Source organism: Panthera tigris, chromosome A2 (assembly GCF_018350195.1).
Source record: "Panthera tigris isolate Pti1 chromosome A2, P.tigris_Pti1_mat1.1, whole genome shotgun sequence".
Classification (NCBI taxonomy): Eukaryota; Metazoa; Chordata; class Mammalia; order Carnivora; family Felidae; genus Panthera; species Panthera tigris.
Window position 1 is genome coordinate 95,023,376 of NC_056661.1, and position 113,660 is coordinate 95,137,035.

Here is a 113,660-nt window from a genome sequence, read left to right on the forward strand (position 1 = left end):
TCCAAGTTTTCCCCAAAGGACCTGAAGCCACTCACCAGACCATTGTCCAGGTATCCTGAGAAATAACCAGACATTCTGGGGATTATCAGAGACACTGGGCCTGTGCTAATGTTAATTCCCGGAGACCCAGAACTCCATTGTGACCTACCCGTCTAAGTGAAGGCACTGTCACTATACTAGCCCTGATGACCAGTGGACACAGAAAACCCTCCAAGGCAGCAGAATTTTGGAGCAACACGTCTCTTCCATTGTGGCAGGAGGTAGAGATGACTGATATAAAAATCCATGCTAATCCATAGTCTGTGGCTAATAACCTGGTGATCAGAGATTTGTAAGAGCAGGACTAGAGCACTGGCAGTGAGGAGGTCTGCAGGAAAAGTATGGTCCGATTTCTTAGAATGAGCAGAGGGGAAGAAGCAGCAATTTGTCCTCCCTGGAGGGGCACATTCTGGAATTGGGTTTGCTTTGTCCTCCAAACTTCTGCCAATACCATCTTTCAAGGACTCACTCACATGTTTTTATGTTGTTAAGTTATCCCATTGGACACTTGCTTTCTGATCACAAAATTTTCTTCACATCGAAGAGGAAGACTGTAGGCTATGCCAGCAGAATTCACTATATTCAACATAAACACCCAGCACCCTGAATCAGCTGGCCTTCCAAGGAGACCGCGATTTGTGAGGTTGGAATAAATACAGTACAGTTGTTATATGCTGTGAATCCATGACCACGGCCTCTATATAAGCAAGGGTCTGGGAACTAAAGAGGAAGGGGGATAGCACTCCTCTGTTAATACCTCAGTGACCCAAAATCTCTGCCTCCATTCCCTGTGATTCTGGGCTTTGCTGATTGAGAGGTGAGCAAAGGAGAAATACAAGAGGAACACAGTGATGATTCCAGTGGTTTGGAAGGTGTGGGGAGGGTTAGAGTGTTGGCTGAGTGAACAGTCTTGCTGCTGCATGATAAAGGATGGGAGAAGTATGGATGGAACCCTGTGGTAATACTAAATATAGTAGGAGTTAATGGAAGATTTCTGTGATAATAAACAGACCACCAGTAGCTCAGATGGCAATGAAGGTTTAGACCATTCCACCTAGTGAAAGACTAATCCACTGATGTTCTGGCTGAACTCAAAGAAACAAGGAATAAGTAACTGAAGACAGAAATCAAAAATACCAGGGGCACCTGGGTGGCTCAGTCAGTTGAGCATCCAACTTCAGCTCAGGTCATGATCTCGCAGTCCGTGAGTTCAAGCCCCGCATCGGGCTCTGTGCTGACAGCTCGGAGGCTAGAGGCTGCTTCGGATTCTGTGTCTCCCTCTCTCTGCCCCTCCCCCACTCATGCTCTGTCTCTCTCTCCCTGTCAAAAATAAATAAACTTTAAAAAAAAAAAAAAGAAAAAAAAGAAATCAAAATTACCAACCATGACCTCACGATTAATTGTAGAAAGGGCAATAGTTGCTGCCTGTACATTTTTCTTTGCTGTTTCTTTCTTTCTCTGTTTCTTTTTTTAAATGTTTACTTATTTATTGGGAGGGGAGACGGTCAGAGAGGAGAGAGAGAATCCCAAGCAGGCTCTACACCACCAGTGCAGAGCCCGATATGGGGCTTGATCTCACAAACCGTGAGATCATGACCTGAGGTAAATTCCAGAGTCAGATGCTCAATGGACAGAAACACACAGGCAACCCCTCTTTGCCATTTCATGTATTTATTTATATACTTCACCTAACTTTCTCCCTTTTCCTTTCTCCTACTGCATTACTATACACAGTTTGTGTTGATGGTGGCTCAGTTTACATCTAGTTCACAGATCAGAGAACATCCAGACAAAGTCATGATGGATCGGGGGGGAATGGACCTCATTTAAGATCTTGGCCTTGGAACTAGATGTAGTATATTAAGGGGATACGATCTCATTTCTGGTGGTGGGAATAACTGAATTTATTTGGAATTGTATGTAAAGTCTACATGTTCTGATAGAAGAACAGAGCATTGGATCAATAAATAATAGGACATTTTCAAATGGTCAAAGGTGCTAAGTATAAGATTTGTCAAACGCAAGGAAGATGTTGAATATGTGAGTTCTAAGAAATGCATTTTCCTCAGATGAGAAAATAATTAGTTACACCATTAAGACAATATTTTTTCACTAAGGATTTAATTTAGATTTATAGGAAATAAGATAATCAGTTATAAATATCCCAATTTATTCTACAGAATTAATCTCAAGTAATCCTGATTATGACATAACCACAGGTTTGCCAATCTGTGATTTTATAGATTAACCTAATTTGTTAAAAAGAAATTTACAGACCCCATTTTTACTGTCACAACATAGGAACAAGCCAGCAAAAACAAAATCAAAAGTATGTTTTATGCTAGAGTTACTTTCTGTCCAGGTCGAAACATTGTTCCACTTTGATTCTTTCTTTTCTTTGGATTTTGGAAGCTTTCATACCTTAAAAAGAGATAATATTTAATACATGTAAATTCTAAATTACAAAAGACAAGGAATCGTTTGCAAACAGATTATATTTTAAGAAACAAAAGGGAAATAAATAACTGGGGGAAGAAAACCTAACAAATTATAGTTCTTAAATTTTCTAAAGTTAAACATTCCAATCAAAAAAGTAGCAAAAGGGATAAAGAGACAAGTTAGAAAAGATAAAATGCACATGGCAGTGACATGAAAAAAACCCTACTGTTTTAATCAAAGGCATGTAAATTGTTAGATTTTTTTCCAGTCACACTGGCCAAGTTTAGAAAGACATTATGCCCAATGTTAGTGAGGGTTGTGGTGAAACTGGCCCTTTCCATGTATTGGGCTGTACAGTGTTTCTAGAAGGCAACTGATCTCAAAAACCATAAAAACAAAATGTATCCTATGCTGCAACAATTCCACCTCAAACTCAGATAATGGAGGATATGTGCAAACATTCGGCTCTAAGGAAGTTCTTTATCATATTAGTGTAATAGGGAAAATCTGGAAGCAACTTAAATATCCAAATATTGGAAATTGTGGCTACTATAAAATGACATTAAAAACCAAGTAGTAACATTTAAAATGTGAAAGAATGTTCAAGATGGATGAAAGCGCGCCTGCTATATGGCAATACGTGCAGAGTATTTTAGTGAAGAAAAAAAACCATACAAATGTATACTTTGGGAGGGGTGGGATTAAGGGAAATTTGTTTTCTTATTCTTTATTTTCTGATTTTTCTACAGTAAGCACATATTACTTATACATGTTGAGGCGGAGCAGAAGTGCCACTCTGGCATGTAGACTATTTTGAGCTGAAGGAGATCAAGACCCAGAAGATTCAGGAGAAGCTTTTTCCCTCCCTTACCTGACTGATGAGTTTAGTTTCCTATTACCAGAGAAGACTTTTTAATCTGCAAGACTGACAGCAGGGCAAACATCTGCTCTTTTCACCTTCTGTGAATTCCTGCCTCCCCTTTGAAGCCCCAGGCCCCTAACCTCTTTCTTTAGTTCAGGATGGCATATCTATTTTAATGGAGCTCCTGTATATATGAAATTATTTTTCTCCTGTTACTGTCTTACGTCAGTTAATTAATAGACCAGCCAAAGAACAAGAAGGGAAGAAGGGAAAATCTTTCTGCCTTTACAGTGTATCCACGCATGCCCACCCCAACTACTACAAAATTAAACAAAGAGTTGTAACTTCTAGAACCAGGAATAAACCTTTCTTGCACTGAATTAAGTGAAATCCTTAACGTGAATGGTCCCCAATCTATGGGTTTCCAACTTCTAAGGTGCTCAGAGACAACTGCAAGAAGCCTGTAAATCTAAATGTGTGCTGGCCACAGTCCACAAGGGAATAAATTCGAATGCATTTAAAGAAAGCAAAACAGGTATATTTTTCAGAACAATTTTTACAAACTATATTAGAATCATTTTGAGATTTTAATTTTCCTTTTATTCAAAGCTTTAAAAATGAAATCAGTTCATTATAAATAATTCAAATATAATCAAGTGAACCAGTTAATGAAAATTCATTTTTTACTTCAGTACTCTTTAAGTTTTGGGGTATTTAAATGCATAGCTATTGGCTCGAAGTGGCCTTTTATATATTCACTATAAGTAACTTCAAAAGTTTAAGTGAAGAACTGTCACCCTGTAATATCTGTACTTCTGAAGGAGAATCGGTTACTTACAGTTCAGCAAAATTCTTCCAGTCGTCTTCGCTAATGGATGGCCTTGTGTGACTGAGGGCAGCCATTAAATGCGACTGGCTAATAGCCAAACTGGTTTTGACTGGTGCTGGTTGGTTAAGGGAGTCATCCTCCTTAAACAGAAAAGGACACAAAGTTAACCTAGGGCTGTGATGGAAAAAGTAGCAGCCCATGTGTTGTTTCTTTCCATCAGGTTTTTTTTAGGAGACCAAACATTCTCTTTCTCATAAGATTAAAAACTGTTTGAAAGCAGGATGCATATAATCAAATGATCGATGTGTTTCAGTCCCTTCTTTATAAATAAAGCTCATTTACTAACCAAAACACACATCAAAAAAGGAAAAACAGTTTTTACAGTTTTTACAATTTTCATGGGGGTGGGGGGAGAAAAGCCATACTCCACTTTGGCTCCGGTATCTGCCTTTGATGACACTGATATCTGCCCGTAGCTGATCTCTTTGTTCCTGTGTAAGTTCTTGGGAACCCTCTTGTGAGGATGTTCTGAACACTGGAGGTCGTGAAAGCGACTGATCTTTCCCAGGGGCTCCAGAAAAGTCCTGTGCCATGGAGCTTGGTGCAGACAGGCACTGTGAGCTCTGCAAGGTTAAGTGTAGGAAGGAGAGAAGGGGAAGGAGAAAGGAGGAAAAGAGAGGGAGAAAAGAAGTATATATTTACCAAGGCTAAATTTAAACATTTTAAGCAGTAAAACCTTAACATGGACAAGCTTACATTTGAATTAACTGGAATTAATAAGCAAGTTCAAAATATGTTTATCTTCTACATGTTGTTGAACCATCATAAAATGAAAACTGCCATAACACAAAAAATTGTTTTAATGCTTTTTTATTAAATTCACCACACTAATGTCCTAGCAACAGGTTCCAAATGTGCCTTATTCTCAGTTTCAGCAAATAGAGTTAATTCTAGTATAAGGTTGGAGAACATAGTACAGAAGTTAAGAAACAGAAAACAGAATTAAAGACTAGAAATAAAACAACAAAAACAACAGCTTACTATTCTTTGAAATAAAAATGGTTTACTTTTACCAGAGAGAGCACAAGCTAGAGAGATGGGCAGAGAGAGAGAGAAAATCCCAAGCAGGCCCCACACTCAGTGCAGAGCTTGACCCTGGGCTTGAACTCATGAAACCATGAGATCATGACCTGAGCTGAAATCATGGATGCTTAACCGACTGGGCCACCCAGGCACCCCAAAATAGTTCATTTTTAGATTAAAGCAGATGTACAAAAAACAAAAATATAACTGTTACTTGTACCAATAAAGTAATCGTGAACCACAGTAAATAACTTGCAGACATGTGTGAAATGCTATTTTAATTTAGAAAAGCAAGGATATCACCCACAATATTTTCACTGTTGCAACATTACATCAAATTTCTCATCTTCAATTATCTTAATGATAATAGAGTTTAATATAAAATGGATCTGCGACTAAAGATGTTTTAAAACAACTAATGAAGGAGATAATAAGCCTGCGAGGAACCAAAGGGTCCTCACCACCAGTGGCTCCCTCTTTGTTGCCAGCTACATTTCACAGCTCTTAATAAGGAATGAGATGACTCATCAGTGTGAGTAAGGGAAAACAAGACTACTTCACTGAAGAACCAACCAACCAGAAAGTACATGTGGGGTCGGTTAGGGGGTAAGTCACTGTCCAACTGGACACACTATGGCTTTACGCATCAGAACCGTACAATGGCGACTGAACACGATACCAGATCAGAAGATGTTCCGTTCCCAAGTTCTGATTCATAGGAGCTTCCAAAGTAGAGCCGGTACATATTGAATTTTGATTCATCTGGAAGCATCTCAGACAACTCTAGAGAAACCAGGGACTGCTCCAAGCCACACTCCCCATCTCCAGCTGAATCATCGGAGCCGCTGCTGTGGTTGAGAAAAACCATTGAAGACAGACTTAGGTCACTATCAGAGCTGGAACTTCCATCCTAAAACACAAAAAAGGACAACAGTTGTAAAAATCTAAATAATCTATGACTCTGAAATTAGCAACACAGATAGCATTTTAACAGACCAGTACGAGGAAAACCAGAGGCATTTTCCAAAAAAGCTCTTATTTTTTTGGTGAGGTTCTTGTCCTCTATGATCCCCACAGACCAGTACGTATGGCACGAATGGCAAAGGTGTTACAGCTCTCCCACACCCAGAATACAACAGTTCTGAGAGCCAGGCACCAACTATGTTTCTTTTGTGCAAATGCTGTTTGAGCCATTATTAATATGACTCAGTGGCAGACTAAGTAGGCTGCCTGATTATGTAACGAATCCTTACCAGCAGACAGCACATGATCAGCGTGTCTGACGCTTACAGAAAGAAAACCAGCATTCAGGAAACATGCATTGAGCCAAACTTTGGCTCTTACTACTTTTCTAACGGTTATGAGGTACATAATAAAATTTAATTATTAAAATAAGATGGAATGTGTACATAATTTACCAACCATCTCCCCAGGAACGCTAACAAAGCTAGGATTCATACCTCTGAATTTTATTTGTATGAATCTTTCAACTGTGAAATGATGAGTCAACCACGTCATGCAGTGCTTTGTCATTACAGAGTGCTTTATACATGAACATGTTTTCTGTTAGTGAAGAGGGTGGAGAAGTTCAGTGACTTGCCAAAATAAATAGCAAAAACTTGGTAATATCTGATTTAGGAACTTTAGGCCCTGCAAGAATCTCCAACAAAACATAGGGGAGAGGAGTACACAGGAAAACCCTTCCTAGAAACTATGCAGTAAAGACCATAATGTAGCAGAGGTCAAATTATCTGCTGTAAAAATACTATCCTTAGAGGAAAAGACTGATGTTAGGTCTGGGGTACAGAAAGTACAAAATACAGCTAGAATACCTTGTTGTATCAGGAAGAAAGTACATGATCAAAGAATGAAGAAGACAAATCAAAAGGACACAGAGGCCATCTAAAAGCAGCTCCTATGGGCCAGATCTGGGACTATTTGAGCTTCAAAATAAATACTCTGATTTTTTTTTCTTAAGTGTAAAACTAACTAAAAATCTCAATATATTTCTGTTCCTATTCTCTCATTCATGATGTCCCAATTTAAATAATATCCTTCCATTCCCCAACATATTTTATCATCAGTAAGGTAACATTAAAGAAACAGACACTTAAATACTTCATAATTACAAGTTCTCTGCAGAGCCAATATTCCAACTATGGAACATTTGACTACAGGTAAATTTCTATACAGTTTTACTAAAGTTGTTAAAAAATAGGATTTTTTTAAGGTTGGAATTTTAACCGTGAACTGCTCTTCTTCCTCTTAAAACACCAAAGCAATGATCTCCTATAACTTACTTGGAGCCCACAGAACAGCAGCCTTCCCTGTAAGGCCTCTAACTGGGCATTGTACAGTAAAGCTTTCAGGTCAGCTCCCGTGAAGGAGTCGGTTACTGATGCCACGTGCTGAAGGTCCACATCATCTGCCAGAGGTAGAGAGTCACTGAGAACATTTAAAATTTCAAGACGTGACACCTGAAGGGAGAAAAACTAATTGACTTAACAAATAAAACAAAATTAAATATTAAACTGTGTATTTTATGTTTTTGTTTTTACAAATTAACTGTATCTCTAATGAGCTTTTACAAGTTGAAAAATGTACCGCCAATCTACTATGTATCCTCTGTGGAGGATAGATGAACTTTCTCCCTAACAGAAGAGACATAGGAAAGTGAATGAAAATCGACATTCTTAACCATTCAGTGTAAATCATTTCTTAGTGCTTACTTTCTAGATTTCAACAAATGTGCCCAGAAAGTGTTTCAAAAGAAAACATCTAAGTAATAGCTACAAAGGACATATTTAGATATTTTATACCTTCGACAATTCATTTGTCTATTTGCTCTTTCCCTCATTTATTCATCAGTTTCTAAATCTGAGGACAAGAGCTGGAACAACACAGACCAGAAACAGTTAAAACCTCATCTCTGTGTAACCTGCTTAGATGCACACTAGTCGTATGCTTGATTCTCAGAGTCTTGCCAGGATAATGAGGCCTGTGATCTTTGAGCACAGGGCATGTGGACATACATACTTTAGGTTTCTTTCCTTCTTTCCCAACCTGCTAACACTGAAAGACTACAAAGTTTTCAGACTTGCATGGAAATGGCTGGGCTTTCCATCTAATTCAGAATCCTTCCATGCCATGAGCAAATCATGGCAAAGGCCTTGCCTAAAGCTGGTCTTCTAAAGACAACTGCTGTTACCAGGAAGAAGTTCATAAGGAAAGAGTGTGGCATTTGTTAGTTTTGGACTCAAAGTATGAAACTGTCACCTGATCAGGAGGAGGACAGTATACACATTTATCGAGTCGGCCAGGCCTAAGCAGGGCAGGGTCAATCAAGTCAGGGCGACTAGTAGCAGCCAATACATAAACACCTGGGGAAAAAAAAAATTCTTTACTAAGTCCTGGTGAAATCTGTTACAATAAGATATTTCTGTATTTGCAGTTCTTACCCTGTAAGCCTTCCACCCCATCCAACTGAGTCAGCAGCTGGTTAACCACACGATCTGTAACTCCTGTATTATCATGGCCTCGTCGAGGGGCAATGGATTCAAATTCATCAAAGAAAAGAATGCAGGGCTTGGCTGCCTGTGCTCTGGGAAAAACAGTATTTCATATTTGAATAGGGCTTCGGTGTTTGTAAAGTAATTGTGTGTATATATATATATGTAGGTACATATATGTATCTGTATACAGATAGACATATATGTATCTGTGTATTTATTTAAATCTTCATAACAAATCCTTAAAGAATAAAAAGTATATGTAAACTTGTTTTCAATAAATAAGTCAAGATGTATGCCTAAGACTCATACCTTTTAGACAGGGACTAAACCAAAAACTAGAGTCTTATTCAATAAGTGAAATGTTTCTTTGATTCTTATTGTAAGTAAGCATTTCTTATATGCTTATTGGCCACCTTTACTTCTTTTGTGAAATACTGATTCACGTCTTTTGTCAAGCTCATTATTTTAAAATTTGACAAGCTCATTATTTTCACATATTTTTATAGGGGATCTCTATAAAATATATTTTAGTTACATATATTATATCTTTTCCTAATTTGAACTTTGCTTTTAATTTATTAACTAAATTTTGTTTTAATGAAAAACAAATTCCATACCTGGTAACAGGGTGAACTAGATGTCTGAAGAATCACCCATACAGAATACCCATACAGAATACTTGTCGTGCTGATTTTTTAATTTCAAGTTTTTAAATTCTAGTTAGTTAACCTACATGGTAAAATTGATTTCAGTAGAACTTAGTGATTCACCATTTATGTATAACACCCAGTGCTCATCCCATGTGCCTTCCTTAATACCTATCACCCATTTAGCCAATCCCCACCCCTCCTCCCTCCACCAACCCTCAGTTTGCTCTCTATAGAGCCTGTCAGGCTGAATGAAAAAAACCCAATACATATCTCATGAAATACTGGCACATAAGATAAATCTCCCAGGGCCAATAAGTAGATTGGAATTACCTGTTCCTTGAAAGTTTACTCTCAGAAAACCATGTTTGATTTGGGTAAAGATTTTTAACTAGTGACTCAATTGTTTTCTATAGTTACAGGATTTTTCAGATTTTGTTTCTTCTTTGCTTGATTTTGGTCAATTATATTTTTGTCTATGTCACCCAAGTCTTAAATGTATTAACAGCATAAAGTCTGTAATATTATTCCATAATATTCCCTTACTATCTTTTACATTTCTGGTATAACTTTAGTCACGTCCCCTTTTTTATCACTAATACTATTAATTCATGCTTGCTTTCTTTATCAGTCCTGCTGGAGATCTATCAATTGTACTAGGTTGTCAAAAATATCTGGGCCTATGAACTTCTCCACTGAAATGTTTTCTATTTCATTAATTTTTGCTCTTATTATTTCCTTTTTACTTATTTTTTTTAGCTTATATTTTCCTAATTTCATAAGATGGGTACATAGTGATTTTTAACTTTTTTTCCCCTAAAAATTTAAGGCTATAAATTTTCCTTGAAATAAATTTTGCAGCATCTCACAATTTTAATAGCATTTTCATTATTATTTAGTGCCCAGGATTTTCCATTATGATCTCTTCTTTAACCCATGAATTATTTAGAAGAGTTTTATTTTTAAGAATCTAAAAGTACATGAGGGGATTATCTTTTTGTTATTTATTTTAACTTGTGTTTTCAAAAAATAGACTGTATGATACTGTTTCTTTGAAACTTACTACAGTTGGCCACCCATGTGGCCAATTTTCAAAAATATCCGAGTGTGCTTAAAAAGAATGTATTCTCCAGTTGTTGGGTATGTGTTCTAAATATGCTTAGATCTTGAATATAATGTTTAAATCTTCTGAAGTTTTACTGTTTTGTTGGTTTTTCTTAAACCTCAATCTAACTACTTACTAAGAACTATGTGAAAGTCTTCTATGAAGGTGGATTTGTCAATTTCTCCTTGCAATTCTATCAATTTTTGCCTTTATTAAATAGTTTGGAGCTAGGGTATTGGATACAATTTTAGAACTGTAATATCCTCCTGGTAAACTGAATCTTTTGTCACCATATGGTGACGACTGCCTTTATCTCTAATAATGCTTTCCTGTTAATGTTCTTAAATTGGGTGGTGGATATATGAGTTCATTTTATTTATTTTATTACTATTTACTTATTTATTTTATTTTTTAATTTTTAATTTTTATTTTTTTAACATTTATTGATTTTTGAGACAGAGAGAGACAGAGCATGAACAGGGGAGGGGCAGAGAGAGGGAGACACAGAATCTGAAACAGACTCCAGGCTCTGAGCTGTCAGCACAGGGCCCGACGCGGGGCTTGAACTCACGGACCACGAGATCATGACCTGAGCAAAGTCGGATGCTTAACCAACTGAGCCACCCAGGCGCCCCTTATTTATTTATTTTAGAGACAGAGAGACACAGAGTGAGTGGGGACGGGGCAGAGAGAGAGAGGATGAGAGATAATTTTAAACAGACTCCACACTCAAAGCAAAGCCTGACACAGGGCTCAATCTCATGACTCATGACCTGAGCTGAAATCAAGAGGCAGACATTTAACCGACTGAGCCACCCAGGTGCCGCCAGAGTTCATTTTAGTTAAAATGTATATGAGGCGGCACCTGAGTGGTTCAGTGGGTTAAATGTCCAACTCTCAATTTCAGCTCAGGTCATGATCTCATGGTTCATGAGACTGAGCCCCACATCAGGCCCCATTGACAGCATGGAGCCTACCTGAGATTCATTCATATTCTCTCTCTCTCTCAAAATAAATAAACTTGGGGCACCTGGGTGGCTCAGTTGGTTAAGTGTCTGACTTTGGCTCAGGTCATGATCTCGTGGTTTGAGACTTATTTTAAAATAAATATTTTAGAAAATTATGAACTTGAAGCACCTGGGTGGCTCAGTAGGTTAAGTGTCTGACTTTTTGGCTCAGGTCATCATCTCATGGTTTGAGACTTATCTTAAAATAAATATTTTAAAAAGTTATAAAATATAAGGACATTATATTCTCCTAACTACAGATCATATTTTATAATGAAATTTTGGGATAAAACAGTAGTTTTTGCATTTAAAAATCTTACTTTAATCCTTAAATATTAGCTTCTGTATTTTTATATAAATGCCATAATAATTTTATTTTATCTCTTTTATAATTAACATTGCATTTGGCCAGCTTAATTAAACTGGAGTAATTATGTGTTTCCTATAAAAATCTACTTTGAGATTCCTTTGAGATAGCATTTTAGGAATATTTCTATTGTAAATATAATACTAACTTCCAGAATTTAATATCAAAGATGTTATATTTTAAGTGATATTTGGAGAATTCTCTAGCTTATTAATCCACATAAATTAAAGTTTTAAACATCAGTTCTCTAAAATAAACAAGTGAATACCAAAAAGCACTGAAAAATGATAGTGTCCATTACTTAAAAAATATTCAGAGGGAACCAACCTAATAAAAATATCCCGAACAGCTTGTTCACTTGCTCCAATGTATTTGCTCAGTAACTCTGGCCCCTAGGAGATAAAATTAAATTAGACCTGAGATAAAGTTATTTAAAAACAAAATATAATTTTTGTTTAGGACTTAGTCCAAATGCACTAATGGGAAAATTTATTTTTATTTTTTTAAATGTTTATTTTTGAGAGAGAGAGAGAGCGTGTGTGAACGGGCAAGGGGCAGAGAGAGAGGGAGACAGAATCTGAAGCAGGCTCTAGCTCTGAGCTGTCAGCACAGAGCCTGACACAGGGCTTGAACCCACGAATGCGAGATCATGACCTCAGCTGAAGTCGGATGCTTAACCGACTGAGCCACCTAGGGGACCCTCATGGGAAATTATTTTAATATGATTAAACAGATGTCTCTTAAATACATTTCAAAAATTATGTGGCTAGAATAAATATCCCATCACAAGTTCCACACTTTGTGTCTCCTCTGTCTAGCCATCTCATGGTGTAGCTCTCTACAGAAGGCCACAGCCCCAGAAAGGCCCTGTGTGATGACCCCATCTTATCCTGCTTGTCTTCCTGCATAGAACCTTGTCCCATCTGATAATACATTATATAGCGAATGTGTCTGTTTCTTGTTTCTCTCTGCCAGTAAAATGTATGTTCCAAAAAGGTGGATTTGTTCACTACTGAATCCCCAGTGCCAAAAACAGTGTTGCATAAATACTGAATAATTATTTGTTTAGTAACAAATGGTTTAAAAAGGGAAAATGTTCCATCTATCTCAAATTTTTGGAGACTACAAAAAATATGTAATGAGACATGAATTATTTTAATCATCTTCAATTACTGAAACCAGTTTATTTGTACAGAGGTGCAGAAGAGATCATCTTTTCTAAGTCAACTGAAAAACTTTCAAAACTACTCCATTTAACAAAATTAATAATGAGGATAAACTTTGCTTAAATTGGGATCTTTTAAAAAACTAAATAGGCTCTAACATGATCTCCAGTGAAAAATCATTACCTCAAAAGACCAAATACTTATCAGGATATGTGACCACAATAAGGACTTTCTAATATTAAGCCAGCTAGATATCTATTAATATACTAGCATTTAATTAGATTTCCTAGTCAATCAAGAGCCAAAGAGGATGGAACAAGAAGCCAGGCAAAATATTGGGAACAAGGCAACATACTGGTGTCAGGGATGGCCCCGGTCTTTGATGCATGTCTCCTAGGATCTACTCTTACCCACCCAGAGAGAATTCTCTTCACTGAAACCTTTCCATTGAGAATTCATCCCAAACTGTGATTTGAAGGTTTACTAAAAGGGATAAAATGTCCTCCCTAATGGAACAATCTGAAATACAACAATATCTTTCATCTTGAATATTATTTTTTTAACAGTGAAACTACAGTTTAGTCATAAGCAGAAAAGAAGAGTATGTATAATCACAGTTATTCCAGAATCCAGAAAAAGAAAGTAGGGAAATTTTAGTTACAGTGTTTCTCCATTATTGCCAGGGTAGCCAGTAGCCATGTAATCATATCACAAAAAAAAAAAAAAAAAATCATGTGATTAAAAAGAGGGTCAGCCTGGGGCGCCTGGGTGGCTCAGTTAAGCGTCCGACTCCAACTCAGGTCATGGTCTCATGGTTCGTGGGTTCTAGCCCAGCATCGGGCTCTGTGCTGACAGGTAGGAGCCTGGAGCCTGCTTCAAATTCTGTGTCTCCTTCTCTCTCTGCCTCTCCCCCTCCTCCTGCTGTCTCTCTCTCTCTCTCTCAAAAATAAACATTAAAAAAAAAAGAGGGTAGGCATAACCCAACTGCAGATTTCTCAATCAGTTATGAATAAAGCTACAATATATGATTCCTTTCCTTTGAAATCTAATCACTCTTTGGTAAACTAATATTGTGGGGTTGCTGAAACAGTACAAATAATATATCGGACCTCAGACCATAATGACAAATCCGTGGCAGCCTGAGGCACTACCCAAAGCTGTATGCTACTGTGTCCCTTAATTACTACATGCACCTTTGGAGAAAACTCAGGCACAGTGTGGCCCACGTGAGGATGAAATACAGCCAACAAGGAACAGAGCTATAAAAACCCAGCTTCCTGTCTCAATGTGGTCTCCAGCCCCTAGTCTTCTAGGTTTTCTCCTCCCTTCAGGTACAGTTTGATTTTTTTATCTGAGTATTTATACATAATTCTATTTTATAATGTCTTATTATATTTATATATATTAATATAATTTATAATTCTAGTTTATTATATTTATAAAATTTTATATATTTATATATTAAAGAACTTATAATTCTATTTTATAATTGTTTACCTTAAGACTATCATAAGCTCTACAAAAAAGAAGTGGCTCATTATCCAATTTCCCACACAGCTTTCACTAACAGATGGATAGCTGCTACTCGTTTTCCAAATATGAGACTAACCTACAATCCAGAAACATAAATGATGTTGGCAAAGATATGGAGAAATAGGTACACTCAGCATTGCCAGAGGGGATAGAAAATGATGCAGTCACTGGGAAAAACAGTCTGGCAGTTTCTCAGAAAGTCACACACAGAATTAGCACATGTCCCAGCAACTATGCTGCTAGGTACACACTCAAGAGAAATGAAAACCTATGTCCACAGAAAAATGTGTACACAAGTGTTTACAGCAACATTATTCCTAAGAGCCCAAAGGTGGAAATAACCCAAATATCCCCCAATGATGAATGTATAAAAAACTCACATACCCACACCATTAATTATCACTCAGTTTTAAAAAGAACTGAAGTACTGACACATAGTACCACTTGGATAAACCTTGAAAACATGCTAAGAAGCCGGTGACAAAACACGACATGCTGCATGACTCCTTTTACATGAAATGTCCAGAACGGGAAAATCCATAGACAGAAAGCAGATTAGTGGCTGTCAGGGGCTCGGGGGACAGGGAACAGGATGAAAACGTTTTGAAGTAAGAGAGACGTGGTGGTTACATAGCACTGTAATTGCATTACACACCACATAACTTTGTTAAGTAAATTTACCTCGATAGAAAAAAGAAGAAAAGATAAATGCAAAACATACCTTGATACTAATAAAATTCATTCCACTCTCTCGTGCAACTACTCCAGCTAGTAAGGTTTTTCCTGTCCCAGGAGGACCATACAGCAGTACTCCCGTTCTTTGTCGTATGGGCAAGTTTGCAAATAGTTCTGGGTACTGAAAAATATAGAACTATGATCAAGAGCTAAGTCTAAAAAAATAACTAAGGAGCAGCCCAAGTCAATGTACAGAGAAAAAGTATTCAGCTTGTTAGTAACTGCCACCTTTATTAACAGGATAAGGACAGAAAATAAAATTCCTACTCAGTACATAAGTTCAAAGGAATTACCACAGATTTTTTACCAACTGGACCATGGAATACATTCTACATAAAGTGGGCACAACTGCATCAGAACTTCTTTGTGTTTTTTTCCTGGCTTTTAAAAATATTATAAAAAGTACATTAAGAAAATAAAAACAATCTTTTAACAAGTAGATTGCCTTCCCCTTGTATGGTTCACAGGGCAAGTTATGATAACTATGCATATTCAAATATACTCCATCAAAGAAAGAAAAATAGAGAAGTATGTGTAATGGTAACAGTAAGCTCTCCCAAGAGTCTCCATGCTAAACAAGTGACTGACTGCTTCTAAATTACCAAAGAGCAAGAAGACTGTGTCAACAGGCGAGCCAGACATCAGGCTACTGTCAGCAATATCCTGGATTCCTCTGTGAGAAATGCCTGTTGAGTTCCACCTGCTGACAAAATTCTAACCCCGTCCCTACCTCCATTCTGATGTGAAGAGGCCCCAGAGTCAGCCATCATGCAGAGAGTCTCTGCGCATCTGGTTTCCAATGCCCAGACTCAGCATTTGGCATCATGATGCTGCTGGCAAGTTATTCCACGCCTGCATTCTCTCTGACAGGCTTCAACCTGCAGTCCTGGGCTGCACTCAATGTGTCCCAGGCCCCACTGGCCACACTTCCAGGACTTGCCATCTAGTTACATATAACTGAGGTCCTTACTCACCCATATCTTTATCTCTCTGCATGGATCCCTGATCTCATGCAATGATACTCATTTCTCAGGTTTGTGGTTCAAATGCACTACCACCTAGATTCTGAACAATTTACCTCTGCCCCCTTTATCCTGCCACCTGCTTGGTCTATGCTGCCTGCTAACTCTATCTTTCCAGGACTGACACCCAGAGTCTGGAAATCTGGCTTACTCCATCAGTTCTGTGGACCTACATGACTCTTTCAGCTTATTTCTACCCATTTTTGTTCAAATCCCAGCTGACAGTTCATCTTGCTTTAGTACAATCTGAATGATTCAAGCAAAACACAAGAATTGTGAAATTCACATCAAAATATATTTACTGTAAATATCATCCCAGCTTTCTAAGTTTCTTACAGGCAAGGACTTTATCAAATACTTTAAAAAATCCATTAGAGTGCGAAAAATAGTGCTGGCATTTATTTGATAACTCAATAAAGTTTTCTTTAGCCAAACTGAGAGTAGGCAAGTCAACACATAAAGCCATTCAGTAATTCTTCTGGGATACTTGATTTTTTCTTTTTCTTTTTTTCTTTTTTTTTTTAAAGTTACCTTGGCTGGTAACTGGATAGTATCCATGAGTATCTGCCGAACTTCATGTAATCCACCAATTTTATCCCAGCCCAGGTCCCTAGGTTTATGCAAGTTGACGTTTCGCAGAGATGCAGGAAGAAATCCTTGGAGAGCCTTTTGGAAGTCCAATGTTGTTAAAACTAATTCTGTTTAAAAATAAACACAACTTTTGGTAGTCACGTCTGTGTATGAATCTTCAAAATATGCTACCATCTTAGCTGGAGATGCCGATTTTCTACTAAACTGCTTATATACTAAAATAGAATATATTTAATACTTACATTAATGGATGTTAACATTCCTCTGCAACGGAACAATTTCAGATTTTGGTTTGAATAAGAACACATACCTTCTCTGGTGGATATGCTCTGGTGAGAGAGATGAAAATGTATGGCTCGATCCACAAGCATTGTAAAATCTCTAGCCACAAACCCTTCAGTTCGTTTAGCTATACAATGCAGGTCAAGATTAGTGAACTTGTTTACATCAGAGCCCAGTTTATTTTTTATTACATTATGTAGCATTTCACATCTTTGCTCCTAAAGAAAAAACACAAAATTCGATTTCTAATTTTACTCAAATGTAAATTTTAGTACATATATTTTGAAAAAATCAGGTTGAATAATCTACGGTGACAGAAAGCAGACGAGTGGTTGTCTGCAGATTGAGTGGGGGGGCGGGGCGGGGATTGCAAAGGGGCACCAGGAAACTTTTGAAAGTGATGGCAATGTTTGCTACCTTAACTGTGGTGATGGTTTTATGGTCTATACATATTAAGTGGTGTATATACAATATATAATGTATATACATGTTAAAACTGATCAAATTGTACACTTTAAATACTGAGTTTGTTGTCTTCAAATATACCTCAATAAAGTTGCAAGAAAAAAAATCACATTGATAAACGATTGCTATTTCTTTCTCCAGTAAGAAGCCTTTTTAGTAACATTTGGTTCAAGAGTGGCTTTTGTTGTTGTTCCTATAAAACTTACTTCTAAAATGATATTCAATGACCAATCCCACTACCATTGTGTTATGCTTAATAATAGGTATAATACTTTCTTTTTTCAATAACAGTTAATTAGCACAGGGCCTGAATATTTAGGATAAAAATTTTAAAGGGGAGGTTAAGGGGTGCCTGGGTGGCTCAGTTGGATAAGCGTCCGACTTCGGCTCAGGTCATGATCTCAAGGTTCATGGGTTCAAGCCCCACATCGGGCTCTGTGCTGACAGCTCAGAGACTGGATCCTGCTTCCGATTCTGTTTCTCCCTCTCTCTCTCTCTCTGCCCCCTGCTGATCGTACTCTATCTCTCTCTCTCTCTCTCTAAAATAAATTTTTTTCAAAAAAATTTTTCAAAAAAAAATTTTTTTTTTAATTTAAAGAGGAGGTTAAAATGTGTTTGTCAGTCCTAGAACATTCTTCTTTGAGCTTCCTGCCTCTAAAACCTTCATGAACAGAAGTCTCCAAAGGGGATGATGGACCATATGTGCTTGTGATATTGTGATTCATAATAAGAAACATATATTTGGTCTTTGTCCTGTTTCTAGCACAGATATCCTAAAACCCTTAGAATTTCCTAAGTGATAAGAGTGATAAAAGTGTCTTGATATTCACAACACACCAGAGTTTATGTTAATGAGGTGATTTTCAGAAAGCACCTAAGGATGGGGGGCTGGTGGCCAGGGAATCAACCATAAATAGAGGGTTGAAACTTGCAGCCCCACCTTTTGGTTCCAGGAAGGGGAAACCTCCAGGACTGGAGGTTGAATTAACTGCAAACGGCCAAAGATTTAATCAATTGTGCCTATGTAATGAAACCTCCACAAAAACCTAAGCCACCATGCCAGGACCTAAACTTCACAAGGAGAGAAGCAACTTTGTGAGAATAGAACCTCACCCTATGCATCTCTTCATCTGACTATTGATTTGTACCCTTTAATAGCCTCTGTAATAAACCAGTAATCTACTGAGTAAACTAGTTTCCTGAGTTCTATGAGCTACTCTAGCAAATCAATCAAAGCCAAGGAGTGGGTCGTGGGAATCTCTGATTTATAGCCAGTTGGTCAGAAGCAAAGGTAACAAGCTAGACTTCCAATTGGCATTGGAAGTGGAGAGCAGTCTTAGAGGACTCAGCTCTTACTTAACCTGTGGAATCTGATGATATCTTGACTAGATGGTGTCAGAATTGAGTTGAATTGTAGCACACCCATCTGGTGTCTGAGAATTGCTTGGTGGTGTGAGGGAAAAACCCACACATTAGAAATGAGTGCTAAAATCATAGTGGGTAAGGAATATCAGGAGGCACCTGGGTGGCTCAGTTAAGCATCTGACTCTTCTTGATCTTAGTTCAGGTCATGACCTCAGAGTTCCTAAGTTTGAGCCCCGCATCCAGCTCTGCGCTCACAGTGCAGAGACTCTGAGATTCTCCGTCTCCCTCTCTCTCTCTCTGCCCCTCCTCTGTTTGCGTGGTTTCTCTCTCTCAAAATAAATAAATAAACTTAAAAAAAAAAAAAAAAGAATATCAGGGTGCTGGTAAAGAAACAATGTTTAATCAAATTTTAAAAAAACATTTATTTGGATAAAAGAGGATAAAAACCATAGGATCATTTCAATAGATGCAGAAAAAGCATTTGACAAAGTGCAACAGCCATTCATGATAAAAATCCTCTGCAAGGTAGGCCTAGAGGGAACATACTTCAACATAATAAAGCCCTTATATGAAAATCCCATAGTAAACATCATACTCAATGGTGAAAAACTGAAAGCTTTTCCCTTAAGGTCAGGAATAATACAAGCATGTCTACCCTCACCACTTTTATTCAACATGATACTGAAATCCTAGCCACAGCAATCAGACAACAAAAAGAAATAAAAGATATCCAATTTGGTAAAGATGAAATAAAACTTTCACCATATACAGATGACATGATACCATATGTAGAAAGACCCCATCAAAAAAAATATTAGAACTAAGAAATGAATTCAGTAAAGTTGCAGGATACAAAATCAATGTATAGAAATCTGTTGCATTCTTATACACTAATAATGAAACAGCAGAAAGTGAAATTAAGAAAACAATCCCATTTACAACCACACCAAAAATAGTAAGATATCTAGTAATAAACCTAATCAAAGAGGTGAAAGATCTGTACCCTGAAAACCATAAAATACTAATGAAAGAAATTCATGACAACGCAAAGAAATGGGAAAACATTTCACACTCACAGGTTAGAATAACAGATATTGTTAAAATGTCTATACTACCCAAAGCAATCTACATATTTAATGAAATCCCTAAATCAAAATAATACCAGCATTTTTCACAGAACTAGAACAATCCTAAAATTTATATGGAACCAGAAAAGACCCCAAATAGCCAAAGCAATCTTGAAAAAGAAAAACAAAACTGCAGGTGTCACAATTCCAGATTTCAAGTTATATTACAAAGTGGTAGTAATTAAAACAGTATGGTACTGGCATAAAAATAGACACACAGATCAATGGAACAGAACAGAAAGCGCAGAAATAAACCACAATTATATGGTCAATTAATAAATATTCAATGGGAAAAAGACAGTCTCTTCAACAAATGGTGTTGGGAAAACTGGACAGCCACATGCAAAAGAATGAAACTGGACCACTTTCTTTCACCATCTACAAAAATAGACTCAAAATGGATTAAAGACCTAAATGTGAGACCTGAAACCATAAAAATCCTTAAAGAAAAAAAATATCCTTAAAGAGGGCACAGGCAGTAATTTCTTTGACATCAGCCAATGCAACATTTTTCTACATGTAACTCCTGAGGCAAGGGAAATAGAGGCAAAAATGAACTACTGGGATTACATCAAAAAAAAAAAGCTGCTGCACATTGAAGGAAAGATCAACAAAACTAAAAGGCAGCCTACTGAATAGAAGATATTTTCAAATGACACATTTGATAAAGGCTTAGTATCCAAAATACATAAAGAACTGATAAAACTCAATACCCAAAAACCAAATAATCCAATTAAGAATGGGTAGAAGACATGAACAGACATTTTTCCAAAGAAGACATCCAGATAGCCAACAGACACATGAAAAGATGCTCAACATCACTCATCATCAGGGAAATGCAAATCACAACTACAGTGAGATATCACCTGACACTCACCAGAATGGCTAAAATCAAAAACTCAAGAAACAACAAATGTTGGCGAGGATGTGGAGAAAGTGGAACCCTCTTGCACTTTTGGTGGGAATGCAAACTGGTGCAGCCATTGTGGAAAGCATGGAGGTTCCCCAAAAAATTAAAAATAGAACTACCCTACAATCTAGTGATCACACTACTGGGTATTTGCCAAAAAAATACAAAAACACTAATTCAAAGGGATATATGCACCCCTGTGTTCATTGTAGCATTATTTACAAAAGCCAAACTATGAAAGTAGCCCAAGTGTCCACTGACAGATGAATAGATAAGGTGTGGTATATACATACAATGGAGTATTCAGTCATAAGAAAGAATGAGATCTTATTATTTGCAATGACATGCCTAGAACCATAGTATAATGTTAAGTGAAATAAATCAGAGAAAGATAAATATGACTTCACTCATACACAGAATTTAAGAAACAAAGCAAGTGAGCAAAGGAAAAGGAAAAAAAAAAGGGACAAATCAGGAAACTCTTAACTGCAGAGAACAAACTGATGGTTACCAGAAGGGAGGTGGGTGGGAGCATGGGTAAAATACGTGAAGGGGATTAAAGAGTAGACTTATCATGATGACAGGGGGAATTTTATATATATATATATATATATATATATATATATATATATATATATATACATATATATAGTGTATATATATACATATAATGTGTATATATAGTATATATACACTATATTATATATAATATGTGTATATATACTATATATACACTATATATATAATATAGTGTATATATAGTATATATACACATATTATATATATAATGTACATATATACACACACACATATACAAACCGATACACATTTCTCACTAAATGCTCTTTCTTATTAAAAAGAAAAAAAAGGTAATTATGTAAGGTGATGGATGTGTTCAATTAACTTGATTGTGGTAAATTATTTCACAATGTATAAATCATATTGTACACTTAAAATATATACAAACTTATTTGTCAATTATATCTGAATAAACAAAAAATTCTAATTTCCATGATGTATTTACAGATTTCACCAATGGGAAATGAAGCACTTCAGAATTTTTAGGGTTTTTGTTTCCTTTTAATGGAATAAGAAAACTTTAAGAAGAAGAAGAAATGCTTTCAAAAAAGCCTTGGAAAGTACATCGTAACATTTCAGATGGTTATAAATGGAAACTGTGCATCTAAGCACAACATGCACCAAATGTCACCTTTTTTTGAGCCCTCCCCCCAAATGTCACCTTTTAAATATCCTTAACCATAAGTTTAAAGACATAAATCATTAATAAAACTGAAAAAAGGTTTATATAAAGAGGGATATATTTCAGCAATTCTCACAAGTCGTATGTTACCTGATCAGGAGGCTGAATATGTTGGACACACTGAAATATGTGAATTCCTTGAGCCGAGACGAGCAGAGGTTGCAGTGAATGCTGAGACTGGCTTGTGGCAACCAGTGCTACCAAACTTCCCATGGAAATAAACTCTTTCATTGCATCATTCAAAGCTAGAATTAAGCAATATAGTTTAGAAGCTTAGTAAATATAAACATGACATTTAAAAATTATACAATCACTAAAAATAATAACCTAAAGTCGAGCTTTAAGGTGGAGTACAAAGAGTATGGATCCTTCATACCTTTTAAATATTACATCTGCCACTCATTCATTGATTTATCTATTGAGGACCTAATATCTGCCACACTCTAACCAATCTAACGGAGGCCTAACAGGTACTGTAAACTCGATTTATAAGCTCAAAACAATGCCTAGGAGGTTCCTTACTTCTGGATCTCAGAAAGTAAACAAACAGGAGTCTCTGAAATATAGAAAGAAGATAAATTTCCAATATTGTGTTCTGTTGATTGGGCAAAATACAGTTCCCATTCCTATGACTTTCTAAACAATCTCTTTCTACACCAGTTCTTTGTCAGAACTGAAACAAGCATTAACAATGTGTAGGAATCGTGACCTAGAAATCTGCAGCATTCCATTAAACACTACTCTAATGAGTTTCGCAGATGCTACAGGATTCAAACTGTGTGGTTAACACTATTTGCAATAACCAAGGCACTGTGGTTGCATTTTCTATCATTTCCAGATCTCAAGAACCTTGAGGCAGCCGAACGCTACCAAATCCTCCAGCAGCCAACCTGAGCTCTCCATGAATTCTAAGCTCCAGCCACGTATTCCCTAACATACCACAATTTCTTGTACCTCTGTATCTTTGCCTATGGATCACACTTCCTGTGCTTCTTTATTAGCATGAAGCTACTTAATGCTAATTTATACTTCTCCATCAAAATTGCATTAATCTCAGTTGTTAACTCGCTCCAAAAGCCTTCTCTGATAGCTCCTTATCCACCCCTTCCCAGTCCCGGTTGAGGGTGCATGTTCCTACAGTGCCCTGTGCACACTTCCAGCAGAGCACAGCCTACCACCTCCTACTTATGCCACCCTGGTCAGTTACCTAATCTCTGAATTTCCATTTACTCACCTGTAAAAGCAGAATATTTACCTGTAGAGTACAAAACAATCCCTAGCCCAGAAAAGGCACTCAGCACATGGTAGCTGTCATTATTACTATCAGTATTCTGTACTAAAATGGTTTCCTTTTCTTTCCTCTCCTAGATTTTAAGAATAGAGACTCTGCATAAGCATTATAGAAATATTTTTCAAATGAACAGAGTAAATCTGTATACTTAAGCAATTTCTAATAAGTATATGAGAATGAAAGGCCCCAACAGACTAATCACAAGGTTGTAGAATTTTCACATGGCTCTTATTTACCAATTTTGCTAATACAGAGGCCACAAAAGCAATATAACATATATCTGTTTTCTGAAGAAAGCAGATTTAACATTAAGACTAAAACCTCTGTCTAACCAAAGAAAAAGGCCCATGGCCACGAGTGGATGCGTTACCATTACCATGTGCAAGCCTCTGGCTCTGCGCAGCCTCAGGGCTATGCTCATGTTCTGGGAGAGCAGGCAGGCCAACAATGAGGTCAAGGTCGTCCAGCAGAACCACAGAAGGCTGCCTCCATGTCGCCTCTGAGAAAGCCAGCTCCAGGGTTTTTTGTATGTGTCCAAGCCTTTTTCCTTAATACGCAAGATATGAAATGTTATTTCAGGGCTGGTAAGTATAGGTTGCCCTTTTCAGAGCATTAGAAACGCTCAATATTGATTTAACCATGAAAATTTGATCCATATTTTGTTAATATACCAATCACTAAACTTTGATCATTAACGTGGTTTAATTAATAGAACCTCAAAGGACCCAGTAAAGTGCTGAATTTTATAAAGCTGAAAAAAGGAATATGATACTATGCATGTTATTTTTACCTGGACTCATTCCACAGAAAATTTTAGACAGCATAAAAAATTACTATCTTAAAAAATAGCAAAATAAAAGCAGGATATGGAAAAACATAAATGAAAGACTAGGGGATCAAGATTCAAATAAAATCAAACACAAATGTAGCTATCTAGAGATCCCAGAGTTGCTATATTTGAATCATACATTTGGCTTCAAACTTCCTGGTGAATTACCAAGTTTTAATTTTCAAAGAATAGAAAACATACACATTCATAAGCCAATGTAAAGAATTTCTGTTACTTAGGTCAAAAACAAAATTTTGGAGGTTCTTGGGTGGCTATTTTGGTTAAGCATTTGACTCCTGATTTCAGCTCAGGTCATGATCTCATCATTCGTGGGATCAAGCCCCACATCAGGCTCTGTGCTGATGGCATGGAGCCTGCTTGAGATTCTCTCTCCCTCTCTCTCTCTCTCTCTCTCTGCCCTTTCCCCACTAGCACACTCACTCATGCACATACACTATCTCAGACTTTAAAAAAAAATTATTAAAAAAATATAAATATAAAAAATAAAACAAAAATTTACATGAAGTTCAAGCATGACTCTGAGAGATGGACAGTATCTCTAAAACCACCTTTGCAGCATATGAATTAATTAGTTTTTGAAGGCTATTTCTTAGTTTCTTACCATATGGTAGACATAAAACACACACACACACACATACACACACAGAGCATGGACTGGTTGGGATGACAAGGTAGAGGTAGCCAAGGGGGGAAAAAAAAGGTTACTCAAAATAAAATCTTTCCAATCTTGTTTTTTGATCAAATAGATGATAACATAAGCATTAAAGATTTTTAAAAGTACAAAAGTATATATATGGTAAATTGCAATTCTCCTCTTCACTGTCCACAGCCGAGTTTCCCTAGCAATTTAGGAATATTTACACCCATTAGAGTATATCCTAAATACAAACTTTTTCAGAATGGTCTAAGTTGGCATTTCCAGGAATATAGTCTACAAAGAGTTTTGGCTAAGAAAATAAAAGGAGGGGGACTCTCCATCAAGTATAGAGAGTTTAGAAAATTTTGCTGAAAATATTAGAAAGCTAAAGATTTAAAATTTCTAAGGAATTGGGGCACCTGGGTGGCGCAGTCGGTTAAGCGTCTGATTCTTGATTTTGGCTCAGGTCATGATCTCTGAGACTGAGTCCCACATCAGGCTCTGTGCTGGGTATGGAGCCTACTTAAGATTCTTTCTCTCTCCCTCTTCCCCTCCCCAGCTCATGCTCTCTTTCCAAAGGAAAAAAATTTTTTTTCTAAGGAATTTCAACAACTAACAGAAAAGATAAGGGAAGATTAGATATTTGTACTTACTAGATTAACAGCATGAAATAACATTTCTGCCTTTCTAGCAAAAAAGGGATTTATGTAGAGTGTTACCATATTCATACCTCGTAAAGTTTTACAGTCCACTATCTCCACATGGGCATCCAATATGTCAAATGCTTCTTTACAGACTGCCTTGGCTAAAGTTGATTTTCCACTGCCCTAGAAAATAATTGCTTCATAAGCAATATATTCAATCACAGAAATAGCTTCTGTTACTGTGGCAACCAAGACTCAGCCTCACCAATCAAGTATACACTACACAACATTCTATGTCAATTGTAACTCAATAAAGCTGGGGGTAAAAAAAAAAAAAAAAAGAAAAAAAGAAAACCCACCTCCCTGGAGTTCTAGGATCACATTATGGTGCGTGACATTTAGCATAAAGTAAACTAACAGGAAGGACTGAAACTCTAGACTCAGGAAGTTTTAAATTTTTTTTTTTTTAACATTTTATTTATTTTTGAGACAGGGAGAGACAGAGCATGAACAGGGGAGGGTCAGAGAGAGGGAGACACAGAATCCGAAACAGGCTCCAGGCTCTGAGCTGTCAGCACAGAGCCCGACGCGGGGCTCGAACTCACAGACCACGAGATCATGACCTGAGCCGAAGTCGGCCGCTTAACCGACTGAGCCACCCAGGCGCCCCAGAGACTCAGGAAGTTGTAAGAGCACTCCAGGATTAAGTGGGAAAGAATGATTTCCTAAACATGTATTCAAGTCTGGCAAAGAAAAATATGTAATATTTTGCAAAAAAACCCAGAAGGCTCTAGCTTCCCAGCTCTAATAGAATGACTCAAGTGGTATATAAACACAGGCAAGGTTAACAGATGACAACCCAATCTCAGGAATATAAACCCCCCAAAAAGGTACGTTTCCCACCCCAACTTCAACCTTAATTGGTACTAATACTAAAAATAATCAATTGCTTTGAGAAAGTTAAAAAAAAATACACCAGGTCTAGTTGCTGGGGAAGATATGCAGATATCACCAAAATATGTCTTTTCTTTTAACCTGCTAAAAGCTGGATGTGTCCTATGTTCATTACACCACACAGACAGAAAATAAACATTTAATTTTTTTTTACAATTTTTTAAATCACTGATATTTAAATCTTTTACCTTTAAAAACAGTCAATGCTTCATTATTTGTTACTAGAAGGGAATAATGTAAACATTAAATAATCTTTCTAGAGAAATGAAACCTAATCCCATTTAATTTCAACTATTTTCAGTGAAAAAAAATTATTACCCACTTCCTTGTTATCTTAAATTAACTGCAATTTTAATTTACAGTTTCTTGGTGATATACAGTATTACTGTGACCTTAGTGTACTATGTAGCCCTCAGAGACTATTAAAGTGGGCAGAACTATTTACTTTTTTATTAAGTGACTCTAGACTATATAGAGTTTGATCCAATGTGTACTTCTTTTTTTCAAGTAAAAGCTTTATTTTTTTTCCAGGTTTATAAATTAACGTGTGAAGCATACAAAGGAACTGTAAACACTTAGTATAAGAGAAACGTAAAAAATTTTCTGTAATCTTACCACCTCACAGAAGTAACCACAGTCCATTGTTCTGAGGTATCACCCTTCCAGACACCTCATACACATTTAAGTAAATTTGTAAAGATGGGATTACAGTATTTATGTGGGTTCATGATAAATCACTGTCCTCTTTATCCACAATTATGGAGCTGCTTCGGCTCCCCAGCACACCACCACTGTGGGACATACTGCACATAACACGTTTAATAAGCCCCTTCCTAATGTATACTAATGTTGTTTCTAATTTTTAGCTATTATAAATAAAGCTAAAATAAATAACCATATATGTGTTAACTTATTTGTCAGATTACACCTTTAGAATAAATTTCTAGAAGCAGAATAAATGTATCAGAAGGTACACACACATATTTAAAACTTGGCTGACCGGGGCCCCTGGGTGGCTCAGTCGGTTGAGCGTCCGACTTCAGCTCAGGTCATGATCTCGCCGCTTGCAAGTTCGAGCCCCACATAGGGCTCTGTGCTGACGGCTCGGGGCCTGGAGCCTCTTCAGATTCTGTGTCTTTCTCTCTCTCTCTGCCCCTCCCCTGCTCACACTCTGTCTCTCTCTGTCTCTCAAAAATAAACAAACATTAAAAAAAAAAAAATTTGCTGACCGTTGCTATAGTGCCCCCTAGAAAAGCTGAATGTTGGCAGGTTTTTACAGTTCTTTTAATATAGGTTTTTTCCCTCGATCTAGTATTATTTCCTACCCTTGCTGTTTTGTCTAGCTTTAACAGCCCTGCACCAGTTCTAACATTTTGTTTTTCAGCACCGTGGACTGGAAAAACAGCCAAGCTTGTTACACAAAATCTGAAATTTAGCAGCCACTCAACAAATACGACCACACTTACACCTTACAGAATTGTATTTACATTTAAAGTCAACGGGCTCCAAAAAATAGAGAAATTAAGGGTGCTGGGGTGCAGGTCCCATCTATCATACTTTGCTTAGTTTGAGGGCTTTCTCCTCACAAAGTAAATCACACTTGTATAGCACTTTTGAGTTTACAAAGTGCTTTCCCATATATTATTTCCCTTAAGTGAGGTTTATCCTAAGAAGGCAGATTAAGAAACCACAAAACTCCCTGTGGTCATAGTCAGAAAGTACAAGACAGAGGTGGGACTCAAATCCAGGTCTTCTGCTTGTTCTTCATATTACCCATGATACCCCTAGGTGAGATGGAAAAGTCTGTCTGAGTCAATACGATACTGCTTTTTCAAAATAAATATAAAATGATGATGCATTTTGAAATGTGACACAGAAACCTAGAAACCACATAGAATAGTTCCTATATTTCACCAGCTTGCATACCTGGGATAAATCTCCACTTGATCATGGTATACAATTCTTTATACACATTGGTTGATTTGATTTGCTAATATTTTGTTGAGGATTTTTGTATCTATGTTCATGAGAGGTTATCAGTCTGCAGTTTTCTTTTAACGTCTTTGTCTGGTTTTGGTATTAAGGTAATGCTGGACTCACAGGATGACTTAGGAAGCATTCCTTCTGCTTCTATCCTCTGAAAGAGATTGTAGAAAACTGGTATAATATCTTCCTTATAGGCCTTTTTATATTGTACACTTCTTGTGCAAGTTTTGGGAACTTGTGTGTTTCAAAGAATTGGTCCATTCATCTAAGATGGTTAGCAAATTTGTGGGCATAGAGTTGTCTATTACTATTATGACTTTATTATCCTTTTAATGTTTATGGGATCTGTAGTGATGTTCCCTCTTTCATTTCTGGTATTAGTAATTTGTGTCTTCTTTTTTTTTCTTAGACTGGCTAAAGGCTTATCAATTTTATTGATCTTTTCAAAGAAGCAGCTTTGGTTTCACTGATTTTTCTCTGTTGATTTCCTGTCTTTAATTCACTGATTTATGCTCTAATTCTTATTTCTTTTCTTCTCCTTACACTGGACTTAATTTGCTCTTTTTTTCTGGTTTCCTAAAGGGAATACTAGGGTTATTGGTGTAGTTGCACATAACTATGTATATATACATGTATGTGTATATATACACACACACACATACACATGCACACACACATATATATTTTTTACTGCATATAGATATGTATATATAAATATGTATTTTTTTAAATTTTATTTTTAAGTAATCTCTACACCCAGTGTGGGGCTTGAACTCACAACCCCAAGATCAGGAATCACATGTTCTACTGATGAGCCAGCCAGGCACTCTTGGAGTAGCTGTTATATTTTAAGTAAGAATCAGAAGAAAGCAACTGAACTAGTAACAGGAAAAAGAGTTATTTTACTAAAGTTAAAAGTGAATGGAAATGAAAAAGTCTTAAAATTTTGAATTGAATAAAAGAACAAAGATTCACAGAGACCACACTGTACCTCTGAAAACAATTTTGCACTGGTAAAGAATAAAACTGTAAGCCCTTTAAAAGGGCAGGGAGGGGCGCCTGGGTGGCTCAGTCGGTTAAGCGTCCGACTTTGACTCAGGTCATGATCTCGCGGCCCGTGAGTTCGAGCCCCGCGTCGGGCTCTGTGCTGACAGCTCAGAGCCTGGAGCCTGTTTCAGATTCTGTGTCTCCCTCTCTCTGACCCTCCCCCGTTCATGCTCTGTCTCTCTCTGTCTCAAAAATAAATAAGCGTAAAAAAAAAAAAAATTAAAAAAAAAAAAAAGGGCAGGGAAACTCTAGCAAAACTGATGAAGATTAAAAAGAGAAAAAACACAAAACACCAAAATCAGGAAATGGAACACCATAGTAGATTCCACAGCCATTCAAAGGATAATGAAAGGAATACTACAAACAACTTTATGCTCATAAATTTGACAACTTAGAAGAAATGGACCAATTCCTTTAAAATTACAAACTACCAAATGTCTGCCACGGTGAAATAAGACAATTAAGGAAATTTAATTTATAATTAAGAAGTTAAAGGTCCTGGGGCAGCTGGGTGGCTCAGTCAGTTGAGTGTCTGACTTCGGCTCAGGTCATGATCTCGCGGTTCATGAGTTCGGGCCCCACATCGGGCTCTGTGCTGACAGCTCAGAGTCTGGAGCCCGCTTCAGATTCTGTGTCCCCCTCTCTCTCCGCCTCACCCCTGCTTGTGCTCTGTGTCTCTCTGTCTTTCAAAAACGAATAAACATAAAAAAATTTTTTTTTAAAGTTAAAGGTCGGGGCGCCTCTGTGGCTCAGTCGGTTAAGTGTCCTACATGTCTCATGTCATGATCTCATGGTTTATGAGTCAGGGCCTCACACTGGGCTCTGTGCTGACAGCCTGGAGACTGGAGCCTGCTTTGGATTCTTGTCTCCCTCTCTTTCTGCCCCTCCTCCGCTCACACTCTCAAAAATAAATAAACATTAAAAAAAAAAAAGTCAAAGGTGACAAAAATCTCAACACCCAGATGGTTTCACTGGAGATTTTACTAAACATTTAAGGAAGAATGAATACCAACTGTATATGCTCTCTTCTAGAAAACAGAATAGGAAAGAACACTTCTCAACTCATTTTATGAGGCCAGTATTACCCTAATAGCAACACCACACAAAAGTGGTACAAAACCAGAAAACTATAGGCTAATATTGCTCATGAATTAAAACAATTTTTTTAATGTTTATATATTTTTGAGAGAGAAAGAGTGTGAGTGGGGAAGGGGCAGAAAGAAAGGGAGACAAAGAATTCGAAGCAGGCTCCAGGTTCTGAACTGTCAGCACAGATCTGGACACGGGGCTCAAACCCAGGGACTGAGAGATCATGACCTGAGCTAAAGTCAGATAATTAACAACGGCTGTTGCTCATGAATTTAGATGCAAAAATCCTCAACAGAAATATTAGCAAATAATGGGGTGCCTAGCTGGCTCAGTCAGAAAAGACTCTTGATCTCAGTTGTGAGTTTGAGCCCCATGTTGGGTATGGAGATTAAATAAATTTTTTTTAAAACATTAAAAAAAAAAAAGGATTTTTAGCAAACAGAACTCAGCAATGTATACAAAGAAAATACACCACGACCAAGTGAGATTTACTACATACATGCAAGGCTGGTTCAACATGTGAAAAAAAATCAACCCTATCAACACCCTAAAAAAGAAAAATCATACAACTGTATCATATGATACATAAAAAAGGCAGTGAGCACGACACCTTATTCATTTTATTCATCACCCCTTTCTAAATCACCACTTCCTATATCTTGTATTAACAACTCTATATAACAGATGATCAAAACTCAAAGAAAAAAATAAAATTAGTTATTAGTGAAATGGGCACATTTTAACTACGTACCTTTCCTCCTGTGAATAAAAGGGCTCCATTCCTAAGTCCTGCTACAAGGGACATCAGCTGCCGAGACAAAGGGCGCCCCAGGAGGCTGTGAGTGATGTGTTCCATGGAAGACACACCTAAAGAATTCACTCCTCTGCAAAATATATACATTATTGCATGATAAAACGCTGAAGCAGGATAAAATCCAGCTGTAAAAAATTCTGAAACTTTCCTTTCCAGGCTAATTAATGATTTTTAAAAGAGTAAAATGTTAGAAAGTTTCCCTTAGTTGACAGCGTATTGAATTAATGCCAAATCTGAGTCACAACTTTTAAAATTAGTTTTATTACTTTCAAACATGTACAGTAACTAAAAGTTTTGTCTTAACAGGACATCTCAAGGAATTTGTCTTAACAGACACAAACAACAAATCATAAATGAGAGCATTTGAAGTGTTAAAAGAATTGAAGACTTATTTCCTCTTAAATTAAGCTTTGAAATCCGGTTTCAATTTGTAGATTATACAAGCATGAACTTCAACCTACTTCCTGACTCTACCACTTTATTTCTGATAATATAAATTCTGAAAATCAGAATCTGAACTGAAGAGATTTTACTTTCTACATGAGCATTATGCTATAAACATTGTTACTTTATGGTTTAGTCCTTCTATTAAAACATTTACAGATTATACTATTATAGGAAATCAAATCACTGCTACTATAACCACTAAAGGTTTCTGTGAGGAATTCTGAGATATAATGTTTATACGAGAGTCTCATATTTCCTAAGAGATAAGTTAACAGGAGGTTCTTTTCAGACTTGTCTTAAAAGCTAAGGAAAACACAAATAATCCCAATTAGTACATTAATAAAATAGCTGAAGGAATAACTTAATTTGAAATATTTTTAAACATTCAAATAATGTTTTTAGATTAACTTTTAAAGTAAATGTATTAACTCTTAAGAATTATTGTTTTATTCGAGCACGTATGATCTAGGTCATAACCAGTTGTTTCCTTCTCACAAATCAAATCTTGAAGTAAAATTTCTAATAAGCTTCAGACTTTTATGTAGTTACCTAAGAAGACAAGGCAAATTACTAAGCTAGGTGTGAAAACAGAAACAATCCTTGAAAAAATATCTACTAATGCATTACTGAGATTATTCAATGACATTAACATCTACTTTAATATTTACATATAAAAACCCTGCCAGAGATAATGTCAAACATGTCTGTAAACATATTAGTTTGGCCGTAACTTCTTACCCCAAGCAGTTCAGCTTTAAAAAAGGAAGAATAAAGTCAATTTCCTCACTGTTTTCTTCTTTTACCATAGGATCTAGAAGGACCTACAGTAGCAAGGAAAAATCAATTTTACATTTCAAAGTTATATCTGTGGCCTGTTTTTCTTGGGTCCTAGGAAATTGATTACTGATTTTGTTACACCACCAAGAAAAGATATATTGTGCATGCAAGATCATTATTCAAATTAGCCTTGACAATCATAATTTATTCATCCAAGGAACATAATTTACTCATCCAAGCAGTAAAGAATGTCATCTCCTTCATACATTTTGCAGATACATACATCTTTATTTATAATTTTGATCTGTGTCATATTTACTCTCCAAAATTCTACCATTTGTATCTTCTTTGAATGGTATTCCTTCAATTTTATCTCAAAAGTAGAGACAAGGTCTAGTTCCAAACCATTCAAATTCTAAACGACTAGAGCATCTTCAATTCTTTAACAATGGGAATGAATATCCTAGCTAAAACATAATATTCTAAAAAAGACCACTTTTAAAATACTGCTAGAAGAAAAGTGATCTGGTAATATTTGTGAAGAGTTGAGAATTTAAGAAGTGACAAAATAATATGGGTTGTGCAGAACTCCAACTAAAAATAGCAATTTTAAAAATCAAATCCCAAAAGCTAAGTTTTCCTTTGTTTCAATACGAGAATAATTTGAAATCATGATCTATCTGCCAGTTAACACAATCAATTCTATCCTTGAAACTTAATTGTGCATTGATTTTAAATTTAGGATAAATCAATTTGTTTAGATAACTTAAAGAGACTATATAATAAAATATTTTAAATCAAGTTATTCCTTACTCTTATCATTCACGTTTCTAATACACTTCAGGATGCAAAGTCTTACAGGTAAATTCATACTTTATTATTGATCCAATGTGACAAATATTATTTTATTAAAGATTCAATAGTTATGTGATTACTTGTATTGTGATCTTCTGCAGCAGATTGGGACTCAATAAAAAAATGTTTTCTTTTTCTTTTTCCCCAGAATGAACTATATTTAGAGAAAACTCCTCCAACTCTATCAAAAAAAAAAAAAAAAAGAAAAAGAAAAAAACAAGTAATAAATGTGAGTTAGTACTGAAACAGATAATTTAAGATTCAAATTTCTTTAAATTTAAATAAAAGCATTCTTCAATATGTAAAATCTACCATTTACTTATCATTATTATGCTTCCTGTTCACATGTATTAAAGGTTGTAACAACAATGAAAAATTTTTCACTTCTTTAGTAGGAAAAATATCAAAATAACAAAATTTACCCACCATCTTTAATTCTCAGCTTAATATATTCTTCCTCTGATATTATCAAAGGAAGTGTGGTAGTGGTACATTGCTGTAGCCATGAAGAGAACACAGTTTTTACATCTTCTTCACTTACATCTTTAGGCTGCCAGAGAAAAGGAAGAACAGTAATGAATTATCCAAATACCTAAATTTAACGTTAACATCCTTAGTTTAACACCTTACTTTGCTAATAATATGTAAACCTTGATACGGCTGATGGACCTTAAGCAAGCTTCTTAACCTCTCTGAGCCTTGCTCACCTCATGTGAGAACCATAAGATGGTATCCATTGGTAGGAGACTGGGGAAGTAAATCACGGTATACCCATTCTACAACAGTGTGGCAAAAATAAATGTGCTAGTTCAAGGTGCACACCAGTCTGGCATGACCATTTATTATCTGTGTGACTGTGGGCAAATTAATGAAACTGTCTCAACCTCAATTTTATAATCTATTAAATGGAGCAACTAAAAAGAAACAACTTAAACATTAAAAAAAAAAAAAAAGCAAACCTTACCAAACAAAACCAGGAAGGATGTTCATATTTAGAGGCACAGATCTGGGAATTGATATTACAGCACAAGGAATACACTGAAGCTGGAAGAAACATTTACACAAGTGGCAAAGTTTTAACACTCCCTACCTCTAGGACCAGTGACACATATACCATAATTTGGCTCATTGGATGGAAAACCATTCCAACTCCATTCTCCCTTGCTTCCCTCTATTAAAGAGGTGAGAAAGAAAACTCTCCAATTCCCAGAGTGGACCTGTGTGTGCATATGTGTGAACATACATGTGACTCCCTTCTGACCAATAGTGTGCAATCAGCAATTGTTGAGAAGGGCCTCTCTTTCTAATTAAAAGGTATACAAACCTTGCAAGGAGGTTTTTGCTTTGTGTCTTTCCTTCTGCCAAGAACGCATATGTGATGCCTATACGTACAGCAAATCCCTTGCATCTAAGAGGAGGAAAGTTATAGGCTAAGGATGGCAGAAAGACCAAAGGAGCCTAGGTCCCTGATGACATGGTTTAACCACCTATGAGCTCCTCCAAACTTCTCTGTACATAAGAAAAATAAATTCTTTGTATGTTCAAGTCACTTTTCTTTGTTTTTCTGTTAAGCAGATTGTAGTACTGTTATACCCAGTAAGTGTAACGTTAATATGTTAAAAGGTATAAAGAAATTCTGAGAAAAACACTATTAATTTTTAAAGCTTTTAAGTTTTTAAAACCTACATGAAGACAAAAACAGGAATACACAAAAATTCATATAGGAAAGATCATTAATATCTGCCTAGGAAAATAAGCCTCTATTCATCCAGAGTCAAGCTTAGCTCTGCTGATTAAGCTTGGTTTAGAACTTGATCACCACAAAAGCAGGCTAAACTAAGTACAGGCATCGCTTTCCCATTCTTAAAGATCACAGAAACCATCTGTCACTTCTTTGGATTTTATTGGGCAATGGGATTAAAGACTTAAAGGAAGTCTGAAAATGAAAACTATTTAAAACCGGGCGCCTGGCTGGTTCAGTTGGTAGAGCATGAGACTCCTGATCTTGGGGTCATGAGTTCAAGCCCCACATCCACTGTAGAGTTTACTTAAAAAAATATATTTAAAATCAAGACCTGAAGAATCAGAAAGCAACTCACAGTTCCTCTAGAATCAGACATGTTTAGGTCCTAAGAGATATAATCACCCCAGAGACACCTGCCAACATCCTAAAAGTTCCACTAAAATATGCAACTCAGGATTAAAAAAGGAATTCTGCACTAAGAGCCTCATACTGAGACAAAAAAAAAAAAAAAAAGTCAAATGTCTGTACACAAGACATAACTTTTGAAAAATACGAAGATCAATTAGCTAAAAAGTTAAAACTAGAAATCACTGTGTACGGTTCTGCCAATGTGTTAAATGTTCAGTTCCATACTATTGTGGAAATGGCATTTATTCTATTTATTTTTCTCTTCTCCAGTACATAATACAAGCAATCTTATCTGGGGTTTCATCAAAGTTCTGTTAAAATGGCTCTTCCATGCTATAATGACCATCATGATCCTAAAGACCCAAAAGGGCCATTCAAATAATCAGAGAAGGATAAAGTCATGTTTGGAAGTTTCAAAACCTAGAAAACAGTAATTTTCCTGGATTGTAGTGCTCTGAGAACTGGTAAACTAAACTGGTACAGGTGATAATACTCTATTAGCGAGCAGTCTAGCACTCTTTTGGTTGCAATATTAATGCTGTAATATGGGAAAATTTTTAAAAATTACATGAATATAGCAAAAATACCTATCTTCTAAAAGCCAAATTATCAGGGCACCTGGCTGGCTCAGTCAATAAAGCATGTGACTCTTGATCTTGGGGACATGATTTCAAGCCCCATGTTGGGTGTAAAGCTTACTTAATAAAAAAAAAAAAAAAAGCTAAATTATCATATTTGCATTGGCACCATATACATAATATGTGTGTTGCTTACTAAAGACTTCTTAGTTTCTCAAAAAATTAAACACAGAATTACCATAAAATCCATCAACTCAATTCCTAGGTATACACCCAAAAGAACTGAGAGCAGAGACTCAAACAGGTTCTATAGCAGCATTATTCACAAGAGCCAAAAAGGTAGAAACAATCCAAGGGTCCATCAACAAATGAATGGGTAAACAAAATGTGGTATATACATACAATGGAATATTATTTACCCATGAATAGGAATGAAGTTCTAATACATTCTATAACATGGGTGAACCTTGAAAACATGCTAAGTGAAATAAGCCAGACACAAAGGGCAAATACCGTACGATTCCACTTATATGAAATATCTAGAATAACCAAATTCACAGAGACAGAATGTACATAGGGTTACCAGGAGCTGGGGGAGGACAGGATAGGGAGTTATTGCTTACTGGGCATAGAGTTTCTGTTTGGGGAGATGGAAAAGTTTTGGAAATAGATGTGGCAATGATTGCACATTATGAATGTAATTAATGCTGAACTGTACACTTAAAAATGGTTAAAACAGCATTTTGTTATATATATTTTACCACAAAAAAGACTTCTTCGCCCTTCTAGCAAAAAGAAATACAACATTCTTATTATTTAGCCAAAGCATCTCACAAGATGTGTAAAACAACTGACAAAACATAAATTTGAACTCACTAAGTTTTCTCTAGGTTGTAATTTTAGAGATCTTGGAATTTTAGGGGTAATTTCCACTGGAGTTATTCTGACTACTGCATGCATTTCTATATTTAGTCTCTTTCTCAGGTCATCTGGAATCTGAAATATAAAAATAAATAAAAATATAAATATGTCTAAAACTTGATTTAAAAATATTCCACAGTGTAAATATTGGTATTAACTTTCATAAACTCGGGTAAATTAATGGGTAAGTAAATTTGCGTTATCATGATTCAGAGAGTAACCAGATGGATGTTCAGGTACTGTTGTATCACAAACATTTTAGTTTTTTCCCTTCATTTCTTTCTTCTCACACCCTCCTCAGAATGCAATCCATCAGCTGTGCTCTCTTGAGTCAAGCCTGTGTGAGTACAGGATGGCACCTGCTGCTGTACCACCACTGTTCAGTGCCCACGGCTGCCAACCTTTAAAGTGGAGTGGGAAGTGTGGACTCCTTGCTGCTATCTTATATGGTCTCCAGGCCTTTACCTGGCACTTCTTCACCCCGTACTCACCACATATTCATAAGGAAAAAAAAAAAAAAGTATTCCCACCACGTGGCAGAACCATTCACAGACGGAAAGTCCTAACAAGTTCAGTGTTAGACATTTTTATTTTGAAGATGTAGCAGGATCTCTTAAACTGGGAGTTTAGAGCTAACAGAAAATAATGAGCTGATGGTCTAGAATTTTAGAAAATGATATAAGCCAAAGATATTAAAACTTTGTAAGTTGCCAGCACAGAGGTCGTATGTGAAACTGGCAGTAAAAGAAATCTACAAAGATGACCCCTTTCCTTTCCCATTTTTCTTCCCTAACAATTTCCTCCCTTTATCACCATGAAGTCTCACTCTACAATGCTCAAATTAAGTTCAAGTAAGAGGGGGCTAGTGACTCATTTCACATAAATGAAGCATTACTACCTGAGGCCGGGATGAGAAGATGAAACAACAGCTGCTCTCCTTTCTCCCCCAACCCCCCCACCCCCCACCACCTCCCCGCCAGGCCCACAGTTAAAGAGCTGACCTCATCAGGGTAAGCAGCTTCTGGACACGTTCCCATCCTGGTGCCAGCTCACACCATAGGTATCTCCCTACCTGGGCATTTCCCCCAACATATAACAAGTCCCTCCTCTGCTTTCAGGAACTGGGGAACAAACCTTTGGCAGGTATTAAAAACGTAAGGCTTCATGGGGCATCTGGGTGGCTCAGTCGGTTAAGTGTCCGACTCTTGATTTTGGCTCAGGTCATGATCTCAGGGTTCGTGAGTTCGAGCCCTATGAAGGGTTCCATGCTGAGAGTGTGGTTCTCCCTCCCCCTTTTTCTCTCTCTGCTCTTCCACTGCTCATGCATGCACGTGCCCTCTCTCAAAATAAATACACTTTAATTATTATTATTTTTTTAATGTTTTTATTTATTTTTTGAGACAGAGAGACAAAGCATGAGCAGGGGAGGGTCAGAGAAAGAGGGAGACACAGAATCCGAAACAGGCTCCAGGCTCTGAGCTGTCAGCACAGAGCCCGACGCGGGGCTCGAACTCACGAACCGCGAGATCATGACCTGAGCCGAAGTCGGAAGCTTAACCGACTGAGCCACCCAGGCGCCCCCTCAAAATAAATACACTTTAACAAAAAATTGTGAGGCTTTGTAGGGCACCCCATGCTAAGCATGAACTCTAGAGTTGGCACACCTGGGCGTAAATCCTAGTTTTATTTATTGTGTAACCTAAGGCAAGTAATTTTTACCTCTCTGGGCCTATAACTATCTAAGCTTATAGCTGTCCAAGTTTACTTAACCAGAATATACACAATTTTCACCCAAACAAGGACTTTACCATATAATCAGAAATGTGCCCCTGCAGGGACTTTAGACACCACTTCTTATACTGATTTTCAAATTGTATATAAAATATTATTCTAACTCATAGTTTGGAGAATTTCAAGCAACATGAAATTGCTTTCTCTCATAATAAAATTTATACTAACCCAGACTTTCCCAAGATGAAGCGCTTCTATGTCTTTGGTGTACTTTATGGCATTCTTCAATTCCTCAAGTCCATTCCAGACAACCTTTAGCACACAGGACTTAGCAGCTTCTTGACTATGGTCTGAGCTGATTTGTTTTTGATCTATTGGTTCTGATATCTGCTTCCCTTTTTCAGGTGACAGGACATTTTGTTTTGTTTTACTTTGCTGTTGCTTTGGAGAAAGTAGCTTAATTAGCTTTCCATAGGTCACAGTAAAGCTGGGCTCCACATCAAAATATTCCTGGTCCCATGGAAATACATGAACGGCATAGTGTTTGCGAAACTCAGAAGTTGCTGTGGCATTACACATACTGGGAGGCTGCGATTTGCACACTCTAAAAATATTGTCTAGAGGAACGACTTTGGACTGCATATTTTTGAATGCATTCATTTCAGTTAAACCCCAAGACAGCTCTTGTTTCTTCTCAGACCCAAAAGAAAAAATGCTTCCTATCAAAGTCCATAAGCTTGGCATGGATGGTGAGTCAACTGTAACTTCTGTTTTATTAGACCTATTGTGAAATTTCCCATGTGCATTATCTGCTTTTGAAACTGTCTTCTCTTTGGCCTGGCGGGTCTTTGGCTGAATAAGGAGTGTGGTATCAGCTTCCAGCCTTCCATAAGCAGCAGCTGGAATCAGTGCAACTGTGTGGAAAATAAAGCTCATTAGTACGTGTTCACCTCTGCTATGGATGCATTACCATGGAGTACAGTGGAAAAATATAATAACACCTACCAATTTGGATGAATATGTAAGTTTGTTGATCAACCCAAACAGGAAAAATGGCTTTCGGAAAAACTATTCGAATTTGATCTAGCAGATGCTGTTCAAGGGAAGCAGCATGCAGTTCCTACAACCAACAAACAAAAAAATCAATTCACTTCATGTTTAGTCCATTCTGTGTCTGGTAAGGAAATCACAAGTTCTTATAACTCGAACCAGCTCAGAATATATAATGAAGCTCAGAAAAGAGAAATCTAGAGACACTGATATTCTGGCTTCCAGTTATGGAAGGAGTAAGTCACAGGGCTAAAAGGTACAGCACAGGAAATACAGTCAGTGGTATCATCACAGTGTTGTATGGGGACAGATGGCAGCTACACTTGTGAGCACAGCGTAATGTACAGAGATGTTGAATCACTATGTTGTATGCCTGAAACTACTGTGTACATCAACTATACTTCAATACAAACAAACAACTATTTTGAAGCAGTTTAACCTTAAACCAGGATAATTCTCATTGTGTTTTCTTTACCAGTATCTCCCAATCATCTGCTGATAGGGGTTCCACCTCCACTTGCTGACAAGACACCACATGGGAGCACAGCTTGAGAAACACCTGGAATAAATCAAAAATGTAAAACTACTTTTAAAATATTTTTTGTAAAAAAAATTTTTTTTGCATCCCTAGAAAAGAAGAAGTTCTCTCTTTAGGTAAATAATAAAGTGTGAGTGAGTGAATGAACGAGTGTGCGTGCCTGTGTGAGTGTGTGCCTGCCTGCACTTGGTGGACCTTCATTTGACAAATATTTATTAAGTACCTATTCTTAGCTAGGCCTTCATATACTCCAACATTTTAGGAAAAATTGTTTCACAACTAATTATAGAAAAAAAGAAAATACACCCTAGCACAACAGATTTAAAAAAAAAACAAACAAAATAAAGATAACCATTAACAAAAGAAATGTAATTTAAAAATGCAAGAAGGGGTGCCTAGGTGGCTCAGTTGGTTAAGCATCCGATTTCGGCTCAGGTCATGATCTCACAGTTCTTGAGTTTGAGCCCTGCGTCAGGCTCTGTGCTGATGGCATGGAGCCTGCTTGGGATTCTCTCTCTCTCCCTCTCTCTTGGCCCCTCCCCTGCCCATGCTCTCTCTCTCTCTCAAAATAAATAAATAAACTTAAAAGAAAATAGAAGAGGAAACAATGTCATCAAGTCATGGCTTAATCTAGCATATACACACTCTATTATTTCTAGAAGTTTTAAGACTTTTAGTTTTATAACTAACCTGCATGGTACTTCTAGAAAGTCTAGAAGAGTAAAAAAAAAAAAAAAAAAAAATGCTCAGAGATCAGAGAAAATTATTTAGAAGTATAAACATTCACAGCTAAAAGTAAAGTAAAACAAATATACCCTCATTCCAGTCTACAGATACATATGAAATGCCAATGTGTCTTTTGGGGTGCTTGGCTGGCTCAGTCAGAGCTTGCAACTCTTGATCTCAGGGTTGTGAGATGGAGAAATAAATAAATAAAACTTAAAAAAAAAATAAAAAGATGGGGCACCTGGGTTGCTCGGTCAGTAAGTGTCCAACTCTTGATTTCAGCTCAGGTCATGATCTCACCATGGTCATGAGCCCTACATCAGTTCATGAGCCCTGCACTGGGCTCCATGCTGACAGTGTGGAGCCTGCTTGGGATTCTCTCTCTCTCTACCCCTCCCTGCACTCACTCTCTCTCCCTCTCTCACTCAAAATAAAAGAAAAAAAATTTAAAAGAAAGAAAGAAAGAAATGTTAGTGTTTCAAGAAGCTGCAATCTACCACCTAACTTTCTTTTCCCTTTCTTTAGGCATTTCTGAGGATTGAGGAGTAAAATCCAAAGCCACCAAATGTTACATGCTTCAGTTAACCAGCCCTTCCTTTGTTGCTTCTGCGGATTGGAGCAGAATTCCCCCCAAGTGCCTCACCCTCAGTGGATTTCCCGTTAGTATTTCCCCATACACCCTATTTGAAAGGGGCGATTCCAGGGAAGCACAGAGCAGCTCCCACCCACCAAGAAGCTAGAGTCCTGGGCGAGCCAGTTCACCTTGTTCCTATTCTTTGGGAGACAGTGACTTAGTGGTATTGCTACAATAAAGAAGATCTGCAGAAAATCAGGTAAAAGTTCACTCTGAAGCAAACAGGCATTAGAAACCAACAGGCCTGTTCAGAGGCAGATGAAGACATCAAGATCAGGAACAAGAAGCTGGTGTTTCTCTCTGGAAAGTACCACATATTCTAAGAGAGCAGAACTTTAACTTGCTGTGTAATCCTGGGCAAAATGTTCTGTCTCCCTAGGTTTGTAGAGCAAGGAACCAAAATTAGTGAGTCTAAGTCACTCTGGTGCTAAAGTTTTAAGATTCTAACAAAGACTTAGGGTAAGCGAAGGACTAATACTAGGACTATGGATTTCTCATTAGTGGCCTTTTCTCATTATCAAAAGCAAGCATGAACAAAATTAGTCTATGTTCAAACCAAGATAAAGGGATGTAACATTCTCATATACTGTTATGGGAAGCTGGTAATAGAATGCAGTTTAGCCCATCTGTCAGAATTTTCAATGTGTAGCCCCCTGGACTCTGTAAGTCAATCTGTAATGTTTCATTCTATACGGATTCAGAGATGTTCAATGCATACTGTAGTATGTGGAAAGGTACCTCTGATATACTTTGTGGGGAGAACTGCAGAAAATGTGTGTGATTAAAAAAAAAGAAAATGTGTATTCTTCCTTCCCTTTCCTTTCCTTCCTCCCATTCTTTAAATCCTAAAGGTGTACTAAGATCCCAACATACAGTACACATTCATTCTGAGGCTGGGGTTAGAGAAATCCATTTTTTTTACTTTCAATTGTAAAATATTTGCAATGAATGTGTATTATTTCCATAGTTTAAAGTATTTAGAAGGACATAAATTGGTGAATACAATAAAATGAAAAACTAGACGTAAGTCCTTAAGCTTTGAGGTTTACAATTAAATTCATAGGCAAGACAAAAATAGAAAAATAACAACTTTTTTGTTGGATAGATTTTTTAAAAATCAAGTATGATTCTGGAAGGTTAGAAGATTTGCTGGAAGCAAATGAAGTCTAGTAATAGTAAGTAAAATTCAATAATTCATAAAGTAAAAATAATTGCACACAAACAAAATCAGGGAACCTGCAAAGTGAGTGAAATAGATAGAACACAAAATCAACTAGGGAGCAGAATACAAGATAAAGATTTAACAACAGAGTTTACAGTCAACTTGCATATCCTAGACTGGTTATAGCAGCACACAAGTTAGGTGTCATCTCACCTCCTTAAAAAATTAATTTGAATGTTTACTTTCCATTGTTATATTATGTGACATCAGGAAAAAGTTATAGTCATCACATTTTGTACTCACCTGGTCCCCATTTGAGAGTCCAAGTTTCTGACCAAGTTGTCTGTTAATTTCAGCCACACTGTCACCTTGATCACTAAAATGCCTGCCTTCTACCCAGCTCAAGAATGCAGGCTGATGACCCCAGGCCACTTCTATAGCTTGATTCTATTTATTAAAGAAGAAAGGAGGTGTATGAGAGTTTTTGTGTGCTTTTCTGTATTCACATTAAAGATAAACTATTATTGCAATCCACACATACAAAAAGAGTTCTATAGATAGGCGATAGGTCTTGGTTGTGCACATTAGAGCATTTAAAAAACTATAATCATTTCTAATACCCAAAACTGGTGATGCTGTGGGTGAAACCAATACTCTTACATTCTTATGATGGCAATACAAATTGATTCAACCATTCCAGAATTCAAAATGGCAACAGGTAGCCAATGAATTTATATAAACTTTGAGCTAGATGTATATATTTGAATATTTATTCTGAATTAATGATTGACTGAAGAAAACCACACCAAAACATATCTCTGCAGTATTTTCTGTAACACTAAAAACTTAGAACTGTCTCAAATATCTATTAATAGGAATATCATTAAATAAGTTACAAATTTACCATTTTGGTAAAGCATGAGTCAGTAAGTAGAAATATATCATGATCATTAAAAATATAACTGGGGCGCCTAGGTGGCTCAGTCAGTTAAGCGTCCGACTTCGGCTCAGGTCATGATCTCAGTTTGTGGGTTCGAGCCCCATGTTGGGCTCTGTGCTGACAGCTCAGAGCCTGGAGCCTGCTTTGGATTCTGTGTCTCCCTCTCTCTCTGCCCCTTCCCAGCTTGCACTCTGACTCTCTCTCTCTCTCAAAAATAAATAAACACTAAAAAATTTTTTTAATGTAACAGTATGTTTATTAAAGGGGAATAAATGCACATGGTAAAACCACAAAAATTACAAAAGCATAAAACATGAAGGCAGGTTCCTGTTCCCAGAGGTAATTACTATTAGCAGCTTCTTATGTACACTTCCAGAAATTTTATATTATGCAGCTTCTTAAATAACTTTAAGCTTTAGAACTAAGAAATTGTATGTGCAAGTAATTAAATCAAAATATAACATGTATTTTCAGGGCGCCTGGCTGGCTCGGTAGGTGCAGCATGCGACTCTTGATCTCGGGATTCTAGGTTTGAGTCCCATGTTGGGTACAGAGATTACTTAAAAATAAAAATATTTATTTAAAAAAATGTGTTCTCAGGGTGCCTGGGTGGCTCAGTTAGTTGAGTGTCTGACTTCAGCTCAGGTCATGATCTCATGGTTCGTGGGTTCGAGTCCCTCATCAGACTCTATGCTGACAGCTCAGAGCTTGGAGCCTGTTTCAGATTCTGTGTCTCCCTCTCTCTCTGCCCCTCCCCCACTCCTGTTCTGTCTCTCTCTCTCTCAAAAATAAACACTTAAAAAAATTAAAAGGACTTCATTGATAACCATGAAAACTTACCACTTCATGACATTTTAGTATTATTAAAGTCATTTATTAATATTAAAATTAAGTCATTGATGCACTGAATAGTTAAATATTAAATTCATTCATTTCCATCAAATCTTACTACCTCAAAACTGGTTATAGGCTGCTTATTGTGCTTCTTTCTTTTTTTTAAATATTTCATTTTTGAGAGAGGGCACGGGCGGGGTAGGGGGAGAGAGGGCAGAGGATCCACAGTGGGCTCTGTGCTGACAGCAGCGAGCCCCATGTAGGTCTTGAACTCACAAGATCATGAGCTGAGTCGAATCTGACACTCAATTGACTGAGCCACCCAGGCACCCCTACTGTGTTTCTTTAAATAGGAAAAATTTCAAAGGATTTTGAGGCAATATAATGTACTTCCAACTAACCATGTTATTAAAACTTTTTATACAAGAAAGTCATCGTGTATCTCTTAATTGTATAATTTTTCTCACAATTCACAGGATAATCTAACTGTTCTTGCTGATGCTAAGCACAGTGTAATAAAGTATACAGAGCACTGGACTGGAGTCAAATTCCAGATTATTATGTCAGCTGTAAGTATGTTAGCTGAGGTTACAGGGTGAAGATGACCAACTCCCTGGGTGTTTTCCACAGTTTCATCAGTCAGCGGCATATAATCCAGATCAACTCTTATTTCATAAGAAGAAAATTTTATTTTTTTAAATGGGGCAGGTTTTAAATTTATTTATTTTTAAGTAATCTCTACACCTAATGTGGGGCTCAAACTCACAAGCTCGCGATCAAGAGTCGCATACTCCACCGACCAAGTCAGCCAGGCACCCCTACAGAAGAAACGTTTAAAACTAGAGATGTTAAATAAGGAGATACAAAATATGGCCTGAAATATCAAAAATGAGAATTCTACCAACTCACTGGAAAAGGGAAAAACTGACTTTATTAAACAGGAAAAATACTTCAATTATTCCTTTGGTCAATGTGTAATAACCAGCTCCATAATCATAATACACGTTCAGCTGGATTTTGCAAACTAATATTGCGAGTCCATTTTCACGTAAAACATTTTCCACCTGAACTGCAGAACCACTGGGCACTCAGGTAAAGAGAAGAAACCCACAGACTCGAAAGAGAGGAGCTCCTCTCCCAGGAATTCAATCAATAAATATCTGCTTTTGCCATTACCTGTGGTATTGGTATAATCTGGAGGGAACTTTCAGGTGAAATCACAGGTAGTCATGCCTTAGGACTGGCCAGATTTGAGGCCTAGGTTATCTTTTGCTAACACAAAAGAAATGACAAGTCTGTACCTGGCCATTTCCGGATGGCCATTTAGGTTTATTTGTTTGAATTCAGTGTGGACGTGAATCCTTTCCCCCATTTCAGCCGTCACAGCAAGCACTGAGCCTAGCATACAGACAAAATAACTCAGGTAAAGCAATGGTTCTCATCGCAAGGGTGATTTTGTTTCCCAGGAGACATCCGGCAATGTCTGGAGACATTTTTAGCTGTCACTACTGAAGGGGAGAGATGCTACTGGTATGTAGGGCCTAGAGAGCAAAGTTCCTATAAACATCTTACCATACCCAGCACAATCCCCCATAAGAAAAAATTATCCAGCCTAAAGAGCCAAGATTAAAAAATCCTGAGTTAAAGCATCTACTGGGTACCCAGTCCTGAAATAAGGACTTGGATAAACAAAACAATACTTGAAACAGAGCATGACAAGGGAGATGTGTCACATAAACAGAGCAGTGAAGTTTTGAAAAGGAGACACAAGTGAGCAACAGAGAATCTGAAAGCTAGGCAGAGGAGGTAAGATTGATTATGCTCAGTTTTTAAAGTCATGGAAGGAGGGAAAACATTTTGGGAAGAAAGAAAAGCACAAATACACAAGTGGAAAGGAGCAGGGTTATGGAAGAAACAGTGCTGCACAATGAGTGAGAGACAAGAGGACAAATTAACAGTGTGGAAATACCAGCCTAGGAGTGCGAGTGAGTACAGAAATAGCCTAGATACCCAACGTCCCTTTCACCATCAACAACCTAGGAATCTGTAACAGTGGGTCTCAATTCTTGTACATCCAAATAGCCCAAAGTTACTTTTTAAATTACAGATGCCTGAAGTTCACTCCCCAAGATTCTGATTCAGTAGGCCTGAGGAAGGAACAGAACATTCGTATTTTTAAAAGCTCAAGGTAAGTCTGACACAGGCCAGAAGGCCATTGTTCTGGCCCTCTTCTCATTTCAACATTATAGATATTATGTACTCCATGCTTCAACCCAAATAAAATAATTCAACCCATTAACTCCCAACTCATGACTTTATGCTTTAATAATTACCCATGCCCTCTAGCCCAGTAATTCTAGGGGGAAAATTATCTAGAAAAAACTACAGAGAAGTAAAGTGAAAAAGTAGGATACTTAAAATTATTGTAAACTATTGGGGCGCCTGGGTGGCTCAGTCGGTTAAGCGTCCGACTTCAGCTCAGGTCATGATCTCGCGGTCCGTGAGTTCAAGCCCTGCATGGGGCTCTGTGCTGACCGCTCAGAGCCTGGAGCCTGTTTCGGATTCTGTGTCTCCCTCTCTCTCTGATCCTCCCCCGTTCATGCTCTGTCTCTCTCTCTGTGTCTCAAGAATAAATAAATGTTAAAAATAAAAAATAAAGAAAATTATTGTAAACTATTAAATATTTCCTGCATGACCAGTCAGTGCTGGGTACCATGCATCCACGATTTCTGAGGATTTCAAATATCCTATCCTTCTGCCCGCGTAAGCACACTCACACTTGTAGACTATGTGCCTCTATTTCTACTTATGAAAATACGGATGCTGTCTCTGCCAGTGCTTAGAAGGGCAACTGACGACAGAGTTTCAAGCAATCCTACCTCTGTACTTCCAAGTATGCATAATTCTACTGCACATTCCTGGTACACCTCGGATGGGTTCCGAGCATCGGCGACACAGGGAAGAACCTTCATTTTCTAACCTACCCTGCTCAGGGAGACGGTGCTTAGTCTCTGTTAACGTGCCCTTCACTTAACAGGGACTCGGCAAACCAAATCTGCCCCTCCCTCTGGAGGCCCGGACGGCAGTCGGGCAGGAACCAGGAAATCACTAGCAGGAAAAACATTTTTTAAGGTAATAAAAATTACCGACTTCCCAGGAGCCTTTCCAAACTGGAGTGAGGAATATTTCCCAAAGCACACGTAGAATACTGGGATGTTTGAAAGCCCACTCTTGGCGAGTGAAAACACCTGGAATAGGATAAGTTTAAGGCCCAGTGCTGCACCAGACATGGTGTGGGCTGCAGAGTGTGCCCCCCGCGGGCCCTGCCCTCGAGGGGCCTTCAGTCTGGCCTCGGAACGGCTCGGCGGAGACGGAAAGGCAGCCCGTTCCACGCCTCCGGGAGAGGCCCGAGCCGCCGCCGCGTCCCTGAAAGACCTTGACTCGGTCCGCCCCCAGGCTGCCGACCAGGTGCCCCGAGTCCGGGCTGGGAGCCCACGTCCAGGGCCGGCGCCTTACCTGCAGCAAGTGAAGCTGGGCCACGAGACGCCGCGGCAAGTGGAGGAAGCAGTCTCGAGCGTTGGTGAAGACCAGAGTCACCGCTACCCCACCACCCTCCGCACCCGCCAGGCGATCGCCACCCCACATCGCCGGCAAGCACAAATTCCCCCGAACGTACGCTCCAGCGGACTCGGGCCACTGGGCCTGCCTAGGGTGTCAGAACCGGAGAAGATCGATCGACCCCGCCCCCTGAGGCCACGCCCCTCTCGCCTCGCCCCCGTACCGGGCGGGCAAGCAAGCTCCTCCAACTCTCCGAGGCCTCTCCGCCAGTCCGCTGGAGGGCGGCATCTCGTTCACCGAAGTCACACTCACAGGAAACGATGCCCGACGCTATCGATTCTCCAGCCAATCGTGGCACGCCTTGACCTATCTCCCCCTCTTATTGGGTGAGCGGGAGTGCGACGAGACGGATGTTGTCGTTTTCGCAAGGGGCCAAGCCGTCAAGATGGCGGGTAGTGGCGGGGAGCTTGGAGGTGTATTTGATCACCATGTCCAGAGGACTGTATGCGACACGCGGGCCAAGTATCGGGAGGGGCGACGGCCTCGTGCTGTCAAGGTAAAGTGATTTCGGTTTCATCCTTTGTCCTTGAGAGTTTTATTTTCGCTGTGATTCCACATCCCAGCATATGTAAATAAAGGTTTGAAAGGCTGCGATCCTATCCGTCACTCATTGGAGATGGATATGAGAATCTCTGGTACTCAAGTTACGAAAGATTCTCAAGAACCCTTCGGTCAACTGCTAGAACGTCAGCTCCGCAAACACAGTGCTTTGTGTTAGTCATTGCGTCTTTCATGTTTACAATAGTGCGTGGTGCGTGGTAAGCACTCAATGAATATTTGTTCTCTCTTTGTAGTAACTTCTCCCAAGCCAACTTCTGGAAAACATGTCGATTGAAGAAAATTTATTCTTTAGTTAGATTCTCGTGGGGTGAATTTACTTTTTATTTTTTCTACAGACAGGTTGAACAGAATGTTTTTTGTTTTCAGAGGCTTTTTTTTTTTTTAAGCTTTTTTACTTTAAATTCCAGTGTAAGTAATATACAGTGTTATGTTAGTTTCAGGTGGGCAATATAGTGATTCAGCAATTCTGTGTATTACTCAGTATTCTTCATGATAAGTGTACTCATTAACCCTAGAGCAGTTTTTAAAAATAGTTTTGTCCTAGGCTTTTTGGGGAAGTATATTTTTATGTGTTTGCATTTCTTTTAGGTATATACAATCAATTTGGAATCTCGGTACTTGTTAATACAAGGAGTTCCTGCAGTGGGAGCGATGAAGGAATTAGTTGAGCGATTTGCTTTGTATGGTGCAATTGAACAATATAATGCTCTAGATGAATACCCAGCAGAAGACTTTACAGAAGTTTATCTTATTAAATTTATGAATCTACAAAGTGCAAGGTAATTTGCAAGTTAAGCATAAGTTTTGTCTCCCCCATCCCCATTGCTATCATTTTGGCCCTGGTTTTCCCTCATTTATACCTGAATTACCCAATAACCTAACATTGCCCGTATTACTCTGGTCTTACTCTAGTCTTAAGTGTTAGCCTTATCAAAACACTATTCACATTGTGTCATTCCCATGCTTAAGAATCTTCTGTCGCGTATTGTGGTAGATAAAAAATGGGTTTGGAGTTAAGTTTTTGAGCTCCACTGCTTACTAACATCATGACTTTGGACAAGTTGTTTAACTTCAGTAAGCCTGGTTTTTTTCTATTCTGTAAAATCTGTATGGTAAAAGGACCTATTCACTGAAGTTGTGTGAGGATAATGAGATAACCTATGTAAAGGGCTAAGTGTAGTGCCTCCTGTTCAGAATGCAGTAAACGTTAGGTATTGAAGTTCTTATTGTTATGCATCTATGTGAATTGACCCCATTTTTTCCAGTCTTCTCTTTTTTTTTTTTTTTTTTTAACATTTATTTACTTTTGAGAGAGAGAGAGAGACAGAGTGTGAGCGGGGAAGGGTCAGAGAGAGAGAGGGAGATGCAGAATCCGAAGCAGGCTCTGGGCTCCGAGCTGTCAGCCCAGAGCCCGACGCGGGGCTCGAACTCACAAGCTGTGAGATCATGACCCGAGCCAAAGTCGGACGCTCAACCAACTGAGCCACCCAGGCGCCCCTCCAGTCTTCTCTTTAACATAAATTCTGCTCCGATAAGGCTGAAGTATGAAATGCCTTATCTAGTTTTATGTTGACCCCATTCTTGTCACTAATTTGCTCCAAGACTCATCCTTCTTTGGCTGTTGCCATTCATAGTTTCTTTATTATATTTTTTAAAGATTTTAAGTAATCTCTATACCCAACATGGGGCTTAAACTTACAACCCCAAGATCAAATGTTGCATGCTCTACCCAGCTAAGCCAGCCAGGAGCCCCATCATTCATATTTTCTTTCTGTACTACAAATAGCACTTGCAGCCTGCCACAAAAGCACTTGATTTTATGTGGTTGTATATTATTCTCAGTTTGCTCTTATATGTAATCTCACTTCCCCTAATCACTTTCCCCTAGCCTGCTCTTCATGGTCAGGGAATCATATTTGCTAGAACTTTTGCACCTCCCATAGCACATAGTACATTATGTGAAGTTCAATATCTTGATTCGAATTATAGCTCTACAAACCAATGTGAGCATGGCTAAGTTATAAATCTTCCTAGGCCTCAGTTTCATCATAGGGTTTTTATGAAGTATTAATTCAGGTGAAGCATTTCAGGCACTGCCTGGTGCATGAAAAATCTCAGTATTTTTATCATTATCCCTGGGCACAGAAGTACTTAAATATTTATTGTAGTATAATGCCTGGCCAGTCATAAATGTTTAATAAATATTTGTGGAATACCATTCTTTGACTTTGTCATTGATTAGTTATATATTCAGCATTTACTCAATTACTGAAGATTTTATAATTATAATATTATTAATTTTTATATACGAATCCCATTATAGGAACAAAACTGTGGTGAAGACTAAACTGGGTATGAGCTAACTCTTAAGGGCCATTTAATTAACACAGAGAAATCTGTATTTCATGACCATAGATTGTGTACCTCAGGTTAACTGCTGGGGATCCTAAGTTGGTTAAAGGGGGTCTGGATATGTGTGGATGACTTAGCTCAAAACCTGTTAGCACTATAGAGAGTTCTAAGAGTATTCCCTACATCAATAGAATCAATACCATCCATAAGGAGAACATCTTAATTCCCAACCCATAGGAAGTATATACACATAACAAAAGCTGAACTTTACTGTTTAGATCAATGCACTGAATCCTAGTTCAGCTATCATCCTAAGTAAGTCAAGATTAATAAACCATGCTATCATGTATTTCTGTTTAGGACAGCCAAGAGAAAAATGGATGAACAGAGTTTCTTTGGTGGACTGCTTCACGTGTGCTATGCTCCAGAATTTGAAACAGTTGAAGAAACTAGAAAAAAATTACAGGAGAGGAAGGCTTATATAGCAAGAACTACTAAAAATAAAGGTATGGAAAGCCTGTTACTAAACACCTTCAACGTGTAAGGCACTCTGCTAGGTATATCATCATGGAGCTCCCAGTCTGGTGCGAAGAGAGGCAAATAAATGATCACAATATTTAAGAACTCTGCAGCACTCTTATGGAATATGGGCTGGAAAGGGAGAGATGTTGGTTTGTGGAAGCCTTCCTATAGGATGAGAGAGGTGGCTGAGTTTTGAAGGAGTAGACATTACTCAGGAGGCAAGAGGAAGAGATGGAAAGGTAGGCCAGGTAGAAAGTTTAAAGGTCCAGAGGAATAAATGAGCAGTATGCGTTTGAAGGAACTATGAATAGTACAGGATAACCGCAACACAGGGATTGCAGTGAGAGGGAAGATTAGAGAAGAGGACAGGAACTGAATCATGAAGGGCATTGTGTCACAGGCTGCGGAATTAAGGTTTGACCTAAAGGCAATGAGAAACAATTATGATTTGCAGACCAGTTACCAACTGCTAATCTAAAACTGCTAATTGTGGAAAAGTTCCACTTTTGACCAGCAGCTGGCCAGGTGCCCCATATGCCCAACTGAGTTTTCCTAGACACAAATTCTAGGTGCCTGGAATGAAGCCATGGGCTTTGGTACATGGACTGTAGGAACAGAGTACTCAGAATTAGACTGAAATAATGTGTGTGGTCTGAAATCTGAATAGTACTGGAAATCCACATTACTAAATATCTACCCTTTAGTTGAAGGACAAAGTCATTTTGCAGACACCTATTGAATATAATGAGTGATTAGGGAAAGGGCAGGTGGCAGAGGTGAAGAGAGATAGAAGGTAGGAAGACTCTTGGAAAACTTACCTGAAAATTTGGCAAGAGAGCTGTTGAGAGTCCCTGATCACTTGTAGACAATGAACTTTTAACCTGTGGGATATGTGAATAGCTCCAGGAGAACTTATGTTTGTGTGCCAAATAAAATTACAAAATATGGGTCCAGCCTGTTGCCTCCTTTAAAAACTAACAAACCAACTAAGCAGCATGATACATTCATGTAGTAGAATGCTCCAAAGCTGTAAAAAAAGGAGCATTCTATGTAATGACCTAGGAAAAAAAATCTCTAAGATCTACAATTAAGTGGAAAACACAAAGGTGCAGAGAAATGGCTATTATGGGGGAAAAAAAGAGGAGTAGGCAGGGGGAAGAAAAGTAAGACATACTGGACAGATAAATAAGAAAGTAAGAATGGGATTACTTATGGGCGGAGGGTGGAAACCAGGCATATAGGGGGTAAAGAAAGTGTGAAGCATGACACTAATATACCCTTTATGCTTTTTAAACACATGAATGTATTACCTGCTCAAGAAAAAAAATTTTTCAGGGTAGCATTTGTTAACATTTTAAAGTAGTGTTTGTTTTTAAAATCACACATTTCTGAATAATGAAAACAGTAAACGAACCATTTTTTTCCTCTTCTCTCATCTTTTAAATTGTAACATAAAGATCATTACGTGACAAAGAAGAAACTGGTTACGGAGCTTAAAAACACACAAGATTTTAGACAGGACTTCCATTCAGAGACCTCTGGATGTGCAGCCACTTTGAACACTTCTACTGGCAACTCAGATCCTTGTCTTCCTTATTCTTGTGAATTGCCTTTATGTTATTTTTCCTCGAAATGTACATGTTCATCAGGGGAGCATATGGACAGGGCATCAAACTTCTCTCAGGATGGTAGAAACCATGAAGAAACATTGGAGCATTGTATGCACAGTGACTCTTTGCAGAAAATACGGGTGAAACCGTTTAAAAATTCATCGGCCTGCCCTGGCGCACAGAAGGCTATTACTTCTTCAGAGGCAGTTGACAGATTTATGCCTAGGACAACACAACTGCAGGAGCGGAAAAGGAGAAGAGAAGATGATCGTAAAATTGGAACTTTTCTTGGAACAAGCACGAGTAGTACTGAGGTTATGATTGGGCCTCTGTTACCAGACTTACCCAAAGTGGATATGCACGATGACTCGTTGAACACGACAGCAAATTTAATTCGGAATAAACTTAAAGAGGTAAGATCATTTTTTAAAAAACTGTTTTAAGAGACCATTTGGTTATAGGGCTAACAACTAAATGGAGATTTGTGGCAACTAAAGTATTGTCATTAATTTTTTTTGTTTTCAGTTTTTTGATGTGTTTTTCTACAGTTCCTGTTGAATTAACTGAATCTGACGAACAGAAAAGTATGTGCTTTGGTATCATTAGCCTTTGCTTTAAACAGTGAGCAGAACAGGGGCACCTGGGTGGCTCAGTCAATTAACCATTTGACTCTTGATTTCAGCTCAGGTCATGAACTCTTGGTACATGAGTTTGAGCCCTGCATCAGGCTCTCTGCTGTCAGCAAGGAGCCTGCTTTGGATCCTCTGTCCCCTTCTCTCTGCTCCTCCCCCACTTGTTCTCTCTGTCTCAAGAATAAACATTAAAAAAATGAACAGAACATATTCTATGTCATTCTAGATATAAAACATAAAAGCAGTGGTTTCAGTCCATGAGATCAATCTGTGCGAGTGGAGCCCAGGCCCTCTCTTTTTAAAGCTCCCCAAATGGTTCTATTATGAGTCAAAGTACAGAATTATTGTGTTGAAGGAAAACTTTTTCTCAAGTTCAGTGTTCTTACAAATTACATCAGAATGGTTTTTGCTTCTTTGATAAAGATAGCCATAGAATGAGGTGAGATTATTCTAAAGACTAGGCCCTAAGGTCTGCATTTCAAAATGTAAACTTCTTAGATTACAACTCAACTGTCCTAATTAAGTACTAATTTTTTTACATATTTACATAATCATTTTCCATTTTCTAAGCACAAATAAAAGAAAGCTAACGTTTGAGTTAGCTTTTGAAAGATAGCTTTTTGTGGGGTAAGCCTTTTGTAAATCAAACTGAGGGAAAAGAACCTTCTTTTAAACTTTAACTCTGGAGGTTCAGAAAGTGCTTTTCACGCAGTTGTAAATGTATTTTACAATGTGATTAAGGGAATCTAAGGTAGCTTCATTTATTTTATGTATATGTTTTTACCTGAAAATTACTATCTGATTAAGGATGAGGGCTTATGTTATAATATTAAAAGTCTGTGAACACAATTTCCATGCTTAAGCCTCTTTTTAAATGTTTGAGTTTGTGCTGGCCCTTTTCTTCCTTCAGATACAGTTGAACTGAGGCATAGATGCGGATACATAGCTCCCTCAGCCAGAAATGACTACATTTTCAAGAAAAAAGTTGTTAGGTCCAAATCCTAAGTAAGGAGACAATAGAACAACAAAATGGAGAAATACTGAATACAACTTACACAGTTTCTAATAATTTTACATGTTAAGTGAAGACTGTCTTACTCTGCTTTAACCATTGTCAGCTCTTTTTCCAATGATGTGTTTGGTTTCACTTCCCTAGGAAATTGAGGATTATACCATTTTCTGCTTATCTCTCCAATTTTTCATACCTCGCCCCCCCCCCCTCCCCGCCCCGGTCAAGCCTCCAAGTCTGTAAATACATCAAATGTTATCAGTGTTTCAGGTTACACAGAATGGAGATCTCTGTCTGTGTCTATAAAATAGCAAGTGACTTCACATCTATAAAGGATTGTTAAAGTAGAATATATGTTTACTCTTATCCCCTCAAGTTTTTTTTTTCTTGTTAAATGGCTTTAGAAATTTTACTCCCATCAGTGTTTGGAGAGAAAACTTTGTGCGTAGACCATAGGCTGTAACCTGAAATTGGGCTAACTGCCTTAAATGTGACAGCAAGAATTGAACTACTAGATGTATCTCCTACCTCTCCTAATAGTTTATTTATTCTTGTACTATAAAAACTAAGTTTTGGTGGTTCTCTTTTTTTTAAACTAGGTAATTTCATCTACGCCAAAACCTCCAGAAGACAAGCTGGAAGATGTACATACAAGTCGTCCGTTAAAACAAAGAAGAAGAATATAGATTGCCAGCAGCAAATTATATTTTCTAAGGGACTATTTATCTTTTATTTTTTAGCCTATCATTTTAATTCTTTAAGAGATTTTACTGCTGGTATTTTTTAGTGCACTCCTCTTTGTGATACCATTCAAGCTATTGTATCTAATAAAGGTTCATCTTTTAAAATTAGCTTATCATTCACAGAATACATGTCAGCCAAATATGTTCCTTAAAAAAAAAAAAAAAAAAAATTAAAGTTTTCCGGAAGCTCCATCCAGTGACTTTGGTTACATTTTATCGGCTAGAACTGGGCTCATGGCTGTTCCTAACTGGGAAGGTCTGGAATGGTGAATGTTTTAGGTTTCCAACTTCTCTGGTTGAGGAAGCAGGAGAAAAGAGGGTTGTGAAAGTATTTCCCACAGGGGCCAAGGTCATTGGCTAACTTAAAAAACAAAAGTAGTTTATCATTACTTAATATTACAGAAAGTGTTTTTCTATTATTACTTCTCACTTTGCAATAGTTATATGTAAATTAAATGAACAAAAGATAAAAATTTTACAATGCAAATAAAGACAGGCAACCAGGATCTGTTTCTGATTTTAATACAAGTATTAAGTGTTTCACATTCAAAAACTAGAATTCAGGATGTGTCTGAATGCCAGGGCTTCAAAATCAATACAATTCTGTAAAGTAAAAAAGTTAAACTATTAGAACAAAGCTGAAATTAGGAGCCTATATTCTTTAGTTAGTCTCTAAGAAGAATTTGCTTATCTATGGCAGAAACAAATCTGTATTTGTCAATCCTAGACTGCTAACCCATACATTTAGCATACCTACATTGTTTGTCCTATCAGACTACAAAATTGGAAACTGGAACAAGTATGTTCAAGCTGTGTCCTTTTTTTTTTTTTAACTGCTAAAAATAACTTGAGAAGGCCCATACCAAACTGTCTGTTTTTCTTTTCTCTATATACCTAAAGGCCTCTTACCTAATGGATTGAATTTGAACATACCGGTTAAGAAGGTTCATCATCAGTTATGACCTGATTCAAACTTGCTGGGATGGCACCAAATGGTAGATGGTATTAAAAGAAGCTGGAGGCAAGGGGTTTGGCCTTACTTCCTTGTAAGGTAATTATTTTTTTCTGCTGAACTCCCAGGTAAAAGACACGTTAGAGACCCAAGCATAGAATTGGAAAGAGCAAGTTACTGTCTACAACATGCTTCTGACTTTAAGGTGCTATGAATTTCTACCTCAGGGTCTTATTAAAATGTAGATTCTGATAGTGGTGGCCAGAAGCTGGTGGGTTATGGGAATGCAGAACGGTTTACAGTTTTCCAAGATGGAAAGCAGTCTGGAGATTGGTTGTACAACATTGTGAATGTACTTAACATCACTGAACTGTATGTTTACAATTGGTTAAGATGGGTAAATTTTGTGTTAGATGTATTTTACCACAACTGAAAAAAAAAATTATCTGACAGCCTTAAAAGGAGGAGCTGCTCAGTGGGTTCAGTTTTGTTGAATGGATTCCTGATCTTCTCAGGACTTTGCAAGATCTTTCCAGTGACCACATGGAAGCCAGCATGCCTCCCCATCCCCACCAACATGCACAATATTTGATCAAGATGAGTGGAAGTAACCTTTGCTGTGTCAAGCATCATAGAAACAACAACAACAACAACAACAATTGAGTCAGTTGGTTTGGGTTGGGGCCTGAGATTCCCCATTTTCCCCAGGTTCTTAGGTGACACCATTGCTGCTGGTGAGTAGCAAGGTTCTCAGTAACTGGGCTACTGAGTTCTGGGAGCAACTGGAGATCTGTTGGTGTTCCATCTGACCTAAGTAGTTGCTCCAATCCAGTCCATTCTATGTGGCTTCCTCCATCAGTCTCAAAATGAGAAGTGTGCCTTTCACACACTGCATTTTACTATTTATTTCCAGGAATAAACTACAGTGGGACAAGTTAGAGAAATGAGCCGAAGATAGCATAGGAGAACTTAACATGCAAGTTTGTGCATAAAATCGCCATCTAGATCACTGCAGAGAATTAAAAAGTTTCTACTTTTCTTCTTCAAAGGAAGAATTAAAGGAAATTTTAATGTGTCAAATTATTAGGCTGGCTCTTCTGGCTCAGAAAACTTGTCAAATTCATACATGAAAAACCTTGCTAAGCACAAATACTATAAAGTACTTTAAATGTATTCAAGATTTTTAATAATTATTCTCATGGTTTGGCAACATTTGGGTTGAAAGAGATCGAATTTTGTCCTGGCAGTTATGGTGGGTACTTGCTGAGTACACTATTCAATGTTCTATCCCTTAAGCCTGCCAATAGACTCTAGTTTTCTTTGGGAAAATATTAACATACAAGAAATCAGGAATTGTGTATAGCTAAAGAGCCTGCAAGCTCAAAAAGTCTGTTGAATAGAATCCTCACTATTGTTGATTCCCAAAACGTGGGGATGGAGCTGAGATCGTCATGGTTGCCTGAACTTCAGCTGTGGGCTAAAGTCCCTACAGAGGTGAGTGTCCAGGTATTACTGTCTGATCCCTTAAAAACTTTGCTCTTAACCACTTTGAGCTATTGGCACTGTACCTTTGCTTCTGGTAAACACGGTCCAAATACCTCCAACAAAAGTCTCTCTTCTCTAACTGCTTTTTCAAAGTCTGCAAAAGAGATCTTGCCATCGTTGTCATAATCCTAGAGAGGAAGATGAGTTCTTGATAAATGATAGGTAGTTTTTAATTTTGCATGGAAAATAACTCTTTGCCAAGTAAAACTATTAGTTTACATTTCTGTGGGCACTACTTACATAAATCAAAAGGTACTTATTTATCAAGGCTACTTACTTTATTCCTGGAAGTCTGTTTAGAATACCTGTTATTATAGGTTGAAAATTTGTGTCCCTCTTGCCTCTAAATCCAATGTTAAAGCCCCCAATGTGATGATTTGGGAGGTGTCTTTGGGAGGTAATTAGGTTTAGATGAGGTATTGAAGGTGGACCCCCCATGATATAATTAGCATCTCTGTAAGTAGAGACCAGAGCTCCCTCTCTCTTCCATGTGAGGACACATTGAGGTGGTGGCTGTCTGCAAGCAAGGAAGAGCACCCTCACTATGGGAGCAAATTGACTGGCACCTTGATCTTGGACTTCCCAGTCTCAGGATTTTTTTAAAGATTTTATTTATTTTATTTCATTTTTAATATTTTTAAATTATTTTTGAGAGAGAGGCAGAGTGTGAATGGGTGAGGGGCAGAAAGAGAGGGAGACACAGGATCCGAAGCAGGCTCCAGGCTCTGAGCCATCAGCACAGAGTCCAGCGCGGGGCTTGAACTCACAAATCACGAGATCATGGCCTGAGCCAAAGCTGGACATTCAGCTGACTGAGCCACTCAGGCAGACTTTATTTTTAAGTAATCTCTACACCCAACAGCGGCTCAAACTTACAACCCTGCGATAAAGAGTCACACATTCCACCAACTGAGCCAGCCAGGCACTCCCCAGTCTCAGGATTTTGAGAAACAAATTCCTATTGTCTAAGTCACCCAGTCTGGTATTTTGTTATGGCAGTCCAAGCAGACTAAGACACCTGAGTTACCTTAAATATATAAAATATGGTCGTGTCTCTAAAGGATTTATACTGTAACTGGGGAGTAAAACAAAAAGAGGACACATAGTGCTACATTTGTGATAAAATCAGTGCCATAGGGCAAAGATTTTCAAACTTAATTTTTAGTAGTAGAATTTGTTCCTCAAAGGATCTCTGACTTGAGAGCTCATCATGTAAAAAGGATAAAAGTGAAGTTACTCACTTAAGGAGCAAGGCACTGGGAGTTAGAGCAGTAACAGTTCAAGATGGACTAGAATCATAAGAAGATGCTTGCAGACTACTGGGAGGCCTTTAAGGATGATTGAGAGGACTTTTAGGTAGCTGAAGAGGTCTGGGGTGGAAATGCAGAAGAATGGCCCAAACTGAAGTCTGACAACATGAGGCGATGTAAGTCAGGAAGAAGACAGACCTGCCTGGAGTGGAGCATTAATGACAGGGACTGTGGGGGATTAAATCACGGGAGGGGCAGGGGACCATATACGTAGATTATAAATGCTTTAACTGCTTAATTCAGTTTGGGTTTGATTTGATGGGTCCTTGTTTTTTCACTTCTGAGCATAACTCAGGGTTGCTGAGAGTCTAACTTAGAGAAAGGTTTGAATAATTACCAGAAAAAAATTCACTCCAGGGGCACCTGGGTGGCTCAGTCAGTTAAGCGTCCAACTTTGGCTCAGGTTATGATCTCATGGTTCATGAGTTTGAGCCCCATGTCAGGCTCTGTGCTTACAGCTCAGAGCCTGGAGCCTACTTCAGATTCTGTATCTTCCTCTCTCTCTGCCCCTTCCCCGCTCATGCTTTGTCTCTCTCTCTCTCTCTCAAAAATAAATAAAAATTAAAAAAGGAAAAATTTCACTCCATAACATGTCCTTTAAAAAAAGAAGAGGGATGCCTGGGTGGCTCAGTAGATTAAGTGTCCAACTTCTGCTGAGGTCATGATCTCGCAGTTTGTGGGTTTGAGCCCTGCGTCGGGCTCGGTGCTATAGCTCAGAGCCTGGAGCCTGCTTAGAATCCTGTGTTTCCCTCTCTCTGCCCCTACCCCGCTCATGCGCGCATGCTCCTCTCTCTCAAAAATAAGTAAACATTAAAAAAAATTAAAGGGGTGTCTTGGTGTTTCAGTCAGTTAAGTGTCCGACATTGGCTCAGGTCATGATCTCATGGTTCATGGGTTCGAGCCCCCGCATCAGGCTCTGTGCTGACAGCTCAGAGCCTGGAGTCTGCTTCAGATTCTGTGTCTCCTTCTCTCTTTCTGCCCCTCCCCTGTGTTCATGTTCCATCTCTCAAAAATAAATAAATGTTAAAAAAAATTTTTTTTAATTAAACAAAAAAAGAGTGAATTTGGAATTGGGGAAAATACTGTCTCTCAAGAAGTCTACCCTCAGCCCTAGCAGTGGCTAGTGAGAGTATTTCTTAATCCCTATTTTGTGGAGCTTGAACCCACAAAACCCATGAGATCATGATCTGAGCTGAAACCAAGAGTCAGATGCTTAACTGACCGAGCCACCCAGGCATCCCCAGTGAGAGTATTTCTGAAGGAAGAAGGTATGCTGGAGTCTGTGTTAGCTGAATCTAAGACTTGGCAGCCCCCATCATCTATTTCTTTCCTCATCTCCAGAGTAATGGAAATGAGCTGGGTCCAGAATGCTTTAGAGTTAACAACTTTTCACTGGTATCCAGGATAGGGGCATAGTAAGAAAAGGGAAGAAATCACTATGTCCATAATAAAGTGGTACTTTTTGTTTCACTGAAAGAAGAATTCTGCACCCCATTTTCTATCATGATTTTGGGTAAAACTATTAGTATTTCTGTTTTCTCATCTGTAAAATAGAGATAGGAATTTCTACTGCATAGGGTTGTTTTGAGGGTAAAATGAGTTCCTATATTAAAGTTATATGAAGGCCCTTGGCATATAGTTAAGTACTTTATAAGGGACAGCTATTTTAATTATTATGTTATTTTGTTATAACGAATGTTTAGATGGATTGGAGGGCTAAGGTTATGCAGACAGACTAGAGTGGCATCCAATTTTACACAAACTGAATCTGCTGCACCACTCCCTCCCAACCCCCACATTGAGTAAAATATTTTAAAATAATACAGTTAATATTTTGTGTAGTGATTCATTTAATCACCCAGCCATTCCATAAGTATTTATTGAGCACCCACTATCATCCAGGCACTGTTGTAGGCAATGGATAGAGCAGAGAACAAAATCTCCTGTCCTCATAAAGGTTACTTTCATTATAAAGGGAAATAAATAATTTATTTGTCTTTAGCTTTCCCCAATATCTGCTTATAGGTTTTCATTCTTACCATTTTTTTCAGTGTTATATCTACCAACTCTTTTATTCCTTCATCATTCTCTTCTTCAGATGACTGTTGGTGTAGACTGTTCTTTAACATGTCAAATATCTCTTCTCGACAAATGTAACCATCACCATTCAAATAGTAAACTTCAAAACAGACTGCCCAAAGCACAAGAAATGTAAAGACTTGGATAAGAACAGTTAAAATATCACTAGTCTTCTCCTTAAGTTATTTTAATATATAGTTTTTAAAAAAATAAAAACAATTTATACAACCTACAATTATTGGTCTATATGACAGATGAATTTTAAAATAAAGCACCTTTTATACTTATTGGCACAAGATTAAATACTCCTTGGAATGTGGAATTTGAAATTGAGAGTTTAAAAATGTTATGAAACCTGAAACCATGAAACTGTTAGAAGAAATCATAGGAACAAGTTCCTTGACATGGGTCTTGGTGATGATTTCATGGCTATGACACCAAAAGCACAAGCAACAAAATAAAAACACAAGTGGGACCACATCAAACTAAAAAGCTTCTGCATAGTAAAAGAAACCATCATCAAAATGAAAAGACAACCTGTGAAATGGGAAAATAATATTTGCAAACAATATCAGATAAGGTGTTAATATCCAAAATATATAAGGAACTCCTACAACTCAATAGCAAAAAAGAAAAAAAAATTAAAAATAGGCAAAGGACCTGAATAGCATTTCTCCAAAGAAGATAAATGAAAAGCCAACAGCTATAGGAAAAGATGCTCAACATAACTAGTCATTAGGGAAATGCAAATTAAAACCACAATGAGATATCACTGCATGCCTGCAAGAATGGCTATCATTAAAACAAACAAATAAACAAAAAATGCCAAAAATAAGATAACAAATGCTGGTGTGGATGTGTAGAAAAGGGAACACTTATTTGCCGTTGTTACGATTATAAATTGGTAGAGCCACTATGGAACATAGTATGGAGGATCCTCAAAATATTAAAAATAGAACTTCCATATAACCCAGCAATTCTATGTGTGGGAATATATGCAAAGGTAATGAAAACACTAACTCAAAAAGATATCTGCACCTCCATGTTCATAGAGCATTATGTACAATAGCCAAGGTTTGGAAACAATCTAAGTTTCTATCAATGGATGAATAAATATAAATAAGAATATTACTCAGCCATAAAAAATGAGAAAATGCTATCATTTGCAATAACGTAGGTGAAACTTGAAGGCATTATGCTAAGGAAAATAATTGAGACAGGGAATGACAAATACTCTATGACCTCCCTTATATGTGGAATCCCCAAAACAAAAACAAAACAAAACAAACAAGAAACTTGACAATAACAACAGATTCATAGAAAAAGAGATCAGACTTGTGGTGATCAAAGATGGGCAGTTGGAGGGAGGGGGAACTAGAGGAAGATGGCTAAAAGGCACAAACTTCCAGTTATGAGATAAATATGTACTAGGAAAGTAACATACAACATGAAGACCATAACTAACACTGATGTATGATATATAGAAAAGTTGTTAAGAGAGTGAATTCTAAGAGTTCTCATCACAAGGAGAAATAATTTTTTTCCTTTATACTTTTCTTCTTATTGTATCTATATAAGAAGATGGATGTTAGCTGAACCTATTGTGGTAATCATTTTGTAGTATATGTAGAACTGATCTGTATGCCTTAAATTTATAAAGTGATATATGTCAATCATTTCTCAATAAAACTAGAAAAATAAAAGAATTTGGGGGAAAAAAAGTAGTTGATAAAGATGCAGATTCCTGTTCACCTATACCTAGATGAGAGAGGAAACAGTTACAGATTAGATATCAAGCGATCTTTGTAAGGAACAGATTTGATACTAAATCTTCATAATTAAAAAAACAAATAAATGGGGATGCCTGGGTGGCTCAGTCAGTTAAGCTTCCGAGTTTGGCTCAGGTCATCATCTCAATGTTCATGACTTGCACACTCTCTCAAAAATAAATAAAAATTTTTTAAAAAACACACAAATAAACAGAACTTTTCCTGATATAGCACAAAATAAGAGTATGGATTCCTTGGTGGTAGTAGCTCAGAGAATGCTATTTTAAAACATTCCCAAGGTGAAACCGATGTAGCCAGTTGAAACCAGTCTTCAATCCACATTGGAGAATCAGTCTTATAGGTACTTTACATTGTAGCCTTAATTTAAAAAAATAAAAAAATTAAGCAGCTCCTTAAAGGGGTGCCTGGGTGGCTCAGTTGACTGAGTGTCTGAGTCTTGGTTTATGCTCAGGATGATTCATGGTTTGTGGGTTCGAGCCCCGTGTTGGGTTCTGCACTGTCAACATGGAGCCTGCTGGGGATTCTCTCTCCCTCTCTCTGCCCCTCCATACTTCCATGCTGTCTCTCTCAAAATACACACTAAAAAAAAAAAAAAAAAAAAAAAGTGGCTCATGAGAAATTTACATACCTAAGATTTTTCTTTCTGTCTTGGCATTTATGAACTATGTTTTAATACACTACATTATCTACATTGGGGACTTCTTGTTTCTGTAATACTTTTTGTTGTTGTTCATGTATTTATTTTGAGAGAGAGTGAGAACACAATTGGGGGAAGAGAGAGACTCCCAAGTGCGCTAACAGCAGAGCCCTATGTGGGGCTCAATCTCACCAACTGTGAGATCATAAACTGAGCTGAAATCAAGAGCCAGTCTCTTAACCGACTAAGCCACTCAAGGACCGCCCCCTGCCTTTTTTTTTTTTTTAAAGTTGGAATACTTTAGGGGCACTTGGGTGGCTAAGTGGATTAAGAGTCTGACTCTGGATTTCAGCTCAGGTTGTGATCTCCCAGTTTGTGGGATCGAGCCCCACGTCAGACTCTGTGCTGACAGCGGGGAGCCTTCCTGGGATTCTCTCTCTCCTTCTCTCTCTGCCCCTGCCCTGCTCATGCTCTCTCTCTCAAAATAAATAAACTTAAAAAAATAATAAAGTTGGAATACTTTGAAATCAATGACATTAATTTAGGTACTTGAAACTATTTATAAACAAACAATACCTTCTGTGTTCAGAGATAACCATCAATTCCAATTTGTAGATATTAATAGTCCTTTTCCTCTTCTCTGTCCCCACTGTTATTTCCTAGGTAACTTCAACAATCTAGGAAACTCTCCTGCCTCCATCCAATATTTCATTATTTATTATAGTTGATTCACAACTGTCCTCTTAGGGAATGTTGGGGAGAGGAATGTTGCTCAGTAGACGATTCAACCTTAATAATACACATTCAGTTGACCTTAATATTACATGTCTCAACATCAGTTCTACCAACTCCACATGTTCATTCCTGTTGGTTAGCCTGCTCTTCCTTCTAGTTTCTTTCTGCCCAAGATTTACAAGAATTAACTGAAATGCTAGTTATTCTGTGGAAGTGTCTTCTGATCCACCAGATCCACTAGAAAGCACTTTCTCATCACTCCCATATAGTATTTTGAAAATACATAGATTTTGAAGTAATCATGTTATATTACGGTTATTAGTTTATATGTATTATGTGACCAAGAACTGAGCATCTCCTGTAGAATGACACAAATAAAAGACAATAACTGTATAGACTTCAAAAAAAATGTGATGAAGCTGCAATAAAAGAGATCTCTTTTTACTTTTAAATTTGCTTTTTTTTTTAAGTTTATTTATTTATTTTGAGAGAGAGCTAGGGAGGGGCAGAGAGAGGGAGAGAGAGACAATCCCAAGCAGGCTCCACACTGTCAGTGAGGAGCCCGATGCGGGGCTCAAACCTATGAACTGAGGTAATGACACCTGAGCTGAAACCAAGAGTCAGACACTTAACCAAATGAGCCAGCCAGGTGCCCCAATAATTTCTTTTTAAATAAACTCTATACCCAACATGGGGCTAGAACTCACAACCCAGAGATCAAGAAGCACGTGCTCTACTGACTGAGCCAGCCAGGTGCCCCTAGAAGTAAATATTTTTTTTAAACCTTTGGTCATGCAATACATATATACACATGTGTACACATACGTGCGTATATATCTCATTATTATTCACTTACATAGAGTACAAAACTAAGTACAAACTTCAGCATATCACTGGCAAAGAACATTTTTCAGTATATCTGTGTAGTGAGTCCATCATCTCCTTGGAAGTCTGCCCATCTGCACTATCCAAAATGACCACTCTCTCCCTGAAGAGGGACTTCTGTGACTTCTATACATTCATTCATGCCACAGATGACCTTACTCAGGTCCTGAGAATACAGTAATGAAGCAGCTCTTCTGGAGTTCGCAATCTAGTTAAATGTTTTAGCAAAAGCAATAGAATCAATATAAAATTGCAGAGTATCAGATTAGCTGTGTCTTTTTGTTGAGTTTCTTCAATCCATAGCATACATGTGATGTGGGGAACAAAGGCAAAAAAAAAAAAAATTAAATTTCCTGACAACTCGTAGCACATGAACAAGTCCTTGAGATAGGCAGAGTGACTTTCCTTTAGGAACTCAACTGCCTCTATGTCGATACTTTGCTATGGGCAAAAGGCAGTCTTAACATCAACCCAACCTCCAGTAGTCTCCTTTAATAAATAAAAATTTCTTTGGTAACCAGTTCCTTTTTCTCTCCCCACCCCCCACCAAGTTGTATGTTAGTAAACAGTGGGCATATGACCCACTGGTATACATCTGAAGGGTCGTATGACTAAGGTTTTATTAGACAGTAGTAAATGACTTTTTCCTAACAGCCCCTCAAGGGTCTGGAAACCTTGCTTCCAAATTCCTTAGAGACTTATGCTATCCCTAACCTCCTCCAAACTTGAAAGTATATAATCAGCCACTGTCACAACCCCAGTGCAGCTCTTTCTCCCCACAGGTCCTGTCCCCCTGCTTTAATAAAACCACCTTCTTGCACCAGAGGTGTCTCAAGAATTCTTGCTTGACTGTTCACTCAGAACCCCACCATTTCCTCATCACATGCAGCTCAACCCTATGAGAAGTGGCATTTTTCCCAAATTAACATATCTTGAAATATATATGAAACAGTTTTAGGAAGTAGGATTAGAGGAGGAAAATTCATTGACAGCATGATGCTATTCAATCACATACATCTGTATTCAGTGTCACAGCCATTTTCACCATGTATTAGTATTACCATAAGAATTTACATCCATGAAAACTTAGCTTTTCACTTCTTGGTGAGACTTCTGTATAAGAGTGCTGCAACAACCTTAAGTAGCAACTATATTTCAGTGTTATCCTGTGAAAAATTAGACTGGAGAAAAGTTAAGGAAAAAAAAAAAAACCCACATAATGTTGAATGTCAATTTTACCTCAAAAAAAAAAAAAAAAAAAGAAAGAAAAAAAAGAAAAAAAAATTAAAAGAAAAAACACAAAATATTGTAAATGTCAAAGAAAGTTGGTGATTTTTTTTAAATGTTGCTATCATTTTTTAAAATGTGTGTTTAAGAGGCACCTGGGTGGCTCAGTCGGTTAAGCCTCTGACTTTGGCACAGGTCATAATGTCAATGACTCGTGGTTTCAAGCCCCATATAGGGATCTGTGCTGACAGCTCAGAGCCTGGAGCCTGCTTCAGATTCTGTGTCTCCCTCTCTCTCTGCCCCTCTTCCACTCGCACTCTGTCTCTCAAAAGTAAATAAATACCTAAAATTTTTAAAAATAAATAAGTAAAATGTGTGTTTAACTTTAGGGATCTTCTTTTCAACATTCCAAATCCAAATTTAAGTGGAAGAACAAGGGATAAAGATTTGTTTACTTAGAATTCTGCAGTCTTTTCCTAAGCAATTTGACACTTTAAGCAATTGTTCCCTAGAAAACTGTCATTTAAAATTGTTCCTATTCTTGGGGCGCCTGGGTGGCTCACTTGGTTGAGCATCCAACTCTTGGTTTCGGCTCAGGTCATGATCTGATGGTTTGTGTGTTTAGGCCCCATGTTGGGCTCTGTGCTGACAGTGCAGAGACTGCTTGGGATTCTCTCTCTCCCTTTCTCTCTGCTCCTCCTGCACTCTCTCTTTCTCTCTCTCTAAATAAATAAACTTAAAAAAATTGTTCCTATTCTCTTTCCTGGGTTCCTCACCCCAAAACCTGGACCCAGAGGTATAAAACATAGAAAATACACATCACAACAATGGTACAGGTGAGGTGAGGCCAGAGCTATTCACTTCTAGGCAAAATTGTGAATGGGAAGATTTTTGTCTTTGGAATTACTAACATATCTTTCCTGTAGGAAATTCTCTCTGTAACCATTATTCCTGTGGGCATTCTCTGTCCTCAATCTCTTTTCCTCTCTTCACTGATCTACACAAATTCTAACACTAGAATATTGGTGGTTAATGTGTATTTCATTTTGTTTTGTGTCAATCCCTCACATTTATTTTCTTTGTTCAAGAGATGAGGAATGTCTTCACTGTGACTTATGCACTGCCCGATATCAAGGCACATTTCCTGCTGAGCCCAGTGCCAGCCTGGGAAACCCGGAGTTGGCACAAGCCCTGACATTGACTTGCTCGTCTTCGCCTGGGACTTGACCCAAAGACCCATCCTGGTGACATTTAGGCATGACAGAACCAGTGAAGGAAGTGTAGGTCTAAAGGACCTCCCAAGAAACAGACCACCCATTTCATTTGTTTTGATTTTTTTTTAATTTTTTTTTTTAACGTTTATTTATTTTTGAGACAGAGAGAGACAGAGCATGAACGGGGAAGGGTCAGAGAGAGGGAGACACAGAATCCGAAACAGGCTCCAGGCTCTGAGCTGTCAGCACAGAGCCCGACGCGGGGCTCGAACTCACGGACCGCGAGATCATGACCTGAGCCGAAGTCGGCCGCTTAACAGACTGAGCCACCCAGGCGCCCCTGTTTTGACTTTTTTTTAAAGCTGTCACAAACTATTTTTGAAAGGTTGTTATAGAGAACATTGATTTTATATTTTTAAAAATTGTTTAAGCATTCACTAAATACAAAATTGACACTGTATATTACTAAGTCAGTAATCACATATAGAAATCTTACACTTCAGCTTTTCTTCAAAAGTCCCTCGAAGAAACACTGATAATCCTTTAACCCACTCTTTCACATTTATGCAGTTATCGTGGTCTTTGTCAAACACAAAAAATACTGAAAGAAAAAGACCATAGAAGTATATTGTAATTTAAAGCTATTTTATAATTCAAATATATAAACCTTCTTCCCAAATTGAGAGGAAAAAAAGGTTTTGGCCATCTTTAAGAGTCAAAATTATTGGAAATGTATGTGTGTGTGTATATATATATATATATTTTGTCATTACAAAAATGTTTGCCACATATTAATTATTAACACCATATATATCGCCATCTCAGCTTGGCCCATTTCCATTTCTTAAGCCTCTTACCCCTGTTCATTAGCATATCGTCAGTCATTCCAAATACGCTGTGCAGGATTGCTCCAAAAGCATTACGATCTAGCCCAAGGTTATTAAGTCTTACATTAGCTCTTTCCACCAAGCTGTGAAAAAGTCTTACGAGACATTCTACTTCACTTTTTTTGACTGTAAAATAAAAATACAAATAAGTACAACTTAGACTTAATGAGTACTCCAATTAAAAATATTTTACTAAGCAGCTATTTTTTTCCTATGATGCTAGATGCTCTAGTGATTAAAAACAGAATGACATCACTTGTTACTTAAGGGCTTACGCAATTAAGGTGGGTGTCACCAGAAGACTCGTAAGACGGTATGTAAATGAAAAATTATGTAACATAATGCTCACTACTACAGACATGTGAAGAAAGAGAAATCAGTGTGGGAAAGAGGAGTTAGGTCATTTTCATGGGAGTAGACTTTGAACAGAGACTTGGAAGGATACATTGTATTTATACAGGAAGGAATGTGTTGGGGGTGGTAAAATGGAGAATTCCAGGGAGAGATAATATGGGTAAAGGAAAGAGGTAGAATTGTGGTTGAAGTTGAACATGCTTTATTGGGAGCACAGCAAGTTAGGAAGAAGTGAAAAAACAAGATTGAAGAGGACGGGCTGATGGCAGAGGGCCTTGAATGCCTAGTCAGAAAATTAACATTTACAGTTGACTTTTGAACCACATAGGTTTGAACTGTGGGTCTACTTAAATGCAATAAAAAATAAATATAGCGCAGTACTGTAAATGTATTTTTCTTATGATTTTCTTAAAAGTTTTTAGCTTACTTTAAGAATACAGTATATAATATATAAAACATACAAAATAGGTTAATTGATTGTTTATGTTATCAGTAAGGTCAGCAGCAGGCTATTGGTAGGTAAGCTTTTGGGGAGTCAAAAGTTGTATATGGATTTTCAACTGTATTGCAGGGGTTGGTGCTTATATCCTACACTTTGTTCAAGGATCAACTACATTTTACTGGAGCCGTGTTTCTAATGGACCGTCCAGGACCATCTGAATGAGAGAAATCCACAGCCTCCCCTTTGTTTGTTCAAAAGCAGATTCCCAAGCCTTACTTGACTTACTAAGTCAGAATCACTAACATCAGACCCAGGAATTAGCTTTTAAAAAACAAGACCTCAGTTGACTCTTCTAAGCCCTGAGGGTTGAAAAAGTGGGAGGGAGCTTGAGATGTTGCAGAAAATCAGTGGGACTTGGTGACTAATTTTCAAACAGAAATGTTCAATATTCACACACTTGGATTTCAGTCCAGACTTAGAAAAGGGTATTTTTAAAGAAGTGCAGGGTGATTTTAATGCATTGATCAGGACTGAGAATTAAGGGATTCCATTTAGCAGGCTACACAGTGTAACTATAAGCTCAGAAATATGACAAAAAGCTCATTTTTACCCATCCAATAAGAATTTATATTGAAGGCCTCCTGTGCACCGGGCAGTGAATACACCACGGTTTCTGCCCACAAAGTTGTTACACTTTGGCTAAGAGATAAGAAAAAAAAAAAAAAAAAGTGCAAGCACTATGATTGATGGTGTTTGGCAGTGACCCAAAAGAAGGAATAATCAACTGGGGAGGTAGCAGGAAATTAACAAAGGTCCCAAGGAGGAGGGGTCACTTGCCAGAGGAGGCAGCTTGAAGGTATGTTCTGAAAGCTAGCTGCAGATGGTTGGTATGGCCACATGGCAGACTAGACTTTACAATGGGGAGTTTCTGAAAAATTTTGGCTGGCAAGTTAACGGATCATATTTGCACTTAAGGAGGGTCACTTTGGCAGATTCTCAAAACCACATTATGAATGATGAGTCCACATGTGACAAGGTTGTGTCTTCCCCAAAACAATTTTAACAGTCTATGCCATCCCATACGCTCTTTCTACAAAGACTTTGATACTCCTCTGAGATGGGATCTGTCTCCTTCACTTGAAACAGGGAAGGCATTTTCTGACATTTCAACCAGTAGAGCTCAGTGGAAATGAGGCAGTGTGAACTTTTCAAGGCTAGGTCACTAAAGGGGTTGCAGCTGCTCTGAGGACAAAAACTTGGAAAGAATTTTTTCTCATAAAAAATACAGAGAAAGAGGAAGCTCAGGTGTGGATGTGCTGTATGAAGTGTAGAGTATGTTAATGTTTGCCTGAAAGTCAGCCTGCTTAACTCTGATGGAGAATTATCGGGAGTGCAAACGTTAGCACCAACAATAGTTTCCTCCTTGAGGAAAGGGAGGTTTTAAGAGTCAGATGCTGCTCTGAGCCAAATATTAACAAGTCATCCAACACAGCTATCAAGGATTTTAGGCACAATTTTCAGCAGGTAGTAATTTTTTCTGAGTTTTATCCATGTAAGCTCACATTTCATTACAGCTAAAGACCTTACTCATGCGGTCCAGGAACCATTGTAAATGATATTTGAAAGATCTTGGGTAATGAGAATTGTGAGGTGCTAGGCACTGGCTCATGTTATTTAACTTTATTTTGGGATAACTTTAGATTTACACAAGAGAAGCAATGATGATAGAGTTCCCAATCTTCACTGTTTCTCCGTTAAAACTTTACAGAACCGTGGTACAATTATCAAAATGAATACACGAACATCGGCACATTATTAACTAAACTACAGATCTTACCACTTTTCCACTAGTGCTCTTTTTTTGATTCCAGAATCCAAGCCAGGATACATTTGGCTGGCATGTCTCCTCCAATCTATGATAGTTTTTAGTCTTTCATGACTTTTTTTTTTTTTAAAGTTTTAATTTATTTTGAGAGGGCATGAGCAGGGGAGGAACAAAGAATCCCAAGCAGACTCCATGCTGAGCATGGACAAGGGCTCAACCCCACAAACCGTGACATTATGACCTGAGCTGAAATCAAGAGTTGGATGCTTAACCTGAGCCACCCAGAGGGCCCAACCTTGACTTTTCATTTTGCATAATATTCTTCAATTTGGGTTTGTCTTTTTTTTTTTTTTTTTGCATAATAAGCTGTGGTTAGGGGTTTGGGGGGTGAATTCTAGAGATAAATTGCTGTTCTTCTCACATGTCAGGGGGACACATACAAGGTTAACTGCTGAGAACTTTGATCACTTGATTACGCTAGTCTACAGGGTTCTCCACTGTAGTTGCTATTTATCCTTTCCACAATCTATTCTTTGGAAGCCAATCTTTTAGGGAAAATGTAATTCCACTTCTTGGGAAGGAGTATCTATACTATTACTTGGAATTTTCATGAAAGCAAGAGGTCTTTTTTTCCCTAGTTACTCAATTATTTATGTCAGGGTGTGTGTGGGGGGGGGGGTCACATACACTTATTTTATCACAATCCTGTCATCTTACTCAAATTGTTCCAGTTTTGGCCCTTGGGATGGCCTCTTGTATGTTTCACATCACACAACCCCATTGGCTTTTTCACTTCTTCGCTTTCTGGCACTACTTGCCAGGCCAATCTTATATTTTCCCTGTGTGAGGTAACAGGAAATATATATATATTGGTTTCTGTCCCTGGTCCCTGGCACATAGCTCCCAAAACTCTTGGGATTTCCTAAATGATGTGAGCAGCATGAGTATCTTTTGTTCAAATTTGTCATTGACCCTGGCCCCCAACACAAAGCTCCTAAATCCCTTAGAACATCAGGGGTGATAGGAATCTTTTGTTCTAAGGAGGCGACTACTGGTGGCTCCTGGCTGGGAACTAGTCACCAAAAAGACTTGATTAAAAGTCCATGATTAAAAGCTTGGAACTTTCAGCTGTATCCCCCATTGTGCAGAGGGGCTGGATATTGAGTTAATGACCTATGGTGCCTATGTGATGAAAACTCCATGAAGACCCCCAAAGTGTTCAGGGAGCTTCTGGGATGGTGAACATATGAAGGTCCTGGGAAAGGGAATGGAAGCTCCATGCCCCTTCCTACATACCTTGCCCTGTGCATCTCTGCTGTCTGCTCCTGATTGTATCCTTGTATTTCAAAAACTGTATCCTTCTATAATAAATCAGTAATCTATTAAGTAAACAATTTTCCTCAGTTCTATGAGCTGCTCTAGCAAATTAATTGGGCCTCAAATTTATAGCCAGTTAGTCTGAAATGCAGGTAACAACCTGGACTTGTGATGGGCATCTGAAGTGGGAGACAGTCTTGTGGCATTGAACTCAACGTACAGGATCTGATGCCATCTCAGGTAGTGTCAGAACTGAGAAATTGTAGGGTACCCGGCCGATGTCACAGAAAATTGCTTGCTTGAAAAAACCACACAGTTGGGAGACTGGAAGTGTCAAGAAGTGTAGCAGTAGTGTCAGTAAAAGAGAAACAAGGCATAGCATAGGTTTTCCTTTACACTCTGTGTGGCTATTTCTTCAAGGAATCCTGGTTGTTTTTATTGGAGACTGGTATTTAGACACCAAGGATTATGCACTGGGTGTGCTTATTACTACTGGGAGATGAATATTTCTAAGCCCAATACATAACCAGGAGCTGGGATGGGTACAGTGGAATATTTCTAAGCCCTCTCAGCAGACAAAGCTGGAAAATATGTATGTATACTTACCTATATATGCATACATATTGGCCCATGTTATGTGTGACAAATGAAGTGAAAGCCAAATATTGGACCAATGGGTCTATAGGTGGTCCTGGACTAAGTCCCAGAAGAGATGATCAATTGTATTTTTTACCTCACGAACACTCAGGGCTCATGAGTTCATAAGGGCTAATCATACTAGATTTAACTTATTTCCTCCTTCTAGTCGGAGTGGATCAGAGAAATGCAGTTCACAAAGTATTTGGATTTTAGGGGAGCCTGGGTGGCTCAGCTGGTTAAGCACGTGACTCTTAATTTCAGCTCAGGTCATGATGTCATGATTTGTGAGATCATGCCTCCTGTTGGGCTCTGTGCAGAGCCTGCTTGGGATTCTGTCTGTCCCTCCCCCATTCTCTTTCAAAATAAATTAAAAAACATTTTTTTTAAATGTTCGTTTAGGGGCGCCTGGGTGGCTCAGTCAGTTAAGCGTCTGACTTCAGCTCAGGTCATGATCTCACAGTCCGTGAGTTCGAGCCCCGCATCGGGCTCTCTGTTGACAGCTCAGAGCCTGGAGCCTGTTTCCGATTCTGTGTCTCCCTCTCTCTCTGACCCTCCCCTGTTCATGCTCTGTCTCTCTGTGTCTCAAAAATAAAAAATAAATAAACATTAAAAAAAAAAATGTTCGTTTATTTTTGAGAGAGAGAGACAGAGCGTGAGTGGGGGAGGAGCAGAGAGAGAGGGAGACACGGAATCTGAAGGGGGCTCCAGGCTCTGAGCTGTCAGTACAGAGCCCGATGCGGGGCTCAAACTCATGAACAGCGAGATCATGACCTGAGCTGAAGTCGGATGCTTACTGACTGAGCCACCCAGGCGCCCCAAAAATAAATACATATTTAAAAAATCCACATAATATTTGCATTTTAGGAAGGCATATAACAAAAATCTCTTACTCTTATGTCAATTATCTACTCAGTATCCAGTAGTGCCAAGCACAATGGTAGGCTCTCACATAAATGTTTGCTAAGTAAATGATAACTCCTTGTACACAAATGAGGTAAAGGAATATACTGGAGGAGACAGGATCCAAAGTAAGCTCTAGCTGCCAAAATAATCACTTGAATCAAACAACATGAAATTATTAGAAAGTTTTAAAATTGTTCACTGAGCTTTAAAAAAATTTCTTAATCTATATGTGTAAAAATTATGGCTGAACAATATGTGTGAATAAGACTGGGTCAATTCCTAACTCACTATTAATCAAGCTGTGATTGCAATTAGGTTGATAGAACTGAAATTTCACCTGGGAGAAACTAGGGATTCATCAGGAAACCCTACACTTCAGTGTGTCTAAGAATAAATGGAGTGAACAATCTGGATGATTGGCTCTACTCGCAGAGATATTTAAATGTGCCTAGGGTGGTATCCAGGAATCTACATTTTCAGTAAGCATCGTTAGGTGATTCTGATGCTGGAGATACTCCTACCATACTATGAATAAGAGGTATACAGCCAAGATCAACTACAGAACTTGTGGGCCCAATGCAAAGAAAACATGGGTCCCTCATTGAAAACATTAATTTTAAGTGTTAGTGGAGCATTAAACTAAGCGTGGGGCCCCATGACAATGCATAGGTTGCACACACATGAAGCCATTTACTATGCCCTGAGGTAATGATCTGCCACTGCCACTAAAGATTTAAAAAACTCTACTTAATTTTAATTTACATTTAAATAGCCACACACATACTTTTTAAAAAATGGGGCACCTGGCTGGCTCAGTTGGTAGACCATGGGACAACTCTTCATCTCAGGGTCACGAGTTCAAGCCCCACTTTAGGTGTAGAGATTACTTAAAAAAAATTTTAAGTAAATAAATAGCCACACATTGCTAGTGGTTACTCTACGGGAATACAGCTCTACAATGTTTTATATTCTAGAGCTGTATGAAAAAAAATCAACAGCTGCTTGGTAAGGTAATGAATTTTCTTCGTGAGGTCACTGGAAATAGTGGAGGATCAGAGTCACGCAATCTAGTAGTTTGGACTCAAGAAGCCATGTGGCACATGTAGGCCTAGTAAATTATGAAGCCTCCCTCTTAAGAAACTTTAAAGCAAAGCCCAAGAAAAGCCATCTCAACTTTCTGGCACATGACAACTAAAACTATCTATGTACACCAAGAGAAATAGTAAGACAATCCCTTTTGTCTTTTTAAGTAAACTCTACCCCCAGTGTGGGGCTCGAACTCATGACCCTGAGATCAAGTCACATATTCCACCAACTGAGCCACGCAGCCACCCCAAGACAATCTCTTCCTGAGAAGGGAAGGCCAAGGTGGTTACTATTTGTTAGCTCTCCCCAGTCCTACCCATTGAGAAGCAAATTCTAGGTGCACCTGGCTGGCTGGCTGAGTCAGTAGAATATATAACTCTTGATCTCGGGGTTGTGAGTTTGAGCCCCATGTTGGGTGTACAAACTAAAAACAAAATCTCAAAACAACAAAAAAACACCCAAGTTCCAGTCATGAGAGGCCAGTCTGGTTTTTCAACTCAAGGACCCAAGAACTGAGCTGAATTCAACAATTTTTATTTTGCATTCACTATGGGACAGTACTATACAGAATGACCATGAGAGTCTAGAATGCTTATTAGTTGCATCGAGAAATGAAGATGAAATGCATGTTCTGGCATCAGACTTACCTGGGTTCTAGCTCTGCCTCCACCAGAAAAGTTCACTGTCATTTTAGACAATCTGAGACTTGGTTTCCTCATCTGAAAATGTGGAAAATTTCACCTACCTCATTGGGTTTTTTTCCTGAGACTTAAAGATGAAGATAAACCATTAAGCATACCATTTCCCCAATGAAGAGCTTAATAAACATGAGTTGTTAATAATCTCAGTATAAAATAGTAATCTGGTTACACTGAACTTTTGATCCTAATTTAGTGTCAAAATTCTGCAAAAGGAATGCAACTCGTTCCTCTTTTGAAAGATACTATTCAGTATCTTCTTTGTAGGAGACTGTATGGGAAGCGGGCCTGATCTAGTATTACATATTCTTTACTTATATTACCTATACTTTCAGAGAATTGTTTTCAAATAACAAATTATGGTATTAAACACACATTTGGGTAGCTGGCTAAAAGTAGTTTCATTTGGATGGGGAGAGGAGTTAGATTTTTAAAGTATGCAAAATTTCCTTTTGAATGTTTAAAACTCAGGTTAAGAAAACAGCAAATAGGGGCACCTGAGTGGCTCAGTCGGTTAAGTGTCCAACTCCAGGTTTTGGCTCAGGTCATGAGCTCACGGCTTCGTGGGTTCAAGCCCCGCATTGGGTTCTGTGCTGGCAGTGCGGGGCCTGGTTGGGATTCTCTCTCTCTCCTCTCTCCCACTCGGCTGTCTCTCTCTCAAAATAAACTTAAAATTAAAAATAGGGGCACCTGAATGGCTCAGTCAGTTGAGTGTCCGACTTCAGCTCAGGTCATGATCTCAGTTTGTGGGGTCGAGCCCCGCATCAGGCTATGTGGTGACTGCTTGCTCAGAGCCTGGTGCCTACTTCAGATTCTGTGTCTCCTTCTCTCTCTGCCCCTCCCCCGCTCACGCTTTGTCTGTTTCTCAAAAATAAATAAATGTAAAAAAAAAATTAAAAAAACAAAACAGAACAAAAAACAGAGGGACCTGGGCGGCTCAGTTGGTTAAGTGTCCAACTACAGCTCAGGTCATGATCTCATAGTTCATGGGTTCGAGCCCCATGTCAGGCTCTATGCTAACAGCTGGGAGCCTGGTGCCTGCTTCAGATTCTGTCTCTCCCTTTCTCTCTGCCCTCCCCCCACTCACACTCTCTCAAAAATAAACATTAAAGGGGCACCTGGGTGGCTTAAGCCCTGCGTCGGGCTCTGTGCTGACAGCTCAGAACCTGGAGCCTGCTTTGGAGTCTATGTCTCCCTCTCTCTCTCTCAAAAATAATAAAACATAAAAATAAATAAATCTTTAAAAATAAACATTAAAAATGTTTAAAAAATTAAAAAGAAAGCAAACCAATCTCCAAAAAATAAAAGAAAAAGAAAACGGCAAATAACAGTAGATATTACATTCAACTTTGGATAAATCTGCTAGATGGATTTTAAGAGTTGAAGAACAGCAAGATTGCAAAAACAGGCCCTAGAAGTGCTTGAGGATCATTTAAAATATAACTGGAATGAGAGAAAACTGAATTAAGTCTACCAACGAGATTCTTAGGGTGGTACTACTGAGACCTACTGAGACCACACAAGGAAAAATGGAAGTGCCCAACAACAAGGCTGTACTAGTGTCAGAAATAAAAGTCATTTCCTCAAAGTCTAAAGACATTGTCAAAATGGATCTCAGTCAGGATTGCTTGTTGTCATGCCCGTGAGACAAGATACTTTTTAAGGTCTGTCAGGGCAAGGATTCCCCCCTCCCCCAATCTGTTACATTAATTTTAATAAACATTTGCTATGTGCAAAGTACCATGCTTATTTCTTCAGCAACTAAAATATCTTCTATAGCTCTATCAATCCTCTGCCTCTATGGGTTTTGTGTCAGGGAATTGGTCAAGGTAAACCTTTAGAGTTTGAGATCTCTTATTAAATTTCAGACTGTTAACAGAACGAGTCCTTGGTTGGCAGATAATCCTTTAGTACATATGTCACATAAGTTCTCAAATTCTTCTTTCCACATACACAAATATATTTTAGGAACCTGATTAAAATATTCTCAGTGTAACGCAGGGATCTTGTAAATTCACTTATAATCTATTTTTTTAAATGGCCAAAACATTAGACAGAAATTAGAGGAACTCTATTTTGGGTGTTACAAAGAACCTGTTAATGTCCAATGTATCTATCAATGTTTCTATTTGATTGAATAAAGATGTTCAGGCAGTGCTGGATGTCTGGTTAGTACTCACAGTTCTTGACAGTATTACTAATGGATTCCACCAGTTTCTTCAGAGTCTTCTGGTCCATGTCAAGTGTTGCTTCAACACACTGTAGAGTTCTCAGATAGCCTAGTTCCAAGCCTACATGTCTTGGATTGTCACTGATTCCATAGTTCATTACTCTATACCAACAGAATGTGACGGCGGCAACATTCCAGCAACCACAGAAGGTTCTCAAGTGATTGCAAAAATATGCAACAACGGTTGTTAGCACTCAAAACAAATGCAATGATTCCATGAATGTTACTGTGATCTGAAATATTACAGCAATTCCTACATTTATCTTTTCTTTAGGGCTAAACACCACTTAAAGTGGTACTTGATATTATTGTCATTTATATTTCCTCAGCACAAACTGTATGGTTGAAAATGTTTCCTTCCTATCTGAACACACAACTAAATAAAATTATAAGGATCTTATTTTTAAGTGGACACATTTTTCTAGGCTATAAATAGCACCTTCAAAGATTACGTAACCTCCTTTAAAAAACTTTAAGCATCTTCTCGTAAGAGAGACTTCAATCTGGGAGCTCCTAGAAAAATGTAAAACCCCACTAGTACCCCTCCAACTTATACCTGACTGACTGGTAAGAAAGCATGGTGTGACTATGCCAAAGCTGGTCAAAATAACTGTTCTAACTCTACTGTCAAATCCTAATACAGGGAACAAACATTTCCTAGTCTGTTTACTGGCCTTCACTATAGTAAGGCAAGAAAATGTACCAGAATGAATTTTAGAATTTAGAATACAATATTCTTACAAATTTTAAATAAAATATAAAGTAAATTTTAAAATAAGGCAAATGTAGGGCGCCTGGCTGGCTCGACTGGAGGAGCGTGCAATTCTTGATCTTGAGGTCATGAGTTTGAGCCCTATGTTGGGTATAGAGATTACAAAAAAAATTAAAACAAATTATAAAAAAGTAAAATAATGCAAATACAACTGGAACACAAAAGCTCTCCCAAAACTTTTCTTTAGGAAATACTGTGTTCACTGAATTAAGTTGAAAACTGGCAATGTTTTAAAAGTGTGAAACCTGTCACTTAAGTCTGAAGAATAACTGTTCTCAGTTTCTCCAAGTCTAGTCTATTATTCTCTATGAAATGAAAGCAAATGAGGCAATAGGCTTTTAGCACACCTTGACTGGAGGAATATGAACCTATATTCTGGATAAAGTCAACTCAGAACAATCTTACGGTATTTAAAATAAAACACCTAAATATACTAAAGGCAACCAAATGAATCCAAAACAATCAGACAGAGAAGTACTGGTATAAATTCAATTTTTCGATTCAGACACTCATCAATTTTGTTGCGGTTACCTTGGCATCATTATCCACATAACATGCCCTGTGTTTATAAAACTGGTATAAAAGTATTCAAGAAAAAGGGTGGTTTGGTGGAAAGAAGAAGTAAGAAATGTTAGGGACTTGCACATAACATTACTCTATCAAATTTTCTTCCCATAGCTTATTAGAAAGAAGACTATTAAGGCTACCATCACAGAAGCAATGAAAAAGGTGTTTCGCAGACAGTCAACACAGCCTGGAAAGAACAGTTTTTCTGCCAGGTCACCTTATTCCTCGGTCTAATAACCGTTGCTTTCTAATTTGATATAATCATCACATTCTGGACCAGTGTGCTCATACCAAAACTGATCACCAAATAAACTGATAAACTTATCTTTTAGCATTTTCTTGAACAACCATTCTAAGAAACTTCCTTTCAGATAAAAAAATGTTCCTCAAAACTTATTGTGTACTCAAGAGCATATACATATCTTTTATTTATTTCTTTAAGTTTATTTATTTGAGAGAGAGAGAGAGGGCAGAAAGAGAAGGGAGAGAGAGAATCCCAAGCAGGCTCTGCGCTGTCAGCACAGAGCCTAACATGGGTCTCAATCTCACAATTTCAAGATCATGACCTGAGCCGAAACCAAGAGTTGGATGCTTAACTGACTGAGCCACCCAGGTGCCCCTACATATATTTTATTAGGAAAGAGTATGAAGCTTTAAGCATAAAATTTAAGGAAGTTTACCAAGAAATAAATAATTTTTACAGCTAAAAATTTGGGGATATGTCTTATCCACCTACCATTGAACCCCTAGTAGTGTTTCTTAATCTTTATAACTTTACTTGCAACTCAAAGGGAGCTGATAAGAACACAGCTATTTTTAAGTAAAATAGCTATTTATTCAGCCTCTTGTCATGCCAAAATGTTTTGTGCATATACCACTATAATTAGCACACCCTCTGAAACAGGCAAAATTGTACATCAAATTATATTTCATGTTACCTGATTATATAAAAATGTAAAGTGAAAATGATTTATCAATTCCTTTTAACGTTACTAGTAAACAATTCAGCAGTAGATATGAGGCACAAAATCTTAGTAAAATATGACAGGAAGAGCAATAATGTAATTCTCACTTAACTTGTCATAATTTGTTATGAATATACAAAGACAAATTTCTAAAATGTTATATTTACTAAGATTCTGGCAATAGCTTTATGTAACAAGACACAGCATACCAGGCCTGCCACTCAACTTGTTTATGGTAAGACTCAGCTTCAATATGAAGCTGTTTGGAAAAAAAAAAAAAAAAATCAGAAGTCTGCTTTTTTCTTTTTACATGCTAAGTATCTTGGCAAGTATGCCATTAAACACAGTATGGAATTTAAGATAGCAAGAATAAGGAGTTAATAAAAGCTAAACACTGCAGCCTAAACAAAATTCATACAAAAATAAAATAACTATCACTGGTTACATAAAATTTTCCTGACTGGTTAAAACTAACAGTATAAAACATGCATTTTATAATCTTTAGCTATCAAGTTCAAAAAGTACCAGTGTCTATTGGAAATGATTCCTCTCCAAAGCCAAAGTGTAGTCAAAATTAATTCAAATGTTATAACACATTCTAATGCTAAAAAACATTCAGTATTATTGAAGTGGAGGTAAATCCCAGAGCTTTTAGGGCTTTGTCGTGCTGCAAAAGGCTGTTACTCTGGTTCACTTAAAGCAGCAAATGACAAGAGTCCAAGGATGTCTAAGGGCAAGACTGCTGTACCAGCTCTGACCTCCCCATGAAGCATGGCTACTGTGTCCACAAAAATAGGATGTGTGAGGATAAAAGGCACGCTATTCTGCTAGCTAAAGAGATAGCAAACCACCCCCCCCCAACCCTAAAAGCTCCTTCCCCGGGTAAATAAAAGTATATAAGGGGAAAAAATTAAAATACACTTATCTACAGAATAAGGATTTTGAAATATCAATGTAATCCCTATTTCCAAAATGTTAACTCGAGTCATCTGGTCATTTCTAATTACATCTTAATGATATATCCAGATTCGATTTCTGTTGATTTATCATTAGATACTTCAAGTCATAAATATTAACTTTATCCCCAAATATCTTAACCACTAGCACAACTGCAATGTATTATCTCCCAGAGTTGTTAAGCACTGGAAGAGAAAAGACTGATGTTCAAGCAGCAGGCAACAATTATGGCCCTTTCACACAGAGGCATCCAAGTGGCTACTGAATAGTCCAGTAATAATTCTAAAAACAAGAAAATTCATGCATTTTAGTAATTATGTCATAATTTTCACAGTTGAGATTTCCTTAGACATTGCACTTTCTTTATAAAGGAATCCTGATTTTTCTCAATATTATGGCGAGTCGGGACTTGAACTAGCAGCCTTCTTTTTCTTCTTCTTACTGTGTTTCTTATGCTTCTTTTTCTTTTTTGTTTTTTCCTGTAAAGAGAGTTCCCTGTTAGACATTTCTACAGGAAAATATGCAAGTCTAAAACAACCTTACCATGGTACTTCTAAGCTACTATATAATTATTTCAAACAATCTACACAACCAAGTAAACTATTCGGAACATTTTTGGAAAAGTCTAAATAATTAATATCATGAGGACTAAGAGTGCTTGTTTTCAAAAAGATATGGAAAAATTCTTAAGTCATCAGCACATTAATGTAGTTTCTAAATAAAACTTTCTATAGAAAATAAATTCTATGAATAATCATATCAACTGCTGTGTCTCATACTATATAATTTGTAAAGGCGAAGTAATTGTAGTTATTGCAAAGAAGTCCTCATATCACAGCAAAACACAACTGTTTTTATAAATGACAGTTTTTGGAAAAAATATATATTAAATCTGGTACTTTTTGGGTAAACAGGAACATAATTATTAGGTCCTGTCTTCACTGGTAACTATTTTAATTATTAAATTAACAACAACTAACTGGTACAAAATATTGATGTACAGTTGAAAAGTCTACTTAGCTTAGTGACTTTAATTTTTTAAAAAAGCTTTTATGTAAGCTCTATGCCCAGCATGGGGCTTCAACTCACAACCCCAAGATCAAGAGTCATACACTGTACCTGCAGAACCAGCCATGCATTCAGATGCTTACTTTTTAGACAAAAATGCCACTAAAGCCTAGAAAAAGTAGTCAACTCATGACTAGATAAAGAGAGCTACAATTTTGTTGAACTCTGACTCTTGTGACTATTTCTGATGTAGAAGAGAAGGCAGAACTCTTAGAAACAGATACTTAGAAAAGTGGTATCAAATGAGAGACTAGTTGTTGCAAAAGAAAATAAAAAGCAAGAAAGGAAAAAAAAAAAGCAAGAAAGGAGATGTGTAAAGACAGCAAAAGCAAAGCTTCCTATCATTTCTGAATCAATAAGAACTTTCCACAATCCCCCTGCCCCTCTCAAAGGTCTCTACCACTTAGCAGCTTTAAGCTAACTTTCATCATTCTCTTCATGAAAAGATCAAGTGCACAGGGAATTTTACAAAATTCCCTGTATTTGGCCCTTTAACGTTTTGGGTCTAGGTTGCTTTTTCATAAAAGCACAGTTGACTACTCTCTTTTTAAAATACTTTTCTTCGTGGCTTCCACAACACCTCAATCTGCTGCTTTCTTCTACTGCAAAGACCCTTTCACCTCCCGTGCTTGTTCTTATTCCTCTGCTTGACCTTTCAGGACCTCCTTCCTTTTCCACATGCTCTCTCAGTCTCCCATGCTTTAAATAGTACTTACATACCAAATCTTCCTATCTAGTCCTTGCTCTGAACTCAAGACTGTGAGTTCTTCCTGGATACCTAACAAGTGTATCTAAAATTACCGTAAAAATGTTAATTTTTCTCTCCAAATTCTCTTAGCTATCTTAGTAAATGGCACCTCTATTAAGGCAAAGAAACTAAGCTTGCGGTTGGCTCTACTCTGTCTTAACTCCACTCTCTACATCCAAAGCAGCAAGTAAGCCCTACCATCTAAGTCCAAAAACATAACTCAAATCCATCACACCAGTCCATCCTCACTACTACCACTGTGATACGAACACCATTCCTCACCTCTCTCTACTCCATCTCTGCCACAGTATTTTAAAAATGTAAAGTTGATTTAGGTCACTTCTTTGTTAAAAACACTCAAAATAGCTTCCCAAAGCATTCTGATTAAAACTCAAACACCTGGCTACGTGACATGGCCTCTGCTTACTTCCCAACCTCACTGTATGCAATTCCTCTTCATCTACTAGGTGTAAGCCATGCTTACTCTTTCCATTCTTCAAACAAATCAAGCTCATTCCTATCACAGGTCCTCAGCTCTTCTCTCTGTTTAGGATATTCTTCTTTTGACCTTCACATGGTTGGTTCTTTCTTGTAAATCCTATTTCAGCTTAATTTTACTTCCTCAAAAAGGCTTTCCTTCCCCAAAGTCACTTTCTTACATATCATCCTCTTATCCATCTTGTATTCCATTATAGCAACACTACTAACACCAATAGTGCCTGCATAGAGATGCTTAATAAACATATGCTAGCTGAATGCACGAAAACAGTGTGGTATGCAAGTACAAATTAGAACTATCCTAAATTAACTATTATGTCTTAGTTAATCTGAACCAAAGACCAAAGCAGTTTTCACTCAAATTATATTCCCATTCAGAAAAAAAAAGTCTCTTAAATGTCGCCTTGGTCATGAAGTACAGTAAATGTTACTTCTGAGTCATATATTCCCAGGTGATTCTTTCTACCAGAAAAAGACCCTCATTTAAGAGTGAGGGAAATTCCGGGAAAGGGAAGTTAACCCTCAAACCTACAAAAGATGCTGTTCTCATTTTTCTTCTACCTCTCCCTAAGAAAATATTTTCAAAGGCAATCACCTATGCTTATACTGAGTGCTCCTAAATTAATGATATGGTCTGCAATTACTCTTTGATAATCTGTTATCTACTTTCCCCAGGTTGGTCTGCTTCTCATTTGAATATCACTTCCATTTTCTTTATTCTCCTCTTCCTTCTTTCTCCTTTTATACTTCTCAATTTGCATAATAGCAGAGCTGGCTTTAGAAACAATCAAAAGAATCATCTTTATTAGTGAATTATTTATGTTGTCACATTATTTATTGCGTCCTGTGCTTAGAGGGTTTTTCTGTTGTTATATAAGGTTTGGCTGATCTGAAAGTAACTTCTATTGAAGATGAGGGAATCACCATACTTAAATCTCATATTTCATATTACAGCTTAAGAAAATCAAAAACAGTTTGAGTTTTCATTTCTAACAGCACTGAATATGGAATAAAATAAAATGAAATGCTGAATAAAACACTGAAATGGAAACAGGACACGTTTACTACTAGGATACTCTTCCTTTCTCCTAAGCCAATTTAACTTGCTTTAACCCATTAAGTAAAGCTGAATACCACATTTTTCCCAATAAATATTTAGGCCCAGTAAATGAAGTCATGCTTTATAAGGATTCATTTTATCTTAACAAAAAGAACCACACTATTGTCATGTAAAAAATTTAAATGATACTTGCTATTACTTTTTCTCGTTCCTCACTGCTTTTCTTCTTTTTTGCTCGTACCTAAAAAGTTTGAATTTTTGTTGAGAAGACAAATATGTAACTTGCACTCAAGACATTTTTTTAAAATTTATATGTAAAAACCATTTTGACAATCAAATGGCATTTTAAATGCCTTCTTATACCTTAAATCCCTGTTTGCACATCCCAGAAATGCAGATATCATATAAACAAAGGGAAGACTGTATTTTGTTTCATTCATCCAGAGCTTTACTGAGTTTTGGAAAATGCATTGACGACAATGTTACTTTAGAGTTTTTGAAGGGCTTATGTAATGTACCTGCTACAGCTTGGATTTTGTTATGTCTTAAGATTTTATGTATTCTGGTATTATCACACTCAGCATTTATGCACTGAAATAAAATTTAGTAAAATTATACATTAATATTTTCTTATATATTAAAAAAAATATGTTAGGGGATATTAATATAAAATGTGTAGATCAGATCTGTAATACATACATATATGCTGCCAATTTCAATTCAATTCATTTCAATTTCATTTCAGGGGGGTATTACAAAATACTATTACAAAAGGGGAGCAATAGGCCCTATTTTACAAATGAGGAAACAAAATCCAAGAGAAAAACACTTTAAAGATGGTAACTTACAGACCTAAAATTATCTAACAAAATCCAAGATAGGAATATCAGAGCTGAAAAGGACCATAGTATAGAGACTACCTAATTCTCCTCTCAACCTTATAGATAGGAAAAAAGATCACAGCAACATTTCTGCTCTATCTCATCACTGTTCTACTTCTTAAATAGTAGTAGTTCCAAATAAAAACAAGGGAATGCTAGGTTTCAATACACTACACATCAAACAGCATCTTTCACGTAATCAAAATAGCAGTATAGTAAAAAGTAAATATTAGAAGAATAAAATAAAATAGGGGCACCTGGGCGGCTGAGTCAGTTGAGTGTCCAACTTCAGCTCAAGTAATGATTTCATGGTTCATGAGTTCAAGCCCCACACTGGGCTCGCTGCTGTCGGTGCGAAGCCTGCTTCAGATCCTCTCTTCCCCTCCCTCTGCCCTCCCCATCTTGTGCTCTCTCAAAAATAAATAAACATTAAAAAATAGCTCAGAATAGATATTTGTAAATACGGTTAATTATAATATTAGCTTTATATTTATAATTTATAAATTTATAAATTATATATTTATAATTTATAAAAAATTATAATTAATTATCTTCTAGGAAATGAAAAACTCGTTCTGAAACAGAACTTCCATTTCTTTTTCATAGCACACTTACTACAGAAGTGAGTAAATCAAATATTCATGACGTATTTCTTTTAACTAATTTCTTTTATTAAAATCAAGTAACTGAACAATTATTTTTATATTTCAGAGAGAGAGAGAGAGAGAGAGAGAGAGAGAGAGAGAGAGCAAGCATGCACATGATGGGGGGAGAATGGCAGAGGGAGAGAATCTTAAGCAGGTTCCCTGTCAGTGCGGAGTCGGATGTGGGGCTCAATCTCATGACCCTGGGATTGTGACCTGAGCTGAAATCAAGAGTTGGACACTTAACCAACTAGACCACCCAGGCACCCCAAAATCAAATAACATTTTCAAGTGAAGAAAATGGATTTGATCATATACTTACTTCTTCAATGTAATCTGATTCTGATAAGGACTCAGATGATAAAGGTTTATCTTCAGGATACATCTTTCTTTTTTTGCTGAGTCCTTTAATGTCCTATGAAAAATAAATACATGTATGTTGACTCAAAAAGATGTAATGCTATGCCACACAAATTCGCTTCTAAGTTCTATTTAACAATTCCTCCAATTATCACAAAAATTACCTATTTTCATTTTAGAAATGTCTAAAATTGATGACATTCACCAGTATTCAGTCTTTAACCCCAATAAAATAATGCTTTTATTACATAACCCTAAAAGACATAACTACATGTCCTTTTAGATGTAATATCCTCATTTTTTTCCTTTTTTTTAAAAGTTAATTTATTTTTGAGAGAGAGCATGAGTGGGGGAAGGACGAGAGAAAGGGAGACAGAGGATCTGAAGCAGGCTCTGCACTGACAGAACAGCCTCTGACATGGGGCTTGAACTCACAACCATGATATCATGACCTGAGCCGAAGTCAGACACTCAATCGACTGAACCACCCAAGCGCCTCTTTTTTAAAAAATATTTGTTAATTTAAGTAATCTCTACACCCAACGTGGAGCTCTAACTCATGGCCCTGAGATCAAAAGACACATGCTCTTCTGACTGAGCCAGGCAGGCACCCCTCTTATTTTAATTATAAATGACAGAATTATAAAAACTCGTAAGAAACCATACAGGTGGCAGAAGATTTAAGTCCCTTGTATTTGGATTGTTTTGTTTCTACCCAGTGTTGGATCAGAAAAGCCTAGTGCTACACACACACACACACACACACACACACACACACACACACACACACACACCAAAGGGTAATCATGATAATTGAAAAAGATCTCTACACAGTATAAATTACTTTAGTATGTTCCCAGTGTTAAATTCATATTAAAAAAATCTTCATCTCTAAGTATTCTTAATGATGAGAAAATGTGTAACTCTGGGGAAGAAGAAAGACTGAAGGAGTTATTAGACACTTAAAAATATACACTCTGAGGAATAAAAAATTTCAAAAACATCTGATGTACAGCAAAATGTTAAGATTTATTAAAGCTTCATAGTGGATATGCAGGTTGTCATTTTATTATTTTCCATATACTCTTCCTGTATGTCTGACTAGTTCGTAACAATAAAAAAACTACAATGGAAAAAATGAGCACTACTGAATCATATAGAAAAAAACCACGAAACTATATAGCATGGACCCAATTTTGAAGATTATTGGACAAAAATAAATCACATAGAAAATAAGCTAACAGTGATGATCTGTGTTATATTACAGGTGATTTAATTTTGTTTCTGCAAACAGCTTATTATTTTGGTAGAAATGATAAATGCTCACTGTAAGAAAATTCACCTGAAGCCCAGTACCAGGCATTAAACATCATGAAGATTTTTGGAAACAGCTCTCTGTGTGTACATTTACTATTTTACATAAATTCTTGTTTAGAACCTGCTCTTCTCACCCAATAGTACCTTTTCATGCAACTACATTGTCATTTATGGCTGCCTTTAACATTCATTGACAGCATATGCCAGAATTTACTTAACCCATCTCTTTTTGGAGGGCAGGCATACATATGGGTTCTTTGCTATTAAAAACAAAGTTGAGGGGCGCCTGGGTGGCTCAGGTCATGATCTCACGGTTTGTGAGTTCAAACCCGTGTCAGGCTCTGTGCTGACAGCTCAGAGCCTGGAGCCTGTTTCAGATTCTGTGTCTCCCTCTCTCTCTGATCCTCCTCTGTTCATGCGGTCTCTCCCTGTCTCAAAATAAATAAATAAATATTAAAAAAAAAATTAAAAAAAAAAAAAAGTTGAGGGGCACCTGGGGGCACCTTAGGATTCTCTCTTTCTACCTCTCACTCTGACTTTCCCCTGCTTGTGCTCTCTCTCTCTCTCTCCAAATAAACAAACAAAATAAATAAACTTTAATAAATAAATAAGTAATAAAAACAAACTTGAGGGGCACCTGGGTGGCTCAGTCAGTTAAGCATCCGACCCTTGGTTTCGGCTCAGGTCATGATCTCATGGTTCGTGGGATCGAGCCCCGCATTGAGCCCTGCGCTGACAGCACGGAGCCCGCCTGGGATTCTCTCTCTCTCCCTGCCTCGCACTTCCTCGCTCTCTATTTCAAAATAAATAAATAAACTTAAAAAATAACAAAAACAAAGTTGAAATACAGTAAAGGGTGCGTGAGTACAAAATCTTTACCTAATAACAATGTTTAAATGAAAGACCAAAGTAGCCTTCACCCAAATGATTTGCTCATTCTCCCACCACCACCCCTCAATCATTTATTTCACTCATTTATGAATCACACTTTACCAAGAAGCCTCCTTATCGGGCTCTTTTATCAATCATATTAATCTCAGATAATTGGAATACAGTCGTATTTTAAGAAATGCCTAATACTACGTGGCAATGAGAAAAAATGAAATATGGCCTTTTGTAGCAACATGGATGGAACTGGAGAGTGTGATGCTAAGTGAAATAAGCCATACAGAGAAAGACAGATACCATATGGTTTCACTCTTATGTGGATCCTGAGAAACATAACAGAAACCCATGGGGGAGGGGAAGGAAAAAAAAAAAAAAAAAAGAGGTTAGAGTGGGAGAGAGCCAAAGCATTAGAGACTGTTAAAAACTGAGAACAAACTGAGGGTTGATGGGGGGTGGGAGGGAGGGCAGGGTGAGAGGGAGGGCAGGGTGGGTGATGGGTATTGAGGAGGGCACCTTTTGGGATGAGCACTGGGTGTTGTATGGAAACCAATTTGACAGTAAATTTCATATATTAAAAAAAAAAAAAAAAAAAAAAAGAAATGCCTAAACATGAATTTTACCACTTTTTCTGTGTATATAAGGTATTTGTTTCTGCCTTTGCTTCCACAGCAAATATAAAGTATCATTTTTTAATTACGAAGTTTTAAATTATGTATTCCTAGTTTTTACTAAGTTTGTTCATTATATTAAACTTTGTTCATGGTTTACTTTTTTGTGATCTTTGTCATTCAGAATTAGAATTATCTGGTCAAAAGTTTTGAGTTTTGAGTCATGGGCCTTCTCCACCCCAATACCATATTCTCCATGGTCTTTCTCCAGTTATACTTTCAGACTTAAAACAGACATATTTGGGATTTATCTGGCCTTAAGGAGTGCCCAGCTTTATATTTTCCAAATGGACAATCATTTTGTCCCAAGAAAAGCCACTTGTATCATATATTAAGTTCCACAAATACTTACAAAGTTTTACTTGGGCTCCAGACTGTTCCCTCCTCCCCCAACTGTTAGTTCCATTTTATCCACTGTTTTTTGTTGTTGTTGTTGTTGTTTTCTATTCCTGTACCATACCACACTATTTTTTAACCAAAGCATTAATGTCTAATAGGGTAGCTCATACCCAGGAAAATTTACTGAATCTTCATCTTCATGTGCTTCTCTGAATAGATTTGCATATTTTCTTCAAGTAAGTTCTGATCAATTTTTTAAAAATTTCCTATATAGTCTTGTTACTATTAGAAACAGGATATTCCTTCTATTATTAGGTATCATATTCCATTTTTGTAACAATTTAAAAACGAGCTGAAAACAATGACTGATATATGACTTGAAATCACACCCTTTTTTATAACACTATGCTAACTATACTGGAATTAAAATGAAAACTCTAAAAACAAAGAATATTGCCTAAGGGAAAAAATTACACCCTTTTTATGATTATAACAGTCACTCTAAACAATATTAAGAGAAGCCATGGACCCCAAAATGTTCATCATGTATATGAAAAATGAGTAATATCTAAAATATGAAACTCCTATGAGTCATAAAAACAAAAAACCAACAGAAAAGTAGGCAAAGACTATGAATAGGCAATTCACAGAAAATGGTATCTGAATGGCTAATAAGCAAATGAAGAGGCTAAACCATCTTCACATATTAAATTGGCAAAAAGAAATTTCATAGTGTTGACCATCACGTATGTGGAACAAGGGTACGGTCAATACATTACTAGCAGGATACAAATTAATGAGCATTTGGGTGGGCAAAATTTAGACAAGTTAAATGTATGAACATCTTTGAACCTAGAAATTATAGTCCCAGGTATATCTTATTTATTTCCTTTTTCCCCAGGTGTGTCTTAGAAAAGTAATGATAACTTGTGGAAAAGGAAAAATGGATAAGAAATAGTCACTGCAGCACTGTTTGCATTACTGAAAAATGAAAACAGCTAGATGTCCCAAAAACAGAAGAATAGAGAAACAAGAGCGCCTGAATCGCTCAGCTGGTTGAGTGTCCGACTCTTGATTTCGGCTCAGGCCATGATCCCAGGGGGTCATGAGATCAAGCCCTGAATCAGGCTCTGCACTGAGCATGGAGCCTGGCTTGAGTTTCTTTCTCCTTCTGTCCCTCTCCCCTGCTCATGCTCTCTAAAACATAAAAATAATTTAAAAAAGGAATGGAGAAATAAATTATGGCACATTAATATAACAGAATACTATAAGCAAAAGGACTTGAGGGCATCAACAAGGATAAATGTCCACAGCAATGCTGAATGAAAAAAGTAGGTGCCAGAAGGAAACATGATACCATTTTGAAAATGCAAAATAGGGGCGCCTGGGTGGCGCAGTCGGTTAAGCGTCCGACTTCAGCCAGGTCACGATCTCGCGGTCCGTGAGTTCGAGCCCCGCGTCGGGCTCTGGGCTGATGGCTCGGAGCCTGGAGCCTGTTTCCGATTCTGTGTCTCCCTCTCTCTCTGTCCCTCCCCCGTTCATGCTCTGTCTCTCTCTGTCCCAAAAATAAAATAAACGTTGAAAAAAAAAAATTAAAAAAAAAAAAAAAGAAAATGCAAAATATCTAATGCTATTTAAGAACATATACTTATGCAATAAAAGTGTATAAATGTGGATGGGAAAAATTCACATTAATTTCAGAAACAGCTGCCTCTAAGGAAGGAGAGGGTGTCTTGTACTTTTTCTTTTTTTTAATGTTTATTTATTTGTGAGAGACAGACAAGAGTGTGAGTGGGGGAGGGGCAGAGAGAGAGGGAGACACAGAATCTGAAGCAGGCTCCAGGCTCTGAGCTGTCAGCACAGAGCCTGACGCGGGGCTCGAACCCACAAACCGTGAGATCATGACCTGAGCCGAAGTCAGACGCTCAACTGACTGAGCCACCAAGGTACCCTGTACTTTTTCTTTAATAAAACCAGACCTGAAGCAACTATGACAAAATGTAAATCATTTGCCAACTCCAGCTGATATGTATATGGGTATTTGTTTATTGTATTATTTGTCTTTTACTCTGTAAAAACACATTATTACTCTGTACCTTATACTGAAGTACAAAATCACAATTCAGTTGTTTTAGTATTTCATGTTTGTATACTACCAGTTTTTAGTTTCACACGTGTATTTAAAAAAAATTTTTTTAATGTTTATTCATTTTTGAGACAGGGAGAAACAGATGGTAAGTCGGGGAGGGGCAGAGAGAGGGAGACACAGAATCCCAATCAGACTCCAGGCTCTGAGCTGTCAGCACAGAGCCCGACATAGGGCTTGAACCTATGAACCATGAGATCATGACCTGAGCCGGTCACTTAACTGACTGAGCCACCCAGGCGCCCCTAACACATATATCTTTTTAAATATGAAAGGTACTACTTATTCTATAATGATTTAGAAAATCAGGAATTAATGTCGAATTACATCATATCCCTTTGGCAATTACGGTTTCTTTCATTTGGGCAGTTACTACAATATGGCAAATTGTATTAATAAAGTTCTTATCTTTGAATTCTTAAAATTAACCCATTTTGATCATGATGGCTTTTTTTTAGTGTCTAAATGGGTTTTTTTATTTGCAAATTGATATTAAAACCATTACTAAGTATATATCCAAGATCAGTAAAAATATATGTCCACACAGAAACTTGTACATACATGTTTACAACAGCATAAGGTAGAAACAACTTAAATATCAACAGACAAATGGATAAACAAATTGTGGCATACACACACAGTGGAATATTAATCATCCATAAAAAGGAATGAAGTATTGATACATGCTACCACTTGGGATGAACCTTGAAAACCTTACACTAAGTGAAAGAAGCCAGACACAAAAAGCAATACACTGTATGACTGCTTTTAAATGATATACTCAGAGGGGAAGGGACCTGGACCTGTCCTGAGTCTATGTCATCCTCTGTGATCCACAGAGTGTCCCTGTCAAGATCTAGCCCTGGAAGTTATAAGAGAATTGTTCTTCAACCTGCCCCGGTAAAGTTAAGCTTCACTTGACTTCACTACAAGCTACCAGCTGTAGTCCCAGTGACCAGCACAGCTGGCAGGGGTTTAGCACACCCAGCCCTTGGTGCTGCCTGAAAGCTTCTGTTGAAGCTCTTCCATGTGGAACTGAAATCACCTACTTGCTGAGTGGTTCTCACTAAAAAATCAGGCCTAAGCTAAACAGTCTACAAAAGAATATCAGTGTTTTACTCCAAAAAATGTAGGAGAAGAAGCAGTGTTTGAGGGTTTAATGCTAAGTTTTACCTGTCCTTAAATCTGTAGAATATGCTATGTTAATGCTACCTTATATTTGTATCAGAGTTAACAAAAAGTAACTGGCTTTCCAAAGTGTAATACTATTGAATTTGTAAACAAACAGAAAACAAATACAAAGGATAATTTGTCTTATACATTCAATTCGTAAATAGCAAGGACTGTTTTAATTCTAATAAATTCCATTTATTTTAATGTAAATACAAGTGATACACTTATTAAAGTTCCTACTTTTTTTAAAAAAGATTTTATTTTTAAGTAATCTCTACACCCAACATGGAGCTCAAGCCTACAACCCCAAGATCAAGAGTCACATGCTCTACTAACTGAGCCAGCCAGGTGCCCATGAAGTTCCACTTTTGATTCAACAAAACAAAACAAAACAAAACAAAACAAAACAAAACACAAAACAGAATAGAACAAAGATATATCCAGAATATATAAATCTAGAGATGGAAAGCAGAACAGAAGTTACTAGGGGAAGGGGGAAAGGGAGAATGGTAATTAGTTAATGAGTATGGGTTGTTTTTGAGGGGGTAATGAAAACGTTTTTAAACTACAGAGGTGGTCATTGCACAACACTGTATATACACAATATTCCTCCAAATTGTAATTTTACAATGTTTAATAGCATATTATGTGAATTACACCCCAATTTAAAAAATATGTTTAAAAAGACTGAATAAAATATAATGACACTGATCTGTAGTTTTCTTTCATTAGTAACTGCTTCCTTTAGGTTTTTATTACTAAGAACCAGAAAAAGATTTTTAATTGTACATCAGAAACACAGGAATAAACTTGCATTATTTATAGTTAAGTATAAATAAAAATAAAATATCCATAGTAGTAAAAAGGTTTTTCAAAACTTATCTACGATGTATTCAATTTGAAACAGAACTCCAGGTTCTGTAATTAAAAAGTCTTTTTTTTTTAACTTTTTAAAAAAAGTTTATGTATTTATTTTGAGAGAAAAAGAGACAGAATGTGAGCAGGGGAGAGGCGGGGGAGGGAGGAAGAGTGGGAGAGAGTGATGGAGGGAGGGAGGGAGGGAGAGGGGGAGAGAGAGAGAGAGAGAGAGAGAGACACGCAGCACACACGTGCGCGCCAGAGAATCCCAAGCAGGCTCCACGCTGTTAGTGCAAAGCTAGCTTCCAATCCTGTCTTCCTCTCTCTCTCTGCCCCTCCCCCGCTCACACTCTGCCTTTCTCAAAATATAAACATTTAAAAAATAAATAAAATAAAATGACTTGAAGAAACAAAGGAAATATTTAATCTCCATCATTTTGAATTTTTAATCTGAGATAATAATCTGTACAAACTCAAACTCTGCAGGAATACTTTTGTGATCTTTTAACCTTCAATAATGAATTCAATAAATGATTTCCTTAAATCAGCGAGAAATGCTATAAAAACAAAATAAATAAATCTCTTTAAGTTAAAAGGGAGAACATATTGTCAATTTTTTGAAGTAAATGAAGTATTGTATGACAGACTAAAGGCAATGTAAAATTATAATTACCTTGTCTTTCTCAGTTGCATCCTTTGACTTCTTTTTCTTTTTTAAACTATCCTAAACACACAAACATATATATATATATATATATATATATATCTCAATTTTAAATTTAAAAGATACAGCATAATAGTATAAGGACAAAAATACCAAAACAGTGATTTGCTCTATGATTCACTCAATTTATTATATAAACTGGAAAAAGTTTACTTCAACGCCAGAATTTTATTCTGAAAATGTAGGAGGAACGTTATGTTGTGTATATATGTGCCTGTAAGGAAATGGGCATTCTTCATTTATCTAGCTACATATCAAATCTAGGTATACCTCAAATGACAGATTATCTATAATAACCACCTAGTTTATTTAAAAAATAAGACTTAATGCCATCTGCCTATTTTTGCCCGTGGTGGTCATATGCATGGGAGTTCTAATTCACACTGAGTGTGGACGTCCACCAATCTCATTTTCCTACTCTCCTCGTAAGGAGGAGAGGCTAGAATTTCTTTCTTTTGATTGTTTCAGTTCTAGCCATTAACCTCCCTGAGCCTTCCTTATCCAAAAAGTGGATGAGGATTGAGTTAAAATGTCAAGTGCTTAGAACTATGCCTAACACAGAGGAGGCACTTGGACAAATATTAGCTATCATTATCATGAGACTAAGTCTTCAGCCTTAAAAGACAAAAAGAAAACCAGTGTTTACTGAATACTTTCTGGATGCCAGGAATTTTGTCAAAAGAAATGACACTAGGACTAGTAGAGATCTGCCACAAAACCAGACAGTTGCTTTGTTTTTCTGAGACCCTAGGTTAGTGTTTGTCAAATTGTGGTCCGAGGACACCCCTATATCAGAATCATAGAGAACATCTATTAAAAATGTAGACTTCTGAGCCTAATCAGATTTACTGAATCATACTCTCTGGCGATGAGGCCCAGGAATCTACACTTTTATTACAACTTGCATGTATTCCTTATTATCACAAATGTCTGAGAGCCAATGCCAATTATGTTTCACAATTCTGGACAGTACAGAGCAGATTTAGGAATAGGATACTGGACCAGATAGTACAGTATGTTTTTTTCTCTAAACTCTGACTTCTTTATGAAAATGGAAAAAATAGTATCTGTCATATTTATCATAAAGCTATCATGGAAATGTTGAGAGATGGAGACATATGTGGAAGTACTTAGAGAACAATTGAAACCATATGTAAGATATTAAGTATATCAATTAAATGGCACAGACCATCAAAATACAAAAAAAATAGTATCTCATTTCCAAACTGAGAGCAATTTAAGATAGGATGACTTAAAAGAAGCTAATTAAATGTGGTTTGCTATCCAAAATGCTGCTAATTTAAGTAATTTTACCTTACTGTCCGATTCAGTTTCTGACATGGAGCTTTCAGAAGATTTATGTGAACGATTCTTCTTTTTCTTTTTTCTTTTTCCTTGTTTTTTATCCTATATAAAACATTTTTACAAACATTTGCTTTGTTTCAAAAATATAATTGATGCATTTTATTAATATAAAAACTTTATCCATGAAAGAACCAAGTTGTAAATACATGTTTTACTTAACAGTATTTTTAAAGTAAACTTTATGCCCAATGTGGGGCTTGAGCTCCTGAGCCTGAGATCAAGAGTCACATACTCTACCGAATGAGCCAACCAAGCACCCCCTTAATAATTGTGTAAAGTATAACCTATACTAACCTTCCTGTTTTATAAAAAAAAGTCAAGTAATTTGAGTCACACGTACCCTCTAGCTTCTAGTCAGATAGCATTTTAGATTTTTAAACTGTATTTCTTCTCTGATATTTTTAAGTGAATAAGATAAATTTAGGAATATAAAAAAATATGTTAATATTTAAGTATCTAGCTGTTCATTCCTGTCAGTGCTCTCGGTTATGGATAATTAACCAAAACCTGCAAGTCAACATTTCTAAAATATTACATAATGGATTTCCTCTTGTCATTAAATAAATTAGAGATTATTATTTCATGAGCCATCACAGGCAAACCTTACCTCATCTTCAGAATCCGAAGAACTGCTGGAAGAATCAGAGCTTGATGAAGAAGAAGATGAATACTTGACCAAGCACAAAACAATTAAAGCTTGTGAGATGCAGGAATTTTTTTATTACTAAGTCTTTCAAATACTTAACAAAATCAATCTAGTGGCTGAGAAACAGATGCTGTATTATTCTGAAGACTTAAACATTAAAAAGTGAAATGTCACACGCCCTCACACACACACACACACACACACACACACACACACACACGAAAAAGGCTCAACAAAGTAACAGATATGGCAATGGTAGTCAATTTTCCCCTTTCCCTCCCTGATAGCAACAGAGGAGTTACTACTAGGTTATAAGGCGGGTGGTGCCTTTCTTTATATTGCTAATAGAACAAAACCACCCATATCTACCAAAGGACCTCCAGGCTCCTTGACTCATCTACAGTCAGCATACAGGTTGTATAAATTATCTTACTTTTCTTGTAAGCTCTTAATCGTAACATTTAGAAAAATGGAAAACTTTTGCTCACCCTACCAGATTTCTTCTTTTCTTTTTTCTTTCTCTAAAAACAAACAAATAAAAGTACAAATCTAAATAAGCTGATATGAGTTTTTAATATTATACTGATACTACTACACCCAACTGTGATATTAAAAACAACATTAAACTCTTACCTGCTTTTTTTTGGATGAGCTCTCACTTCCACTTAATAATTTCTCCCTGTGTTTTTCTAGTTCTTTCTTCCAGTTCTGCAAAAAGGTTATGAACAACATCAAAGGCTATCTATCCCCTTCTAACACACCTGATATAGACAGCTACTACTTCCTTCCCTCTATCCTCTATTACCTCTCACCATCTCAGCCTCTAAGAACAGGGAAAAGGTATTCCAGGTGCCAGAACCCTGTCACCAAAGAATCCTCTAAAAGCTCTTTATTAAGGGGGATATTAAAGAGTGGGAGCTCTCCAGTGCATATTGAGAAGAGGAGTAGGTATTATCACTGAGGCTGACAACTTTTTTCTTTTTTACAAAAAAAAAAAAAGAGTTAGATTCTCTCTCCAGACAGTAAAAACTGAATTAATCTACATTGTACCTGAAATACTACATACATGTTTGTGACCAAAACAGGCAAACATCATGGAAAACTCAGAGCAATATGGGGCCATGGGGGCAGGGGAAGATAAAGGGAAGAACCCAGATGACCTAAATTACTGTAAGATGATTTTCCACTTTTTAACTTTTTGCTCTTTTTATTTTAAAGAAATCGTGCATTTATATACAAACCTGTATTCAATGTACAGAGCGCCCTTAAACCTAAAAACCATGCCCGACCCCTGATTTGTTAAAAAATTATTTCATATTTCTTTTTCTGTTTTTAATGTTTTATTTTATTTTTGACAGAGAGAGACAGAGCATGAGCAGGGGGAGGGGCAGAGAGAGAGGGAGACACAAAATCCGAAGCAGGCTCCAGGCTCTGAGCTGTCAGCACAGAGCCCGATGCGGGGCTTGAACTCACAGACCATGAGATCATGACCTGAGCCGAAGTCGGACGCTCAACTGACTGAGCCACCCAGGCGCCCCAATGTCATATTTCTTTTAAGAAAACATATGTGTCTATTTTTTCAAACAGGTACTATTTACAAACCTCATTCATTTTTTCTTCAAATTCAGCCAATGCCTTGGAGCCTTTCTTTTTCTTCTCTAGTTGTTCTTTCACTTCTTCCCTTAATAAAATAGACACATAAGTTTTCAAGCAATTCAAATTAGAGATGAATACTTACAAACAAAACCAAAATTTCGTAAATAAAAAAATATTAGTATCCTAATAAACTTCCATTCCAGTGTTGACACATTTTAAAGTTCTTTGTTCATAGCCTTATAAGTCAATTATCATTAACACAGTCTTTCAAATAACACTGATTATTCCTTTCCCAAACATGGATTACAAGAGCTAATACACCAAACATTTGAGCACTGTTTTCAATACATTTTCCTTTAATCCTTGCAACAATCCTGTGAGAAAACACAGTATTATTACACCAATTTTACAGATACGAAGCAAAGCTTGAGGCAGGTAAGAAATCTGCCTAGGGTCCCAAAGCTGATAGTTTCAGTGTTAGGGAGAGCTAAGGTCTATTTAAACTACTAAATTTTATTATTAAACATCTATTTTACAATGCACCTCTCATACTGCACAGAAGAGTTGGTACAACATGCCTGATTGCTAATTCTCAGAATGGCCTGCTTACAAGTTTGGCCCTGGCTGGCATCTGGGAACTTGGATTTTGAAGGCTCCTTACCATTCCGTTAAGAGTGGCTCACTGTGCCTATCTGTACAAATACTACTGCTTAGGCTGAACCTGTTCTTCAGGGAGTCTGGGATTTTGGGATCTGATAGGGAGAGGCTGACTAGTCCCCAGTAAAAACCCTGGGCACACTGAGTCTCTAATGAACTCCCCTGGTTGGCAACATCTCATGTATGTTAACACAACTCATTGCTGTGGGGGTTAAGCACATTCCATGTGACTATATAGGAAGAAGCCTTGGAAGCCTGAGCCCAATCTCCCCTGGACTTCACCCCATGCAACTTTTCTCTTTGTTGATTGTGGCTGGTACTCTTTCAGTGTAATAAGTCTTACCCAAGAGTACAACTATCTGGGAGTCCTTCTAGCAAATTACACAACTGAAGGGCTATCTTGGGGGACTCTGATACACACATAATATACTTTCTCGAGCACTTCCCCTTAAAGTTCATTTCTTCTCACCAATTTTGAAGGTAAAATGTATTTTGTTTTGGGATAATTTTCTGGTATGCTGCAACAGTCAACAACAGCATTCATGAAAACTCTAAGAGGTAGACATGGCTTACTTTCTATTTAACTCAAAGGAAGAGTCCTTGTTACATATAAGCACAACTTTCAACCATAGTTATCCAGCTTTTAGGGGCACTTACAAGCATTATGAAGCTAACAACTCTGAAACTTGTCATAAGTTATCTCAGGAGTCTGATATTTAATAATAAGACGTACTAAAAAAAAAGTAAGGCCAGTGCTGTGATGCTTTATTTACAAATAATCAGAGTTACTCAATGAGGGCAAATAAAAACCCAAAAAACAATTTAAAACAAAAATTTTTAAATGGGAAATTCAACTTATTGAAAAGCCATCAGGTAAGAATAGAAACATGGCTTAACATTATCCTTCCTAACACCTACTTATACTTCAATGAAGGGCGAGATTAGTCAAACCTACCATGTTAAATAGCTTAAAACTGCAAGCTTAAGGTCTCTTTTAGGGGATAGAGAAGAGATTGATATGAAAGGTTAACTGCTAGCTCTTTAGCTACACAGGGTGGTGGCTTCTCAAATATTTGTTCTATGCTCATGCATGATGCGTGTATTTCATACATTGAAAAGAAAGCACCAATGAATATCACTTCAAAAAATTATGTATCTGACAACTGCTTTGCAATCAATTAAAACTGTAACAGTAACCTTTAAAAAATCTATGAAAATCTTATAAATGGTTAAATTGTTACACATATACCAGGTAGGCCTTGGTCGATTCAGATAATCTTGGATTGTTGGCCCTGAAGACTGGATTGGACCCCTGGATCTGGCCATTGCTATTGGGTTCATATAGGCCTTGAGGAAAGAACAAAAATTAACTCAATTAAAAAAAAAAAAATCAAAAATGCAAATGTTCACTTACTCACCAAGCAATTTTTATTATAAATGCATACTATGTCCCACTAAGCATGTATAATCTAACCAGATTTTTCATTACAAAAAAAATTAATACTCTATTAAGTCTCAGAAGTTCAGGAGATGAATCATATCACTATTACATAGAAAAAAAATTTTTTGTACCAGAGATTTAAAATTAAAAAAAAAATTTTTTAATGCTTATTTATTTCTGAAAGAGAGGGAGAGAGAGAGAGGGAGACACAGTGCGAAAGGGGGAGGGTCAGAGAGAGAGGGAGACAGAGAATCTGAAGCAGGCTCTAGGCTCTGAGCTGTCAGCACAGAGCCTAATGCGGGACTCGAACTCACAAACGCGAGATCATGACAGGAGCTGAAGTCAGACACTTAAGTGACTGAGCCACCCAGGTGTCACCCAACCTTTTTTTTTTTTAACTTTTTTAACGTTTATTTATTTTTTTGAGACAGGGTGAGACAGAGCATGAACGGAGGGAGGGTCAGAGAGAGAGAGAGAGACACAGAATTTGAAGCAGGCTCCAGGCTCTGAGCTGTCAGCACAGAGCCTGACGTGGGGCTCGAACTCACAGAACTCACAGACCGTGAGATCATGACCTGAGCTGAAGTCGGACGCTTAACCAACTGAGCCACCCAGGCGCCCCCCCACCTTTTTTTTTAAACTAGAGATTTAATAAAAATAATAATGATACCTCTTTCTTACTGTAAGATAATTTTATGTTTTCTCCTAAAGCCCAATAACCCCATGAGACGGTAACACTATGCTTACTGGCAAATTAAGAAACTTGGTTGCAAAATAATTAAAGATCTAACTTTATTTTTTTTTTAAGTGTTGTATTTATTTTTGAGAGAGGAGAGACGGAGCGGGGGAGGGGCAGAGAGTGAGAGTGGGGGAGGGGCAGAGAGAGGGGGGAAGGAATAGAGACTACCAAGTAGGCTCCATGCCCAGTGGGGAGCCTGATGTGGGGCTCCATCCCAGGAGAGCGAGATCATGACCTGAGTGGATATCAAGAGTCAGATGCTTAACCAACTGAGTCACCCAGGTGTCCCAAAGATCGAACTTTAAATTCATCACTTATTCTACTATATCTTTTATCTCAGGAAATACTATGCCATACTGATGGCAATTTTACTTGCCAATTGTTAACGTCAAATATTAAATTATGGACAGACAACAAAAGAAAAAAAAACAGCAGGACTTCACCAACATTAAAATATCTGTTTATTGGGGTGCCTGGGTGGCCAGTCGGTTAAGCATCTGACTTTGGTTCAGGTCACGATCTCACAGTTTGTGAGTTGGAGCCCTGCACCGGCCTCTGTACTGACAGCTCAGAGCCTGGAGCCTGCTTCAGATTCTGTGTCTCCCTCTCTCTCTGCCCCTCCTTTGCTTGTGCTCTTGCTTTCTCTCTCAAAATAAATAAACTTAAAAAAAAAAAAAATCTGTGTATCAAAGAACACTATCAAGAATGAAAAGACAATCCACAGAATGGGAGAAAGTATTTGCAACTCACAGATCTGACAAGGAATTAATATCCAGAATGCCTAAAGAAATCATACAACAGCAAAAAACTCTAACAACCCAATTAAAAAATGTACAAAGGACTTATATAAACATTTCTCTAAAGAAGATATTCAAATGTCCAATAGCACATGAAGAGATGTTCAACTCCCTAGTCACTGTCCCAACCAATGACACTGACAATCCATTAATGCAAATCACGATGCAAATGCAAAGAAAATGCAAATCAAGATGCATCAATGCAAGATGCCACCTTGCATAAGAATGAAATTCTTAAACATGCTACAATATGGATGAACCGTGGAAACATGCTAAGTGAAATAATCCAGATATAAAAGGCCAAATACTGTATGATTCAACTTATATGAGGTATCTAGAATAAACAAATTATGGATAGAGATAGAAAGTAAAAAGGTTTCCAGGGGCTGGAGGGGAACAAATGACTGAGAATTACTCTTTAACGGGTACAAAGTTTCTTATCTGGGATGCTGAAAAAGTTCTGGAGGGGGCAACTGGGTGGCTCAGTCAGTTGATCATCTGGGTCAAATTTCGGCTCAGGTCATGCATGACCTCATGGTTCATAGGTTTGAACCCTGAGTCAGGCTCTGTTCTGACAGCATGGGACCTGCTTGGGAGTCTCTCTGCCCTTTCCCCCCCACACACATGTGTGCCCTCTCTCTCTAATAAACTTTAAAAAAAATAGTTCTGGAAATGGACAGTGGTAACACTTGTACAACACTGTGAATATATTAATGCCACTGACAAACACTTAAAAATGGCTAAGACAATGAACTTTATGTTATGTTTATTTTTACACAATAAGGAACTCTACAAAAATCAAATTCTGCTGTCTATACTGAACTTACTATGACAGAAAAACACATTTTTAGATACTTAAAAAAAAAAACATATCCAGACAAAATAAAGCAGGTTTCTTTATTAATGACACTATCTAGCAAAGAGATACTGTTTTATTAAAATTAACTGTCCTACATATATAAAATTTGGTCTTTAAATTAGTCTCAACTCCCTGATCCTCATATTTGGTTTTCCAAATTTAATCCAAGTCAACAATCATTTATAAAAACTCTTCCACTGTTTAAACAAAAAGAATTCTGGTCAAAAATGACTATTATCAACATTGATTTTAAGGCCTTAAGCTTAAGACTTAATATTCCAAAAGAAGTGAAAGAATGTATTTGTTGCATTTTATTTAACAAAAACCCTTGAAAATAACCAACATTTCCCACCCTCAAAACAAGTATGAGTTATATTATTTCCAGATTTCTCTGGCAGATCAAACAACATAAAACTACTATAAACAGTACAAACTGAGAACTAGTCCCATTCAACCGGATACTGCCTAATTAATTACGTGGGATGAAAAAATCCATTAACATAATTTTCTTCCATGCAGGAATTAATGCTAGAACTCCTAATGTCAGGCATGTTTACAGAGTCAGGGCTAGATGTGAATATCAAATCCAACTCAAGAGAGAGGCATATAGTGACATTCTTTACATCAACTGTTATGTCTTTGAGTATTTCAATCAACTGCCTCTGCTGAGAATTTCACTCAGTTCATGTAGTTCATGTGGAAATATGACAACCAATGGAAGCTGCAATAGAGGAACTGTGGCCCAAATAATGACACTGACAATCCTAATAACCAGAAGCAAATATATTTGCAAAGCTAAGTTCATCATTTTTAAAACAGGAGATATCTATCACCTTCCCATTTCTTTGGTCCTATGTCATAATTTTAGTAGCACTTACCAGTAAAATATCTTAAGTTTAAAACTGTAAAAACTGTTTATTTCCAAAGAATGCAAATATATACAAGGATGTTCAAAACTAAATTACTAAAATAGGGAAAACTGAAAACACCCAAAGAGCCATCAAATTGAGATTCATTAATTATATATTAAAATATACCTTCAAAATGAAATACTATGTAGCCATAAAAAGAGAGATCTATAGTTTCTGATATGGAAAGATGTCTGAGATTTCCTAAATGTGAAGCAAAAGCAGGTTGCCAAAATATAAGATGCCATTTTAATGAACAACTATAGATTTTTAAAAAATCTAGATGCATTAGGGGGCCTGGGTGGCTCAGTCAGTTTAAGCATCCGACTTCAGCCAAAGTCATCATCTTGGGGTTCGTGAGTTCGAGCCCTGTGTCAGGCTCCGTGCTGACAGCTCAGACTCTGGAGCCTGCTTCAGATTCTACATCTGCCTCTCTCTACCCTTCCCCTGCTCATGCTCTGTCTCTCTCTATCAAAAAAATGAATAAAACATAATAAATAAATCAATAAAATATCTATATGCATCAAAATGTAAAGGCAGATGTCCACTTTCATCATTTCAGACCCTGGAAAAATTTTTTAAAAATAACAATTCATTACCTTTATAAATGAAAAAAATAAAAAAAACTACACACAAACATTATCATAATAATAAAGGTAAACAAAATGAGAAAAATTCACTCACAATACTGCCACTCCAATTCCAAGAGCTGAACTGTTTTCAAGTAAAAATTCACAAACAGTACAGTGACAACTTATCACTTTAATTAAAAAAAATTGGGGGGCGCTTGACCAGTTCAGTCAGTAGAGCATGTGACTCTTAATCTCAAGGTCATGAGTTCAAGCCCCACTTTAGGCATACGGCCTACTTAAAAAAAAATTGTAACACATTCACCATGTTTTATAGTCTTCAAATATACTCGCATGTATCTTAAAAGTACATTAACATTTTTATGTTATGTCTACTGTGAAATTGCTTCCCTCAAGTACATACAGTCTGTCTTACGGTTTACTTTTCAGAGGAAAATTAAATAGTAAAGTAGTATATTCACATCCTAAGACTATTAATCACAGACAACTTATGATACAATTACAAGAGCTATCATTGTCTATGTAATAGGCTTAACATAAGCTTTTGATTATAAACACTATCCTTAGTTCGCTTAAGTACACTCCAAATATCTCAATTATTTATTTCAACTATAACAGTAATATTTATTTTAAAAAACAGCAAAGGGTACCTGGGTGGCTCAGTTTCTCAAGCATCCAGGTCTTGATCTCAGCTCAGGTCATAAGCCCCTCATTGGGGGGCTCTGAGCTGACAGCAGGGAGCCTGCTTGGGATTTTCTCTCTCCCTCTCTCTCTGCCCTTCCCCTGCTCATGTGATCACTCTCAAAACAAATAAAACTTTTTTAAAAATAGCAATATTTATTAAAGACATCTTATATGCCAGGCTCCTTGCAAAAACACTTGATGGTCTGTGCTCATAATCAATAAGCAACAGTGCTTCTTTTTACTATGAACAGAAAGGCTTTTAAAACAAAAAAATTAATTTTACAAAGATAAAGCCTTTTTGCTTATTATGCAGCAGTGTTAAAAACAATGTTCTTAACATTAAGGGGCTGGGTGGTTAGGCACCAGTTAAAACACAGAAATTGTGCAATTTCTTGAACTGTCTCACTATGACTTAATCACATTAAATGCTGTGACCTTACAAATCAAATACTTGTATTCATATATAACTAGAATTGTCTGTGGCTCCAAACTGCTGCATGAGTTTGGTAACAAAGCAATTTGTTTTTGAAATTCAGGATAGCAAATCAAACTGAAGGAATAGGTAAGTGGGCAGGTACTGAAAAGAGCAATGTGAGAACAAAATGTGCAGAACTTCATTTGTTACTTTGATTACCTATTTTTATCTAGAGGATACATCTGTTTTAGAGGGCACAAAGTAACCAAATAGAACATGAAACTTCTGGAAAACAATGAGGACAAAGGGTGGCCATTATGAATTTAACAGCTCTTCATAAATCTTGAGAACTAAAATGTTCAGTTAAAAAAATAACTGTTCAAGAATGTACAATACCTAGAATGAACCCTAATGTAAAGTACGGACTTCAGGTGAAAATGATGTGGCCAGATAGGTTCATCAACTATAACAACGCCCTGCAGAGCAGGGTTGCAAGTAGGGAGAGGCTGTGCGTAACTGTGCACATGGAATATATGGGAACTCTCTGCACTTACAGCTCAATTTTGCTGTGAATTCAAAACCACTCTGAAAAATCTATTTTTTTAAAGATTTTATTTTTAAGTCATCTCTACACCCAACATGGGGTCAAACTTACAACCCTGAGATCAAGAGTCTCATGCTCTACTGACTGAGCCAGCCAGGCACCCCAGAGTAAGTCTTTAAAAAAAAACAAAAACAACAACAAAACTTTCAACCTGGACTTTATGGTTTTTTTAGAAAGCAACTCTATCATCTTTAGAACTATGAATTTACCATCAATGTATGAAGAAAAACATGCCATTATTTTCAGAGGCAAACATTCATTTTATTTAAAACCAAGAGTTATAATGGGGTGCCTGGGTGGCTCAGTCCACTGAACTCTTGATTTCAGCTGGGGTTGTGGTGTCACAGTTGTAGGATCAAGCCCTGCACCAGGCTCCACACTGGGCATGGAGCCTGCTTGGGATTCTCTCTCTCCCCTCTCTTTGCCCACCCCCCGCTCATGTGTGTGCTCTCTCTCTCAAAACGAACAAACAAATAAACAAACATTTAAAAAAAACCCTAAAAGTTATGATCTACTGAACTAAGTACCAAATGACCCAAGTTTTGGTCCCAGTTTAAACAGTTCCATCTATGGTCAACGATCTTTGAAAAAGTAGGAAAGAATCAACAAATGGTGCTGGGCATCACCACACAGAACATACAGAATAAACCTGGACCACTTTCCTACAGCATACACAAAAATAAATTCAAATGTGTGACACGAAACAATCAAAATCCTAGAGAAGAATACAGGCAGCAACTTCTCTGACCTTGGCTGTAGCAACTTCTTACGAGACACACTGTCCCAGGAGGCAAGGAAAACAAAAGCAAACATGAACTACTGGGACTTCATCAAGATAAAAAGCTTTTGCACAGGGAAGGAAACAATCAACAAAACTAAAAGGCAGCCTACAGAACTGGAGAAGATAATTGCAAATGACATATCTGATAAAGGGTTAGTATCCAAAATCTATAAAGAAGTTATCAAACTCAACACCCCAAAACACATAATTCAGTTAAGAAATGGGCAGAAGACATGAATAGACATTTTTCCAAAGAAGACATCCAGATGGCTAACATGCACATGAAAAGATGCTCAACATCACTCATCATAAGGTAAATACAAATCAAAACCACAATGAGATACCACCTCACACCTGTCATAAGGGCTAAAATTAACACAGGAAACAACAGATGTTGAGGATGCAGAAAAAGGGGAACCCTCTAACACTGTTGCTGGGAATGCAAACTGGTGCAGCCACTCTGGAAAACAGTATGGAGGTCCCTCAAAAAGTTAAAAATAGAACTACGCTATGGACCCAGCAATTGCACTACTAGGTATTTACCCAAAGGATACAAAAATACAGATTCGAAGGGGTATGTTCTCCTTGAGCATTATCAACAATAGCCAATGGATAAAGAAGATGTCTCACACACACACACACACACACACACACACACACACACACACAGGAATATTACTCAGCCATCAAAAAGAAAGAAATCTTGCCATTTGCAACAACATGGATGGTGATAGACTCTATTATGCTAAGCGAAATAAGTCAATCAGAGAAAGACAAATACCATATGATTTCACTCTTATGTGGAACTTAAAAAACAAAACAGATGAACATATGGGAAGGGGGTTAAAAAGAGAAGGAAATGGGAACCTGGATGGTTCAGTCGGTTAAGCATCCGACTTTGGCTCAGGTCATGATCTCATGCTCGTGAGTTTGAGCCCCACATCTGGCTCTGTGCGGACAGCTGGGAGCCTGGAGGCTGCTTCGGATTGTTTCCCTCTCTCTTAGCCCCTCCCCCAATCACATACACACTCTCTCTCCCTCTCCTTCTCTCTCAAAAATAAACATTAAAAAAGAGAGAGAGAGAGGGAAACAAACCATAAGAAACTCTTAATGAAAGATAATAAAACCGAGGGTTGATGGAGGGAGGTGGGGGATGGGCTAAACCTGTGATGGGTATTAAGCAGGGCACTTGTTATGATGAGCACTAGGTATTATACTTAAGTGCTGAGTCACTAAATTCTACTCCTGAAATCAGTATGATACTATATGTTAACTAACCAGAATTTAAATAAAAATTTGGAAGAAAAAAAGTTCCGTCTCCTCCTCCATGCAACGAGAACACAAAATTAGACAATCTCTCTTCTAAATCTTAATTTCATGTTTTCATTCCCACCTTTAAAATTTTTTTTAATGTTATTTGTGAGAGAGAGAGAGAGAGAGAGAGAGAGAGAGAGCGCGCGCAGGGGAGGGGCAGAGAGAGAGAGAGAGGGAAGCAAAGAATCTGAAACAGTTGGGTCCAGGCTCTGAGCTGTCAGCACAAAGCCCGACGGGGGGGGGGGCTCAAACTCATGAACCTCGAGATCATGACCTGAGCCAAAGTCAGACACTCAAAATGACTAAGCCACCCAGGCATCCCTCTTTTCCACTTTTTAACTGCAAATAAAATGTTACCAGAACACTCTATGCTACAAAAGCATACCAACTAATAAGTAGAGCCCAGAGTTATTATCAAAATGTTCTAGTAAAATGAAGCTAATCTGAAAAGTTTCAAATGCTTTAAAGGTATGTGTAATGCAACACTTCTCCTAAGTAAAACAAAGACAAAACATCTTAGGCCTCTATATGAAACCATATCCAAGGTCTGGTGATTTCTAAATTTTCAAGTCCACAGTTTAAAGAGTCAAAACACTCTGAACACCTCAAACCTAATAAGGATGCTCCATCAGAACACCATTTCAACCCTATGAGAAACTGGATACCACACGGTCTGACCCACAGCCGGGAAAGCAGGAGAAAAGAACATTCCTTAACATTGTAATCAAAGTTCACCACTGTGGTTCCTAAACATCTCTGATTATGAGTAGTATATAAAATTAAAACGAATGTTTTGAAGAAATGTCACCATATCATAAAAGTAAAGCTCTTTTAGTAGCCCTCCCAACCCAAAAAGGCAATAATCATTGAATATAAAAGTTCATTAAATTTGGTACATTAACTCTTTTTTAACGTTTATTTATTTTTTTGAGATACAGGGACAGAGCATGAGCGAGGAGGAGTACAGACAGAGAGAGAGAGGCACAGAATCCAAAGCAGGCTCCAGGTACTGAGCTGTCAGCACAGAGCCCGATATGGGGCTGGAACCCACCAACCACAGATCATGACCTGAACCAAAGTCGGACACTTAAGCGACAGAGCCACCCAGGCACCCCAATTTAGTACACTAACTTTAACTGCATTTATTTTTTTTCATTTTGCTGCTCGGTGGTTAAAAGTCGATCACAAATCCAGGAACTTGAAGGCTGCAACCTAAGTTTATTGTTAATCCCTAATGATTATGGCCCATCCAGTCTGATTTATAATCCGGACTTTCCAAACCAACCTAGTAGCCATCTAGAATGCCTTCTTCCCATCTCCTCCTGTCCAAAGTACCTTCTCTTTCGAATACCTTCAAGAACTTCGAAACTGCATCATGTTATTTCTTACATTCCTGTGTCTCTTTTATCTCATTTACTAGAACAACTTCCATGCCAAACGTTCTCTGGCCATTTGCCTTTTGCGGTTTCAACTATTCTGCAAAGCTGTGGATAACACTAATGCCCCTTTACAGAGGCTCAGAGAAGAAAAGCAACTTATCCTAGTCACCCGACCCCTGAGGGCCCAAAACTGACACTGCCATCTATACCTGACTTCAAAGGCAATTGTTTTTCACCCTTCATTCGTACACAGGTCCTACTAAGTGCCAGGAAGTGCTAGGCGCTGAGGACACGAAGCCAAATGTTTCGATCCTGGTCCTCAAACGGGAGTCTACCTGCCGCTAAAATTAGGCGCGCAGCAAGCCCAGAAAAAGGAGCTGCGCCTGAGGCCTCCGCCCCTCCATCCCACCAGCGTGCGCACGACAGGGGCGCGGAGCCAGATCTTCCATACCGGGTAGGGGGCCAGTCCCGGGGCCTCTGTGGGCCTCAGACTTACGACAAACGTACAGGAGACAGAACTCCTCCAGCCCTTGTAGCTGTAAAAACTGGGCACTGCTAGTCGGAGTACCGGAGGAAAGGGAGCTAGGGAGCACTGCCAGAAGGTGCAGCGGGGTTGAAAAAAAGAGGGGGACACGGGAAGAGGAAAGAGGGGACAGAGAGTGGGGGGCCCGAAAGCGCCAACTGCGTGCTCGGCGCACGCGCGTCTGGGGCCGACGGGGATGGGGGGAGTTGGATCTCCAGGCTCGAGGTCCGAGCGACGCTGCTGACCCTCAGGCCCCGTCGGGAAGAGCAAGGGGTTCCGCTCCCCTGCCGCCAGCCCCGCGTCGCCCCACTGTTTTCCCCACTCAGTACTCACCACTCGATTGTCCCGCTTCCCCATGGTGCAGGACTAAGCTCACAGTCAGACGCCGAGAAAGATCAAGCCAGAGAGGCGGCCGAGATGGGCCCGCCGCAGGTCCTTCTGCCTACTCCCCACCCTGCCCAGAGAGAGGCGCCTCGCAAACCTAGCGGCCGCACCCGACCACAGCGCCACCTGCCGTTGTGGAGGAGAGGAGGGCGCCGGCGATCACCCGCTTCTCCTAGGCTTCTCCTGGCGGATTCCTGTTCGTTACCACCCAGCCCCGGGCCGGCCGCCACTGCTCTTCTGTACTGCGTTCTCACCAACTCGGCTTAGACGTTTTTACTCTCTTCCATTCCTTATGCGCTGAAGTCCTTACTCTAGGGGAAACAAAGATTATCCCAACGCTTACTGTGGGCTTAACATAGTGCAAGTGCTGGCGGTAAAGAGAAGACCAGGACAGACATGTTCCCTCAGAGTCCGGCCGGTGGGCAATTCATAGACTAGGTGATGGGAAGCTGGATACGGTGGACACGAAGATGATTAAAACACAACAAACCTGCTTTCAAATGGCCTATCTACAACCTGCTAGGGGATATACATACACAGAGCCAACTTTATTGCACGATGTGTCATAATAACGTAAATACAGTTCTAAAACTTCAAGGGAGGTGATCTGGGTTCCAGAGAAAGAGCCAAGTATTTATCGACATGGTGAGAGCTGGGCCACTCTGGGCCCATCTAAGCACAATGTCATTAGAAAGTAATCGAAAATCAACTTTAATCTTTTTTGGACTCTTGAAAAAAGCAAAATAGGCTTATATCATTATATACATGAACACTCCTTAAAATTATCTTTCCTAGGGCGCCTGGGTGGCTCAGTCGGATGAGCGTCCAATTTAAGCTCAGGTCATGATCTCACCGCTCGTGAGTTCGAACGCTGCATGGGGCTCTTTGTTGTCAGCACAAAGCCCACTTTGGATCTTCTTCCCCCTCTCTCTCTGCCCCTTCCCCATCCGCAAGCTCTCTAAAAAAACATTAAAAAACAAAAACAAAAACACCCCTCTTTCCCAATTTCCATCTCTCTCTCCCCTTTCTCATACTGCATTGCACAACAGATGCTGCCAACTCCCATTTTCTCTCAAAAATTTTCCAAACTCTCTTAAATGCAGCCATTGGTGGTTCTACTCCCCACTAGATGTTCATTCTCCTGAGTAATTCATTTTGCTTTTTACTGTAAATTGGTCCTCTAGTCTCATTTCTCCTCCTCCTCCTCCTCCTCCTCCTCCTCCTCTTCCATTACCCCTTATTTAAGCTGAGGACTTCCACCAAAGACAGGCTTCCCAGTATGCACAAGAGGAAGACAGGAATCTGTGAATATTAAAGTTTTTTTTTTTCATGGCTATTTTACAGTGTTTTTAATAGTCTATAAACTTCATAGATATTATTTCCAGTGCTCCAACATAAGCATTATGATATCTGTGAAAGAATACAGTTTTTCTCTTTAGCTCCTTCTTACCTTTGACTTCCTTTGGCTGGTTATACAGAGTACAGAGATTTTTAAAATATGATAATGATATAATCCAACAGAAATTTTTTTTTTGTTTCTTGTAGATGGTTCCCCCTCTGGTAATGTATACAGCACATTCCAGATGGTACATGGATGCCATGGGAGGATAGAGAAGCAGGAAAATGACCCGTAGAAATAATGAAGAAGGCCAGAGCAATTGGGAGCTCACCTGAGTGGACTCCATAAAGAAAGGGTTGGTCCTGACCTTCTCAGGATGTAACTTACAGTGACTCAATCAGAAGAATAAAGAAATGCTTTATACCTCCTCTGTACAGTGTGATTTGCTAATAAACACATTTCCCTTCTAGCTATGGACCTATATAACCCTCCCAAATGTTCTAGACAGAACTAAGCAACTGCATTCCATTTTTCACATGAGAAAAACTGAGGCTAAGATAAGCCAGGTAATTTGCCCCAAGTCCCATAGCTAGAAAGTGGAGAAGCTGGGGCTTCAAATACAGGTGTGACAAACTTGAACGCCTACACTTTCCTTACAATATCACACTGCCTTTGAAGGATGAGGGATAGAGAAGTGTCGTTACAGGTGGATTGGGAAGGTGACAAACTCCCACAGAGGAGCTGAAATGGAAAGATACTGCAAACAGAGGGAACAGTCTGAGTAAAAGGAAAGGTAATCAGGTGTGGCAGCATAGACCAAATGTGCTGGGGGGGCGGGGAAGCAAGGCTGGAAAGGTACATTGTAGCTAGAGGCAAAGGGCCTGGAATGCTAAGGGAAGAAGTTTTATTTTATTCTGCAAAGTTTTTGAATAAAGGAATAACTTGAGCAATGATAAAACACAAAGCTCCAAATAGTGATGGTCTAATAATAATAATAATAATTATTATTATTATTATTCGCTGGTACAGGGATTTTCAACTTGAATAGCATTCAATGATTTTAACTCAAAAGGCATCTTTAACATTAAATACACTTGGACTGACTTGGATCTGTATCCATATTTAATACTGTAGTTAAATATTATATACTTTTCATTGTTGTTGTGTGGGTATATAAGAATTTCAACAACAGAGACACAG

At 37.7% G+C, this 113,660-nt stretch overlaps 4 protein-coding genes and 1 long non-coding RNA gene across 13 annotated transcripts; 2 read left to right on the plus strand and 3 right to left on the minus strand.

The window, feature by feature from the left end:
- Positions 1–1,696: 1,696 nt before the first annotated feature.
- On the minus strand, positions 1,697–48,758 carry PEX1 (peroxisomal biogenesis factor 1). 5 transcript variants are annotated; one of them, XM_042966388.1, is made up of 24 exons: positions 48,521–48,755; positions 43,534–43,677; positions 40,646–40,729; positions 40,126–40,240; positions 39,349–40,034; positions 37,345–37,464; positions 34,165–34,288; positions 33,819–33,919; positions 32,845–32,927; positions 31,597–31,729; positions 24,015–24,185; positions 23,603–23,711; positions 22,438–22,592; positions 17,248–17,437; positions 16,878–17,044; positions 15,311–15,445; positions 12,218–12,282; positions 8,711–8,853; positions 8,529–8,632; positions 7,553–7,729; positions 5,932–6,162; positions 4,595–4,792; positions 4,179–4,309; positions 1,697–2,460 (listed from the first exon to the last, which is right to left on the minus strand). In XM_042966388.1, the coding sequence occupies exons 1-24, from the start codon at positions 48,647–48,649 to the stop codon at positions 2,376–2,378; spliced, it is 3,780 nt and encodes a 1,259-aa protein (XP_042822322.1). In that variant the 5' UTR covers positions 48,650–48,755; the 3' UTR covers positions 1,697–2,375. The 5 variants fall into 5 exon arrangements, with proteins under 5 accessions (XP_042822322.1, XP_042822319.1, XP_007076772.2 ...); XM_042966385.1 differs by having other exon boundaries at positions 23,582–23,711; XM_007076710.3 differs by lacking the exon at positions 23,603–23,711 and adding an exon at positions 25,856–25,952 and having other exon boundaries at positions 48,521–48,754.
- A 35-nt stretch (positions 48,759–48,793) lies between these two features.
- RBM48 (RNA binding motif protein 48) lies at positions 48,794–56,475 on the plus strand. The gene is made up of 5 exons (XM_007076706.3): positions 48,794–49,118; positions 49,772–49,962; positions 51,896–52,041; positions 53,515–54,080; positions 55,908–56,475. Exons 1-5 carry the CDS (start codon positions 49,008–49,010, stop codon positions 55,992–55,994), a joined length of 1,101 nt encoding a protein of 366 aa, XP_007076768.2. The 5' UTR covers positions 48,794–49,007; the 3' UTR covers positions 55,995–56,475.
- Positions 53,801–79,533, minus strand: LOC102950947 (EF-hand calcium-binding domain-containing protein 1-like). Of its 3 annotated transcripts, none has more exons than XM_042966417.1 (6): positions 78,757–79,533; positions 69,283–69,438; positions 68,922–69,026; positions 61,898–62,049; positions 58,572–58,676; positions 53,801–53,903 (listed from the first exon to the last, which is right to left on the minus strand). In XM_042966417.1, exons 1-6 carry the CDS (start codon positions 78,902–78,904, stop codon positions 53,865–53,867), a joined length of 705 nt encoding a protein of 234 aa, XP_042822351.1. In that variant the 5' UTR covers positions 78,905–79,533; the 3' UTR covers positions 53,801–53,864. The 3 variants fall into 3 exon arrangements, with proteins under 3 accessions (XP_042822351.1, XP_007076769.1, XP_007076771.1); XM_007076707.3 differs by lacking the exon at positions 53,801–53,903 and adding an exon at positions 56,558–56,654 and having other exon boundaries at positions 78,757–79,532; XM_007076709.3 differs by lacking the exons at positions 53,801–53,903; positions 78,757–79,533 and adding exons at positions 56,558–56,654; positions 73,411–74,139.
- Positions 79,534–81,051: 1,518 nt separating this feature from the next.
- Positions 81,052–111,185, minus strand: FAM133B (family with sequence similarity 133 member B). 3 transcript variants are annotated; one of them, XM_007076705.2, is made up of 11 exons: positions 111,071–111,185; positions 100,953–101,050; positions 99,053–99,131; positions 98,084–98,158; positions 97,939–97,971; positions 97,412–97,474; positions 96,754–96,846; positions 95,389–95,439; positions 87,289–87,381; positions 85,641–85,682; positions 81,052–82,546 (listed from the first exon to the last, which is right to left on the minus strand). In XM_007076705.2, exons 1-11 carry the CDS (start codon positions 111,092–111,094, stop codon positions 82,460–82,462), a joined length of 738 nt encoding a protein of 245 aa, XP_007076767.1. In that variant the 5' UTR covers positions 111,095–111,185; the 3' UTR covers positions 81,052–82,459. The 3 variants fall into 3 exon arrangements, with proteins under 3 accessions (XP_007076767.1, XP_042822371.1, XP_015390593.1); XM_042966437.1 differs by lacking the exon at positions 111,071–111,185 and adding an exon at positions 110,722–111,016; XM_015535107.2 differs by lacking the exon at positions 97,939–97,971.
- An 87-nt stretch (positions 111,186–111,272) lies between these two features.
- Positions 111,273–112,883, plus strand: LOC122233548. The gene is made up of 2 exons (XR_006211145.1): positions 111,273–111,766; positions 112,667–112,883. It is a non-coding gene; the product is annotated as an uncharacterized LOC122233548 (long non-coding RNA).
- The last annotated feature ends 777 nt before the right edge of the window (positions 112,884–113,660 follow it).

Bases quoted from the DNA above. Each gene is read 5' to 3' on its own strand.
- LOC102950947 (XM_007076707.3), bottom strand. From the start codon at position 78,904: ATGAACTATGGAATCAGTGACAATCCAAGACATGTAGGCTTGGAACTA. The intron at 69,027-69,282 runs GTAAGAGGCTTA...TTTTTCTTTCAG, and splicing joins CGATATGCTAATGAACAGGG to TATTTTTTGTGTTTGACAAA. The intron at 62,050-68,921 runs GTAAGATTTCTA...TGCTTTGGGCAG, and splicing joins TTTTGAAGAAAAGCTGAAGT to TCTGTTTTGAAGTTTACTAT.
- PEX1 (XM_042966385.1), bottom strand. From the start codon at position 48,649: ATGTGGGGTGGCGATCGCCTGGCGGGTGCGGAGGGTGGTGGGGTAGCG. The intron at 24,186-31,596 runs GTACGTAGTTAA...TTGCGTATTAAG, and splicing joins TTTTATTCACAGGAGGAAAG to GAAAAAGGCTTGGACACATA. The intron at 8,854-12,217 runs GTTGGTTCCCTC...TGTTTTTCCCAG, and splicing joins GTTCGGGATATTTTTATTAG to AGCACAGGCAGCCAAGCCCT.
- RBM48 (XM_007076706.3), top strand. From the start codon at position 49,008: ATGGCGGGTAGTGGCGGGGAGCTTGGAGGTGTATTTGATCACCATGTC. The intron at 49,119-49,771 runs GTAAAGTGATTT...CATTTCTTTTAG, and splicing joins GACGGCCTCGTGCTGTCAAG to GTATATACAATCAATTTGGA. The intron at 52,042-53,514 runs GTATGGAAAGCC...TGTAACATAAAG, and splicing joins AAGAACTACTAAAAATAAAG to ATCATTACGTGACAAAGAAG.
- FAM133B (XM_007076705.2), bottom strand. From the start codon at position 111,094: ATGGGGAAGCGGGACAATCGAGTG. The intron at 101,051-111,070 runs GTGAGTACTGAG...TCTTTCCTCAAG, and splicing joins GGAAGCGGGACAATCGAGTG to GCCTATATGAACCCAATAGC. The intron at 87,382-95,388 runs GTAATTATAATT...TATTTTTCATAG, and splicing joins ATGCAACTGAGAAAGACAAG to GACATTAAAGGACTCAGCAA.